At 36.6% G+C, this 144,179-nt stretch overlaps 1 long non-coding RNA gene across 1 annotated transcript; it reads right to left on the reverse strand.

Annotated features, from left to right (window-relative positions):
- Positions 1-15,938: 15,938 nt before the first annotated feature.
- Positions 15,939-82,803, reverse strand: LOC121659160. The gene is made up of 7 exons (XR_006014185.1): positions 82,711-82,803; positions 74,826-78,844; positions 65,403-65,570; positions 41,086-41,186; positions 29,848-30,041; positions 29,249-29,279; positions 15,939-16,878 (listed from the first exon to the last, which is right to left on the reverse strand). It is a non-coding gene; the product is annotated as an uncharacterized LOC121659160 (long non-coding RNA).
- Between the last annotated feature and the right edge of the window lie 61,376 nt (positions 82,804-144,179).

The following is a 144,179-nucleotide window of genomic DNA, read 5'->3' on the forward strand; positions in this document are numbered from 1 at the left end:
AGATTTTGTCTTTTAATATATCCAATATATTGCTTTGCATTAGATAACAATTGAACTGATTTACTCTTTTATAGATTGTTCATTAGTTCTGAAGTCAACCCTTTGAAAATGTTGTCAGCTACATGACTTACTTTAACAACTTGCACTGATGCTAGAGTTCTCTCAAGTGGTCTGTATTCAAGGAAATCATCATCTATTCACAAAAATTTCACAATGATTTTCCCCTTTACTCATTCCCTTTGTACTTCATCAAAACTGATTTTACTATGACATGCTTTAGGGTGGTCAGGTCTTTCATGGCAAACCTGTCCTTTCTTTTTACCCCCCTAGTGTGTTTACAGCAATGATCAAACAGAAGCTTACATTTTAGAGGATACTTTTTTCAAATTTCCTTTGACTGCTTGGACTTTGTCTGGTTAAAGCTTGCTTATAAACGTTTCTGGCATTAACGGAAATCAATGAGAGACTTTTTCTTACCAGAGTAGAATATGGGGCAGTCATGGATGAAAAGCATTGTGTGACCTCACAATTGGGAAGTATATGAGGTTTTGTACAAGTAATCTTGTATTGAAAACAGAAGTCTTTCTGAAGGCGTGTTGGTAGTCCTAAGAGTAAAGCTAATTTATTTTTCTTGTTATTATACCTCTAGCTGCCAGGTCATTTTTTAAATAAGAAGACTTAATAGATGTCAGTGCTGATTTAAAATTCATTCTAAGATTTATAAATCTCACTTACAAGGTGAAGGATGGTCATAAGCCAAAATAAGCCAAAATGACAGACACCCCCACCACCATTCAGGGAAGAAACAGAGAGCAAATGTTAGCTTCCTTTTAACCCTACTACCACAGAAAAGTTAGAGATGTTAATAGAATACAAATATCTCATGTTTGGTTTGCCTGTGCTGTTGAAATTACAGTTTAAGTTTTGGGTTTTTTTCCTAGTGTGAGTAACACTGTAAATACATGGATTTCGCTCACTGTATTAGTTTTGGACCCTACGTATCACAGCCAATCTCTTTTTTTTTTTTTTTTCCCAGTCCATTATTATCCATGGAAATCTTAAGAGTAGGAAAATAAAATAGGAAGTAGTGGAGTCCTTTTTTTTGCACATATAACAAGCATTATATTTGGGATAAGAAGAACATCTCCTATAAATTATTTCAACTCAATTAAATGAGTGCAGCAATCACTTAAGCAGCACTGAAGGAGATGTGAAAATGTTCATTCCCTTAAGAAAAGGTGAATTTTCTTCATATGACTGTCTCTCCAAATGACTGAGACTTCTGCTGAAGTGTGTGCTATTTCAAGGTAAGATGCAAACAATGAAAAAGGAAACAAATGATGAAGCCATCACCTCTGACCTCATTGAAACAGAACTCTTAAGAGAAAAATGCACTTCATGCCTCCAGTCACAGGATTCTGATTTAAATTAAGGCAAACATACTGTGCAAGCTGCATATTTTTTTCCTTTTAAATTTAAATCTGTGCATAACAGGCAAATGCATTTCCTATGTTATAATAGGTGTTCCCAAATCTACTTTGATTTAATGAGTAGTTGATTGAGGAATGGATAGAGCTCCTTAGGGGGCCACAAGGCAGGGACCTGATGGCCGAGACCTGTCCCATCACCTCTGGACACCAGCCCCCATCTAGGGAGCAGGACAGGCTGGGGGGCAGCTAAGAAACACCTATATCTTACATAACATAGATAAAGAACCAACTTTATTTGGAGACCACTTGGACTGAACTACCTTAAAGAATGCCTTGCACAAGGATTTGAACATCATTTCTCCTCTCGCGTACTTAGTTGATGTCTAAGGGGATTATATAGTTGTTTCCTTTTATCAAGTAGATAGTAGCATATTTAAAATAGAATATAAATTAAAAACAGCAATTGTTATATTCTATAGACAAAGGAAACACACAAGTGAATGGAAAAAATATAGAACACTTTGTTCTTACATGGCTCAATACATTCAAAAATAATTTTGATTGATATTGAGTTAAAAGGTGTCTCTGTATAGAATGTATGGTTAAAAAAATGACAGTAACTTACTTTTAATAACTGACTTTAATTCCAGTTGTAGCCAGTAGTTCATCTTAATTCAGGATTTTTCATTTATCTCCAGGGCCCAAGGTTACGTCTATTAAAAGGTAAAGTGCTGGTAAAGACCCTGCTCTCTCTTCCCTTTTTCCATGGGTTCTGTCTTTGGCCATGATCATCATATTGGACTCACGATCATTAGCAGTCTACTGTCATGGGAACAGCCAGCATTTCCATAGGAAATTTTGGGAGAACAACAGGGAGAAAAAAGTGTCTGGCAGCACATGGACAGGAGACAGAGGAGAAAGATGAACTGGAAAGACATTATTCTGAGATATAAATCCTGTAGCAATTCAACTCCCAGGGGACCTAAGACGGAACTTTTTTACTCATTTCTTTATATTCCTGACAAGAACAGAGACAATCATGCATATTCTGAAAAAATGGGTAAAGATTGAAGTACCCAAGTTGTTGGAATAAGACTGACAAAGACAAGAAGATTGCTTTCACATTTACTAACTGGAACCTCATGACCCAGTGATCATTCCTAATTAGTAGAATGTCTTGCTCTTCTGTTAAATCTGAAGAGAAGAAGCAAGCTGAGTGGAACAGGGCTTTGTACAGTTTACACAGCAAAAACTTTTTGTCAAGAAAAATTCCAAATCAGGCCACCTAATCAGCACAAACTGGGCCCTACTCCAGTCTATTAGGCCCGAGTGAGGCTCTGCAGTCCTGCCAAATTCTGAATGAGACTCAGTTCCTGAAAAAGTGGCTCCCAGGATAAGATCATGTAAAGCAGAAAGACTTTTCAGCAGTTCTCTCATCTAGGCTTTTCACTTCCACGACATCCCAGCTAGCTTGCTGCTTATAAAAAGATCTTCTAACTCATCAAGTCCCAAACTTATCTGGAAACTCTCTTGAAATATTTTGTATTTATAGCAGTAAACAACAACAACAAAAAAACCCAACAAAGCCAAAACCAAACAAAAAACCCCCCAAACAGCCCTAAATCAAATGATTCAGGCTGTAATTATGCCAAGAATTCAATAAAAATAACGCTGACTTTGCCGCTGAACAAATCACCTCTGAACTGGTGCAGAGATCTTTGACCAGTACCAGATATTGGAGCAATGCCTGATTCATTCCTCCTTTTTTACAGCACTTAACTTTTTAGTTGATAATTCCCTGAGAGGACTATGTCTTTTTCCACTTTTAGAGAAGTTAAAAGTAGGGTTTTAAATGCTAATTTCTTTGAAAGAAGAGGGAAAAGTACTAAAACTACTATTAGAAGCTTAGGGTTCTAAATACTTGCTAAGACACCTTCCTAACATTCACCATATGGCATTTTATCACATGAGCCATGTACAGGAGGCACATAAGTTTAATGTCCCATAGGAATGGAATCACATCAATTTTCTTTATGAGTGTGTCTATCACTTATACAATTATTTGTTATGCAAATATATTGTATTTACTCCATAAATTATTTTATTTATTATGTAAATATATTTTTGAATATTATTCTTATCCAGACAGTCTCACATCTAACTATGTATTTTTCCTTGTTTGGTTATCTTTATTTTGTATGGAATACTAATCATTATTTTAAAGTGCAATTTTCCGTGAATGGATTTCACTCATTTTTCCCCAAACAGATCCTAATTTGACATGGAGGAAAATACTTTAAAAAGAATTTCACCCACAGGATATTATTCTGTTTTATTATAAAGACTAACATATTGTAATTGGAGTTGAATAGAATATAGCTTTTCCAATCTATTAATATTTTCAGGTTAAGAAAAAATCTCCCCCACACTTAATAAAACCCAAAGTTTTGCCCTAATCAGCAAAAAACCTTGTCTGTTGCTCAAAAGCACAATGATCTGTGAGAGTTAGATTCAGTAAGGATACTGCTATAATAATTACTTACACGTACAAAAACTTCAAATGGAAAATATTCATAATGGTTTTCTTCTTCACAGACAAATCAGGACCAAGTGTTCAGGACTACAGTGTAGATTTCCAGACAGAATTAGAGACTTGAATTTTGCCTTTCCTTAACCTAAATAAGCACACAGACCTATAGACTTTTACCAAATCTGTGCCAAGTTTCTCTTTCAGTTTAGTGAGAAATTTAATTAATTCTGAAGTTAGACTACCTCCTAAAAGTTTTCAGTTTAAGTAGAATTTTGGACAAAAATACTAAAATAAAATATATTGGAGACACTTCAGCTTTAAGCTTTCATTTTCTATGTGACAATTTGCAAACGTACATGTATCAAATATGCCAAAAAGTAGTTAAAGTACCTAAGCTTAAAGATTTTTGAATCTGACTTTCCACAAAGAGGAAATATCCACAGATTTCCTCCAAGATGTTTCAAATTAGTGTTCCAAATTTAACCAGCTGAAGAAGGGTATTTTGCATAAACTTATCTATTGAACCAGAAATATGGGCTTTTAATTTTTGCTTTTTATTTCCTAGCAGCAAAATCTATTTTAGGATTAAAGTGGGAAAAGGAAACAAAGTTTACATTGCAAACATATACACATTCAAATAAATTAAAGTATTTACAAACAATCTGGATACAGTAAAGGACTCCAAGATTTCTAGCAGACTTAATTAATAGGACTATTGCTAAAATGAGTCAATTTATCCCCTCAAGCGTAGCATAACGCTCCCAAGTAACTTAATCAGAGTCATAAAAACTTATGGAGAAGATCAGACAATTTTAATGATCTTCTTCATTGCCTCTGAAAAGCTAATCTAAATAAGACAGATATCTGTATAGACCTAATGATACCACAGGTATCCAAATTTACTCTCTTCTGGTGACTGAGACACTGGAATGGTTCTTTTCATTCCACTAAAAAAATTGAATTTTAAAGCATAAATTCATTTGTGATTTCAATTCTAGACCAAGCTCAATTAGCTCAAAAATAGAAAGTAGGAATAAAAAAATGGTCACAAGGCTTTCTCAATAAATTAACTCCGTGTAGCATTCAGAATCATGGTCATAACTTTTTATGCTAGTTACAAGTATACGCTCAATTATTTTTTAATGTTGTTTGCACTTTAAAGAGAAGATAGCTGAGACCAATAGAGTGGATTAAACCATTTCATTTCTTTCTCCTGTGCTGTTTAAGAAATTGAGCTGAATTATAGAACAAAGTAACTAATGATTAAATACCTCCACTTTGGGTGACTAACTTGAAACATCTTTTATAGCCATGATTTTTTAAAGCCATGATTTCCAAAGTCAGAAAAGCAACATTTTTATTAAGGGCCTTCAAGAAAAATGTGATGATAAGCCAAATATTGAGATACTGAATAATTCCTAATCATAGGTTTCTATATTCCTGTTTTGTACAAGATGATTTGTTTGCTAGATTTTGGCAAATAATAACTGAACAAGTATATCGAAAACAATGATGTTGAAAAGGTGACCTGAGATCAAGATATGGAGTGGCAGAGATTTGCAGACATAAGTAAGGATCTAATGTATCAATATACATGTCAAATAAACTCAATCTAGCTTGATGAGGCACTGGTGATAAATAGCCAATATGAGTGTATACTTAGAGATCAATTCATGCACTGAAGTGCTGTTGACTGAAACAGAAGAAGCATGAGAGAGAGCAGTCCAGATAACAGTATATTAAAGGTCATGTAGGATGTTTATAACAGAGCTGTGAAGTAAATCACTTGATTTTGCTCTTTGGGAGAGAAGGTATTTTTCCATGCTCCCAGGCCCAGAATGGGTACGAGCATGGTAATGCCAGGGTTCCCTATCCACGTGCTTCATTGATTTTCTTCTAGCTAGGGAAACCACCACCACTAAAGGAAGTTCTAAAGGAGGTTTGGCCCTTGTGGTATTGTCAGAACAGAGGGGTTTAGTGCCCCGATTAGATTGTAATAATCAAGCTGGAGCCTACTCATATGTACCTTTAAAACACTGATCATATTATTCACTTACCTCGTTACCCTTCTTCCTGTTTCTTGACCTATCTCTTCGCTATCTTCACTCCAGTCTTCTCCAAAATAAACAAACTTTTCTTCCAATTGATCCCACTTTTGCTGCACCTATTGCTTTTTCTGATACTGTAACCTAAGTGATCTCAACCTTATACAGTGTTGTCACCCTCACAAGACTCTTTTCCCAAAAGCCAACACTTCAGGTACCTTTGAAGTTTCTCCATTTGTCATTTGTTATGTGTCCTGCCTACTGGTTTCACATGTCACATCCACATCCTGCTCAGTTAGCTTTATTGTGAGCCAGGGCTTTGTTGGGGAACCAGTCATTCACTGGCAGCTGTAATATCAGCTCACAGTTTCCCTCTTCCATTTATTTGTACTCACGATGATGGAAGGAAAAGGAGAGACATCCATTCAATTCTGAGTCCAGCCTGATCTTTGTCATCTGATTACACCTCTAACTTCACAGAGATACAGTGAGCACAGAAACTTACCATTTCAATTTTATGTTTCCTTTTCAGAGTTCAACTGCCAAGGCAAAAATCTGCGTTTAGATTTAGCCTTTTGCCTGTCATTGCTATTAAATAAGACACAGGTGAAAATATCTAAAAGTGAATAAAACTTAAGATGAACCACCCAAGCCAGTCATTTTTCCAGACTCTACAATAGAGAAATTTTTAATTATCTCACAGGGTTGGTTATATTAGGATAGGATTTGGAAGGGAAGGAAAAAGAGGCAATAAAATAGCAGAAAAAGACTCCAAAGCATTTAATACAGTGGAGGAAAAAGGAAGCAACATAAAACAATGGAAGGAGATGCTTATTTTACTAAGAGGCTGATAGGAAAAATGCAAAAGAGGTATCAGAGAAGAAAAACAGAGGTAAATAGCATAAGATGAATAGTATTGCTGAGATTGCTTGTTTACCAGCAGAATGTCTGGACTTGCCAACCCAGAGAGTCTCTTTTGCTTTTATGTTCCTAAATTGCATAAGCAGAAAGGGGTAAGAAACAAATCCAAAATGTGTGATAAAAATATTTCAGCAGCACTTTGTCCTCAACTGTACCAGAAGAACTATTTATTGAGAAGATTCTCATAGGAAAGCAACTATGAACTGAGCTTGCATTTCTCCAATAGGATGAAGACAGAAAGGAAGGAAGGAAGGAAGGAAGGAAGGAAGGAAGGAAGGAAGGAAGGAATTCAGAAGGAAGGAAGGAATTTTCCAGAGGAAAATAGTAGAAAACATTTTTACAAATATTGTTAGCTGGAGAGAAAATTTGGTATCTAAATGATACTTCTATTATCTGTCTGCCAGATAATCCCTGGATTTCTCTGGTTTTGCAGGCATGCAGATTAAGAAAGAGGAGAAAAATTATATAAATCTTTACATTTTGTCTGATCACTTCTTCTGGAAGAGGAATATGCAAAAGATTTAAAGTTAATGACCTTTGCTGGTATGCTGAATGGAACTGAGCAACTAGCATGACGATATGATATCTTCATGTCCAAAACAGGGAGATAATTTTTGCCATTAATAATGCACTTGCATATGCAATTACAGACTAAAAGGTCTGTGTAGGTGTGAGACATAGCAATCACAGGGCTGAAGCTTCTGTATATGACAAAATCTGGTACTCACTGGAATAACATTACAACACAAATTCAATACACAGTAGGTTAAACATCATAGTGCAAGTCTTCAATACTCTTAGGCATGACAACAGCACCAAGGTATTATAGTGATTTGCATTCTGTGTGTCCAAAACAGATTAAATACTCTGTTCAATGTGTCAAGTCAGTTTGCAATGCAAAACAGATGTATATTTGCTTTGGCTTCTGCAACCAATATTTAAAATAGAAACTGGGAAGCTGATGCAGAGGAATACCATTTTAACATTCAATTTCATTTTACTGCTTTGTCCCTAGTTAAGCCTTCATTTCAGCAGTAATGAATGCACACAGTTGTTGGTTTTTAGTATCTCTTTTCTTTAGCATAAAATTAAAATGTGCTCCTGTTGGAGCAGAACAAATATAAATTAAAAAATTAGGAAACAAAGACTCCTTCTGCATCTCACATCTCTAAATCCATAACACTCTATTAGAAGCCTCATTTACTTTAATAAAAGGTGTTCTGTAGAATTTAGATATTCCACTGTTAGAAATCACAAGATTCTTGAAAAAATCAGTTATAATACATTATAGCATAATGACTATATGCTAGATCACAGTTTTGTGTCAAGATTTGTAAAACAAATTAAGATGAACAAGTGTTTTAGATTAACTCTCAAATTGACCACTACTGTCCCTTTGTGTTTCCAATCCAATTTTACCATATGCAAATGTTGTTGAGTCAAACAAATGGGTAAACGTAAAAAATAACCCAACTCCACAAACCTCTCATCCTCAAGAAGGCACATTTTTGATCTTATGTGTTCTTCAGCTTGATTTGATGCCAGTCCTGTTTCTATTAAATTCGACAATGTAAAAATCTTTCTCTTAATTTCAGTGTATTTTAGTTTTCTAACATGTAGTATTTATAAATGGTGTCCAGAACTTTTCTGTGAAAGACAAGCAATTACAGTAGTTGTAGTTCCTTCCAGTCATACTATAGTAAGAATCCCAGGAAGTTATTTCCTTGAGGGTTTTTTCCCCTATTTGTACTGAAGCCAGTGTCTGCAGGGTCACTTTTGACTGCAGTATTAAGCAAGAACATAAAGATATTAAACCCACACATTTTGGTCAAGAACATATATTTACAGATGCTCTGAAGTCTCTGAGAATTTTTTTTCAAACATTACATGTTAAGCATTTAGAGACCAATTTTTTTGTTGTTGTTTTAATTCAGTCAGTTCTTTCCAAGAAGGATTCTGACAGAAAATCAGTATCTTCCCTATCATTCATGAAAACTTGTTCTTTATTCCTGATCAAAAGTCAAAAATTCCTGATGCTCCTTTCTCCCACCTAAACAAATTGGATGTAAATTAGAAGAAAAAAAAAAACAACGCACTAGTCTACCTAGACAGAGCAAAGTAACAGTTTGCTAAACTAGCAAACACTCCAAGATAAGATTGTTGGAGTACAAGAAGCTGAAAATTCACTGATGGAAAAGAATCATTCTGGTTTTTTTGTTATGTAACGCTACATGCAAGGACATCTTGTGTTTTGAATATTATTTATTTTATGTTGTTCTAGTGACAGTTCTTCCCAGCCTCCAGACAGAACAGTTTAGAATCTGTCAAAAATAAAGATATATTTTCCAATTCTATTTCTGACTATTCAGCCTGAGATCTCAATGTTACATATTTCTGTGTGATTTATAAATGATCACAAATTATAATGGTTATTTTATGTCAAGTTTTATCCTCTGGTGTTTTGTTCATTGCAAGATGCAAACCTAAGCAGATTTTTCTCATGTAGTTTTAGGAATGTCAAGGTGAACTTTAATATCCACTTTACCCATGTGTCTTGACCGGCATTTTCTGTATCTTGTACCTGTAGTGGTCACATAAAATTGTTTGTGTAACAGAATTTCTCCAAAGGATTTTGTAGTTATCAGAAGCAAGGTACCCTTCAGGTTTACATTGCTTGTTTTTTGGGGGTTTTTTTGGTTGTTTTTGTTTTTGTTTTGGGGGTTTTTTTGTTTGTTTTTGTTGTGGGGTATTTGTTTGGTTTTGGGTTTGTTTTTTTTTTTTTTTTCCTTTTCTTTTTGCTTTATCCTGGACTGTAAAGGCTGTTTAAAAGCTACCTTCTACTACTGTACACCTTTCTTCAATACAGACTTACAATGCAAAGCAACACAGTTCAAGTATCTCTTGGCTACTTTAGAAAAGATTCTGTACATAGGTGAACTCCAACAGCTAGCAGTAACCTTTAAGAAACCTACAGGGAAATGGGAACTGAAGGTTTCTAGGTCTATCCCAAAGCTTCAGAAATGAACTTAAAGCAGCATTGAACTCAAAGGAAACAGTGCAAATCAACAGGTCAGAACTGCCACAGTACATGCAGGTAATATTGGCATCATAAGTTAAAAACCGAGCAGGGAATAACAGACTGCACAGGGTGGAAGACCGTCCTTGAAAGACAAGGAAGAGGAATATGCAAAAAATTAACAAAGTTAATGACATTTGCAGGTATGCTGAACAAAACTGAGCAACTGTCATGAAATGGAAGTATTTAAGTCAATGGCTGGTTCAGTATATGGCCAAACTGACAGGACTATTATTAACACTTTATGCTTCATGTAAAAAGGAATGAATGATTTCTGCATTAAGCTTCACTACTGGTGTAGCCAAAGTGATGCTTTATTAAAAAGGAAGGTGTTACGCTAAACTGTGAATTCATATCACTGTGTGACTAGGATGAAACAGCATTCACTGAGGAGCACTTATGAGTGAAAATTAAGAGTTTTCCAGAGCTCTGGGAGTATAATGCACATTTTCACTAAATGTTAATGGGATTTTGGAACCTAACTGCATTAGTGACCTCTGAAAATCCCTATCAAAGTGACTGAATTGCAAACAAAAAATAGAGTTTCTCATTAATCTCCACTATTGTACAAGTAGACTGGAGGGTAGCCAGTATTGTAGCCATCTTAAATGATGTGTTAGGGGTGAACCTAAAAATTATAGACCAGTGAACATGATTTTAGTATTAGGTAAATTAGCTGAAAACACATTTAATGAGACTTGTAAAACACACAAATGAGCATAATATAATAGAAATCAGCAAAGCTTCTGTAAATGGGAATCACACTTCTTAAGCCTCATTTTACTCAAAAGAATTGAAACGATGGAAAAATAATTCTTAAATATAATTTAGTTGAATTTCTGAAAGGCCCTCTAGGAAATATCTGGCCCAAAGGTGCTAGTAGGAGGAAAAGGTAGTCTTAGGAAACAGTGTAGTATTAGTTTAATTTTTAATAGGTGTGCTGACATAAAAGAAAATTTTTGAAAAACACAGTGTCTATTAAAATTAAATATTTTCAAATATAACAGAGGTAATAGAAATCAATAATGGAAACAATATTACGCTACTCTGTAGGGAGGTGATGGGTCCCTATCTTAACACATATGGTTGGTTTTGGTCAACAAGCTTTAAAATTGCATAAAGGTCTAAAATACAGAAAAATGCAAACAGAATAACAGGCCTCGTGATTGCCACTATTTCTATCATGCTGTAACATAAATTTTAAAAGGCAATTACTTTAAAACGGAAAGAAAACAAATAATTATCGATAGTAAAAGAGTAATTACACTGTATTTATAGCTAATTTTTCCAGTGTCTCTGCTGGCAAATTGCTTGAGCCTATTCACTGTCATTGAGGCCAGTATCTACCAAGCACCTACGTATTTCCTCATAAACTTTCAGACTTAAAAAAAACCCTCAAAATTTTTTCTATTGAATATTCTCTGTTAAATCTGAAAAAAAAATCGGTAATTATTTCAGAGTTGTAGTTTTGTAGACCAAAAAACTTTCAAGGACTTTTCTAAAAATTTGATAGTGTTGATATCCAAGTTTAAATTCCTAGAAATGTTCCTTAGCACTTAGCTAATATAGAAATAGCCCTTATGGCTGAGATCCAGGTTCATTATTAGAAAAAAAAAAGATCAAAATAAATAGATAAATAGATAAGTAAAGACAACCAGAATTAATTACTTGATTTGCTACTTCTCTGTGTAATTTTTAGTACTTAAAGCAAAACTCAGGTTGTTACAATATTGCTACCAAGTCAGAACAAAATACCAAGCTTGTATTTTCCTAGAACTGCTGTAAATTAATATAAAATACTTTCATCCAAGACAAGGCAAGATTTATGCTTACAGTAAAAATTTCATTTACCACCATGCCAGTCAGAAAACAATTATAAGTCTACCAGCCACCTCTCATCAAATAACAATTGCTCATTCCTTACATATGTTTAGAAACAAGCTTGCCCTTTACAAATAACCCCTAAACTGCAGCTCCTTCTAGCTGTGCTGATTCAGAAATGGCACAGTCACTTGAAAACTCAATTTACCTAGGCCTAATTCTGAGTCCAGCCTGGCTCCTTTGAAGTACAATGTAGACATGCATTTGGAAGTCCATGTTTAACTGAAATCCATGAAGTTTATGAGTTTTGTAATGAGGCACAGTTCTGAAACAGAAATTTCAGGTAAGATAAACCATAATTCTTTTCCTCTAGGGAGAGAGAATAACTGTTATGCAACTTGAGTACACCCACATCCGAATCCTACAGTCTGCAGCTTAATCTCTAGGATTATTATAGGTCTCACTATAAAGAACTGAATCTCAGTCCCTGGAAGAGCTGTAGACACAGAACTTCGTTTAGTTGCCTAAAGATTGCTCACCAAAAGCCTCGGTGTGCCTGAGGCGTTTCACGAGGGAAGCAGATAGGACAGTGAAGTGAGCAGAGACCTGCAGTTTTCTGAAGCAAGGAGACAACTCCATTAAATTTCATCTGGCACTAGGTGGAATAAACAGCAAGGCCGTGTCTACTCTTCTGAATGGAGTCCTAGAAATCAGTACATAAGCAGCAGGACTGTGACTACAATCACTTTCAGTACACTTTCTCAGCAGACTAAACACACTTACACAAATGATATAAAAGGCTTTTGTGAATTGGACCCTGCATTTTCAAAGCTAAGCACTTTTTTTCCATTTACAGAAACCATTCATTTAATTCCAAGAGAAAAAGACATACATACCATTTCATAACTTAGAATCTTTATTGGCTTGAGTGAATTATTGAAAAAAACAAATTTAATTTCATGTTTTATTTTGCCCACAAATAAATTTCTGAACACAGTACGTCATACAAAGCTAAGTTCCTTTTGTCAGGGAAAAAACATCATCATATTGAATGCCAAAATCTTTCTAAGCATATCTTGCTTGCAAAAGAACTTTTAATTAACTTAGATATAATGATACATCACCTTACAGATGTAAAATATCCCATCTGTCAGCTTCTTTCTTTTCTTCCCCTAATGTTGAAATCTATGAGGCCAGAAACCCCCAAAATCCTGGCTGACAAATTGCTTAAGTGTCAACAGAGTGGTTTCTGTGAGGGTTCTATTCTATCCTTGTACTTCAAATCCCACATCTGTAACTTTTTTACTGTTCCTCTCTCTAAATTTCTGATTTTCAGTACATCTGATGAGTACAGAAACTCATTTGTAATTGAGAAAAAATAGGGCCCTTTATTTTTAGATTGTGTATCAACATGCTCTGCAGTCCTACAGCCTTTCTGTTCTACAAAACACACAGAGTATTCCCGCTGGTTGTCATGAAAAAGTTGTCAGCTCCCTGCTCCTTTTGTACTGAGAAACTTATAATTTGTGTTTGCCACATGACTACTAGTACGCGTAGCAGCATATGAAATACATAGTATTAACATCCCTATGAATTTATGACTTATCATTAAACACACATTCAGATATTCCCATACCTTTCCAAAAAAGTCTTATTGCACGCACAGACTTTCATGATGCAATGTTTGCATGCTTTTATGAGAAGATTCCTCTCCAAGTACTGTAGACCATTTGGATAGTGCTTCACTTGGATATTGAAATGGTTTTTATATTGGGTGTATAAGGAATTTAGTTTTTTCAGTGTAGTATTCAGGGTTGCATTTCAGCAGTATAAAGTTTAGGGAAGCTGGAATCAAAGAGGAAGTTTATACATTATAACTTCCAGTCAGCAACTTTTGCAGTGTTTTTAAGGAGACAGAGATGCTTGTTCCTGTTGCAGTGGGGATACTGCAACACGCATATATCAAACCAGGAGTCCCGTGGAAAGGAAATATATACGGACAGACAGATTCTTGATAGCTGTTTCAGAGAGATGTTTATTTCTCCAGCCGCATGGCCGGAGCTCTGCCCAGGAACTGTTCCAGTCACGGGACCAAGGGTCCTTCTGCCCGCGCAGGGAACACAAACCAACCAATGGGAACGAGGCTGAGCAGGGGCAGGGAAGCCCCGTGTCTGTGCCCTCAGGGCCCCTTTCCCAGGGCTCCATGGCAGGGGAGGGACCCCAACACCTCACCCGTTCTATTTTAATAAAAGGAGAATGAAAACAACTGGATAAACATAACAAGAACAGTTTCAAAACAAAACAAGCCACCCTCCTGAGTCTTTAAATGTCCAATCAGATTCTGTGGAACATCTTAGGGCTGACAGAAGGGAGACAGAACTCTCTGAGCATGCTTTGTGGGGAAACTGAGGCAGGAGAGGGTTTAATTTCTTCCCTCCCCCTTTTAATCCCTCACTCGGCTTTGGAAAGGGATTTTTGGGGAAACAATTGGCAAAAGCATGGTTTTGTGAGAAAAACCATGGATGAAAAAATGGATTGGGAATACACTGGGGGTAATAGGACATAGGGTAAAAGGGAAAGGTGGGATTAGGAAAGGGAGACTGTAGGGGGGACTTACAATGGAGATATTGTCTAACATGACTACGATTTTTAGCATATATACTGCCTTTTACAGGAACACCATCAGGCCCAGTGACCTGCGATGCTTGTAACCCTTTTCTACCTTGTATAATTTTGAATTGCACCACCTCTCCATCTCCCAAGCTTGGGATGCATTTTTCAGGGTTATTCTTTTTAATAGCAGTTCTATGCATGAATATGTCTTGCTGGTTGTCACACCTTGTTATAAAACCATAATTTTGCTTAACATTATACCATTTTACTATCCCTAAGATCTTAGCTACTATGATTTTTTCCTTTTTCCGAGTGGCTGCTGTTTTCTGTCTCGCTGCGTCTTTGCTCTCTCCTTTGGTCGCTCCCGTGTTGGAATTGTCGGGGCTGCTGATGCCTGCGCGCTCTTCCCGGGGTCGCGTTCAGGGCTGCGCGGGCCGGGCCGGGCTGCGCCGCTCAGTTCTCCACGCGTCGCCTCCTCTGGTCGCAGTTTCGCTGCCGATGCCGGGCGCTGCACCCACGTCTCGGCCGGGCCCCCGAGCGACGACCCCTCCGCACTCCGCTCCAGCGCGCGTCTCGGCTGGGCGCGGCTCAGTTCTACCGCCACCGCTGCCAGCCGCTGCCCACACGGCGCCCCTCTCAGTCGGGCGTTCACGGGGCTCGCTCCACCACGCGCTGTGTGGGGCCAGGCGGGCACTGCCGGGTCCCGCTGCTCCCGCCGTGCCTCGCTCCGCCACCGACACTGCGGCTCGCGTGGCTCCGCCCGCGCGCGGGAACCGCCTCGCTGCTGCTCGCAGAGCGCTCGGTGCACGTGGCCTGGGCCGCACGGTCCCTGCGCCAGGCTTCCCTTCGCCAAGACACAGCTGACATTGCTCAACAGTCTCGGTAACTAAATAATATTCACGAAAATATTCTTCCATCGGCATATATTTTGACTCCAATATTAACTGTGTCTAAACGGTTTTCCAAAAGCCCTTGGTAAGAATTAAATCCCAAGAAACATAGAAAAAGTTCTTAAACAACCATGCCAGGAAGTGTTTCAGTTCTTTTTGAGCTTGAATCAAGCTAAAATTCACAAATCGTTGTTCAAGAATCATTTTAAGTTTAAGATAAATGTCCATATGCAGCTCAGAGAGCCAAGAGTCTTCCCACGGTTCCTCCATAGTTTAGATACGGAATAGCAAAGCAAAACCAAGAAGAGGAATCCAAAGTTTCCAGGGTTTACTCACACAAATCAGTCGCTTAGGGATCGGGGATCGTTCTGCTCACAATTCTCCACCATTATGTTGCAGTGGGGATACTGCAACATGCATATACCAAACCAGGAGTCCCGTGGAAAGGAAATATATATGGACAGACAGATTCTTGATAGCTGTTTCAGAGATGTTTATTTCTCCAGGCGCATGGCCGGAGCTCTGCTGAGGAACTGTTCCAGTCACGGGACCAAGGGTCCTTCTGCCCGCGCAGGGAACACAAACCAACCAATGGGAACGAGGCTGAGCAGGGACAGGGAAACCCCGTGTCTGTGCCCTCAGGGCCCCTTTCCCAGGGCTACACGGCAGGGGAGGGACCCCAACATGTTCCATCTTACATAACCAGAAATTTCATTGCAATACAAGAACTAAGTTTTGAGGGCTGTTAATTCTCTTGAATTTTAAAACCTTATCTGTGTTAACTGACAGCTCTCTGTTACTTATTCTTGCTCAGGTACACAGCAGTTAGAAATAAATTAGAGACCCAATTCCTAGTAAGTCTGGAACTTTTCAGTACAAGCTTAGTATTTTGTCTAGTAAAAGATTTAAATCAGATTTATGTCCTTCCTGACAGCCAGTTCCATTATTCATTGTCCTTCACAGCTTCTTAATCAAGAAGTTTTCCCCAATCATTCATTATTTCTACTTTCTTTGTTGTTTTCCTAAGCTTTCCCAAATAGTTATTTTTGTTCTTGGAAGGACAGATGAAGCTACTGTAAGTTATAGCACTGGTAAGACAGGTAAGATTCAGCTGGGATGTGTGTGATTGATTGAATGATCTGGTTTAAAGGTGTTCTGGTGAGATACATTGTTGTAGTGGCCCCTTAAATAGATTTATTGTATCTCCATGGAAGACATTGAAGTCAGATGAATCCTGGGCAAAGTGAGTGCATTGTGCCACATCAGCATATTTCTGATAGTTTAGTGCAGTATGAATATATTAACAGTAATATCTTACAGTATATCAAATACTGTTTTGTATGTGGCATATTGTACTGAGTTTATAACCCTTTACAAAATACATTCCTTGTGCTTAAAAATTCTCTGTGTTAAAAATACTATGGGCTTTTTCACAGGAGAAGGTACATTATTCCTAACTTCCAATCTATATAAAGTAAATATAACTCACATTTTTCATCTTGGACCATTGAAAGTTCTGTGAAAGAGATTCTTCCTTTCCTTTATAACAAAACTGTAGTAAAAGAAAGTAAAAAATAAATACACTGTCCATTAAATTTCTAAACTTTCACTTAAACTGTCCATCCAAACCTAATGTCATTCATGGAGATAATCCAGCATAAATTTCATGCCATTTTTCTACCAGTATAGTTTCTCCTCTAGGAAGTTATTGTAATCTGGAAGTTGCTATGGAATTTTCTTCTCAAACTGGAAAAGAAAGTACATATGCTAGAGAAAACATTTAAGAGCTAACATCCTTAACTTCTAGAAGAGGCCATAACCATCTTCTCAGAATGAAAAAGTAAATTATTTAAGTCCATAATGTCAAATAATTGGAAGCAAAATATGCTCAGAACCTTCTGTTTGCATTTGGTCTGACATTTTGGGATTAAAGGCATCCCTAAAGCATCATCAAAATGGATATATACAAGCTTAATGATTGCTAAAAGGCTGATATTCCGGACCTGGAAAAATATAAAAGATTTATCTGTGGTAAGAGTTTTGGCAGACCTTGTGAGAACTGGCTCAAATGAAAAAGGTTACGTGGTGGGTAGAAGATAAACTCAATTTTTAAAGAGTGTGGGAAGAGTCTATGGAATTTTTACAGTTGCTTTACATGCGTGACAACATTAGACATACCAGTATAAAATCAAATTAACTAAATTAATAAAAATACAAGGGAATAAGGAAAAGGATATATTTACTTTTCCATAGATATAATTTTATCAGCAGCTGTTAGTGTGCTATAGCTCAAGAGAAACTACCTACTCAAAGTAAATGCATAAAACCAATATATGATGTTTGAGGAGGGCTGAGGTGTTATGCTTTATCTCAGTTATGAATATAACTTTATAGAGAGAAGTGAAAAAAGATTCTTCAGCAGCAGCATAAAAACTGTCTGTTCAGTTTGCCAATACATCTAACGAGAGGAAAAAGCATACATTTTTTGGAAGATCCAACATGCATTTCCTAGAAAGCAATTTAACAACTTGGAGAATACATCTGCATGAAATAGAATCTTACTTTGTTTCAGTTTGGAGTTGAAAATTCTTGAACATAATCTGCTCAAGGTTATGGCTGCCATATGGTTTTTCTATGATAAATTGCTACAGTGTGCAAATAAATAAGAATACACAAATCATAGAAATTAAGTCATGCTATTCCTAACAGAATATTTTAGATCTAAACCACTGTTGGCAGATCAATGGTCAAGCAATTTTCAAATTAGTGGAGGATATTTATGTGGATCATTCCAATAGTTAATCAATTTACAGTATGTTTAGTACGCAGTCTTCCTAGCATTAGTATGAGTTACTCTGAGAGCAGTCCTTTCCCACTTCTATTCAGTACTTCTCTTTTGTGCAAATTGGATGCTTTAAAAACTGCTAGAGATGGAATATGATTGTTTTGTCACCAAGAGGATCAAGTGGTTACAAATCTTGCTGAATTTTTTAAGGGGAGGAAGAGGAAAAACATCAACTCTTCTGGAAATCCCACCATCAGCAACCCACAGCAAGAATTTAAAATTAGTTATCTATGCCTATGTCCTCATATTCCTTTGCTGTGAAAGACATAAGTGAGGATAAAGGTGAGATGGAAACCAGAGCTGGCATGGAGTGGGAATGAGGAAACATGGACAGATCTTAAAAACATCACACAGCTCCTACAAGCACAGGCATGACCAGGAGTTAATCACAGCAATCTCTAGGTGCAGTGATGAATGATAAATAATCAGACTCATCCTGTGCTAGTCTTTTGATATGGTGTTTTGGAGAATAGTGCCTAGAAAGATTATCAACTGCAGTGTGTAGAGGAGGAACACAAAAATGGGAATGACACTTTTTTTTCCCCCTAAATATACTTGATTGATGCAAAAATGTGTGGCTTTTGTGGGAAACAGCAGAAAGGGAAAACAGCAAATAATATTGTTTACTTTGTATAATTATGCAGCTTTGCTGGTAACTGTTAGAAATAGTTGGATCCCTGTTTCTGGTACACTTTTTAAGTAGTTCCTGTTAAGATGACTCAGATGTTTCTGAAAATAACATTAGGGTAAGAATCATGTTGTCAATATAAAAGAAATTATATTTTTAAGTGAAACCTTGTGCCTGTACTTTGGACAATGAACATGAAATCTGGAGAGTATGTCAGATGGGAATCAGAGAAGTTCCTGTTTCTGTAAATGCTGACTTTAATTTCCACCTAATTACTTCATTTATGATATTCTTTTTCAGGCTATTTATTACACTCCAGAATTAATGTAAAATGAAATAGTCCTATGTAACAAGAACACTATAACTGCAATAACAAAGTGCTAAAGATTTAAAGAAGTGTCCAAATTTACTGACCTCCATAAATTTAACTGGGTGTATTTAAATTACAAAATTATTTTTAATAGTATGACAATGTGTTAATTTGTTCCTGTGAAAGACTTGCAACACAGTGAAATCTCAAAGCTATATGAAAAGTGTTGTTATTTTCCCATCCTTTTCATTTGATAATTTATTTAATGCTGAATAGAAAAACAAAAGTCTTCTTCCAAATGAAAATTAGGACATTTTAAAGTGTCTATTTATTTTGAACTACAATTACATCCAAAGATTTAACAATGGAATAAAAGGAAGAGTTAGCATTCTTAAACAAAAGCAATTATCTATGTATCTGCAGAATTTATTTAATAGTGGTCAGTCTAGCACACATCAATACAGATAAGTCTGTACTCAATAATGAACACAAATCATGATTTATAATAGACTAAGCAAAATCAATATAATTTGAAGAAAAATCAAAGTCAAAATGAAATATTTCAATAGGATTGAAACCAGGAACACAAGCAAAGGAGTCCATATAGGCACCTGTTTAGTAGGAAATAAACCCCCTCTCCAATACCTTTACTGCTTCTGTGGCCTCCATTCAAATATCCATCAAACCCATAATTATTCACTTTCTCAATGACTTTTCACTGGTATCTCAAAATGAATTACCATAGCATGCTTATGCTTATCTGTGTACTTTTTGTTTTCAGTTATTTCAAGTGCCTATTCATTACTTGGGGCACATTAAAAGTATGGCAATATCTTCCACTGTGTCTCTTGTGGTTTGTATTTTACTTTTATTACAACATAGTAATCGGTTATATAAAGCTGAAGGCTTTTAAAACATGACTATTAAACTTTTATCAATAAAATGCACACTATACACATTGGTTCAAAAATAATAAAAAGGAAAGAATAAAATCTAGGATAAAATAAAAATATAGGTCACTGTTTCTGGCATGACAGCTAGAAAGTGTTTGAAAATAGAATAAAACTTGGAGACACAACCTAGAAGAGATGAGATTAGAAAAAAAACAATAACTTTGCCTCCCTGTCTAAATTTTCATATGGTACATCCTCCCACTAGGTCTGAGGCAATCAAAGAATATTCAAAAATTATTAATTTCTGCTAGCCTATAGTATGCCTGTACTCTAAATACAACAGAAGTGCTACCCTGTGTTGAATGCACAGTCCTTTAACAGTGGCAGTAATTAACCTCAAGAGCAGTCAGGGAAGAGAAAAGCTCAGTTTTCCCATTTTCATCCTCAGAAAAAGACCTGGATATGCAAAGGTGTCCTTCTATGCTGTATTTTCCAGAGAAATAACCTTTCTCCTTCTTGCTTCCAGTATTACTCCTATCTTTCATTTGTGAACAGCTTTTCATCATTCCTGTGGTGCTGTTTTCTTCCACCTCCTATATAAACAGCTGCTGGATCACATTCTTCAATAAAGAATCAGTAAAATTAAGCAGTTTAGAAAAAGGAGGACAAATTTCATGCCATATTCCAGTGTCCATATTTCGTGCCTGGTCCCTGCCAGCAGTTGTGTGGGCCTTACAGAGGGAGAAATGATCTCCAGCATGAGAACAGGAGAGATTGGTCAAGGTCAATGAGAACTGCCTACTGGGAGTCTACCTTTTCTCAACGTATACTAGAGACAAACACAAGTTATTGGCAACTGCATCAGCTGTGAGCTGAGAACAAAAGATGTAGTACACAGGTTTTAAAGCCTATCAATCCATGAGAGCCTATGGGAACAGAAAATTTGACTGGCAGTGCAAGGAGAGGATTTTGTCACCCACTTGGTAAATCTCAAATAATTAAATATTATTAACTGCATTTCAGTATGTCCCATTAGAATTAAAACTAATATTTTATCTTTGACAAAGAAAATTTATTGACCCTATACTGAATATTCAGGTCACTGGTGTTATATATGTCTCTTTCCAGTAAAATATCCATCACCAGTATCATTTAGCCTCAAAAGAGAAATCTGAGTTCATTTTCTCATGAATATTATACTCCCCCAGAAGATATGAAATATACAGGCTTTCAGAGTTAAACATGTGAAACCAAAGCATTTTCTTGGTTAATTTTCAAAACTGGCCATTGCCCAAGGGAGGTAAATTCAAATAAACACAAAGATACTGAATCTTACTGCTTTCAAGTACTATGAAAGCCCTTCTCTATTCACTGAGGGCTGCATACAAACTGGATGTTATCTATTTATAACATCCAGCACATACTGAATCAGTATCTCCTGTGATAGAAGAGTTACGCATCTGTGTAGGTGCAGTTTGACACCAGTATAGCTGATGTAATTCCAATGTACTTAAATCAGCTGTATCAGTGTAAGCATTTTTAGCAATACCTCTGGGATTACGTCAGGGAAGGCAGGGGGTGTTTTAATTTTACCAGCCAACTGTAAAGACAGCACAATAAGTTTGATTAGAATGCAACAAACTGCTGATACCTTGTGCCATAAAATCCAAATTCTGTTATGGAAACTATTCAAAGATGGAAAGAAAAAAAGAAAAATAATAATAATAATATGGTATTGTTCATTCAGGGGGAGAACCATCCAATTTTCGCAGGGAGAACACTTTCTTTCCTGGTTCAAATTGTACCTTCACCTCAAAAATGTAGTCCATTCCTGTAACATGGGGGAAATTGGTTAGTGCTCTCCATGGCTGGGCAAGCCTTATAGAATAGGTCTTTTGCATCATGGGAGATTGCTGTAATGTCTGAACAATTACCCCATAGCAACATTATCCCTAATCCCTAAAGGAAGTGCCAAGGGTGCTGCTCTGGGTAGATTTTCAGCCAGTGTCTGTCCTGTTGATTTCTAGGCTAGGTCTGAAATCAGAATTGCACCTCCTTCCATTTCACCCTGAGGCACCTGACTCTTCCTATAGAGCTGAAAAATCTTACAGACTGTTCTGCAGTCCTCAGCTGAGGGCAGGTCTCTGAAGATTTTAGGAGTATAAGACCTTAACTGACCCAGCCCTACCTAATTCTAGACAACAGAAGATATGGCAGCCATTAAATATTCTGCAATGAGAAATGCTCCATTTATGATTTTGTTCACATCTTTTAAATTCATGCCTTTGAGCAGGACTTCCAGCATTCTGAGATAATAACGAGGTAATGAAAAATTGCTGGTTTTGATGTCTGTTTGGCTAGCAGCCACTAGCAGTGGTTAGGATCAAGAGAACGACAGATGTCCTTTATAATATATCAGTTACTGATGGGAAGATCCCAGATCTGAAGCACCATAAGTCCCTTCAAGGGAAGGACATAAAGTTGGAAAATATCACAGAGGTAGAATTAGATTATACAAAATATATATTTCACATGAGTACCTTAGGCATCTCTTTGATTTCTTGGGTCAATCAGTGCTAAGTTTAGTTATAAAGGATGAAACCAAGCAGTCAGACTGCTGGAAAAGATTGAAATAAAATAAGTATGTTCAGGACAATAAGTAAAGGATGTTTATCAGTTTATACCACATGTCTAGATTTAGAAATGATTTGCTAGAAACAGTGTTGGTATGCTTCCCAGAGATAATGTTTCTCTCTTTTGCCTTTTCTGTGTGATACAGACGCTTTCAGATGGCAGATATTAAACTAGAAACAGCTGTATCCTCTCCACAAAATATTTTATTACTGACAAGCCATATGTCTATTGCCTGTCCTTAAAAAGACAACTGCGTGCCACACAGCATGCAGAGAATTGGGGCATATAATACAGACCAAAAAAAAAAAAGGAGGAAAACCTCTCTGTCAAGACTGGTGTAGATTATGTTGTTGTTGTTTCACCCTGTACCATAACTAATTGTTTACACAGACAGACACAGAAACAGAAGACAGATACCACTTAACTTTGTAAGACAGGGCATTTTCCATAAAATGTATGCTTGTGGCCTCCCCAAACTCCAGCTTGGACCTCCAGAAGAGACTGCCTTTTTCTTCCTGTCCATTGTCACAGACCAGGGTTTTCCTCTCTTCTTAGGTATTTTCCACAAGCCATTGCTTTCTCACACTCAAGAGTTTAAATTTGCAACTGATTTCATATTGCTTTTTCCAAAGGTCAATTAAGGCTGTTCTCTTTTGGCTGCCGGAGTATGTGCAAATCTCAGAATTTCTCATGAAAATGAAAAGCACAGATTTTTTCAAACAGAAGACTGGCTATAGAAATTATTCAAATGATACAAAAGGGCAAGAAATAAATGCAACTTTTAATTTGCCATAACAGACACACTCACAATTTTGATTTGGACTTAGAGGAAATGACATTCAACAAGTTGATGAAAACTTTTCTTTTCAAACATCCTTACTACAGAGTATGTGAAAGCCCACTTAACACTGTAAGAGATACCTGTGGGTACTGGTCTGCTTCTCCACATGGAACAAGAGTCTGCAGTATCATGTGAAATTCCTAACTTGGCTTCTGCGCATCATACAGATAACATTTGCTTCTTTTTAATGGTGTGATATCCTTTCAGAAATACTAACACTCTGCACTTAGAGAATTTTATCTCCAGTATAGTGGCCAATTTATGCCATCAGCAATTTAACCCAGTGTAAAGTAGCACATTAATCTTGGAATATTGTCCAAAATTCAGGGACAACACAGTTTATACATATACATGTAGATTTTTTATATGTATATATAATCTGACAAATCATTGGATACAACACAAAATCTGACCAATCATTGGGTTAAAATCTGAGTAGAAAAGTACAACATGCGTCTACTGTGTTGGAGATGATACTTCTCTGGAACACCATCAGATATAATTTTCTGGTTTGTTTAGCATATGACTGAGGATGGACAATTTCCCTCATGCAGATTTCTGTTGCTGAAAACTGCAGTAACTGCAAGATACACTCAATTCAAATCCTTTTTAACAGTTCAGAGAAGTCAATGGCTCAATCCTTCATATTTCCTTTTTTTTATTTCTGTAAGGACTAAATTTAACATTCTTTAGTGATCTGATAAATTTACTGGAAGAAGGGATTTTGCCATTCTCTCCCACAGTGGCCCAGAGGGAGACTGAAAATTTAATACATTTTGGCTCCTAAGTTCCAAACAATTCCCGCTCTAACCAATTATAGATGCAGTTCATAATGCCTTATTTTCAGTTGTCCAAATGTTAGATATCTTAGTATTAGCCATCTGACACAGCCTTTATATGCTGTGTGCAGAAATGTGTGAATTTCAGGGGAATGATTAATCTCATCCTAAAATAGGTATAAAAAATTGAAGATATTATTCAGTTGAAAAGGTTCCTGTTCCTTTCCTTTAATGATTAGCTGAGATTCAAACATTTAAGAACTTTTGAACATTTGAGTTCACCTGGAGAAATTCCAGCTATGGTGTTCATTGTGTTTTGTTATTTTTAATCCTGAAACATAAGCATGAGGTTTTCAGCATGAGAAAATACATCAGAATTTAGATATATCACTTTGAATACTGAGAAATAGAAATACTGAAAAATAAGGCGTGTCATGTGTGATTTCACAGAAAAAAATGCGAACACTGAAAGTTGTCAATAGAGACTTGTGAATTGGAACTTCAAAAGTATTTTCTTCTTTACTGTTAAAAAGAGGTGCAGGTTTGTCCTATTTTTCACATAAACACCTGCCTCTAGATAATCTGCAAAGGTGCATTTTTGTCTTCTTCATTATTCATAAGCAAAAGTTCAGGTCTTACTAAAAAAACCACATTAGACGTATAGATTAACTACGATTGCATTTGTACAAAATATTGTATGATTTGTCTCACAACTGAAAAAGTTGAAAATGGAGAAGATCATTTGTCAAATATGCTTAGTGACAGAAATGCTGACAACAGGAAATCTATGGACTTTGGTAGCACGAGAATTTAGATAAGCGCAGAAGAAAAATTAGTTGTTTACATTACTGCTATATCGTAAAAGCCAATGCATTGGAAACACTCATCAAGAAATTTCTTCCATTATATTATAGCATTTAATAAAATCACAAATTCCAAAATTATCAAAACTCAAATGCAAATATACATGGAGCATCCTAATGCATAATTGTTCAGTTTGCCAACCCTTTCAACATTTTTGCAAAAATAATGACCTTCATATTTTTTCCTGCCCTCCTCACTATACAAATTTTTTGGACAGAATTCTGGACTGATTGACAGATCCCAAAGAAAAAGCTCTCCAGGATCTCACTTTAGCCTCCTCTTATACACCACAGGAAAAGGTGATACCCTACTTAAGAAAAAATTATAAAAGATCTTCATGTAATTGTAATGTGAGCAATAAGGTTAAACATGCAATATCTATACATGAGGAAATGGGACTTTGATGAATTCCCACGCTGCAGTAATGGGGTTGAAGCAATAACGTTATCTATTTTCTCATGTCTTTATATTTTACCCATTAATTCACAGAAGGAAAATGAAATCACTAGTGGCAAATAAAAATGACTGCTCTGCAAACAAAAATAAAGAAAAAATTATTGCTTCATGGAAATACTAAGGAGTTCAGTTTGCTTTAGAGTTTTTTTTTTAATATCTCCAAATATTTGCAATAATAGAAGGTATCAAATTTAGAAATACTGATTTAGAAATTTGATTGCAATTTTCATGTTCTAAGTCTTCCTGTCATAGCTAGCTTGAGGCACTACTGCAGTAGGGGAATTTCATTTATACAAGTTCAATTAACTTCTTTTCAAAATATAGCAAGATCCATTGTTCCAAGACAGTAGTTTAAATGACTGAAAATGGAAAGCAAGAGCACTAAGAGCTTTTTCTCTTGGAAATGCTGGAAATACATTTTTCCTTCTCTTCTTTTTTTTTTTTTTTTTTTTTTTTTTTTTTTTTTTTTGTCTCTGGATGGGAATTGGAATTAAATGCCATTGGTGGTTTCCCAGTAACAATGGGAGCTAATTCTTCTTGGAACTGATTTTCAGTATTATTTTATAGTCTACCTGACTTACCTTAATAGAAATTTTAAAAAGCTGCATTAAAAGGGAAAAGAAGCCCCAGTCACAGACAGCTTTCTGTTTTCTGTTCATATCACAAGAATTTGTTTGTATCCCATTTTGTCTTGCAGGCTTTGGTTCATTCTCCTGTTGTCACTGTGAAGATGACATCTGCACCATTATTTCATTATCATATTTTAAAACCACTCTCTGTAACTATTATTTTCATGAAAACCATTTTGAACCATGCTACAGAAAGGAATAATTGTCCCTGTGAAGTTGCATAAATTTATCAAATATAAACATTAATGTAGCTATACTCAGGAAACATATTTTAAGGACTTCCATGAAAAAATCCCTCGGTCTGTTGTATACTAATTAGTTTTAAGTAAAATACTTAAGTTTGTACTAAAGTAAAAAAGAACTACATTTAACCAAAACAAGAGTATCTTTACTATGCATTATATGTGAGTGAAAAGAACCCCATAATTTATAAATGAGTAATTGTTTATATGTGTCTGTTGGACTAAAATCCACCTGTTTTGTACGCAAGGACCAGGATCCTTTGCTGTAGAACAAGAGTCTTAGTAGAGACCAGATTTCGCATACATAACCATGATGAAAATAGAGACTAATAGGTTAAAAACTGTAAAGCCCATCCTAAATTTTAGTAAACCTGGAAAATATGGAGGAGTTACTGTATTTGACTAACTAAAAGATACTCTTAATGGACCTCTCTAATATTTATGCAACGATGAGCAGGCACTGGAAATGGACAAGTTGTGCCACCCAGTCAATTTTATCATTAATTTCTGTTTCTGTATAATCCTCCTGGAGAAATGCTTACTCTTTTGAAGTTGGCATGATTTTCAAGGGACAATCAGTAAAGTTGTTATGAAGCCCTCACCCTCTCTGGAGAACAAATGAGCTCATCCAGTTTCACAGATGTGCCACCCTATTCCTGGACTGAATTGTCAGATCTTTAGAGACAGAACACCTCGTGGTTTGAGGCACACATTAATTCAAATTTAGATCAAGTCCACAGGGAAAGCTTCCTATCACAGTGCACTTAGTTGAAGGAAAGTGATAGAAAACCCATTGTTAGGTAAAAAATTCAGCTTTAAAACTTTTGGTAAGTGTAAATGGCTCAATGGGAAACAAAACAGCTTGTAGCTAATAAATACTCTCTTTCCATCTCTATATTGTCTGAAGACCTTTTCTGAAGACTTTTATTCAAACATACATTCAAGACAGATAACAGGAAATGTTCAAAAACAGGCCTTTTGGCAATCTGTAATTAAGACACTACAGTCCTTGAGATGGAAATCTCAATGGAAATTTAATTTAACCCAATGTTTGTGTTTTAAGTATTTGGTTTGCACAATACTAGAATTTAGTCAAAATTACTTTTCTTTTTTTGAGATTGTAATAAAGCAAAGACAAATTACTATCCTACTCTCCCACTGCAAGGACAAGCAGCCAAAATTACGGAAGAGAGTTTTCACACAGGGTGGAAAGAAACACTGAAGGATCATTTACTCTATCTTCTTACAAATTTTTCCTTTTGCTTTGACTTTTTCACTGTGAGGGTAGTGAGGCACTGGAACAGGTTGCCCAAAGAAGCTGTAAATGCCATATCCCTGAAATGTTCAAGGTCAGACTGGACTGGGCTCTCAGCAACCTGGTCTAGGGGAGGTGTCCCTGCCCATGGTAGGAGGGGTTGGAAATAGATGATATTTAAAGTTCCTTTCAACCCAAACCATTACATGATTCTAACATTTAAATGAAGAAGCCTACAACATATCGTTTTATTAAGGACCAGAAGTATTTCTATGTTCAAGGAGAGACCTTTGAACATGGGCCTCCTTGTTTTATCCATTTCTATTAAATGACATTTGGGTGAAAAGGCAAAGACTATTCCTTCTGCTAAATGGTTATGTTATGGTCCATTTAAAGAAGTTCAACCATGAAAATCACTCTAGATACCCAGTAAAATTGGCAAAAAGCTGACTTTTAAGAAGCAGTAGCACGCAAACTAAATTGTTTTCCAGTAGGATTGCAGCATTTTTAGTGCTCCCTCACCCTGCCCCAAATAAGTCTTCACACAGGTCCGGGGAAAACAAGGGGATTTCCATTAATGTTATTATTACTGGATTTTTACTCATGTGAAATATTACTGTCATAGCGAAACTATAGATAATATTTGTAGCTTTCCATAAACTTTTATTCCCTAGGAACCAAATTAATGCTTTAAAATTGATGTTATTTTAAAACAGACAAAAATGATAAATGAGAAGTTGAAACATAAAACTGCTTGTTTCAACAAGAAAACACCCTATTTGAACTATCAGGATCTCGAATTAGTATGTCTTTTTACTAGAGAAAAAAATTACTCCTGTTACACAATATTTTTATAACAAATAAAAAAGAGAACCTTAAAATGAAATTTTTTAAGTAGGGTATTATGTAGGAAATCTCTACTAAAAAAAAAGGAAAATAGAGGCCCATCAAAGGTAGTTTCATTTTATATAATAAGACCCATGGACAGTCACAGCCAGATTATTGCTTTCCTCCACACAGATCCATTCCTCAGCACTTTTGGTGCCCATCATCAGCATTCCAATCTGCAGGCCTGTGGCTGCAGCCACACACGGGCAAACACTCTGGAGCGGGGGAGCTGATTGTATAGCCTGAAGTGTATGAATAAAGGCTTATTACAAAGCAAATGCATAAGGGTCTCCTACAGTGTCACTCCCCTCAAGCAAGCAAGGCGGGAAATTGATCATGATTCTGAAAAGTAATTAAGTTTGAAAGGAAAAGTAAATCCTATTTATCTAAAGCAAGCTCTGGTTTAACTAAAGGGAGCATCTCAAGCCCTAAAAATGCCTTCCTGAAGAAAACTTACAAAATAAAGCAGTTATGAAGAGTGAGACAAAATAGACATAAATGGAAGGCATGTAAATTCATGTTATGCAAACAAGGCTTTAAGTTAAGTACACCAGACATCCTCATATTCATACAATAAGAACATGCAAAGTCTACAGCACTGACAGAAATATTTTATGACATGTATTTGATGACTGTGAAAGATCAGTAGCTCACTTACCATAGTGAAATCTGGGAACACAGCCAGTAATCTTTAAAAAACACAATTAAAATACATTAGTTAGTTAGTTTATAACTTAAAAGGATAGCATGTTCTAAATATTGGACTTTTCAATTGTAAACCCTCTGATGGTAGAAAGTCAGAACATTTAACTTCTGTTCTTGTGAATATCCTTGTTTTGCCGTTTTTCTCTTCTTAAAAAGTACCACATAAAAAATATCAAATAGGGTAAATATTTTCTAGGGGAAGGATTAATTCCACTTATTCTGGCATGTCTAAAAATTTGCATTAATTTCATATAATGTAGTTGAAATTTGCTCTCCACCTAAATCAATGGCTGCCATTCCTTGCAGTCTTGTATTTTTTTGTAGTCTGGCTCAGTTTATGAATTGTCTCACAAGTAGATTTTATAAAACCTTTTGTACAGCTCACAGTTTTCAAGTATTAAAATCTAAGCTTATCAAATTGTGAAATACAAAGCCCTAAGACGCTTTTATAAGTCACACCAAAGAGAAATCAAGAAACCTACGCCCATGAGCACTTATTTTTTTATGAGGTCATACAGTATGTGAAAAGACAAGAAAAAGAGATCATTTTACCGTATTGAAATCCATTCAGTATGTTTGCTGCTCTGTCTAGAAGACAGCAACACCTGAAGTAGCCAATACCAACTGCTGGAGAAAGGAGAAATGAGAGCAGCTCTGAACAGGCCATCCAGCCAATGTCATGGCATGCAGCTCTCCCACCTTGCAGTCATTGTCTTGCAGTGTGACTCATCCAGCTCCAAAGTAATCTAATAAGGACATGATTCAGGGCAGTGTGATAGGAATCTTGATTGATTTCGCATGCACAGGTTTCTGACATGTACAAATGGAGAGGACTATTTTGTAGGTAATTATTTGATGCCTACAGAAAGCCAAAGACATAATTCATAACAAAAGCCACTTTTCTTTGTAGGAGACAATATTTTGTGTTATGTAAAAGCTGTGTGGAAAACAATATTTATCTTGTAATGAACTTTAATTAAATAAAATGTTAACTCTGAACTAGAGACATAATGAATGTATAAATGTTGCCTGTAAGCTGTTCTCAAAACTATGGGATGAATTATTTTCAGCCATAATTTTTGTGACTACTCAGTTTCTTGGATTTAATTAGCAGTTTTACCAAGAAAAACATTTTCACCTTATGACTTGAAATATTCCAGTACTGAATTTTCAGATAGTTTTTCTAAGTTCCAGCAATCTATTTGGAAAGGTCCATCAAATCATAGCAAAGAAATCACATAAATTTACCGTATGGAATGCATGAAAATTAAGTAATACAGTTCAGCTGCCACACAAATAACCAAAACAAAAACAAAGATATGAAATTTTTTGTTTCCTCTTTAAAAATTCTCTGTTTAGAAATTACTGATGTGCTTAAGGAAGTAATGAACTTTTGATGGGCAATTTGCAATCATACAAATCAATGGATGTATTTGACAGACATTAAAAAATGCATGTTTACCACTACCACAGAACAAAGCAAAATACAACTTTATTTTCTTCCATGTTTATGAATGAACATTCTAATTAGCAGTCAATACCACAAATCAGGAAGATTTTTCATATGGAATCTCTTCCTTCCTTCCCAGTCTTCCTCTATTCTGTCCTCCACAGAGAATCATAACAAATCTCCAACAAACTTCAGAAGAACAAGTTTTCAAAAATGTTAATGAATTATTGTCAACTTTATTAAACCACTTCAAGAACAATCGACATAACTGAACATTTACAATTTTTTTGTCAGACACTTTATTAAGTGGTATTTTGAAAGTCACTTAAATTTTAATTATGTTTTGTATCAAAGGAGTTTTCATGCAACCTAAAATTCAATTTCATTGCTTTTTATTAATCAGTAAGTACCACATTATTATATATTCTATAGTATTACAGATAATTTATATATACATTTGTGTATGTATGCATATAAATGATAAAACATAAATATTTCACTGCTTGTTTTCAGCTTTTTTTAAGAAGAGTAGAAAAAACTAAAGGAACCAGAGTTTTTTCTCTTCTCTTCTCTTCTCTCAACATTATACTCAGTGTGACAGTCTCCACTCAAATGCCTCTGGGCATGTGTACATCTCTAACTACAATAATCAGTGCTGGAAACTGTTCCAAATCCTTCCTGAAGAATTTCTAGTTCTCTCTTCTTTCACCCATTAGCTTCATTTTTGTCTGAATAGCTAATGTCAGTCAATCAGCATAAAGAGAATAGCAAGATTAAATTCAGTGAAGGGGGAAAAAAATGGTGTGGTAAGGATAAATTTTACAGATCTCAGAAGTCACACAAGCACTGGCATAAAATCTGCAGAATGCGAAATCATAGCTTAGTTACTGCACACAGCCACCTCTAGCTTTTATTCCAAACTGTCAGTATCCATTACAGCTTCAATTCATTTATTACCATACCTATCTTTCTTTCTGCCTGTAATCATTTATAAAGAAAAGCAAACTTCTATTGTATTTATTGCTGCTGCTGAGACTTGAATGAAACTGTTTTCCATAGATATTAGGCAAGTTTATTCCCTTACCATGTAGAGTTATGTTGTGAACCACATCTGCATTTAGACCACTGCCCATCATGTATGCTCATATATCTTGCTCTAAATTAATTAAATTGTTGTAAAACTACATAGACTAGCTATGTTCTCATACACTTTAACCCAATTCTATATTTATTCCTCCCTGAAAGTGTAATGTCAGATTAAGTTAAATCACCCTACATTTTAAGTAAAGGTTTTGTAAGCTACAGGGTGGTTTAAGAAATTGTGTTCCATGCTATTCATTACCATTAATCTGTTCAACTACTCTAAGTGATTTTATTTCAATGATTTCTCTTTAAATCTAATTCATTTAGTGATTTCTAAAGGTGTTTTCTCGCTTGCTCTCTCTCTCTCTGCTCAGAAAATCCAGGTGTTTTTTGTTGGTTTGCCACTGACTAAATTGTAGGCCCTATTCACATCTGTCTTTATCACTAGCATCCCTGTCCGTAATATTGGCAGCTGTACACATACAGAATTTTGCAATGCCCAGCAGGAGGAAATTGTCCCCTCCAATAACTTGAGGTTTCTTGATGAGAGAGTGGAGACATTGAGGAATACATTGCTGCCTGTGCCTGCAGTCGCCCATGTCAATGGCTCTTAACTATACCAAGGAAAGTATTACCTTCAACAAGGCTTGATGAAGTGAAACCCAGACTGCACCAACTTCTGTATCTAAAACAGTCTACAGTGAAAGGAGTCTAAGGACTGCTATATATCATATCCATCATTTCATCCATCAGCTTTCTCAGAAGTTTTGGGAAAACGGAAGATTTGATATTACCTCTCAAGAGCATCAGATTTTAGTCAAGTTACTGACACAGTTACTAGCTTAAAAGAGGGCAACACAAATTCTGAAGAGAGGAACAGTTATGCAATACAGTGAAAACGTACCAGATTCTTCCCTATCTGTAACCATTGAATTCTTCACTTCCCAACCACTAATTTTATTATCCTCTGCCTTGAACATCCACATATTTTAAAGGAGCTTTGGGGATGAAAGCTTAGGTTCCTGGGGGAATTTGCACAAGCCAGGATGATCCACAGTTTTGAATTTCTTTATGCACATTGTGTTAGTGAGGATTTTAATTAAACTCAGTGGCAGATAGTCTGAAGCAGCTGAGGCCCATAGCTATTGTGTATGAAGGAAAAGCATTGAAGGAGTAGATGGATAATTATATGGAAATCAGAACTCATTTCAGGCTCCCATGTAATTATCTAGGTCGTCAAAATAGTCCCTCAAAACCAGGAAATCTTTGTAATTCAGACGCATATATATATTTTTTTTTTTAAGTTATAATATCAAGCTGGGACAATATTATATGTACATAGTATAATTTTAAACCACATATTTATGCCACAAACCATTTCTTAAAATATAAAATAGCCTCACAAAATAGCCTCATTTTTCTCTGCATCCAGAAGTATCTTAAAGCCTAACCTACCTCACATCTGTATAGGATGTGCTGTTTTTCTAAAGCCAATACTCCAGTTTCTGGAGAATGAAGAGGAAAAGAAAGGTGAGAAGCCAAGACTTGCACAAATAACTCCTCACTGCTGTCCAAAAAAGGAAATTATAGTAGAAGGTCCTTTGTCATAATTTTGTCATGATCTCATAAAAATCTAAGACAAGAGTGAAGAATCAACTGTGACACTGGATAGGTGTCATCAAAATCTGTAAGCATATATGTTAAAGAAACTGGTATGTTATTCAAAAAGTGCAAATACTGATTGCTTTGGGAGTATTCTGCTTAGGCTGGGTGCAGTGTAGTAGCTTCAGAACTTCAATTAGTACTGAATCGTAAAAAGAAAACCCTTCTCTCATGTTCAGATTGGAATTTCTGTAAAGTATGATAATTGCTATGTCCTCACCTGCAACTCCTTGCTTAAAAAAAAAAAAAAATCAATGAAAGTCTTTAAAAAGATTTGACTCGTTCCCTTTATTGCACAAAAGAGCCTTTGAGCTAACAAAAATGCTTGTTTGTAGATTCTAGATCGCTTTAAAGTGAGGCTGAGAGAGACAGGCATAACACACATATTACATCAAAACACCCCAGTCAGCATCATTTGAGGGGTAACCATGGTGGTAATCGCCACAATGGACAACACTCATCTGTGGTGCCTGGGTATATTCCTGCTCATCCCACTGCAAAGCATCCCTGCACCATTGCCACGCTGTGAACACCACCACTACTGCATCCAAACTGTACTCATGCAGCTGGTGCCAAGGGCTGTAGCTTTTTATGGTACGGTGTAATTAGCTTTTCCTCTGGAAAGCTGAATCCTACTGCCCTGAATACAGTACAGCCCTCTCACAAAACAGCTTCCTGAAAAGAGGTGGAGGAGGCAGTGTTCCACATATCCAGCCTCACTACTCTACTCTGTTAGGCAATATCTGCTGGCTCCTCGGATGCCATTGGGAAACAGTGAAACTGCTTGTTCAGTGCCTGCACTCACATTTCCCTCTGTTTTTACATTTTTTGATTCTTTGAATCTCACACTCCCTCCCTTTTTCCATTCCTTGGCACATATAGTCACATGATTCCTCCCTGCTCATTTCTCCATAACTTTTTCTCATGTCTTCTTGGAAAAGGCTTGAAGATTTTTTTGGACTGTTGTCTAGGTTGAATCCAAAAAAAAGACTGTTTAATCCAAAAGAGAAACTGTTTAAAGGAAGAACATAAACCCGGCCACTCCCTGCCATATATTCTGTACCTACTCCCCCATCCTCCATACTTCTTGCAATAAGCATGCTAGAGGGTACAGCCTTGCATCTTATTTTAAGTGTATTTTCATGGACCTGCTGTCCAAAAATTTATATACTTCCTTTTTGTAAGTGTCTATATCACCTGCAATCACAATCTTTTATGGCAAAGGATTCCATAAGCTTTCTACCACCAAGAAGAAATATGCTCCTTTATCTGTTTTAAATTAAACTCACCGTTTTCTTCAACCTCCATCTAGTTTTGCTACTACAGGCTCATGTACCAAGGTGTAAGTCTGCCATCTTAATGTTTTTGTGAACTTTGTTCATATGTCACTCCTAAGAGGAGCATCACTGATAATCGCTGATATTTTATTCTCTTCTCATAAGCCAACTGTTCCATCTCCTCCATAATTTTAATTATCCTTTGCCTTCGCCACTTTGTTCTTCTTGAGATGCAGAGACAATACTGGCCAACCATGCTGAAGATAGAAGCTCATCAAAATTTTGTGTGGCAAACTGTCTCTGTCCTGCTCTCAGTTGCTTTCAAGATGATGCTAAGCTCTACATTTTTCTTCAATTTTTTTTTTTTTTTTTTCTGGCTACAACCACCTGCCAAGAAAGTTATTTCAGACAAATGTCAGCCCAAAATCTGTTACTTAAGTGTTATTTCCAAGTTCAGTACTGGAAAAAGGTAACATACAATGGAAAGTTAAATGACTTCTCTCTGTCACACTCGTTGAACCAGACTCATATTTCAAAGTATTTCCCTTGTTTTCTGCTGCAATCATTAAATGACTCTAGCTTCTTGTGTGTTAAAGATCAGTTTTTCCTTTTCAACTTTCCCTGTAATCTGTTTACTGACTTATCTCTCTTGATATATTGTGAGGAATAAGCAAGCAGGTTTAGAAAGCTATGGCTTCATGGCCTTCCTGAGAAACTTGATTTACCAAGGCACAGCTGAGGCCCTGCCTTAGAATCAACTATGGTCGTGGTTTGTGGTAGCTGCAAAGAGCAAAGCATGACAAATCTGAACCAAATAGACAACATAGTATACACAAATGTGTATTTAGAGAAAACATGTAACATTTAAAATATCCCTTGAAATCCTATTCCTAACATACCAAACTTTGGAATGCTGTTTACACACATGCTTTCAGAAAACCCTACTAAACATGCTGTAAGTTAAAGTTTTTAAGCTCTCATCCACATCTAAAGCTGAAAAAAACGTTCAAATGCCTGAGTTTTCTCGTTGTCTCATGAAAACTGTCCCCACTGACCAAGCTCTTCTGGCACCATAATGAAGCCTCTCCTCATTGGGCCTATTTTGAAGCGTTTTTATTGTTTCTTGCTATGCGCATTATGTTGGCTAGGTAACTCCCTAGCTGGTTTGTGTTCTCATTCAAAGTGACAGCCTACCAGTAAATAAAAATGTTCAATTACCAAATGAGAACTGAAACTACAGTCCTATCACTTCACTTCAGACACCATTTAAAAAAAGAAAGAAAACCCACCCAGACAACCCAAAACATTAATGGTAAAACAGGAAATAACACTGATTTGGGATTGATTTTTGAGTGGCATTCACTCATTAACTGTTCCAAACACATTAAGAGCCTGAGGGGATCTTCCATGTCTCAGTGAAGGAGAGGCAGTTAGTCAAAACTTTTTATTTATAACAGTCACAAGAGTATTCAAACCAGGAGCTCCATCCCTGCAAGCAAGGGAATTATGCAGCACCTGAAGTCACACTTCCATATCATGTTTTACAATAGTATTCTGCATGTCATAAACATTAAAATAAGTTCTTGAAAAAGGGGGGGAAAAAAAGCCTAAACAATTTAATTAATTTTCTTTTATAATGGACAAAGCTCCCTATAGGTTTTCATATATACATAAACAAAGTTCCCTAGTCTTGGTTTATTACTTTCTCTCAAGAGTTCAAATTAAGATGTTCTCTATTAAAAGTAACTTAATAATCTCAAAGTTAAATAAGGGAAGTACAGTTGTGTAACATATATGCTCTCATATTTTGAATGCTTCCTTCAGTGTTCCTCCTTCTGCATTTCCCTCCTGCTGCAATTGAAGTTAAGAGGTACTTCTATCTTTATAGCATTACCTTCTTCTATTCCCATCCTACTAACCTGCATATAAATGCAATGGTCCTAACACTTCCTGACTACTCAGCTAAAATTTGTTCCTTCTAATCCTCACATAATTGAACACCTAGACTTTAACCTCTGCATTACTTTTTCAGAATCTTTTCATTTTTCTATTTAATATTCTCAGTATTGCCCCATGTTTTCCTCTATTGTCTCTGGAATTTGCGTTCTGACCACCTGTAAGTTAGTAAACTATGAACAGCTAGGAAAGTTAATTCAAGTAATTGAAACTTCAAGTTCAGCATCTCTTTATATTTTGTTTCAAATGCTTTTGAAATGATAAGAAAATGGTATAGCCAGAAAATGTGTGGAGATTTTCCTTCTACAGTATCTGAAGCTGTAGTTACTTTGATATGCAAGTTGTGTTTGGAGGCTGCCATCAGACATCCAATTTTAATTCACCCTTTCTAAAACTGCCAGTCACACAGTTAAGATCATGTCTGCTAAATACACTCAATAGTTTTAATACTTGAGTAATTTTACCCACTAATTTTGGAACAAATTTTTATTCAAAAGTAGATGAGGAAACTTGGGCTGCACCCTGCCTCAGCTACTTGGTGCTCAGCTCAGTTAGGCACTAGCACACCTGCAAAAAAGCATCAGTATTGACAGGCAGCAGTCTGTAAACAAAATAAAATCTATACGAAGTGTATTGGTCACTCTCTTCATCTGCCTTCTTTTTATAAATATTAAGATACAAGAATTCATTTTAGCTAGAAAAATGTCAACTCACATACTTCTTCTCTCTTATGTGACTAAATTTTGAAAGCTATCTGCTTCTTTGTGGCATCTAACCCAAAGTTTGGACTTCTATGTTCAAAGATAGGTTATTACATACTGCCAGCAAAGCAGAGGAGAAAAGAAAAATATCTTCCAGCTCACTAATTTAGTCAGGACTCTTTTAGGCTCGTGTTCCTTTGGTTTTGGTTTTGGATTGTTTTTTAGATTATTTAAGTACCCCAATTTCCATTGCTTTCCTCTCAAAAAAATGGTATGAATTTTAAGCAGCAAATTTGTAGCTACAGCTTTATACCACTGTGGCTATCAAATCTTGTTTTAATAAATTAATAATTCAGAACCAAGTTTGGTGAAACACTTGCCTTCATGGTGCTCAGATGTCCTTGCTGTGGACTGAGGCAAACATCCCTTTGGTTTTTTTCCAGGCTCCGTTGACTCTCCTCTGCATTCCTTTCCCCTATATTTCCCAGTTCTGAGAATAATTAGCAACACTCAGTAGTGATAGCATGCTGCAGCAACCTAACAGTGATATCTTGCCAACACCAGCTGTGCTTCAGTATTTATTTATTAAGATCACACTATTTACATAGGACAAACTTGCTGAGACAGCAAAGAGATGAATACAGTTGCAGCAGCTGAATTTCAGCTTGACTTTTGAAAGGAAATAAAACCCATACTCGGGTAACATTTATCTCTAAGAAGAGGAGATACAAGCCTTTAATTCCACTTTCAAGTTATGTTTTGCTGGCTCTTGAGTTTAGTCTACAGGTGGTGGAAGGGAACCTTGTACTGCAGGGTGTAGTGGATGATTCTTCTTTTTGCACTGCATTTAAACAGCTGAGTGCAGAGACATTGGATATGCAGGAAAAGGATGCATCTGTGAGGCAGGCTTCCCCTTTGCATTGCTAAGGCCAAGTCAGAGGCTGGCTTTGTAAATCATGATACACTTGAATTTTCACATCTGCTTGTCAGAATGGTAGAGCAACATGAAAACTGATGTCAGCAAGTCTGCTGCTTTCTAGTTCATCTCAGGTAGAAAAAAAACATTAGGCAGGCTTATGATTTAATGTGTGTGTTCTTTACAGTAGAGTGAATGCCAGGAATTTAAAAGCCTAGACTCTTCCTTTAGATGGTCTTTGTAAAAAAGGCTGCTGAAGTGCTACAGAAGTTCACACTAGAAGACACTGTACATTTAGAAAATTACTGGCTTTCTCCCTCTTATTTTGAAAACTGTGTATATTTTCTGTTCCTCTACCCTCATTTGATTATTAGTACATATGAAGCAGTAGTGATTTCCAGCCTCCTGGAAATAAAAGAACTGCCACTGAAATGTGAGTCAAAAATGACTGTTTAAGTATTCAGAAAATGCTTTGCTAAACCCTTCATGATATACGTAGGCCTAGGTCCCTTAGTGATTTCAAAAGTAATATTTTACAAGGAAAAAGTTGAAACCAGAAAACATTTTCTTGTCTGCTTATTAAAGGAAGGGGAACTGAGGGTGACCCCAGCATAGATTGCAACCTTAGCAGTGGGGCACCATCCCACAAGGTCTGACCATGGCAGGCAGAGCCAGGTGCTGGGAACAGAGTCCATCAACTGTAAGCCATGAGCCAGGGCCAGGGAACCTGGTGAAGAGAAGCAGTAGACACAGCTGGAGACATGACCACATTGTACACTCCAGATCCATCCAGGAGATGGAGACAGAGCTGGAGGCAGAGCTGGAGACTCTTTCAACATAGCTCAGACAGGGGTTAGAGGTCCTCAGCTGAGCTGAAATGGGCCTTCTGGGCCCTTGAGAAACCCAGTGGGGCTGGTCAGGGACATTCAGTCCCATTTGTGCTCTCAGGGCTCAGACGAAGAGCCATCCTGAAATATGTCATTCAGTTGAAAAGCAGTCATGGAAAGAAACATTTAAAAAGTTGAGGATGATGAGCATTTATAGAACAGTGTCCCACACCAGAATTGTGGTCTTCTCATCACCTCACTGAAATAAAATACAAAGTGTATGAAGGCAAAATTTACTTTTAAGAAAATAGTGCATTATGAGATAATAAATGCTTAAATAGAAGCATAATTTGAATCTTTTGCTTTGACCTTTTCTAATTTTTCAGTGTTGAGTCATACAACCTGAAAGATTTATAAAAAAATTAAAGTAAAATTTGTATGACAGGCATGGCAAGAAGTCAAAACTTTGTGGACAGTGTTTTTGTGTCACCTCCAGTTATCAATGGTTCATCTTTGTGCAAGTATTTTGCATGCATATTTAAAGCTTCTCAGGATATATAATTTTTCCAAAGTGGGCAGCTTCTCTGATTTTAATCAGAGTTGAGTGATTAGCATTCTTGAAGATATGTGTGAGAAACATTCTTAAGTATGGTTCACCTGACCTCTCCAGCTATGTTAAGGATGATGTTATTTTTTATGAGCCGTGAATACAGAATCATTGACTGCTAGTAGGTAGCTATAAAATCTGGAGTACATGATCAAAAGTAGTTATCTTTAGTAGCTGTGTTCTGGTCCACATAAAATAAATTGACCTTATAGCCCTTTTTCATTAGAGAGCATCAATACCACAATAAACATTGCTAGGGAATGTTCAGTCTGATATCAGCCTCAATACTGAGGCCAAATGATGGCATGAAATGCTGACCCATCTCCAGCCCCACAGGCAACAAATATTCTGATTCAAGAGTCAGATGAAATGCAAATGCTTTTTGTTGTGAGAGTGTTCACATACCGTGGTTTTTTTGACTAAGTTTTTTTATGAACAGTTACAGAAATGCTAATTTTTAAAGAAAACCTGAAGCCTCTCAAGTCATTTCAATTTACCCCTCACTGCCTGGATACCTATGCAAGACAACACTCCCAACTTTTGTCAATTAAAATCATCTCTTTTTCAAGCTGGTTTACTGAGGTTGTTCCCTATCTTGGGACTCAAAAACTTTTGAGTAATCTATTTCTTAATATGTATATAGATATAATACAGCTAATAATTCTAAAATATAAAATAATATATATTTGGTATTTTTCACATAACAATATTCTGTTGTTGTATGGACATCTAACCCAGTCTCCTAAGCAAGGCTAGATTGTTAAAAGCATCTTACCACGCAGCAATACTGTGAGGCTTACATAAAAGAATTAAGGACATTTATCTAATGCTTTTTCTTACTGGATCTTGATTTTATAAATGTCTTATTGCAGATTTCAGAATTAAAGGACTTGCTCAAACCACCAAGCAGGTCATTTGGCAGTTTGGAAAAAGAGCAGGGCCTCCTTACTCCTGCTCAGGATCGAGCACCATTTGAAACACTCGTAGAGTGCCTACACAGAGCTAGAGGGCACAACACAGGTCTGGGGGAGGATCCCCACCCTCTGAAGCAGCAGGTGGAGGCTCCACAGCCTAATGTAGAGCTTCTAAAGACAGACCCTATTCTTAGGTAGCTGAAAAAAGACTTAGTTCGAGATCAGGACATCCCAGTGTAGCTGTCTCCATGCAAAGGAGGTAATCGTAGCTGTTCATTTAGTTTGGGATTGAGCTGAGCTGTTCAGCTTTCCTCTGACTAGGAGAAGAATTAAAACACGCTTGCATAGACAGACATCTACCTGAGATGCATACATGAGAAGACAGGTAGTCACTTACCTTTTGTGTGAACCCCTTTGACTGGATCTGAATCCCAATTCAGGTATCTGTGGTTCCCCCTTTACATGAACAGGTGCAAACCATCTTGATGCAACCATTGTCTAAAGAATTGGGAAAAAAGGAGATTTAAATGGAAAATAAATAACCAAAAGTTTAAGTTACAGTAGATTATAAAACTTTCAAGTAACTAATATACCTTATTTTGTCTGTTTCCACATGCATACTATTCAGTGTTGAATGAACAATGTGCATCTGTTTGAATTATCATAAAGCAGCTTTTAAACTATTTATAACAAATATATATAGTAAAAAAATTTACTAATATTAATGCTGTCTCTGAATGTATATATTATTCTCTTTTACACGTACTGCTGGTTTTTATGTATATATAAATAATTTCATTTAAATTATATATTTTTTTCTGTCCTATGCATAAAAGCACACTCTTTTACAAAATTATCTTTAGAAAATGTTGTGTGAGGAATAATGCATGAGTGTGTAACTGAGAAAAATTTCTTAACTTTAAATGCAAAAGAACATACATACACCATGTCCACAAATTTATTTCAGAAAAAATAAAAGAATTCTCTGGCTATCATGAGTTACTAAAATATAGAGTGAAGGTCATTATGTAACCCTAACTTCAGTGTATTTTTGTGCCTTCCATGATATGTATACATTACCTCAGTACAGAACAATACATAAGATTTTTTAATTTAATAAAAAAAATGTGAATTTAAACCTAAACATGAAATAGCTCCTACTGTTAGAAAGAATCCAGCAACAAATAGCTGCAATGTCATAAAGGCTGCAGGATGTTAATTAACCCTCAGGCAAAATTTTCTTTTTTGACATTGAGGAGGTCATAAAATCACTCAAATATTTTCTTAATTAAAAGTCATATGCAAAACATCTGTCTTGGTACATGTTTACTTCTGCAATATTGTGCTCATGTTAAATGATGCTCTTGAAGACCTTGTAAAGCTTAATAAGGACAAAACGGGGACAGAGCTGTTATAGAAACAAAACTACTTATCTAGAAATTGCATTAGAAATTGACATAATTTAAAGTTAGAAGACATTTAATGAACATCCTACAGAAAATCTAAAAAAATAATTCCTAGAATGCTTGAGAAATTTTTTTAATGAATAAAATATCTTTTATTGCAGTTTTTCAAACCGCCATTTGTTAATATTTACACTGTGTTTCTAAGCACATTGACATTGGAGACATCAGATGCAGATGTTTTTAAAGAGGAGAAAAGTGGCATAACTAAAGCTACAATGACAGCTACAAACAGTGACATAATTTCTAAAAAATTATGTTTCTGTTCTGCTATCACATAGTGAAACAATATGTCATTTTTACTAGAATAGGACTAAACCTACTGTATTTCCAAGTCCCAAATCAATTTTCATAGTGTTTTAACCCATGGGGCTTCAAATGAATGGCAATTAATAGTAAAATAAATAAATGCTGGCTGTAAGGAGGTTTTCTGTTTCAATGAAAGCTACGCTGACTTGAAAACCAGAAGTGATGGTTTAGGGACTAAATCATATAAGCTGCAGGGTTTTTTCCTTTTTTCTTGCTTTCTTCTTAAGAATGATAACTAGTTATTGTTCTACGAATGCTTGTATATATGCAAAAGCAAAAATAAAAGACAACTTTTGATATTTTTAACAACCTAACAGGAAGTATTATTCTTTAAGCAATCAATAGTGATGATCTCGTGTCAGTGCTGGAAATTGCATTATATGAAGGAAAAACAGAAAAACAAAGAACCCCAATCATGGTGAGAAATAAGAGCAAGGTTCACTCTATGTAATAGATCAATTATTTTCAGTCATATAAAATATAAGCCTCAAGCTTAGTGAACATAGCAGATTTTTCCTTTGACTCAGTAAGCATGGAACTACTTTGAAAGCAAAGTACTTTTGTTGTTCTTTGAGTATGTTAAAATAATGTAGTGTAGTTATGCTCTTCACATACATGAACTGTGATTACAGGATAGGCAAACATAATTTCACTTAGCCATTAAGTAAAATTTCTTATTTCAGAAGAATATACTAATTATATAATGGGGAAAATAAATTGAATATCTTTTAATCTAATTGTACATTTCACTTTTGCAGGTAATTTAAGCCTAGTAAAACAATAAAAGTGTGATATGTATTAACTGACAAATCACTTTGGGTGTTTCTGTAAGTGTATACAAAATTAGAAAAGTTGACAAAATAGGCATCAAAAACTGACTAATAACTGTTATGAGATTGAAATAGAAAATCCAACAAGCACTTAGCAGACATTAGGTGGAATGCTGACTGAAAATTGTTAGGATTTTTCGCTATCTCTGGTATTGTCAGGGCAAATCATTGTTCAGCAAACTGTTGTAATGCTCATATTTAAAAATATGGCTAACAATAAACTGAAATGCCATTACTTCCAGCAGTGTCTCTTAATAAACTCTGAAATAGTAAACATTATAATAGATTTAAAACCTTATTTTTTGTATAAGATAATAACTAATTTTACAGATGCAAAATCAAGCAAATAAAACTAACTTTGCTATCAAAATTCCCACAGTGTGCCATCTACAAACTTTCACACACTTCTACAGTACTATGGGATTAAGAATTATCAGTATTAGGAAACAATCACTCTCCACACTATGTCTCAATATCAAATGCCCTTATTATCTATTTGCTCATGTATACGATGTATTTAAAGATTAAAATCAGCAACAGGGAATTGTCCTATAAAGAGCTATTTTTCATTATTGCTCTAGGTTTGAAAGCAGCCAATTCTTTCAACAGCAAGTAAGAATAAATATGAAAATATTGCTTTTTAACTCTGGGATCTCTATCATTTTACAGGTAAAAATCAATCTTGGTAGGCCAAATCTTTGATCCATTTTATGTATGTCTGACATATATCTATATTTTATGGTTGCTTAACCAGTCAAATATAAAAATCTACTAAAATCAATCAAGTCTGAGGCTGAATAACCAGGCCTGAGTGACCTTAAATAAGGTAGACTAATTTAAGGTCACTAATTGAGTGACCTTAAATAAGGTAGACTAAAAATGCTGCATCAGCATTTAAATATTGCCTTTGCTACTGATGCACTCAAGTGTGGAGTGGGGTGTGGGTTTCAGTCCATTTAGATTTGGTGAGTGCTCCAGCCACACACCATTACTGTTACTGTCAGCTCTTCTGCCTTCAAGTTATTCTTTTCTGACTACCCTTTGAAAAGAGCAGCTTCCATAACATGCAGCAGTTGTGTACCTCTGCTACTGCTATATGTTGAATGTTTTCAGAAGAAATAGAATTTCCCCCCAGCCATTTACCTCCTATCAAACAGCAATCTGCCACCTGTGCATCTGACATCCATGTTTCTTGCATTTTAAAGAATTTTTTTTTTAATCAGAAGTTAAAGTTGAGAAAGACATTTCCATAGAATGTGCATAGAGTAGGTCCAAATATCCCAACTACAAACTAATAATTTTCAACAGACACTCTGAGAGAAAGGGGAGAAGAAAGTGGGAAATCTCAAATGCAAAGAGAGGGGTTACTTTTATTTGTTACTGAATAAAATCTGCAGTTTTACTGATTGATTACAGCTCAAAATAGTTACAGATGTATAAAAGTTTGCCTAGCGTTGAGAAGTGCTTTTCTTATAGAGAAAAAACATGAGCAATTTTAACCCAGTACACATACTTCATAAATTATGCACTGAAAATATTCCAACTTTGACAATACAAATATCTGATATGTGTGCCGGTATTTGTTACCCTATTACATGAGTCACAACACATTCACTTTAGAGTTTGGATAAAGGAACAGAAATATTTTGTGTCTTAAATACTTTAAATTACTATAAAAACGTGTTTGCATCTGTCTAATACACCTCTAATATTCGTTGTAGTTTTTCATTCAATAAATTTTGACACCTTCTATCACCTTAACAATATTATTAGCCTCTTTACTTGAATTTAATGCTCTTTAGAGCATAATAAGTTATTCTTTTAAATATCTGATAATGGGTAAATATGGGCAACATACCAACAGAAACATAAGCTTCAATAGTAAAGTGTCAGGGTCCCTTTCCCCCGCCATGTAGCCCTGTGAGAGGGGCCCTGGGGGGTTTCCCTGCCCCTGCTCAGCCTCGTTCCCCATTGGTTCTTTTGTGTTCCCCTGCGCGGGCAGAAGGACCCTCGGGTCCCGTGATTGAGCAGTTCCTCGGCAGAGCCCCGGCCATGTGGCTGGAGAAATAAACATCTCTGAAACATCTACCAAGAATCGGTCCATAGATATTTCTTTTCCACAGCCTCCTTGTTTGATACATCGTGTTACAGAATCCCCACTATAGCAGTAAAGTTCAGTGAAATCTCTACTAACAGCAAGGTATTAAAGACTTAAATATTTAGTGTTTATTTTTTTACAAGTGTTGTCTGTAACATTTTACTTTTTTGTTATATGAAAACTTAGTTGGTTAAAAGGCAGTGGATATACACAGCAATAAAGAAAAATTGTCTATTAACCATGGCTCTTCATCTTATTCTTCCATCTGTAAGACAGAAAAAAATCTAATTTACAGAAATCTTAAAGCTAGGCAGTTAGGGTGAGATAAAATAAAAGACAAATGCAGAAATCCGTTCTTTTCAACTCATAAGTGTAAAGACATTGTAAGTATTATTTAATAGTTTTTCCACTGGTAATAGATAAAAATATAATACTTCATGGAACACGCAAAGAGAAAGTTAGGATTGAGTTCTATTGAGCTGAAAGGTTAACTTCAGTTAACGTAAAACAAATTTATTATATTTAAAACAGCCTGTTAGAATTAATCAGATCTTTCCTGCCTAGGAGCTACCTCTTAGGCAGGGGTTGATCAGCCCCAAGATACCTCTTCATCGCTAATAGCTGCTTCAGAGTTGTGTGGTGGAAGTTAAAATCTTGTTGTGAATTTCACTGTAAATCCAAGTATTGAACAAAACAGGGACAGCCCATGGCATGGGTCAAACAGTGTGGTGTCTGATCTGTCTGTGGGTGTCCACATGAGAGTGCAAACCTTTGCTTAAGCACAGAAAAATCAAATCTGTTTTATGAAATAAAACCAAAATAGACCATACTGACGCAAGGTTTTATTCGGTAGCTAAACAGAAGGAACTGGAGACTGAGGAAGGATGGGTTTGTGAGGTTTGAGAAAGGCCTGAAAAGCTGCATCCTTTATCTCCTTTAGATTTCCCCCATGGTGACAAATAAATGATGGGAACTGTTTTTTTCCCATGTGTACTCCAGTTGTGCACTTCTTAATTTGCCAAGTCCCAGTTTGGAAAACAGCACAAATAATGTCTACCAATAGATAGTCTACCTAGTGATAGACTGTGTAGATATTTCTTTTAGATTCAGTTATCTACATTCCCTTTGAAATAAATTAAAAATTCTCCCAGGTTTGTCTTAACAAGAGATATATCTCTAAAATGCAATGGAAGAATTGGCTGAACTAAATCAGTTTCCATGAAATAAGAAAAATTCTGTTCTGAGGAGTGTTGCAAAGACATTGGGTGAGTCTTAAAGTATACAAGGCCTGTATTAAATATTGCACCAGTTTTTATGAAACATTCAAAAAACAAACCCCCACATTTTCACCATTTTCTTTGGGAAAACTTGACCTTGGACAAGAGTGAGCACATACTCAAGGCAGCTGCAAGGTCAGGGATCCAGCCAGGCCCACAGCAGCTTGGACCATCCTTACCACCGGGCAACACTGAGAGTTTTTAGAGAAGACATCAAGTCACAGTTTACAGAGAAACTTACTCAAGCAAGTGTATTCCTAGTTTTACTTTGAACAGTACATTTGGGGGAAAACTTTCCTTCTCCAAACTCTACCTGACACTTTCATTTTAAAAAAATTTTTAAAGATTAACTTACCCCCTCTCTCATCTTCAGACTTCACAGAGATAAGATGCACTATGAAGTATTTTGCAAATTCTTTTCGTAATAATCACTTCCACAAACCACAGTATAAATAAATGCAGCTTGAATGGCAGCTTAATTTATGTATGAAGTTAGACTTCAAATTTTGATTTGCTCCTGAGTTCTTCTCTGCCTCAGCTTTTGATCTTCCTATAATCTCGATAGTCTCAGTCAGAGCAGCATGAACTTTAGCTGTTGCTAAAAATAAATTATATAAAAAACTGTTTCAGCTGACAATACTCAAGATTCCCTTGGTTCCTAGAATAAAGTGTATGAGTGCAGTGGGGACCATTTAAAGGTCATTTTTTCAGTATCAGATAATCTTAGAACTAAGAAAATAAACTGAATGTTCTTGGCTGAAACAAGTCAGACCATTTTCAAGACAACAGTATAAGCCATTAAAATTTAGTTCTGGCACATGATCATTCAAAAGAGTAATGACTTTCTCCAAAAATTAGATGATTTAATTGCCTAAGCTACATAATAACATTGTGAGCCTCTGTGCATTCTTCCCTTTAAAGTATTTTATCCTTTGTGTTGAATTCCACAATTTTTTTCAGCTGTAGCACAATGGTTTAGGCAACAGGGCTTCACTAACCTGACTAAGAGCGAAATCTAACCTAATTTTGTTCTCTGATATAATAGGCTTAGAGGCTGATCCTGAAAAGACTAATGCCTGTCTTAACTTTCTGTGCTGCAACCAGCTCCATTGGCATCAATGAAACGCCTCGGAGAGTACAATGAGTGTACACATCCATTAATCTTTGCAGAACTAGAGGCTTGGACTCTGTGTGAATGAAACAGGATAGCACTGTGGGCTATAAAGCAATGGGCTATAAAGCAGAAGACTATGAAATGGCAAGTACAGGTGTAAGATTCCTCTGAATATTTATCTGAATTTTTTGAAGTTGAGTTTTAATTATTTTGAGCTGCAGAAAGTATCAGCAAAAGCTATATTTTTTCTCACGAGGTCACAAAGAAATATGTGATTTTGAATATTTTTGCTCTGAAACCAAATCCACTTTCTTTTAAGAATGTAATGCAATATTGCAACAAATTAAAATATTCTCCAGCACTATTTCCATTTTTTCCAGTTGAAGTATGAACACTTTATACATAAATGAAGTGTATTCTGGTATACAGCAACATTTCTATCGTTAGAAGTTTTATTGGATAGTTTTTAATTGTCTATTATTTCCAACTCAGGCTATATGCAAATCAAGAAAAAATAGTCATCCTGAGAAGTTACTGTACTTCTCTTAGATTGGAAATCCACAGATATATTTGTACCTTAGCTTGACTGTAAATTCTAAAGAACTGCAGATCAAACAAGCCTTAAGGCTTTTTTCCATTGAAATCTTGTCATTTTTAAGGATTTGGAAGTGGTGAATTTGTCACTTATATGGAACACATTTTTCCCTGAGTAGCCACATCACAGAATTTCATTTTGGAAAGTGATAAATATTGTTGGTTCCACTCTGTTCCAGACTGAGACTAACAAATGTCATCTGTCTTCAGATGGTGTTCCAAGACCTATTCTTTGCACACAAATGGGGTAGGGGTAGTGTAGGTGTCCTACACAACCCCTTTTCCTGTACCATTAAAGCAGCTTTTCCAGCTTATGATTTAAGGCTGTTGTATTATCTGAGAGATTGTCTTCCTAATTTTGAAACAATAGAGCATGTATGGATTATAGCAGAAAGTAAACTTAATTATATCAGATTAGTACAAAGCAAAGGCTATTTAGAAGAGATCCTGTTACTGGATGACATGGGTCATCTTGATTTCTGGTTAATATATATCGACATATTATGTGTGATTTCAAACTATCAGAGCTTTAAATAAAGAAGAACAATTGGAGGATGAAATGATGAATTTCAGATAACTGACAAACATTTACTACTAAACCCAGATATGCTTGTATTTGACTTTTTGCTTTAAGTTCCATGAGGCTGATAAAATTTGTAAAGCTCAGCACAGTTCATATTTATTTTATGGACAAAGCACAACGGAACATATCATCTCTAACCTGGCTGAAAATACACATCAAAGAAGCAACATTACACATTAGTTTCTGAAACTAGTAAGAGAGCATGAAGTATATGAGCTGTACTGAAAGAAAGAAACTTACAAGGCAAAAAATTGATTATGCATTATTTTCCTAAGAAATTGCTTTTATAGAACTAAGTTCAACAGAAGAAGTCTGAGAAAGAAAACCGTAATGAGCAGCCCTGACTTGACAGGAGAAGTGAGTGCCTGGCTTATGCAAGTGGTCATTTCAGAAATCTCTTATGTCCTTGTTCCTCCCAAGAAAAGGATACACCAGCACAGCAAGATTCAGATGCTGAAGAAAATTCTTAAAGCAAGATTCTTGATAGGGTCTTTCTTTGCTTTTGTTTTTATTTTTGCTTTCTTTTCCTTACAGTCTGCACTGTAAGGAAAAGAGGAACTGTCATTATTAATATGTAATTTGGAGTCCTGCTGCATATCTTCTTCTTGTTTCAGTGCATTCTTGCCTGCATCAAGTGGATTTCTAACAGTAAAGTTCATAACACCCCACAAAGAGAAAGTAAATTAGAAGAATAATATAACTGCATTTAAATATTTATTTAAAAAGCTTATCCTTGCCTCTCACACTACAGAATGCTATGGCTGAGCTGAAAAGTGATTTTAATAGGAATTCCAAGCTGAGGAGTCCAGCTGAATATGTTGCACTCAGATTATGTTAAATGTTAGATTTCTGACATTAAATACGTAACACGGGATAGATACTGTTGGTGTTCTTGACACCAACACTGCAGGATACTGACAAAAGATTGAAGAGCAGTGTGTTCTTTTTTTACTTTCCTCAGTGTCGCGGGTTGGGTTTGTAACCGGGCAGAAACACCAATTTAGTGTAGTGGTTTGGTCTAAAATACTCATTACTGTTTATCTTCTGTGAGATAAGAATTAGGAGAAATGCAAAGCAGGCACCAAACTTGAAAGAATATAAAGAAGTTTATTAACAGACCTAAAAGAAGGGAAAAAAAAAACCCATTATACCACCTTCAGAACTCTCCTCCTCCCCCCACCTTCCTTCCTTCTCCCACTGCCAATGTGAAAAGACAACCCTTAAGATGTTCAGTCTGTTTACCACTGCCATAATAACCTTGTTTAGTCCATTTAGAAAGAGAAGTCTCTTCTTGCTCATGCTATGAAAACAGTATCACAACGAGACAGCCACCCACTTCCAAATATTGTTCAGTCCATTTAGGAAGAGGAGTCTCTCTGCCTGCATGTGAGTCCCTTCCCCCGACTTGCAGCTTGTTCAAGGTCACACACAGATAGCAATTGGTTTTCCTGCATTCGAGGGTCCACTCTTGAAGTTTTTTGGGGTACAATTTTAAGGTTGAGCTGTCCAGAAACAAAAACAGAGGCCCTTCTCCTTCCGTGGGAGCAAAGGGTCTTCATCATCTTCATCGTTAGGACTATCTCTGGGAGCATCTCTAGGAGCGGAGGTTTTCTCCTTTCCCATTTGGAGCAAAAGTCCTCATCAGGTTCATCTCTAGGAACTGAGGTTTTCTCCTTTCCCATTTGGAGCAAAAGTCCTCATCAGGTTCATCTCTAGGAACTGAGGTTTCTCCTTTCCTGTTTGGAGCAAAAGTCCTCATCGTTTCCATCTCTCCCTGTCCAAACTTCTCATGAAATTACAGCTGGGTCAGCATCTGCCTATCTCAGCGCAGGTGCTTTTGCTTACGAGTTGAACACTCCACCCCCCAGATCTTCATGGAATTACAACGGGATACTCTGATATGTCATAGCTTCACAACAGAATTTCAGCTTTAAGCATCTCCTCTCTCTCTTCCCTCAGGTTTTCAGCTCTTCACAGCAATAAAAAGGGTTAATCTCACCTCGGCCTTGCAGCTTTGCAGCTGGAATGTTGAATTTTTCTTATCGCAGTGGAGAGGGGGGAGAGCCGAGCCGCTCCGGCTGCCCACGGCAAGGCAGTGGGGGGGGTTCCACGGCTGGAACAGGTCCATGGCTCCAGGATGGCCGTGGCCTGGCCTGGCCTGGCCTGGCCCAAGCAGGGCCTGGCCGGGCCCGCTGGCCCCCCCACGGGGCCCGCAGCCGCCTGCCCCAGCACCGGAAACGAGAGAGAGCTTGGGGGGGGAGTTTGCCTATTCTTAAATGTGGATCACAGAGGTGATCACAACTTTAAGTGGCTTAGAGAATTGTCCGTATTCAAACTGGCCAGCTGATAGGTTCTATCAGTTCCCAGAGGAAACTGTAAGCACCCCTTAGCAAGGACATCCTTTCCGGGACTGTGCTTGCTAACCTATGACACTCAGTTGTCATTGTTCACACTGGATTTACATTTTGGTTATATTAAAAAATAAGTAAAATGCTTTCTTTTCCCCTCACAATATTATTAGCACTAATGTTGGTAATGATATTAAAAAAGTACCTTCCATGAATATTTCTGAGGAGTGGGTAAAGGATAGCTCATACAATTACCTGTCTAATAGAACAGTTCTATTCTAAAATGCATGAAATCCTAGGAAAGGGCACCACGATGGTCTTGATGTTCAAACTTTGCAGACTACTGTTCAAATACCAGTGTTTTTCTAGCTGTCCTCTCTTAAAGAAATCTTGTAGCCACTACACAAATGCCACTTTTAATGACTCTGCTGAAATTTCAAGTAAGCCCTCCATCATAGCCAAGGTTCCTATAATACACAACCTTTCTGATAACCATGACATATAAATTGCCTGCAGAAGGAAATCAGAAGAGTATATCTCAAATTCAGCTCATCTGTCAAAAGCTTAAAGATGATTTCTGACCACAGTGTTGTATGAATGTGTTTGGACTGTTGGTAAACGACAGCTATTGGAGAGATAAAAGCACCAGCTTGGAAAATGAGAACTCCTTTAAATTTAATCTAATGGGGCCTATTTCTGAGTAGTTACACACCATGAAGTTTTGATTTTTCTATTTAAAAACCCTAAGATGAAAAGGACAGCAGGAGAAGGGTTAGGATTGAAACAGCAAGATTATCTTTTGAGATAATACAGAAACATGGCAGTAACAGGAACCCCATAGATTATTTGCAGAGGATTCCATGAAATAGTGAACATGGTGGTAACCTCAAAAAAATATTCTGAGGCAGACTACAGAACACCAAAAAAATCTAATACATTTATAAATATTTAAGGATTTCTGCAGAGAAGTTGGCTTTTTATTCAGAGGAAAGAGGAGGAAATATCCAGGTCACCAAAACAGTGGCATACATATCTAGTTCAGATTAACTAGCTGCAGTTAGGAAGAAGCTGTTTTCCCCAAACTGATAAGGCACTTTCAACAGGCCCAGTGGATAACCATGAATAAGACCGGATGTTGTTATTGTGCATGATGTTATGGAGTAAAGTGTCACATTCCATGTGACACAATAAGAATTCAGTGCATTTAGGCACACTACTGTGTGGGTCACTGGCAGCTCGAGCTTTCCACCGATGCTCGTGGGACAGGGCCCAGTCATGAATGCTGTAGAGGCCTGCGTGGCCCATCACAAATTCACTGTGATTTACATCTGATTAAGATAAAAGTACTTAAAACAAATGTACAGATATAAAATCAGAGCTAAATTAAGAAGCCATTTACCACAACTTTCTTCACTCCTCTGAATCTCTCCACGTGACATAGCGCTATCCTTGTAAGGGCTTTTCAGAGGAAAGTTTTTGTTTAACTGTTGAATATTCTGAAGTATTTTTTCTTCCTGACCGACCTTCATATTCTTCAAGGACTTCCTTCAGAAACTGAGGATTAAAAATACTGCTCTTCAAACAGAAAACTCCCATATGTAAGAGACTACTGGACAGTGCCAGCTCCAAAACCTGCACTCATGACATATGTACATACATATGCTCATACACATACCCACTGATAATATTGCAAATGAAAGAGGAAAAAGCAAAAGGAATGACTTTGAAGACAATCAAGATTCATTTAAGAGCTGAAAAGAGACTGTTGAACAGTCTCTAAGTTGAAAGTCTCTAAGTTGAACAACTTTCTAATTTCTTCCTCATAAAGATATTTCCTGAATTAATTTCTCTTTTAAATTGACCTGCAGCCTATATTGTTTTTTAGAAAAAGTTAGTATTACTCTCGGCCTTCATATAAATATTTTCAGTGATGGGAATAATCTGTATCAGGCCATGTCAGCTTGTTCTGGTGGTTAAATATTTTTACTTCAGAAAATATTTTCCTTGCATCTTGGTACTGAACACACCGAGCCTCTGTTTCCAGCACCCAGGATATTGTTACATTGTTGTTTTTCATTATAGATATGTCTAAACTAGGATCATTATTTATTTTGCCAAAATTATTCTTTGGAATTTTTTTCTTCATAAAATAATTATTATTTTTTTTTACAAAAAAGGTTTTCTGGCTTTCTGCTTAGGTACATTTCATGGTGCTTTCTTAAATTTTAACCAATATTTCACTATGATTCCCATATAAATATAAAGCAGAAACACAGAAATCCAGGAGTATTTGTGCTATTATCAAGGTCGGAAGGAATATAGTCTGTCTTGTCCTACTGTCATCTTTTATATATGTTGCAGTGGGGATCCTGCAACACGCATATATCAAACCAGGAGTCCCGTGGAAAGGAAATATATATGGACAGACAGATTCTTGCTAGATGTTTCAGAGATGTTTATTTCTCCAGCCGCATGGCCGGAGCTCTGCTGAGGAACTGTTCCAGTCACGGGACCAAGGGTCCTTCTGCCCGCGCAGGGAACACAAACCAACCAATGGGAACGAGGCTGAGCAGGGGCAGGGAAGCCCCGTCTCTGTCCCCTCAGGGCCCCTCTCCCAGGGCTCCATGGCAGGGGAGGGACCCCAACATATATACATCAGGATTATATTAGTCTTTTTGGTTCCATTACAGTACCATCATATTTTCAGATATCATTTCCCAGAACAAAGTTCTTTTTCTTGAAGAAGCATGTATTTCATCTTTTGTTACAAATGTAGCTTCTTAAACATTAATAAAATTTATGGGTTGAACAAATTGATCTATATCACAACTACGGACAACTTCTCCCATGATTGTATTGGTTGCACCTGTATTGACCTTTATTCAATATCCTTTTCTTACCTTCTCTAAGTAAAAGTTAGAGCACAGTGTCATGTATCTCTTGATTATAGCTCTTTGCTTATAACTATACTTTATTTTTAATCAATTTGTTCACTAATGTAAATTTTTTTTAAAGTTAATTTTGAATTAGTCATCCATGTTGTATTGAAAAAGAAAGTTAAAATATAAAGAAGATAAAACCAAAATTTTATCTAGAAAGACACTGGAATGTGCTAGCTTCTCAAAGTGTCTTATGATTTTTACACCAAACTCCTTATAGTAATGTGGTAGCCAATCTAACTGTCGGTTGGACAATGATGGCATCTTTGCACTATTTGTCCAGGAAATAGAAATGAATTTTGTATTTCCATCTTTTAAATGAAGAAGGTAAGGTTGTTGCAAAAATGCAAATAATACATGATCCGAAGTTTAATGTCCTATGACTTCTTGATTTTTTTTCCTTTTTAAGATTTCTAAAAGAGATTTAAAAAATAGTTCAGAAATTATTTCCAGAAATTCTGAATAAAACCTTTGACAATTGGAAAAGAGAGATATTTCTCATTAGATCTATCTCTCTTTCTGGTTTTTGTTTTTTCAGAGAGAAATAATAGAGAGAAATCATTAAGAAATTTAAATAATCCTAACTTACAGCATAATGAATAAACTGATATGTTATTTTGCATGCATTCAGTCAGAGCTATCAATTTAGTGCTGATTTATAACCACACTACTTTTAATATTAGCCTCCAGCTTTGAGGATATCTGAAAGTCCAGGCCAAAAATCAAAAAAGCCTTGAGAAATGCTAATTACACTCCTGCAAATCCACTATATACTGGAGGAATAATGCAACAGACAAATACAGATCTGTGGATTTGATGAATCATGGACATGAATTTTCGGGTTACTAAATGCTGGCATATACAGCAAACACATGCTGTATATACTGTGTATATAGTGCAAATACATATTTGAAGGTTTCATGTGTTAGGTAATCCTGAGTAGAGGAAAAAAAAACATTTTAAGAAAATGTGTATCTTGGTGTTAAATATCAAGTCAGGAGATGACTTCTGATTTTGGTACAGAATACATTTCCATATAGAAACATAATGGATCAAACCAACTTTTCTAACTTGTCACAGAAAACTTGTGCTACTGCTTTTAGTGAAATGCTGGAGCACTACCATCCCCCAAGTTGCAACTACAACAATAGAACTCATTGTTTCCATAGAAACCAAGGAATTTCAGATGAGGGGGGAAAGTAGGCTGCGGTGTATTTCTGCCCCTTCTTACATGCGGTAAAAATAATAAGCAGACATGCAGGATGAAGAAAATACTCAATTCTCTCCTCCCATTTTTGGGAAGTCATAGAGTGCATGAATGTCAGTCAGAAGAGCATCCCAAAAAAAGAGAAAATAAAAGGTGCCGTGCTCTGTCATATGCATCCTATATATGGATTTGCAGCAGGCTAGTAACCAGTCAAAAAAAGCAATTAAAATAAATAAATCAATACCTTTATTTATAAACTATTGAGAATCTTCCATGCAGTGTCTTGCAGTGTTGCAGCTTGCATGACATTTGATATGAAAAATCCTTGGCAACATTCCTGAAGTCTGAAGCCTTTCAACATGCTTTGACTACCAGTGTACAAGTCCTCAGAGGTGTAATATTTCTATGATCCAACTCCAAAAAGACCTTGAAATTATTAGCTTCAAATTGGCATTATACTGCTGTGTAGGAAGCAAAAATGAAAAATGAGAATCTGATCACTTTTTTGACTACCCATACACCTTATTCACTGGGCAAAATTCCTATAATTTTCTCCTAACTTATTGTTTAAAAAAGAATGTTGATTTTTTTTTACAAGTCACCATGGGATATTTTAAATTAAGCGGCATCTATAATTTCATATTTGAATAAGTAGCACAGAATGCACAGACCAATTCCAGCATAGCAACCCTAAAACTGAAAATGAATGTTAATTTGCAGGAAGAACATTTTTTGTGACTGTGAAGAACCGAAAGTAATAACTAAATATTGCATCCTGTTACAGTCTCTAAAAGACATGTTCCTGACCTTATTCTGCTAATTAGGAAACCAAACCAGTGCCAATCTGCAATTACCTTTTCTGAAGTTCCAGAGCTGAGTTTTAATAATGTATGCAGCATAGTACATTCCTATAAATAATAGGACCTCTTTGGTAAGAAGACTCAGGCATTTGTTAATGTGTCTTTAAATTAGTCCAATTAACAATTTCAATGTTTTATACCAGTAAATACATAATTTTAATTCAACAACTGAATATCTACTCCCAACTATTTGGACCTTTAAAACATACAGATCAGGAGTCAGAGAAGAAAATGTTCTGTGCTTTTTGTCACTTCTATGGAACTTCTAATTCTTGTCAGCATCATCCTCCATAATAAATTGATATTTATCTGCAAAAGCACAAATCTGTAGTGTTTAAACAATTTCATGAAACTAGTCACATGCTTTAAAACCTTAGCAGCCTCTCAAGCCACCTGCAGACTGGTCTATCAGACCACTGAACTGTTCAATTACTGTGATTACTGGTATTACTTGACTTAGTATCTGTGTCTTCTGCCAACAGAAGAGAAGGAATATATATATATAAAACAGGAAACTATATACAAATTTTCTGTAGTTCATGTGAGTTCGGATTAAAATCCTCATAAACAATGTTAACTTTCTGTGTGGTGTATGAAAAGACACTGATGATTTTCTTTTATGATTATGTTTTGAAGACTTTAATTTCAGTAGAGAGCTTCTTAATGTCCTTAATTGTCCAAGCTAATGAAAACTTTGCCTGTGTTAAATTCCCATGGACAGGTGCTTTCTAACTTGATATCCTAAGGATATGAGGATTATACCCACATAATATACATGGGTTTGTGCATGTGAGTGTCCCCAAGTATCTTACTCAGGAGAAAAAAAATCTAACCAGCCATGTAGGGTTCTCAAAGTTATTCTGTTCTTAGGCTGCCAAGGAAGATAAAGACTTGATTAATGTAGCAGTAGAGAGGGGAAAGGACAGGCTCTCATACTCCATGATGGAAAGAGAAGCAATGGAAATCCCAACTGGTTGGAAGCTTCAGATAGGGATTGCACCTCAGATACAGCAGGATGCAACCACAGTATTTATTGTTATAGTGGTCATGATTTATCTGTTCATACAAGATTAGTGAGTGCCTTGAGGACAATCTGGGTCAAATTTTTGTTCTATCTATTGCTGTCCCACTAAAAGAGCATATTGGCTGTGAGACAACAAATGATATCTTGTATCCGAACATATAAAATATCTCAAAACAAGTAACTAGCCACTTCAAAGACAACACTTATAGGAACTGGCGAGTATTTTTGCTACCAATACTGAACTCTGAGTTTGAGGGAAAAGGCTGACCAAAAGGACAAGACTTCTCTTAGCATAAATATGTAATGATGTTACCAAATAGCATTCTGAGCTAGAGACATGAATAGTTTTTACCTTAACTACAAAAGAAACCTAACAAACAAACCACCAACTATCTAACCAATCAACAAAAACTTTATGTGTAAGACTGTATTCAGTTTGGGGGAATATTTTTTATTTATACTGCAAGTTTTCCCATAATATAATGTAAATGACACCAAAAATTGCTACTGTGTGCTGAGGAATGCAGGGGGGATGGAATGTTTTAAAGGCAGAAAGACCTGCTAGGTTTTGAGCATACCTACGAGTTGTGTAGGTAACTGAGTTATTTGCGAGTGTTAGCAAAAAATGGAGAGGCTTCACACGTAAATAAGTAGTTATTGCTGAAAATACAGCTTTTCTCTGTTGCACATCTTTGAGCGTGGTTCAATTCCCATTTAAGCATTAGGAGGATATGTTAGATTTTAGAACAGAGAAAATAGAGGACAGTTAGGTATAAAATATTGATACACTTGTATCAGCAGAGTCATGGTCAGGATTTTTCTGCTGGTTTCTCAATTCAAAGTCATCAAAGAAGCAAGCACTCTGACAGTTCAAAAGGTGTGGTAACCCCTATTTATCTGCCATTCCAAGACAGCTGATTCCAGTCATTCACCTTCCCTTTCAGTGCTTATGAGGATAGTTTTCCTGTAGTCTTCATATTTTGTGCTTGTTTGTTGGCTGCCTTAGTGATAATTGTTCTGATCATCATTTTAGCGAGAGAAATTCAGACAAAATTCCTCTGGAAGCTTGTAATAGGAAGCAAGGAAAGGTTACAACCATAACTTCATGGAGACATAATCTTTTGGGGGTATGTCAGTGCCGTGAAATGGACCATTGTCCTGAAGTTGTACTGCAAGAGCAGAGTTGCACTGTTCCCTTCCACAGATTCAGGGCAGAATCAGGAAGAGTGCACATGGCATGGGACAGCCATGACAGGACACTTAGTCCACAAGGCAACATAGACCTGACTTTTTGGCACATGAGTCTAATGAGTGCACATATGACCACATTAACTTGCTCCTGCTGCTTCCAGGTCTAGTGTTGGTGAAGATCAGCTGTCCGTGCACTTCTCTTGAGATAAACATGTATGATGTTAGCCAATTTCCCTATTCTTGCATTTCTGCCATAATACAACTCTATATGCAGTTACAGTCCCTGGGGTGAATACCGATTATGAGATTATTGCTACCACAGTGAAAAAATAATTGATATTATTAATAACTATTATTTATACTAATAAATGTTCAATAATAAAAATTAATTCTATTAAGCAATAAACAAAGAATGCTGTTGAAACTTACAATTTGGTTAATGAAAACTGAAAACCCCAAATTTTATATGAAAAAAATATAGATACTCTACATTTGCAATAGGCACTCATTTCTTATATCAGAATTTACCAAATCATCTGCACATTTTTACCAAGAATATTAACATAAATCATTCTAATACCTGGCCTAAAAGTACTGCAGCTGGGACTCCTGCTTGCATGAATGCAAGTCAGTGCTTCCAGCTGCTCAGGTTACCTCAGAGATACCCAGCTAGCGCCAGACCCTTCATTCCCTACCCTGAGTTCCAGTGATGCCTTTTCCTGGTCTTAAAATCAAGAGTCAAACACAGTTAGAATGGGAAAAGGGATTTTACCTGGTATTTATTTTAAAGATCCTTAGGTGCACACGTCCAGGTGGAACGCACCGAAATGCACACTGCAATGCACACACACAATAGATTGAGTATAACATTATAGGTCTTACTAATGAGCATATCTATCAAAGATTCCCCAATGAGAGGCTCGAGTGAGCCCCCCTCCCCAAGGAGCCTTCCCCTGGATGGTTCTATCTTAGTTTACAGAATGTGTTCTGGAGAGGACCTTGGGGTCTGGGACACAATGATCCCTACCTACAAAGCTTCTAAAATGTTTGGTCTCTTAGCTGAACAAACAAGTCCAAGAATGTAGGCAAAAAGCACTAAGAATACAGAAGTTGTAAAAAGATATAACAGGGGTATAAAAGAAAAAGCAAAAAATCTTCATGGCATCACCAGGGTGGACTTATTTTCTACAGAAATGAGAGGAGACCTCAGAAAATGTGAGTAGCTTGCCTTAAGAACAGCATTCCATATCAAGCAATTAAAATAATATAAAGTCTTGCACAGTTACAGCATATTAAATATGTATTTTCCAGTCCTTCATATTGACAGGTCCTTACTGTGGCTGTGTCAGAGTAGCTAGACAAACTATAGTGGATGGGATGGTATCTGTATATCCCAGTCAGGCAGGTAGGTAAAGTAAATAAATAGTGTAGCTCAATGCCATATACTTCTAAAATTACTAGCAGTTGTGTTTAAGAGAACTGGTTTTATTCTGGGCATTCTGTTAAAGAAACTTCTGGAGATTTTTAGGAAATGCTAGGCTTTCATACAGTGAGAACCAAGCTCCTCTAACTACATGTCTGAAACCCCTAGTCTCTTCTTAAATCTTAGCCAATTTTTTATTCTTTTCCGTACATATTATCACCTATGTCATTCGCCATTGTCAAAATAGTTGAGTATAAATAGTCACTTAATTTATAAGAAGATGTGTGCTTTAAGCAGAGCAATGTAATGGACAAACAGAATAACCTCCTGCCATGTCATGTGTAATTTGGAAATGCCATGCAATACAATGCTTGAAATTCCTTTGATATGTACATGCATTATATAATTTTTTGTATACTCAACAGAATAATCATTACATAAAATAGACAGCATTATGGGGCAGGTATATTAAAGCCAAAAACTCAGCCCAGAAGTGAGAATTATAAATATCTAAGTTTTGTTGTCTTTCTCTGATCCTTAGGGAAAGTGTCTCAAATAATCTTTTTGAACTGACTCGCATTCATCACTTCAGAGTCACAGAACACAGAGGACATTGTATGTATGCAGGGATTCCATTAGGGGATAAACAAATGGTTTGCACCCCATAATGTCACCCAGGTTTTATGAAACAATCCTCAATATGAGGCAGCCAAAATTAAAAGCTTAGCCTGAAGATTCCTATCTATTCTTGCCTGAAAGGTGGGGACAATGATTGATCCATCTGGTAAGATTGTTTTTTTATGCAGTAATTAGTATTTAAAAGGACTGCTGAATATGAAAAAAAGAAAAAGTAAAATGGTATGTGTTATTATTAAAAGAAAATCATTACAGCTGAAAGCTTTAGTAGTTATTGTTGAACTCAAGTACATATCCACAGCCAGTCATTATCTTTAAGAGAATGCCAGAAAAAGTGAAAAGTACGGGTTTAAACACCATTTTACACATTAGTGTTTCAATAAAAGTTAAGAGGCTTCACTACATAATAAATCCTGGACACACGAAACAGTAACAAATCTAATAATAAAACTACTAATGATCAATGATGACAAATAGTACTCAGGGTTATTATTTGAAGCAATTGTCCATGACTACTTAACCAAATTTTTAGACAAATGTTTTTGGCTCTGCTTGTATCTCTTTCCACTCCTGCTGATCTGGCATAAATGTTACTGGAGAGTAAATGTTAAAGTCTTTTCAAAGAGTCACAGAAATTTAATGTAAAGGGCCTAATTCTCTGGTGGTGCAACCATGGAATTTTGCCAGTACAGAAATTTGGCTCTATACACGTACATACAAGCAGTTGTACACCAGGTTTTGTGTGTACAGCCAAATGCAGGATAGAAGCAATAACACATAACTAAGCCAGGCTCTCACAAGCAACCCACGTCCTGATTACAAATAGTAAATTGTCACATAGGTGCATGATTAATACAGAGCAAAATTCAGCCACATTCCAAAAATACTTCTATGAAACAAAGGCATTAACAGAAATTTTTCTGAAGTGGCTAAATTTGTCATTATTCATCATGCAGTATTCCTGTACGTGTAGTGCTGGGGTTAGCAATAAAATAAGGAAGAATTATGGTATAAAACAGAAATTCAGAGCAGTTCTTCAGCAAAACAAGCAAATGTAAGAGTAAAATAAACAAAGAAAACAATGAAAAAGCAGGGTGCCACTGAGGATGTAAGCAGTATCTAGTCCAAATTCAACATGAAAGCAAGGGCATTTTCTGTAACCAAAATTTAGCTGAGAATATGGTTCAGTTGTGAACTCTGAATTCATAAAGAAATGTAGTGTCTTTTCTAAGGCAAAAGTAAAAGGTACTTCAAGCATATTCTGGACCCCTGCAAGATTCTGTTAGTCACTGTCACAGCTGGAGAACTATTGGGAAACAAACCATTAAAAATCCCACAGGGCATTTTGCTAGACATCCATATAAATTTTAGTTATGTTACTCACAATGAAAGAGTGAAACAGCTGTACAACAGACACTTGGACAGTCCTCTTGTGTCACAGCTGGAAAGCCATGGATGCATTGGGCTGCCTTGCTGAGAGGATTAATGTGTCTTTGCAGGACTACTTTTTGTCCTGTGTCCTCTGCCTCTTCTGATCCCACTAGTGGCCTGGTGTTGAATGAGCCATTGAACCAACACTGATGGTATTTATACATCAGAGACATGAAGCTGAAACCCTCTGCAGCAAGTTGGGGTTCAGATGTGGCTTTATTACTGTTCAGTCACCTAAATCTGTCTCCTGCTGGTGACCTCCCCGGGTTAGTGGGGGCATTTCAGAGGTAAGCATCTCACAGCAGTAACATCAACAAGAACTAATATATCTGTTTGGAATTTATATGAACAAAGAGATTCCATCTTTAAAAGCCACAGAGAAAGGAATCTTTTACAACTATTTTCCTTGTGGAAGACCACGTTTTTGGCCCTTTTTTTCCATGAACACTCTTCTTTCACATATGGTTTGTAGAATTTAAGAGTCAAAACAGATTGAGGAAGGATTTTCAGGCTGAGGTCTTGAGATTGTAAAATAACACATCTTGGATACTTCTCATCTCCTTCTTTCTTGCTCCCTTATATTTTCTGGAATAGGATCCTCTCCTATTTTTCAACACACATTGTTTCATCAAGATAAGAGCAGAATGCCACAGCTGAGATTACAATGTTCTACTGTATTTTACAGTTTAGCCAATTCTGAACAGAAAACCTAATAAATTAACAAGGTTACACTGCACCAGCTAGAGCTGTCTGAGGCTGAGCTGAGACACAGAAACATTTCCTAAAGGAACTCAGTCATACAGAGATGAGCAGCCTTTGTTCACTGACGATTATTCTGTTTTTCCCAGAGACATTTATTAATACATAATGCAAGAGAGCCTAGGCTCACTGTGTTCTTTGCTTCCTACATGACTCCTCTGTTCCTTCAGGAGCAAAGAGAACAATCCCATATGACCTTCTTGCATTGTACACATTTAAGAAGAAATACAATCCATCTTTCTCTATTTAATCTACCCTTTCTGATTACCTGGTCATCTGATCATCCAGCAAAGATATTTAATTCCAAGAGATCAGTGCAAAGGTTTTGGAAATACCACTTCCTGAAAGTGACTTTTCAGCTATCCTTCTCTTGTCAAATTGCACATTACTCTCTAGTGATGAATAATAGGCTGTATTGTTACTCAACATATATGACAGGAGAAAAGAGTGATAAGTAACGATGAATTTGGATCATTTTGATAGGTCAAACTGAATTCCTTAGGCTTTGTGAACAATAGACTCTTTTGCAGCCATGGGTATATATCTGAAGCAGAAAAGGAAATCCTGCTTTAAAGGATATTCATTGCCTATAGACAAGATACTTTCAAACCAAAGGTTTTGCAACAAAGCAAATGCAACCTTCCATAGTTAGATAGTGAAATTCTTTCATTTACTTCCGTAAATGAAATTAGTGAGACTATTACTAGAAACATTCAATTGGCTGCTGTGGGCTTGAAAATTCATTTCAGAAGAGAGAAACTAAAACAAAAAGCAGAAACTATGAATAAATTCAGGGTAAATATGACATAAAAGCCAACAAAACTTGACAAAAATATAGAACTCAAAATGTGACTTAAAGCATAAAATTTTTTAAAATCACTCTATTCTATTTGCCCTCTCTGAAAAGATTTACTTTGAAAGAGTCACTAAGGTGAGTTCACATGTGAAATAAAAGGGCACAATAAGATCAGATTTTCATACTGCACAAAATCAGACTGAGTGGAAAGAATTGTATTTTTCCACCTAGAAGATAATTAAATCCCAGTATAACCTATCAAAAGTTGTGACGAAGTCTCTATCATTTTAAATCGACTGCACAACTTGATAAAAATATTCCATTCTCAAATCAAAAATTAATTCAGTAAAGTTCTCCACCTCATATTGTACTAAAAATGAGATCCATTTCTTTAATGGACTTTTCAGGCTTTTATATCTATAAACATTGGCTTCTAATGAGATCCCTGTAGCAAATTATTCATTGACAAATTTAGTAAGATTAGTCTATATTTAGAAATGTACTAGCAGTCTCATAAGCTATTTCATATGTGGTAACACAATCCTTCCTGTGTAAGCTAGAGGTCATGCTATATAACTTACTGTTTTAAAGATTGGCTATTTGAATTACCTTACATAGACGCATATCTCTAATTTTCCACAATATGTATCCCTTCCATGTATTTTTAAACATGTTTTCTAAAGTCTTCAGTGAACCTGACTAGGAACTCTCCTGATTCAAGACTATTTAGGTAATATAAAGGAAGTAGTGTTGCAGCCATAAAGTGTCCTTTAGTCCTGTATTTCCAAAATTTCTCTCTCTAGCTTTCATATTCTTCATAACATATTGAAATGATCCACATATCTTCAATTTACATGATTAATATAGTACAGCTGTGGAAGTCCAAGGATACAGGTAAGAAGGAATTCTTCCAGAGTCAATATGTCCATTAGGTCTCTAACATTTCCAAAGAATAACAACAAAAAAAATTTGAGGACAAATATTATCACTTGGAATTTTCAACACTCAGAGTTTTCATCTCTCTGTTCTATATGGAAACTTGAAATACTTCAGATTCTTTTAAAGCTGTGTCTTGAAAATATATATTTTTTACTAGGTCAATCCATTCCCATCTACTATATTTTCCTCTTTCAAGTTTTTTGTGTTTTGTGGTTTTGTGGGTTTTTTGGTTTTATTTCTCATTCTTTTTTTAAGTATGTGTCATCCCTAGGAAAAAATTCTATAAAAGTCTGAGATAATTTTAAGTCTTACGCAACGGCTTTGTTCACTGCTTGCTGTCAAGCCATGAACAGCATGAGTTATATTTAAGAAAAAAAAATCTAATAATGTCTACAAAATATATAATAAATGAAATAGATAATAAAATTTTAGTTTGGACATTCATGATGGTAAAACAAATACAAGGATACAAATAAAAAAATATAAGGATTTATCTTCATCTCTCAAACTATAGAATATATGTATATATATTTACTATATAATTCCATATCAAGTCTTCAAGAATTATAATAATAGGGCATAGGTCAGGTTTCCCAAGGGATTCATGATCCTACACATGGATTTCTTTTGAAAAATGGAGTCTATCTACAATGTGTCCAACTAGTTTGTTTCTTCATTATCTGGTCTTACAACTGAAAAGGTTACCTTTAATATAAAATAAACCCAAAACCAATCAAATAAAAACATCAATCAAACAAACAAAAACACATATAACCAAAAGGACAAAATAAAAAACCAATCCCAAACACCCTCAGAAAGCCTCCCTTCCCCTTGTCTCTCCTGCCAGATTTTATTTTGAGATTTCTGATGCTAGATTCTTCCTTATAACTCACCAGCCCTCAGAGAATTCCCTGTCAGAAGGTTCCCAAATGAGCATCATTAGGAGATCAAAGTTTTCCAACAGTTGATCTGTTGCTTAGTTACCAACTCCCTGGAGCTGTGACTTGACAAACTGCTTTGTCCTGAACAGAAGTCAACATTTTGTCCAAAGGGGCTTCCACCTGAAAAGAGGATCATCATATTTAACAACCCATGGTGTCACCTTGGATCACCCTCCTTTGAAACTGCAGCATGGAAAACATTCCAAAAAAAGGAGGTAAAAAGACGACAGAGAGAGACACGTCCCAGATACAAAATACATTTTACAGTCTTAACATAGAGACTCATGGAGCATCTACAGTATCAAACAGAAATAAAGAGTTCTGCACAGACAGATTCACTGTGTCATATCACATTTGAGTACGAAAATTAAATTCAGCCTCCTGAAGCTCCAAATGTGAAGGACATTCAAGTCAAAAGTTCTGGCACAGACTTAACTTAAATTTAATAGAGCACTGTTTAATTTAAGATGTTAACATTAAAAAATATCTGGATGGCACCCAAGACATTATAAAGCTATGATTTGCTAAATATTCATCACTTTGTACATTCTCTAAAACCATCTTTCCCATGCAAATAATTAAGCATTTAATTTTTAAAAATTGTGTCCTGAGAACTAGCAAAAAGTCAATTCTATGTTCCCAATTCTGAATGCAAATATGGAAAAGAAAGCACTTACTACAAAGGGATCATAAAATTTTTTTCTACAGAAAGGTCAGACTGGACAAAAGAATTTTCATGTCAATTTCACCCTTTATGTTCTGCTCAATCTTCATCTTGCAAGAGGGATGAATTTTATTACTTTACAAAATGAAAGCCTATTATTTCTGCAAGTGATTCTTGATCAATAATAAATTTCCCATATAGTTTTATTTGAGGTCATTTGATATCTGAGCATTTGTCATTCTTTTAAAACTGAATTAAATAAGATTTAAAATAAAATCAAATGCCTCCTTCCAGTTGTTTGTTCATTTCTGGTTTTGGTTTTGTTTTTTTTTTTTAAGGAAAAAACCAGTTTAATTCATCAGGAAAACTGTCAAGGAAAGAATTATGCATTATGTGCATATGAACATGGATCATAACAATGCATTATACATTCATGTTAAGCATCCATATTTGATGATAAAAGAAAACAAAGCATACTAAATATTCTACACTGACACAGATCTACATATCTATACATACCACAGAATCACAGAATATCTTGAGCTGGAAGGGACCCAGAAGGATCATCGAGATATACACATAGTCATGCACAAATACATGTGTACATATATATATATAATCTAGCATTACAGATTTGTGTGACATAAAAGAGCAATTCTCAAAGAACCCAAGACTTTAAACAGCTTCATCAGTTTTTCCATCTCCTCTCCTTATTATCTTTCTAATCCTTCACATCCCACCCAAATATTTTTAAAATATGCTTATTCTGTATAATTTACTTCGATTTCTCAAAATTTTGGTAATTGTTTTAAGGAGGCAAACAGACAAAAAACCCCACCCCACCAGAAACATTTATCTGTCTTTAAAATTCATAAAGGTTTTTCTTCCGCAGTCCTGTAGGATTCATAGGCTTCATGTTTTTCTGCTTTCCTTTTCCAGGACGAAACAATGGTGTATGTCTGAACTAGAAATCAGAGGCTTAGTGTGAAACTAACACCAAACTGCAATTAAATAGAGAAATAATGCTCAATTTTATTCAAATGAAACCCATGACATGACAAATCTCTAAACAATGGCAGCATTATCTTGAAATCAAACTGTGGTGAAATTGTCTGATTCTTTATGCTCAAGTATGCCAAGAATTCAAGAGGCTGCACTTGTAGGGCCTCCAACCTCATTGCAGAAATGAACAATTACTTGACTAAATCCAAAGTTTTACCATCAAAGAGGAGCAGATGACGGATTGCACAGCAGCGTTCAACAGTCAGCATCTTCTGAGCACCTTCCCTTGTCTATGGCACAGAAGTGGCTAAATGTGAAGTGTTATAACAGAGACCCATTTGCAGGTTGACTTCTATCCAAACTGGCAATTCTCAAGCAGTTGCTACGGGCAGACAGATGCACTTCTCAGGGATTGCAAACCTTTGGAGAGCACAGTAGTACAGGATGACATCTGCAGGGGGATCTTGACTGGTAAAATGGTATTCATGGGCTGTTGTGTAGCTTCTACTCAGCAGGAGGGAGAGATTTTCCAGTCCAGAAGAATGTCTTGGTTGCAAAGCTGAGACGATGCCAGGGCAAGGTAGCCCTGATGGGCTAGGGCAAGCCGCCAAGGCCGCATTCTCATGCAGATGTGAGCCTGTCACTGTGCAGTGACCTGAAACTGGTACAAGGAGAGCAAATGTGGGCCCCTTTCAGAACGACTGGTCTTGCCCATTCAACTGCTTGGAGAAATTAACTCTGAACTTTGATCATATTTCTTAGGGAAGGAAAACTGATTAAGAGCTCCCCCCCCACACTGAGGTAAAAACCCAAAAATGTCTAAAACAGACTCAGCGGCACAGTCCATGCCATATTCTTGCACATGTTTCCTGTGTAAAGGCTTCTCGTGAAAGCACAGCTTCATGTTTCGAAACTATTTTATCAGCTGTGTAGAGAAGGGAAGTTCTAACAGCTGCCTACTGTAGAAACAGAGGCCATTTCATAGCATTACTAGAAAAATCTTCAGCAAAAAGCGAGTTAGGGATGAGACAGTGGCTCCCACATCCTCACTGTGATTTTGATAAACTGAAGGTGCCATTCTCTGGGGAGGAGTAGGAAACCAGAAAGCAGCGTTTCAGAGAGCGACCTCCACAAGTGTAGTAGTGGATGTGTCACAGTGCATCCCCGCACTCAGATCTGGTACTCTTTACACAGTTTGTTGGAGTAATTCAAGTTTTGGTGAGGATTCCAGAGATAAAAAGTAATATTACTGGGAGAAAAATCCCATCTTCAGCATATCTTTGTGGTAGAGTGTTCTGCACAGTATTTTCAAAACTCACACAATTGGATATGGTTCATGGAGCTGGACATGGTTCATTAGGCAAGTGCTTATAATGGCCTCCTGTTACATCTGCTGAAAGTAAAATGCTTTGATCTTGCATCCAGGAGCAGATTTTGAGACTGTCTACAATATCATGCATGCTGGTGGTAATTTACCCTTAATTTTCCCATTCAGTTTGCATTGCAAAGCAGCAGGGAGGTTGGCTTAACTCTAAATGCTGTAGTGTCAAAAGAATCAGTGGGATTCAATGCCCATATTCATGTGAATTTCTTCTCTTCATATTTGAAACAGAAAGATCCTATGTTTGTTTATTAACATGCCAGAACCCAGCAGACAGCCAAAAACTCTAGCAGCTTCCTGAATCTTTATGAAACTCCTGAATATTGATTAAAATCAATTTATCATTTTACTTATCTTGCGCATTCATTTGTATGTGCCTCTATCTGGTAAATCAAATTCCATATTAATTACTACATTAATTCATTATCACTCCCGTCAGTATATTGCTAATATTTATTGACAAGCCACTTCATTTTCAGCTCTCAGTGGAGCTTCTGATACGTGGTCAACATTCTGTTGTTTAGGGGTGGTTTGATTTTTTTTCCTATATTTTATGGGTATTCATTTTGCTGGAAAAACCCAATTTTTTTTTTTATTATTTGTTTCCAAATCCCCAGATTAGTCTGGAACCAGAAAATCCAGGAGAGTTTTTGTTAGTTTTGTTTCTATAAAGCAGATTATTGCATGCATCTGTTGTATTTTATGTTCAAAATGGGAAACAAACTAAGCATCAGTCTGAAAGGTCACAAGATACAATGACTCTTGTTGAATAAATTCCTTTGATAAACAAATGCAGTCAAAAAAACACAAGTTGAGCCAGAAGACTTTCTTGCTCAGGAACAGATATTCCCAAGGAGTGATTTTAACCCCAAGTAAATGGCAGTCTTGATGGTTTTTTCATCATAAAGAGGACTTTCCTATCATGGCCTCCAGACTCTTCTCATCATACAGACCCTCAAACCTCATCTCAACCAACAGCAGTCTCTTCTTCAGCAACAGGGTCTCTCAGCTGGACACCAGGTGCTCACCAAAGCCACTCTGTCACTCCCCTCCTCAGCTGGTCAGAGAAGAGAAAACGTAATGAAAGGCTTGTGGGTCATGATAAGGACAGGGAGAGATCGCTCACCAATCGTGGGCAAGACAGACTTGACTTGGGGAAATTAGTTTAATTTTTCACCAAGCAAGTCAGAGTAGGATAAAGAGAAATAAAATCAAATCTTAAAACACCTTCCATTTGTGCCTCCCTTCTTCCCACTCTTACCTTTATTTCTGATTTTCTCTCCCTCATCCCCCCCAGTGGCACAGCGAGATGGAGAATGGGTGTTGTGGTCGGTTCACCACATCTTGTATCTGTCACTTCTTCCTCCTCAATGGGAGGACTCCTCACATTCTTCCCCTGTTCCAGTGTGAGGTCCCTTCCACAGGAGATAGTCTTTCATGAATTTCCAACATGAATCCTTCACACAGGTTGCAGGTCTTCATAAACCTCCCCAGAGTGGGTCTCTTCCAGGGAATGCAGTCCCTCAGGAACACACAGCTCCATTGTGGGTCCTCTGCAGGGTCACAAGTCCTGCCAGAAAACCTGCTCCAGTGGGTTCCTCTCTCCATGAAGCCATGTGTCCTGCCAGGAGCCTGCTCCAGCAAAGACTTCTAACCTTCATGGCCACCTTTGGACATGTACCTGCTCTATGGGAGGGTCCCTCGCTGGCTGCAGGTGGATATCTGATCCACCATGGACTTTCACGAGCTGCAAGAAGACAGCCATGGTCTGCACCACAGGCTTCAGGGGAATCTCTGTTCTGTGCCTGGACCAGCTCCTTCACCTCCTTCACTGACCTTGGTGTCTGCAGGTCTGTTCCTCTCACAAATTCTCACTCCTCTCTGCTGTTCTGCAGCAGCTTTTTCCCCTTCTTAAAACCATTACTGTTGGACTCATCCTTGGCCAGTGGCAGTTCTGTCTTGAAGCCAGATGTCAATGGTTTCATTGGACACAGGGGAAACTTCTCACAGAAGCCACTACTGTAGTCCCTCACTGACAAAACCCTGCCATCCAAATCCAATACACCTCCTTCTCAGCAGTTTGCAGTGGGAACCTGGCTACACTTTTCTTCCTCTCTTCTCACTAGGAGGGACTGTGAATGATTTAGATATATAAAAATATGACAGCCACTTAAAAATACATACAAACAAAATCCACCTCAACAATAAATTAACTACAATCTGCTTCATAGTGAAGGGCAGGTGGCAGAGTTAGTTTTAATAAATGAATTAAATATCTGTTCTGTAAAATATATCTTTGAAGTGCAAGTACAGAAACATGGAATATAAACCTACTGTATTCTTTTGAATTTTTCATGGTGGCTTGGAGGAAAACAAATTAAAATAAAAAGAACAATATAATTTGAAAATATTCCTTCTGGTATTGTTTCACTGGATTACTGTGAGGGTAGTAAGGCACTGGAACAGGTTGCTAGAGAAGTTCTGGATACCCCTTCCCTAGAATTGTTCAAGACCAGGTTGGGTGGGATTTTGAGCAACCTCAATGGAAAGTGTCCCTGCCCATGTCAGGGGGTTTGGAACTAGATGATCTTTAACATCCCCTCCAAACCAAGCCATTCTCTGATTCTCTGATTGTCTTCATTTCCTATGCAACTCACTGGTAAAAATCTAAACAGACTAAGACCTGTATTTTGAGTGTAGCACTGGTCTTCATAAAGTAATTAATACACTATTAATTATATCCCACAATTTTATGTCTTCCTAGTCTCCTTAAAAAAAAAAAAGACCACCAACATTAATGCATCAAATTTTAATTAAGTAAAAAAAATCTACTTAATGATAAACATCATTACTCCTGAGATTTACTGCACCAATGCAAAAGGTGAAATTTTAATAATACTTAAAAATAAAAATTCGGGATCTGGGAAAGATCATTCAGCACATGACCAATGTGATTCATTTTATGACCACTAGAATGTATTCACAAACTACAGTGATGAATAGAAGCTATAAACTTGTGGGAATCAGGAGCCCAAATCTTACTTCTAAATGCTTTTAAATTCCCCCTGAGGTTATAAGCTCTTAGGGTTCAAACAGCTATTGTTGAATTCATTTCACTTTCTATAGGCATCTGAAGTTGGTAGTCTGCAACTAAGATAGTTGTCCGAGGATCTTTTTAGCAATTTTAGCCTTTCTTGGGGAGAAACTTGAATTTTTCAAAGGGCAATTGGTCCCATGCAAATATATATATGAATGGTGATACGCCTTGTCCTCTCTGAACTTCTCTGAAGGGTGAATATCTTAAGCTTTGAGTATTTATTTTTCAACAGTGAGATGAATTTCCCTATGACTGAACATATACTACTACTTTAAAAGTCCTTAGGCATGAACTTGGGCAACACCACTGCAATAATTACAGTGGACTTAATTACATTGACTTTAAGCAGATTCTTGCCAAAATATTATTATTTGCCAACCCAAAATGTTTTGCTGAACTGCATCATGTTTCTACTTCAGTCTAATTACAGAGTTGTTATTATATAATGTATAAGCATGCAGTTACTCACTCACCAGCAACTTATTTTTAAAGGACCACCTCTCTTGCAACTTAATCAACAAGGTCTGATCCTTCCCAGCCTAATTTTAGGTAATAAAATAATACCTCTGTAGACTTGAATTACTGTCTAGAAATGCCATGTCTTTTCATTGTCTCCTGAAGAAGGTGAAAGAGGGAGAAAGCGGGGGGTATGTAGGTCCTTAATTTGGTTTTGTGTAATGGTGAACATGGATGGAGTGATTCCAGCCAAATGTCCACCTCAGGAATCACAAGAAAAACAAACACAGCTACCAAAATATATATGATAGTAAGGTGGTTAATAGGATTTCCATAAACCAGGCCTTTTATAATTTGTGCTATCCCTAAACTGCAGTGCAAGTCATGAAAATTGAAGCTTCTGTCTCAGTCTTGAATTTTGTTTAAAAAAGCCCACTGCTATTTGTGCTTGCCTGAATTTGTGCTCCTGTTATGGAACTCTGTCTACTCCGCAGAGGATGTGGATCTATGACAAGTCTCATTTTGGAACCTGAACTCTAACAAAAAAAATCTTTAGTGGGTGATCAGCAGTGTTAAGTCAAGACAACTTCCTAAATACATGGGATGTGTGAGCCTGCAGATGTGATGTGTTGATATCAGTGCTGCTGAGGTCAATGTTAAGTCTACCTGCTTGAGAGTAAGACTGATGGAGTCAGAGCTTGTACCTGTATTTGGCATCTGGGAAAGTCAGATTGCAGTCTTACAGAGAAATGAGTGGTACCATGTAATCAAAAGCATTTCAGACACACGGAGGTTACAGGAAATGTGATTGTAAAACCATAAAACAACAAAATGTGACCACCACAGGTATAATTCTTGAAAATACATCTAAACTATCTATTAAAACTAAATATCATTAAATTTAGCCTACTAATAAAAACAAAACTGAGTAAAAACTTTTGCAGAAAGATAACATAAATCAGAAGCTTCTGTGACTTCTGATAAAAAAAAAAGTAGTCCAGTTGTTAAATTTTGTAACCCAAATGCTCTACCATTGTGATGCAAAGCTCACAGATGAAGTCAGCACAGTGAATATTTATTACACTAGTTGTATTGGATAAAACACAGCAGTCAGCAAAAGTGATAATGATTAACTTACTTTTTGGAAAAATTATTTTAATTTTAATAAATAGGTTTCTACCAATTTCCCAGTTCTTCTCTGCCCCCTTATTTGGATCACCAGGTAAGGTTTCAGATTTTTGAAAGGTTATAGTCCAGAACAAGTGACAGCTGATCACTTTAACAAGTTAAATTAGATGGAAGAACCTGGTTACTTCATTTCTATATGCCTGCAGAATCTCTCCCTGCAGAACCTAATGACATTGATAAATGCATTTCTTTATCAAACATTAAGACACACATTTATTTAAACAAGTACTATCCATGTTTCAAAAGTTCTGAAGGTGTTCAATTCCTTATTCTAGTCACCACTATTAACTGACTGCTACAGAAGTGACCAAAATAGGTGCTGATTTTTTAAAGTCTGGCTAGAAGAAAAGAGCTACACTTATGAGCAGTGTCACACTTGCAAGGGTTAGTAACTAGAAAAACCTCACCAAGTAATTTACACTCCTGGGTATATGTTTGGACTGTGAACTCTTAGGCCAGATTATCTTGATTTCCCATTCAGAATTCTTATGCTACTTTCTGAGAACAGAGGAGGAGGCAAACATGTCTTTTTTGAAACAAATAAATGGAAAGATTAGAATTCCTTAGTGTCTGGATTTTTTTAGAAAATACAAATATTTTTGAGAGTAATTAATTGTTTCTTGGGCCCAGTAAAATCTTTACTCAGTAACAATGACTCGCTGGCAGATTAGCTTCAGTTTTTTGACCTGTCATGATTGTAATCCATATTCAAATTACACCAGAATTAATTCAGGGAAATTGCAATAGTTTCAATGCTGTAATGAGAAAAAATTTAAATCCATCATTCCAAACTGCTGTATATGTAATATTTATTCCCTATCGTTTGTTTTCCAGCAAGGAGAAAGTCCATACTCCATGTGTATTTCCACATGAGAAACAAAGTTTCCACATTCAAATGCAGCATCTGTATGTTCAGTTTTATTTTGCTAGCCAGGGTTCATTTCAAAATTATATCTTTTACAGTATTATAGAAACAAGAACATAAATCAATAGAAAACTGGAAGCATGCCTCTTTAAGTTTATTTATTTTTTATTTTTTTCTTTGTCATTGGTAGGACACTGTCCTACTTTGCCCTGTTTCTGAAATGAGCCTTGTCCTGCTGTTTCACTGCATGTTCCCAAATGAATAGAGTTACAAGATAAAAATGGAATTCCTGAATATGCCACAATGCAGAAGAATACATCTCCTTTTTAAGTTCTTGTAATGAATTTTCTAAAAATAAAACACAATGAACACAATTTTCTGAACAGTGAGAGATTTGTATCGGAATTACAATTTGAGCTATTGTACGTTTTTGCCACATTTTCCCGAGGTTTGTTACTTTTTAAACTGATTTGCATGTAGCATGAAAGTTACCCAGCTGTTCGGATGAATACATTACTTTTGGTTTTCAAACACACAAAAAAGGAAGGAAGAGTCTGTGTGTGTGAAGGAAAGGAAAGGAAAGGGGAAACAGACTGGATTATATATTATGCTCTATATAAAAAGGAAATATAATCATACAGGCAAAGCAGAAAAAAAGGCAGGGAGAAATACTCTTGGCACATAAATGAGTGGTAAAAACCTTTCTATGCTGTGGAACTTACTTGTTAAGTAGAGCTTACTGAAATCTGGGAGGTGGTGAAGGACACTCTAGAAAATTAAGATCGTCTTAGCTTCAACAGTTCTGAAAGCTGGTATTGTTGGCTTAAAGAAGACAGAAGATAAAGGTCTCTTAACATGTGATAAAGTTCTAAGGCAGTGTCTAACACCAAGTTAGGAAGCAGAAAAAACACCCTAGGCCACTATCTGCTGCAATTTTTTTTAAGGAATTCCTGCACGATTTTGCTAATCTGTTCCCAGATATTACTAACTATTTGTGCTGTATTCTAAAAATCTCCTGAGAAAATATCCTTTTTAGATTAAGACTGAATAAAATATAGATTTTAATTGTTCTTCTAGCTGGGATCAAAGCCTTATATATGTGCCCATACAAGACTTAACAAGAGTCAGGGTCCTGTTTAAAATTGATATTATTGCTGTATCACAGAATAGCTGTGACAGGAAGGAATCTCTGGAGATTATCTAGGCCAATCCTCTTCTCAAATGTTCATCAAGACCATGTTTAGTTGAGGTTTTAATATTTCTAAGGATGCAGGCTTTAAAACCTCTCTGAGAGACCTGTATATGACCTTGCTTTCAGTAAACACATTCTAATTTGATTTACAGAATATATTTTTTCTAATGTTTAAAGGGAAGTAACTTTACTTCCATTTGAGCCTATTGCCCCTTGTCTTGGCACTGGACACCACTAAGAATCTTGCTCTGCCGTCTTTACCTCCTCTGGTCTGGTATTTTTACACATTGACATAATCCCCCTGAGTGTTTTAAACTTCAGGCTGAACAGAGCCATCTTTCTGTTTTGCTTTGTGAGAGAAGCTCCGGTATCTAAATTTTTGTGACCCTTTTCGAGACTCACACCATGTCTTTCTTTATGTCTCTGGGGAGCTCAAAACTAGGCCTAGCACTACAGATATATCTCACCAGGGCTAAGTGGAGGGGAATGATCATTTCCTTCATCCAACTGGAAAGATTTCTCTTAATGAAGCCAGAGGCTGTTGACCTTTGATGCAAGGGTACATTGGTGTCTCTTGATCAGCACAGTGTCCATTCAGACAGAATTTCTGCACTACCCCCTGGGCTATATCTCTAGTGACTGGTCTCCAACTGGACTTTGTTTTGCTGACTGAAAGCCTTGAGCCTGACAGTTTAGTAATAGCTTCTTTGTTTCAAGGCCTGGTTTGCTGTCTTACATACTTTGGTATCTGGCTCTGTTTTTCTTGTCTGATTCAGTCCATCTCTGTCAATTTTTCTAGACTTTGTCTAGCTTTTCTAGACTTTCTGTACTTTGTCATTTTGTTTGTAAGAATATTATGGGAGACAATTCTGAAAGGCTTGATGAAATCAAGATAAACAATGCCAGCTACTTGTCAGCCCTTGCCTACAGAGCTGGTCAATATACCATAGGAAGCTGTTGGATTGGTTAAGCATATAACTTAATAAATTCATGCAGACTAATCCCAATTTCCTTTTTGACTTTTATATGTTTGGGAATGGCTTCCAGGAAGATTTCCTCTCTCACCTTCCCAGGGACTAAGATCACAGAATCACAAAATGTTCTGAATTGGAAGGGACCAACAAAGATCAAGTCCAACTCCGAAGTGAATGGCCCATATAGGGATTGAATCCACAACCTTGGTGTTATCAGCACTATGCTCTGGCCAACTGTGCTAGTCTCAGCTGATGCTGACCGGTCTGCAGACCTTTTAAAGATAATTGAGTATAATCTTGCAATGACAGTGACCAACTTCCTCAGGTCTCATGATTGCATCCCATTAGCTCCTATGGATGAGCACACTCCTCACGTGTGCTCAGTTTGTTTAAATGTTCCCTGACATGATCCTCCTCCACTGAGGGTAAGTCTTTCTTGCAATGGGATTCCTCACTTGACTCAAGGGGCTGAAACTGTTCAAGGCAAGTTTTACCAGTAAAGAACAGTGAGTGAAGGTGTTCACTCTTCTCCATGTGCTTTAAGAACAAGTATGAAGTTCTTATGCAGAACCTAGACAGGTTCCACTTTTCTACTGCTAATTTCCATCTGATCCTCCCTTCCTCACCCCCAAGTGAAAGGGATGATTTTCTTCTCTGAAATTATGGGTAAGTTAATTCTGTAGTGAATTCATATCTCAGCAGTCCAGACACACATTTTGTATGGATGACTATATTTGTTTTTCTTGGTCAGCAGTCTCCATATGCCTGGGTATAGCACTTCCTATAACAAAAGATAGCTATTAGAGATAGAATAAGTAATGAATATGAGCAGCAGTTTACTCTATGAGTCACCAATATAAGTATCTTTGATATACTAGCTTTAGTTAGCCTAAGCAGAAATTAGAGGAGTCAGGGACTTCCAAGGGCAAAAGATTAGAGGAAATGTTCCAAGTAGCCAATATGCTTTCCCCTTATTCAGATATTCAGATGATGACAAAATGTTACAATCATAATTATACCTGGATTAAGGTGAAGCACAGGTTCCCACATAAATATTTCTGAATTGTTTTTAAAATGTCACTGCTGAACTTCTGTAAAATAAGTTCTCAACCTAAAGAGAAATGTCCTTGTTAAGTGCTTCTTTGAATTTTACTTGTGGTGTTACATATACACATCCTACAGAAAACAATTTATTTCTTTCTGTACCTTTGTAATCTACACAAAAACATAAATGATTTTGTTACACATATGTTGTCATACCGAATGATTTGCCGTGTATGCACTTTTGCATTCACATTTCTTCTTTTGGCTGTTCAAGTATAATTTTTTCAGCCACTATAATGAAGATGTGGGGGTTTTCCATTTGTTCTGGTGGGCTCCTGGATTGATTGTGATTAATCACCTGACCTCTGAGGAAGAGAAAGTCAAGGTGAAAAGTGGATAATGCAGATTTGTCAGTAGGATTTTTTGCTTCTTAATATTAATTTAGGATCTAGAGCTTAATTTGAGTTTTCACTTACTGGTTTCAGGTTCACATCTGGTAGGTTTAGAAGAAGAGGCAGCTGCGTCAATGGGCCATTTAAGTTTTTGATCTCAGACTAGTTGACTCCAAAACCTTAAGAGTGGAAGAAATTTTATGTAAAAATAGAAATGGGCAAGAAAAATTTTTTCCAGACAAATTTCAAAAGTTTCCCTTTTTCTTACTGAGACAAAGCTGACCTTTTCAAGTTTTCAGTGAAGAAACAGCCATAAATCCAAAATAAACAGTACTGCAATAGCAACATACTCAAAAGTAGTGTTATGCCTGGTTGGCAGCTGAAAACTCATGTCCTACAAACCAGTGCAGTGATTTTATTGTTAAAAAGCAGGTTATTTTAGAGACCCTAAAAGAGAAGGGGTAAGGCTAGTGGGAATGCAAAAGAACCACTGGACTAAAACAACCATTTTACATAGATCTCCAAAACTGAAAATAAGGATAGGAATTCTAGAAAAAGTGCACAAAGCAGTAACAGTGTCATCTTTGCTATGAATAAATTGAATGTGGTTTCTCTGGTTATGCCTAAATGTTCTCAAAAATCCCCAGCAGAGAATGCTGTAACTCTCTGTAAGATGAGTAAACTTGGGCTGCAGAAGACATTACACATGGAGTGGAAAAGGAAAAAAACATATTAGGGTGCTCTATAACTTGACCTATCATTCTTATGTATAATCAAGATGTATCTGGACTGTGAACCTAGATCACAAAATTATTTCCAATTTTTAAAAGACATTTTCAAGTTCTACAGCTTTAGAGTTAGCCTTGAGAAGTACACAGAAATACAGATTTTCCAGGATATTCAAACATATCTGTAAAATGAATACTCCTAAAGAATAGGGTATTGATTCCTTCTTCTAGAGTCTTGAAAATATGGTGATATTAAGTAATATGGATCTAGAAAAAAAATGTGATAAGTGAAAACAGTCACAGGAACGTAAATTCCAGAGATTGATTTCCTTCTTTCCTCCCTTCCTTCCTTCCTTCCTTCCTTCCTTCCTTCCTTCCTTCCTTCCTTCCTTCGAATTGGCAATCCAGCTACTAGAAGTGAAGGGAGAAAGGAAGAATTATGACAATCATTCTTGGATGAAAAACTAAAATTAAGATCCTAAAATAAGAGGGAGAGAGAGGAAGAGAGACAGATGGCAATAAGGGGTGTGATGAGAAATATGAGGGAAACCAGGAGATATTCCATTTGCACCTTGGTCCAGAAGAAAGAGAACCCCAAGAGGGTGCAGCTTTAATAAAAGCAGATGGACAGTTAGAAGACTCCCCAGGTCAAATGATGCTTCAGTTGTGCATATGTAGGCAGCAGAAGGCATAAGAGATAAGGAAAAAGATATTCATTATAGACAAGAAAATAGAATTTAAATTAACCCACTAAGGCTTACCTACCCTTGAAAAAGATGAGGGAACATAGCTTATAGGAGATTCATATGATCACCCACAGAAGCAGTATCCAAGATTGTGGGGTTTATTTTAAGATTAGCTTGGGTTTTTTTTTCAAAGTAGATCTACTATTTAATAATCAAGAATATCATCTTTTGTTTTTCTAGAATAGCTGCACATCATTTTCATCATTGCCTTGGCCATGTAATGAGAACATCAGGGGAGATCTGACAGGAAGTATTTTGCTCCTAACTGAGAAGCAACAAAAGGGAGCAATGTAGTCTTCCCAGTGGCCTCTCCACCCAAAATGTCACATGACAGTCTCAGGATTCAGGCCATGTTTTCTTTGCTTGTTTCCCAGCAAGTGAGTCTGAGGACCAGTAATGCCTCAGGTAATGCCTCTCATCTGTAATGTTATGCTTCAGGAGAGAGATTCTGACAAACTTATCTGGTACCACTATGGCAAACTGCAGGTAGCAACCAAATAGCTCTTGTATTCAGGAATGCCAACAAATATCTTTGGAGTGGAAAATGTAAAATGAAGGGAAAAATTAGAAAGAATAGTAATAAGAGACGTAGCAGGGTAGAAAGAATCAAAACTCTAACACAGGACACCAGAAAAATTATCCATATGCAAACATTTGGAACAAAATAAGGTACAATGAAGGAAATATTATTGGGAAAGCAAAGGAACTGAGGGTATCTTCACTTTCTCCATCTATCTTGATTGCCTTTTTAGGATAAAGGAAAGAGCTGAGACAGTCTGGGGTTTATTAAAATCCTCATTCAATTTTCCTTTGTTAATTAAGAAAAATCAAGGAAGAGATACACAAGCTCTATTTGATTAGAAGTATTTATGCAACTTTATGTCCTAACAGATTGCATTTCAAAGTCATCCGCAAAGTCATGAGTGCTTTAAAGTAGTTCTCTTCTGATCTTTTAGATTCAATTATTCAGACTTTTTTTTCTGGAGATGCTAACATCACATCACATGCAGAGTCTGTCTCATATTTGTCCAACATAGTTTATAAGACAAGGCTTTAACCTGGAACATTTAAGCAGTTGTGCTTTGCTTTTATGCAGCAGCCAGACATTCAAGCTGTCATCTTCATTAGCATCAATTCTCTTGTGTTCCTGAATCCCAAAATCTTTCTCTGCAGTATCTGCACCTCCCAGTGCTCTCCACAGATGAGTAAATTTTCACTAGATAAAGAGACTAGTACATTCAGGACTAGATCCTAAGCATTATCATCTCTTCAGTCCCTTCTTCATATTTAAATAGATAGATAGATATCTCTTAGGTACTTATCTCCTCTTAAGTAGGTAACTCTTCCTTTGTTACAGTGGGTAACCAAAGTGTCACACAGAGAGACACGCATGTTCTATCAGTAAAGTATATAAGCCTGCCTAAAACGTAAAAGATCTACTTTATACAGCCTAAACTTTAAAATCATGCCCAGCAGTTATGCCTGCTCCCTTATCACCTTTGCAACTCCTCCTGTCAGTGTTATTAATTTTCCCGCTACATTAATTTACCCACAATTAATTACTAATTTTAAACAGATTCTTCAGTGCCATCTATACATTGTTGTGAATTTAGGGTGTCCAGTAGGTTACGCGTGGGTAGATAATTTTGTCCCCCTAAACAGATATAGAAATATGTAATAAACTTCATTGACATGCTCACAGTAATTTATTTTCTCTTTCTGTGCAATTATAGGATAAAAGCAGTAGGATCAAACTTTTACTTAGGTATAACTGAAGGTATAGTTAATCTTACAGATGTATTTAACATTCAAATTCCTCTGTCATAGCTATGGCACATTTTTTCTGTGCAAAGCACCTGTCTCAGATACCTGTGGAATTAATATTGAGTAATTACTCAGAAATGCAAAAGCCACAGTGCCTTTTTCACTTTTACTATAGGGATACCAGCCATGGATTCACTTGGGAATTATTAACCTTCCTCATTTAGTGTATAAAATTAAACCAAGAGATAACAAAACTTTGGAATACTTTCTTGAGCCTGGCAACAAGCACTACGCTGAGCTTCTTTTATCGTAAATCAGCATAACTCTTTGTTTCCTTAAACTTGCTGACATTTGCGTCCCCAGCTTGTTAATGTTCCAGAGGTGACTCTCAGAGCTGCAGTGTGTTTCAGCTTTTAGCAAGGCACCTGGGTTAAAGTCAATTAAAGAGGAGATATTCAGCAGGTCTTCAAATCAGACCTAAGTATTAGAACCATTCAAGAAATGTATGCTTTTATCTGAAAGCTGGATTGAAATATAAATATTTCATTTTGGGTCATTTTTTCGTTCTGGTTTGTATAATTCTTTTTCCTTTTTATTGAAAAGAAAACCTAATCACTTGGGGCTCATGCAAAATATTTTGTTCAGTCTGAAACAGAATATTTTATTTTGGCATATTTGAAATAAAAGACAAAAGAAGCAACATTTTAGACACAGAAAATGTATCCTAATTTTTCATTTTTGTCTAATAACCCAGTTCTCAGGGGATTAATATAAAGTTATGAAATGCACAGGGTCAAGACCTTTCTTGATGTAAGGATCTGACCATTCACAGCACATAAAGCAGTCTCAAATATTTTGGTAGATGTAGCTCTCCCTCAGTCTTTTCTGTCAGAGCCATGATATTCTGCACAGACTATTTAAATATTCATGGCACAAGAGGATAGCATAAAAATGACTTCATGGCCTGCTTTTTCAGGTGTTCTTCTGGGCAGGATACATTAATTCAAATCCCTGCTCTGAGTCATCCAAAAATAGAACTGCGAATTTGAAGGGTTCCAGCACCTCATTTTTTGGGGAAAAGAGGCTTTGTGTAACTGGATTTTATGCCAAATGCTTATAAGCTGTCTCCACATTTCAGAATGCTCTGTCACTCTTATTTGGGACAGTAAAAATTTGTCTCTGAGCTGTGTTTCTCAGTGAGGGACTGATTTATTGACATTGTAATATCCAGCTATACTAGGTATCTTTAATAAAACGTATATACTGAAAAGAAAAGGCATCAGCCAATGAAGAAGTTATTCTTACTTATCAAATATCATAAAAACTTGATAATACTAAAATTTTTCTCAGTCTAAACAATTAGTACTCCAGTTTTCTTTTTTCTTTTTTTTCCCTCCTTTATATGGTATTTTAAATAATCGTCATGTAGAATAAAAGAATAAGTCCTTCTAATCACATCCAATGCTGACTCTGTTTCAAAGGAAGAAATTGTTCTGAAGCTCTCTGTAGAGGTCTGAGGCAGTGTTTGAAAAACATAGTTTTAAGTAAATGCCCAAGATGTGTATATTTTGGCACTTTGACTAATGTCAAATATAATTCTACACAAGTTAAGGAAATTGCATTTGTGTGCATGCAAGAGAGACATGTTGCTACAGTGGACCTCATTCTATAATCTCTGGGACAAGGAAAATATGCAATGGGATCTGATGGGGAAAAAAGGCAACTTTGAAACTGAAAGCATCAGAAAGTAAGGAACAACAACAATACCTGGAAGATATTCCACTCCACCAGACATTAGAGGTCTTCATCAGTAGGACTGTTATAGAGCTTTGCTGCCTCTTGAAGTCAAGACTTCCTGGTAACTAGAGGAAAGAATAATTTTTTGGAAAATTAGCTCTTTGGCTGAGCAGTTGTGAGGAAGAACAAAGTCCCTGACAAGAAGTGGCTTAGATATTTTTGTAAGAGTGGTAAAGGACTGTTGCACAGGTCCTCAGGTACCCGGCTTCCTTAGCCATCATCACCTGCTCTGTTGGAAAAGGATCCTCAGAAGAGACTGTTCATCTCTGCTGTGCCAGAGGACTTCCTTCCTCTCCTCTCCTCTCCTCTCCTCTCCTCTCCTCTCCTCTCCTCTCCTCCTCTTCTTTTTCCCTCACTCCCTCCATCTCTAGCTCTCTCTCTCTGCTGCCTTTATAACTTTCTCCATTAACAATCCATGTGTGCCATCAGCTATTAGCCCTGCTAATATAACCGTCTGCAGGTAAATCTGTCCTGACATCTTTTGTGCAATCAGACCTGTGATTAGGATTGTAAAAGTGGCAGAGATATAATATGGTAGATGAAAGATACTAGAAAGAATTTTGAACAATAATGGAAAAAAAGCTGGAGACACAATATTATCACACAATGAAAGACTAATAATGCACTTTCAGAAGAGAAGATTTGGAAACCAGAAACAAAGAAACCAAAGTCTGAAAACGTGATTCAGATTTAAAGGCAATATTAAAAATCCTGATATGATGAAGAAAATAGCAAAAGGTATTAAGTATTCATGCCCAACTGTTTCCCTTGACATTGCATTTGGTTATTTTGTTTACCATCCATCTGAACTGCTTCTTTTTGACAAATTTATTAAATGAAGCCTGAAGAAAGGGTCTGTTGCTTATCTATTTGATCATCTCTATAAAAAATGCATATAAGTGATCTCCCTTTTTCCACCTGAATTTCATTTCTTTTGTCATCCATCTGAATGGTTGTAAATAAAGATGAAATAAAACAAGTTTGGTATTATACATTTTATTTTCTATTTACAGGTTTCAGATTTGAGGCTAAGGCTCAAAGTCTGAAAGAAGGATAGAGCAGATTTTCTATTTTCCTATTCATAAGCAGAAGAATTGGATATTTCTGAAGCACATGAAGCAAATAAAAGTCTCTTTTATTATTATTCATAACTAAAATTCTGGTCTATTTTTATTCTTACTGTAGCTTTTATAGAGAGCTATGCATCTGAGTCAGCACCTCAAAGCAAAACTCATTTCCAATTCATGACATCTCTGTTTCCTCCAATTACTTAGCTTCATTTCCTTCTTGTTTCATTTTTTCCCTTTTGACTCTCACTCACTCAGATGAAATTGCTACACAGTCTAATTCTCCATTTGAGAGTGATATATCATATTCTTGAATAGGCTTTAGTTTAACTAGCCTTTCTTTGGTTTGTTGTTTTTTTTTTTTAACTGCAATAATTACATGGCCTTGACATATAGAGCTAAAGTATAGGAAGCAAAAAGACTGTATGGGAAGAATGCCCATTGGTGCATTTTATTATGGCTTTTGCGGTCATATCTTCGAAGTGTCATTTTTCACTCTTCCTTCCCATACTGTTGTGCTGATGGCCTGTCAGGTTTCTAAATTTATCTCTTTCACGTTTTTTGCACTCTTCATCTTCTTTCAAAGCTTGATTCTATTTATTCTAGCTCCTCTACTTCTCTTACTTTTCATACTATATATAATTTTTTCTGCTCTACTGTATTATCAACTGTGATTGTCAACACTTGAGTTATTTTCAGCAATGTTAGGATCCAAGGCAATGTCAAATGTATGATTTTGTGTGCACTTCCTCTTTAAATCTCAAGGTACGCAGTGTTCTTGAATAGTAAGAATTTCCAGAGAGGATCCTATAAAGCATCTGACAGAAGTGCTAAGATATTAATTAAAAATTCACACTAGTATGTAAATATACGTCTAATCATTGCCTTTGCAGTAGATTTTCTTAGCATACATCCTGCACATGCCTAGAAACATGTAGGCACTTTCAAAGGTTCCAGTGCAACAAGGTTTTTAGTATATGCCTTGGGAGGTTGTTCTGTGAACCATCCAACTACAAAACACAAGAAAAAGATCCTCATCCAGATCTATGGGGAGGAAAATATTTTTTCATTATTTTCCAAAAAAAAAAAAAAGCCTTTGTTTTAATTATACTAGAGGAAATGGAGTCTCAAATGTTCAGAAAATTGCTAACTGAGTTTGTTCATGGTCCTCCACCATATTTGATAACTTGACATTGCTGCAGCCTCCATGACCACAGCGCTTCAGCATACGAAGAAAAATTGAAATATATTTTGTTTACTCTCAAAGCAAAGAAGAAAAAAGGAGTGTCCTGGATCTTACATATACTATTTTCCACGATAACTCTGGTTGGTTTTTTTCAAAAGACTCCTTTGAAAAAAGAGAAATGACAAGTATAGCAGTAAGTCTGCTACTAAAAATCATGCCCTCAATTCACTGGATTGGATATTCAAAAATAGATCACAGAAAAATATACCCCCTGTAGTACTGCCAAGGTCAGTGAGAGTTAAGACAATCTGAATAAATGCGGATTCCACAACTGAAAACTTCGCATTGTCCATCAACTACTTCTGAAGTTTCCCTTGATTTGAGCAAGTCAGATCATTGCTACTTACTTCTCTTAGCAAGTTGCTTCTCTCCAGACACTATTTAGTATTATCTGAGTGACACGATGACAACTGTATCAAAGTGCAGCATCTCTGGGTCAGATTCTTCAGTGAAATAAAGACAGCACTCTCAATTTACTTTGATGACATAACCAAGTATCCTAAAGTATTATTATTACTGCAAAATGGATATGCCAAATGGAGAGTGTCCAGCTGCTCAGAGGGGAATGCTTTCCAAATAGAGGTTGCCCAAAAGACTGACAAAGGCTCTCATTTGTAATTCAGCCAGGATTACTGGCAGATTTGGAAGACTCTTTTGTGGGTCTTTTGATTTGCAGACAGTAGAAACAAGGATCTCACCCCAAAGAATAATATACCCAATAATAAACCCAGAAGTAATAAAAAATTATTTGAGTCATCAAGCTGTAAGTAATCATGCAGTGGGAAGCAAGGAGAAGCTAAGTACAATTTTAGCATTGGTACAGCATATTGCTCACACTCGCTCTTAGTTCCATCACCCATTCTTGACCAAAGAAGACTTACTTTTTTTGGTTTTAGTTGTGATGGAAATACTTAAGTGAAAAACATCTGAAACATTTTCAGTGAATCTACAGAAAGATCACAGTCATACCTGTGTTGATTCTGCAGAGCTAAAAGGAGTAACACTAAAAATACCTTTATATTGGTCAGCAGCTCCAAATACCTAGAGGGAGCGCAGCTGAGTTAGGCAGTGCTATTTTTGTAGAGCCATTTATACAGAAGAATAGAAGTTCAAATATAAAGACGATGAGGTCATAGCAATGCAAAGAGTGAACAATTAAAATCTCTCAGAACTCTTTGAGGAGGATTTTGTGTGGGTAAGAAGTGAGCACATATCCAGCAACAAGCCAAGAATCTGTATCCAGTGGAATGGTGCTGGCAGCAGGAGCAAAGGGTGTCCAAAGTCAGGTGAACTGACACTCTCCCTGCACTCTAGGTGCAGGACTCCCATTAATAGTTAATGGCAACAATACACAGGGAACAAGGTGAGAACAACTCCTTATACGAGAGTTCAAGAAAGCAATTAAATCTGAATTCCCAAAGAACAATCTTGGCAAGCTTACAATTAGTTCTGATGTGAATATCCTTCTTCCCCAGTGTGTTTACAGTTACAGACACACAGCAGAGGCAAGAACTGTGGCCCTGATTCTGTAACAGTTTATCTGTCATGACTGAGGTATTTATATCTTCCTTGCACACCTGTACACAGTGTTCTGTAAATGGTTTTGCAAATATCATATTCCATATGCTTTATTATACATATGTTACTGTATTTAATACAGAGATGCATTACCCTGAGGATAAAGTGGCTTCTGTCATCTGGATATGTTTATTTTTGAAAGCTTTTAGCACTTCCATGGCTGCATGACAAGTTTAGACTATTAGAGTATATCCTAAGTGTAAACTGAGATTTGAAATCAAAGTACAACTTCATTTATTCAGTATTTTCTCTTCATTCATTTTTTTTCTCTTTCTCAAAAATGCCCACCAACTATTTAACAACCCACAGTGCATTGTACTGTTATCTATGAAAGTGTGGTTATAATAAATAACATTTCTTAAGATCACATGTACTCTCTTAGTGTTCTTCAACTGTGTGGGCAAAATAGGACTATAAAAATTTCAGTAGTCCATGTCCAACACAGTGCTGTTATTATTTATAGCATTTTGTGGGTCAGCTTGCTGAATACTGCAGATGTAGGTATGCTCGTCTGTATGTTTATATATGCATAAATACACATAAACAAAGGCAGGCAAAGATATATGTTAGTATATACCAAAAAAAACCTTCAATCTGTAAAGGGCCACCCATAAAACTTACTGTAACTTAAGTGCCTGACAACAGTTTGGGTTTCTGTTTTTCCCTAGTACTGTATTCATAAGTTTATAATCTCTGTTGTTTACAAAGCCACAGAACAAGTCACGACTCACTGACAATTCAGTATCCTCTCTTTTACAGGGGACACCAAGAAGAGAGTTAAGTGAGCTGCTTTTGCCAGCAATAAAACAGAAGTGATTCATCTCATTTTCCACTCAAAATATTGACTCTTCTTACTGAGAGGTTTTGGTCAAAATCTCTTCTGCTTTCAAAACTAAAGAGGCCTCTAAACCTATGATCTGCAGAGCCAGTAGACAAGTTAGCCTGTTTTTAGAGTAGTACCATGACTGAAAAGTCCACATTTTCACTGAATAAATGCCTATTTTCTATGGCAGCTGCAGGGGCTGCATGCAACTGGATCGCAGAAGGAACGATGTTTTTCTTCCCAACTCATGTGGCTTTCTCCATAGATTGTATAATCACATAGTCTAAAAATTTGTATAAAAGCTTGGGTGCAAATAAGGATAGCAGGACCTAAACCCAGTATTGAATAGCATTAAAAATTATTGTGATAAAATCCATGCTTCATAGCTATCAAAAAGAAAACTAGGACTCTTTGAATTGATGTAGAGCACAAAAGAAAATAATAGATTATTTTCATGCATAAAACAAAAATGATGCTTTCATTAATTAATTCCCTACATACTTACATTGGGTTGCAGAAAACAGTTTGAAGTTCAAAATTACCTTTTTTTAAGAAGTACAGTGGAGAAGAAAAAGGCAGATTACATTTCATTTAGGTACACCACAATTAGAAATGTGTGAATAAAATTTTTATTAGTAGTAAAAACAGTGAAAATATATTAAAATTTAGTACATGTATTATTTAATTTTTTTCTGCCATATCAGGAACTGTTTACCATAAAACAACATAATAAGCTTCAACTTCAATAAATATTGCGCTTTTAATTTTGATTGAACAACAAAAAAGCTAGGAAAAAACAACTCAATAAGAGCTTTTTCTGACATTTTACTAAGTTTCAAAAAAACCCTCAACTTTCAGAATAAAAATTAATATGCAGACCTTCAATCTGTTTTCTGTTGGCTTAAAAAGCCTAAAAATAATTTTTCAGTTTTCTCCAGTGGATCACTTAGCCTTGCCCAAGTTCAGCTGGTAATGAAATATTGCAATGACAGAGAAGTTAAAGGGAGTGTAGTTATGAACATTTTGGTAAATATGAGTGGAAAATCCCCAGCAACTTCCATCATTAATTATGTGTGTGTATATATATATATATATATATTTGCCTTCAAGGTTTTTTCTTGAATATCCAAGAGCAATATTTGTTGACAGTACCATTCATTTAAAGAGATTTTTTTAGATAATCATTCCGTATGGAAACCAAACTGTGAGATACAACTGGAATATGATACTGGAAACTTCATTCTACAAATTATAAGGCGCTGATGATTTTATATCAGCTTATAACTTTCCAAAACTGAAAGTCTGTTCTCTTGGAAAATTCTAACTTCTCATCTGCCCATCATATGGTGAATCACCTTACCTTATCTGCTCAAGCTTTAACTCTTATTAGCATTTTCTGTCTGAGGTACGGGAAGATCTTCCCAAGCCAGGCTGCAGTTGTAACTTTGATATGAGCTGCAGACCACTTTTCCCCAGGCATACCAAGGGAAGGAGAGAAGGCAGAGGTAGGAGGCCCTGTATAACCACTGGTCCAGTGCACAGTGGGAAGGAGAACCCCAGCTCTGGGGAGGTTGCTTTACTTATGCTGTAGATAGAAAACAAAAGCAGCTTTACTCCATTGTACAAAAAAACCCAAGGCAAGCAGCAATGTCACTTATTAGGAGCAATATCTGCTAAAAGAAGTTATATACTTTTTTTTCTCTGCTTCTCTGCTGTTGAAATAGGAGAGAGCTCTAGTGAACAAGGAGTGGAGGTGTGGGACTGATGCAGATTGTCCTAAATTTCAGCAGCCTTTGAAACCAGAAGCTGGGTGTAGGCTACTTGAACTTTGCAGTCCGTAGATATTTGCATAAGTACCGTGAGCAGTTAATGCTTGGAAATCTTCCTGAATTTAAAGAAGCCTGTTTCCTTGTGTTAAAGGAATACGATACAAGCTCTTACTGTGCTAACACCAGCGTCCATTTCCATCTTCTTCACCAGAAAAATACCAACAGAGTTCACTAAGTCTTGTCTAAGGGTTGAGGAAGGGAAAATCCATTCACAATACAGTCTTGTAAAATGTGAGGAGATCACTCAAGACAGTGATCAAGATGATATGGACGTTATTTATAACTAATAAGATTATCCATAGACAAGAGAACTATTGAAACCATTGAGCCTGGAGGATTTGTAGGGTACCCTAGAACTGTGTGAAAGTCATGCTTTTGCCTTAAATAGAAGAGAAGGTATTATAAAACTGAGAATACTCTCCATATGTATCAAAGGTTGCTGCTTTTAAAAGGTCATCTCACACAAGCCTTAAATTCTTCTGAAGCCTTTCCTCTAGACCATAACCTAAGCAAAGTATTCCTACAACTCTCAATCATGTGTTTCTGTCATTAACTGTGGCACATTAGGTGTCCCAGGGCTACTCTAAGCAATAATTGTTCTGTCACTTTGCAACATAGCAGACAAAACAGGGGCATATACAGCCTAGGAACAGTCAGTGGTGAACATTTGCTTGACTTATTACACATATAACAAGATACTTAAACATTCAGTTGTCTGTTAGCCTGTGCAAAGTGAAATTCTACATGGAGAGAGAAAACATCCTTTGCTTCCATTTGAGCATCCATTAAGATCACTGTCCACTTCAGGGCTCACTGTTGAAATTACTGGTCAGAAAACTGAATGGTCAGGAAAGCAGAAAAGTGAGGTTTTTAAAGCATTTATTATATTGGACCTGCTTTTGAGTTGAGAAAAGGAAAATAATAAATTCTTTTGGTACTTAGAAACAATTAATATTCAGCTCTCACCTGATCCGGCACTGAATTTGTCTTGGATTACTTGGAAAATTGTCTTCTTCATAATCTTTTTGTTATGGGCCTGTAAAGCAATCCTAATGATCTGGACAAGCCCTGAAGCATCTCTAAGGCTTTATGGAAAAATTAATTGAGGATTCACTGCCCTTGGAATTTACTACAAGTGGAAGTTAATAGCTCAGGCAAATTCTCTCCCATATGTTAATAAACTACCATGGCACTGTGGTACTTCTGTCTTGGCTTCTCCTCAGTTATTATTCCTGTATCATCTCAATTAGCTTCTACAGGTTCTTATTAATGTAATTCCCACCTAATCCCCTTTCCCTTTTTCCCTTTCCTGTGTCAGCAGCATTTCAATACATAATTACTTACTGTGTACACTTGTTTATTCCATGTATTTCAGCATATTTTCTAATAGCCACTTCCCATTCTATTCTACTCAAACACTAAATCCATAATTTGCCAGAGAGCCTTTCCAGAACTGCTACAACTGGCTTGCTTGCTCTCTCTTGTTCTCTCTCTCTCTCCCTCCCCATCTAAATCATAAGGAAAGGATTTAGATTTTGGCTATAGCACAATAATAGTGTGCTTGACTTTCCTGTGCTACTACTACTACTACTACTAGCAATAATAATAATATTTACAACAGGGAAAGGGTACTGATATTTAAGTTCCTACTGGTCACCCTCGAATTTGGTTCAGCATGTCTATTCATCAATAACTGTTTTATATTTCTTGATGCTGTCATGACAATACATGTAGGACTCAGCCTATTCTAGTATTTCCAGTTTTCAATAATCTAGAAATATCTATTAGGAGTTAGGAAGCTCTGGTATGATATTAAATTTGCCACTCTCTTGCTGTGTGCTCTCTTTATTTGCCTTGTCTGCCAGGTCTGCAGCTTGGGAAAAGACAGGATGGAGCCATTGTGTCCTATTGAAACCCCAGCAGCTGAGTCTGTGGAGTGACCACGTATTTGCTTCTAATTCATGACAGGAGGAAAGTTATAAAAGCATGAAAACTCATGTAAGCATAAGCTGTCTTCATGGTGCTGTGCAAGAACCAAATACAAATATACTCAGAGTTCATAAATACAGATATTTCTCCCCCCACCTACTTGCAACAGCAGCAAGATATCATTTGCTCCTCCTATTAGAGCTTAATCGGTGGTTTAGAAATAACATGAACATACATATTCTCCCACATTGATCCCACTGCACTTCCAGCCTACCTAATTTCCTAGTGCAGCATTGCTCACGTTGGAGCACATACAGAAGCTCAGGAGGCAGACACTACTGAAGTTCTGCAGGACAAAGAAACAATATTGTAAAGAGGAACTGGGTATTTTATCCTCTCTTCCCTGCTTCCCCCCCAGTAGGTCATCTAATTTAGGTAAATCTCAAACCAGTGTAAATAGAAAATTCCACTTTATTATCAGAGGCAGTGGTAAATTATGGTTAACATGTTTGTTAAATTAGACAAACCTTTGTGGCACTACTGAAGTCTAAAAGGCCTGAAGGCCAGTTCAAATACTGTTAGTATAGTCTAAACTGAAACGTGTTTTCTATAGAAAGAAGCCACTTCTCTTAAAGAGAAAAGCCTCTACATTTTCTTAAAAGAAACAAGCTTATTTTTCTGTGTCTAGTGCAGCATGTCTTTAAGAAACTTCTCACTATTGAGGCTATAACATTTTATTTCCACAGGGAAGTTAAAGTGCTTCTTTAAAGTATTTTGAGAGAGATAGAAACAAGAACAATATTTTTCTACTTGATCCTGCATTTTCTACCAAATAAAATATTTACTCCTGTGAATAGTCCTAGGAATTTTAGATTTCACTTCCATATGAATTTTTGCTTACTTCAATAATTTTTTCTTTTTTTTTTTGCTTTTTAATAAAAAAAAATTTCAGTCTGACCACTGGCACCACTGACCAGTACATTTACTGCCAGGTCCTTGCAAAATAGTCAATAAACACAAGTTTGATACCTAGTACAACTGAAATAGAAAATAAATGGTATTAAAAATTATAAAAATTAGCTGCCTAATAAATTTGGTTTAGATTTTGGCTATAGCACAATAATAGTGTGATTGACTTTCCTGTGATAATAATAACAATAATAATAATATTTACAACAGGGAAAGGATTCTGATATTTAAGCTCCTACTGGTCACCCTTGAATTTGGTTCAGCATGCCTATTCATCAATAACTGGTTTATATTTCTTGATGCTGTCATGATAATACATGTTGGACTCAGCCTATTCTCCCAAGTACTCTATTTTGCTCTGACCTTTCACATATCTGCTCTTTTTTTTTTTAATCTAAATTTTACTTCACACAAAAGCAAAAAAGGAAATAGCAATTATTGTCTGAAATTAGTGCCGAAAAAGGCAACAGTAATTGCAAAAAAGGCAGTGTTTTGAAAAATGACAACTGTAGATGCTTAAATCTTGGCTCAGGTTTTCTGTCTGAATACAGTCGTTGTGATTTCTTCCAGTTAAAGCTTTGTTTTAGTCTCATCTTCTATAACACATAGTGAAGAAGTTACTGCACATTTCTTCATAGACAGCTACTGATTCACTATGCCCCTATATTTTCTTGAATAGTCAAAAGACAGTGATCATGATTTCATCTTTAAAACAGGCACTGCATCAAATACAACAAATAATAACTGTTTCCAATTGTAAGATAAACTTTGGCAGGGAAACTAACACCTGAACATGACTTTGGCATGTAGATCTAGGAGGCTAATAATTTCAAGATGCCATTCAGATTCTGAAATAATTCAGTGCTTCCTTCCTCTTTCCTAAAAACAATCTAGGATTCCACTTTCAATGCAATTCCAAATAACCTTTAAATATTTTTTTAAAAATACCCTAAACTATGTAAAAAATGTTGAATGTTAAGAAAAAATATTAAATATTTCAAACATCTTGTTAAATTTAACTCAGAAACAGTGACACAATTAACAAAAATTAGTAGATTCAAAAGCTTTGTTAACACTAAGAGAAAAAGTAGGCTAGGAAATATCCTGTTAAAATGTTTGATGGGCTAGTCACTTTTGAGAGCAGTGATTGTAGAAGTGATCCTCAGATGAAACACTTTACGAGAAAGATTTGTGGTTTTCTATAATTAGAAAAAAAATGCTCCCAGTTCTAGTCTGCTGAGCTAGGGAAAAAAAGAAGGACAGGAAAGAAGATCTCAATATTAAATAACAGAAAAATAATGGTGACCAATGACACAGAGAGTGTATCATCGTTAAACAGAAACTATGGTCATAACAAGATTTCCTTGCAAAAGTAATTTTGAAAAAAAATAAAAAATGTACAGCATACAGATCTCTCATCTCTATACCTTCCCTCCCACAAAAAAAAACCCAACAACAACAAAAAACCAAATCAAACCAAACCAAAAAACAAAACAAACAAACAAAAAAAAAAACCAAAAACCCCACAAAAAAATAATTCTTTCTCACGATAAAGGCAAAATACACTGTATTTTGAATTACAATGCTTGAAATCCTCAAATGCTCTAAGTACTGCCTTCTGTAGGAGTTTAAATGAAATGCCTAAAGCAAATCAATATTCTCCTGCCTTATTCTGTCATAGTTAGGTCTTTTGTGATTTGGCAAAGTTTAATATTGCTGAGCCAGCGGTGAAATCTGTGAGGATCTATATGGCTAAGAGGCTCCTACACATGATTACCTGCACTTAAAAACAAAACCAAAAATACCAACTGATAATAATTCAAAAATATTTTGTTCTCATCCACATGCCCTGATTTGTTATGAGGAAGACCCTAGGAAACTTTGAAAGGAAAGCTCTCCAGCTTGTAAACATCCATTCCAAACTGAACCACAGGTACATCCATCTTTGTATTTCTGTCAATACATACCTTACTGATTGCATTCATTACTAAGCAATGGCTTATATCTTCAGTACAAAACAGATTCCTTAAAATTTTCATGAAACACAAATACTTCAGCTGCTGCTTTGGAGAAAAAATATGACTAGATCATTTTGAACATCTCTGTGTCCAGTTTAGCAACTTGATTTGGAGTGTTGGGTTTTTTCTCTTGAAAACAGGAGAAAGGAAAAAGATGAAAGCTTTATAAGAGGGGCTGTGAAAATCAGCTCTCCTACGCTACTAAATATGAAAGTTTAATTCCTTTCTGCCCTTCAGTTTGCTTCTGTGTATATCTGCTGCTGTGCACTTGGAGTAGGCTTCTGACATCTCCAGGGCTAATAATGGGGTTGCCAGATAGCAATGTTGTTCCTGGAGCAGGTTGTCACAGACCAACTGGCTGAGGCAAATATGGCAAGTAAAAGTAAAAGCAGTGAGTTAACAGAGGCAGGCTGTTGCTCTGTTTGCCTGGGGGTTTTCCCAGTGATATCAGCTTTGACCATTAGATGACCAATTACAGCAGCTAACAGAAATTGAGCATGTCTGTCTTCAGTGGGAACTACTGAGACTGTGAAGAAAAATAGAATAGCATCCGCTTCATAGCACATATCCTGAAATCCTGGTTAAAAGACCCAGCAGAGAGGGAATAGGCTTGAGGATGGGCCATATATTAGGGAAGGGTTGAACTGCAGAGAGGTATATAAAGGAGGTTCAACCAAAACTCCTGTATCTCTCAGCCAGTAGGGCTTGAAGAAAGAAAGGAACAAGGATGGATTTTGCCTTCTCATTAACAACTGAAGTCACATACGGGAAGTTGCCTATTTTCATTCACAACTTAGGCTGGCAGGGCTCAGTAGAACAATGAGCTGCTGAAAAATTGATTTCTTCTTACAGCCAGTCTAAATTAGCATGAATCCAGAGAAAAAACTGTTGGTCCTGTTCACAGGAACCATTATTAGTTTAGGGAGTGTCCTGGTTTCAGCTGGGATAGAGTTAATTTTCTTCCTAGTAGCTGGTACAGTGCTGTGCTTTGGATTTAAGATGAGAAGAATATTGACAACACACTGCCTCATGGTGTCCTGCCAGCCAGGGGGCTGGGGGTGCACAAGAACATGGAGGGCACACAGTCAGGGCGGCTGACCCTAACTGGCCAAAGAGACATTCCATACTATATAGCATCATGATCAGCATATAAAGTAGGGGGAAAGCTGGCTGGGCACTGCTGCTCAGGAAGAGGCTGAGCATGGGTTTGTTGGTGACGAGCAATTGTTTTTCATTTGCATCACTTGTTTTTCTTGGTTTCAAGTTCTCTTTCATTTTGTTACTCTCGTTTTCTGTATGATATTTTATCATTGTCATTATTATATTTTATTTTATTTTATTTTAGTTATTAAACTGTTCTCATCTCAACCCCCAAGTTTTATTCCTTTTACCTTTTGTATTCTCTCCCCATCACACTGGGAGGCGTTGGGGATGGGTACTGAGCAAGCAAGTGGGTAGTGCTTAGTTGCTGGCAGAGGTTAAACCACAAGAGGGGCACTCATTTCCTGCAGCAAAAAAGGCAATAACTGCTCTATCCTATGAACAAATTTCCATACTACACCAGTCAAGAACCTCAGCCAACTGATGTATGACAACTCTTTACAGGCAATGTTATACCACTTTTTACATCATTCCATTATGTCTTTCAAATTTCAAGAAGCTGAAGGCTTCAGGGTTTTTTTCTCCAGAGGCTCTACTGAATGGGAAAAACAGAACAGAAAAACATTCAGGGAAAGATATATTCTAGATAAAAAGGAGTTGGAGAGGGCCAAAGTAGCTAAGACACCTTATGCTTTCCATAGATATATGCAGGAGTTCAGTACATAGAAAGGGGGATTAAAAAATCATAAAATAATTGCTGCCTTTATTAATACTTCAATGCTACACAGACATGAGTGGTCCTGTGAGATCTTGCTGGAACTGGTAGTGATTCCTTTTTTTACAGCTCTCTTATCCATTGGGAGGCAAAGTCCAAATGACACTCCCACTCCAAAGCAAGAATTTGGGTAAGCTTAGATATTTGTTTTCAATGAAGCTGTCTTTGTGTCAACCAGAAGTTTTTATGGTTTGTTACAGACTTTCCAACAGCTGGTTTAATTGCCTGTTTCTACCTATTCCTCTAGAGCTCTGGGTTTTGTAGGTATCATAGGTAGGTACATGCATATTTTTGTGTTTTTTGAAATGCCGATGCAAGTTGAAGCCAATCCTTAAATTCTTTAAAATGCATTTTACAGTTCGCACTTTCTTCTGATTTCACCTCTCACTCACACTGTTTCATGGAATTTTATGCTCCTCTTGTCATTCATTTAAAAAAGAAAAAAGAACAAAGAAAAGAGAAATAATAAAAAAAACCTTTCAAAAACCAAAACGGGATCAAACCAAGGAATGTACACTTCATAATGAGAAAAAAATGAAGATTTTTGAATCATGTGTGGTTGTGGTTTATGCTGCAGCTGTTTGCCCCATTCCCACCTCAGATATGTCTGTTCCTCACTTAAGTAAGCTGTAGGCACTTAACCTCAGGGGTCTACAGCCTGGGAGACAAGAAAAGATTAATTTGGTGCCAGGTTTGCCTTCATAAATGTGATTATAAATTTCTGGTCTCCAGGTACTCCTGCACAAACAGAGCAGCTGAGCCATGCCTGCCCTGGGAAGGGGAAACTTGCAAAGTCTGACTGAGCTCCGTAGAGAGGACCAAGAGCCACTGCTGCTGTAACAAGGTTGGCCTTCTTACGAACTTATGATTCTCTTAGGAACCAGATTCCTGCATTGTAAAACCATTGCACCAAACATGGCTTTGCAGTATCCATCACAAATCCATCTGGATTCCAGGCACATCTAAGGAAGAGAGCTACAAACTTACCCACACACACCCACTGTACTTTATTGTGACACATTTTCTGAGCCTTCACAAACATAAACAATGATAAATGCAAATATCTACCTAGAACAATAACCTTTCTGATGTCAAAATGCAAACAACCCTGAACGTTCACCTTATTATGGTATGAATTACTTCTAAAAAATACAAATATCTTGAGTCATTAAAACATGGACACTTACATTCAGAATTCAACAGTACTATCTGAAATTTTCTCACAGATACATATATCATATTTTGATATTTCATTCTTTAAGTCAATCTTTAGGTTTTTTATATATTTTAAAAACCTAAAGGAAGGAATAAACATGTTAAATATTCTTGCTCAAATAAGGTCTTTGACTGGATAGCATAATTTTTAGCCACTGTATGAGTAGTAAAAGTATGCAAGATGTAAAAGAAAAATAGTTGCTCTGAAAAAGTAAAGCATTGAAAGGAAAGAATGTGAAGAAACTAAGCTATAGAGATATGAAACTAAACTCTGTACAAGCAGTAGAATATTTTTTCCAGAAATTTTTTCAAAAAATAACTAGATTTATGAAGATTAAAGTCTTAGATTTTTAAAGCTTTTTCTAAACAGAGTTTCTGCTTTCTGAGGTAAGAGCCAGTGAGCTTGTATGTTCCCAGCTGTACCTTCCCAGGCTACATTTGAAAACATTCCCCTTTGTAGATACAGGACTAAATCCTGTATCCTTTGCAGATCAATAAAATAATCCCATCTATTTCTATGAGTTACAGATATGGCTATAGTGCTATTTTTTTTTTCCACATTAGTTAGCCCTTATTGCACATGATATTTCTCTTCACATTATACTTTCTCTCAGAGACTGTACCCAACAATATGTGAAGGAATCCCAGGCTTGTCAAGATAGAAGAGATTCATACTGCATTAATCTTTTAATTCCTCCCTTTTCCAAGCTCAGTGTTTGAGATTCTTTCATCATCATTTTTATTCATGTCTGAAATTAAACATCTTTCTATTGTTAAATTATGGTTCCTCACCAAAATGGTTTCTTTTCCACTGAAATCTAAGAGCTTCCATGGGGCTATGCTTTGGATTTGTAATGAAAACAGTTTTGGTAACAGATGTTTTAATTACTGCTGAACAGTGTTTACACAGCACTGTGTCTTTTTTTGCTTCTCGCTCTCCCACCCGCGAGGAGGCTGGAGGTGCACAAGGAGCTGAGAGGGCACACAGCTGGGACAGCTGACCCCAATAGACCAAAGAGTTGTCCCAGACCATATGGCATCATCCTCAGCATATAAAGCTGGGGGAAGAAGAAGGAAGAAAAAGCATTCAGAGTTATAACATTTATCTTCCCATGTAACTGTTAAGCATGATGGAGCCCTGGTTTCCTGAAGATGGCTGAACACCTGCCTGCCCATGGGAAGTGGTGAATTAATTCCTTGTTTCGCTTTCCTTGATTTCCTTGCACAAGCAGCTTTTCCTTTACCTATTAAACTGTCTTTATCTAAACCCATGAGTTTTCTCACTTTCACCCTTCAAATTCTCTTCCCCATCCCACTGAATGTGAGTGAGCAGCTGGGTAAGGTTTAGATTCCTCCCAGAGTTGAACCATGACAGAGATACTATCCATAGTTGAATTCAGCTACATTATGGGGCCACCTCGGAAGCCACATTTTTCACAAGAACATATAATCCCGCTTTAAAGCTGATAAAATAGATGTTCTTTGGATTGAGTACCATGCAGGTACACTGAAACACATCAAGCCACAAAAAACTATTCTGGTGTTCATTTTCAAAATCTGAAAACAGAATGCAAGAAAAAACATTCAATAAGAGTAAATTAATATTCATCAGTAGAACAGATGCATTTCTAGCCAATGCTTTTCCCAGCACAGTGCTATTTCCTAAATATACTATTTTCTTGGGAAAATTCTTTCTTACATTCTCCTTCTTTGAATAGGCTTCCTGTTGCTCATATATAAAAGATATTGTACTTATAGGATAACCTCTGCATTCTCTACAGGTTTTTTTACTTTTCTTTCTTAATTCTTTACATATTTCCTAATCTGCACCTAATTGTGGAACGTCACTCTACATCTGGCATATACTGTTATTTCTTCTTTTGGCTTTTACCTTTAAACAAAGACTCCTCACTTTTCTGAAAGTGTTTAAAAGGTTGATCCACTGCAGTTAATACACCGTAAATACATCCGTGCTTTTTATTAAAATGTTTCTATTTTAATTAAAACCATTCCTTGTTTGCTATCTGTAAGGCTCAGTCCTGCCTACCACATCCTGAAATTACAGAAAAGAGTCTACATGCCCATATCTTTTATGCTGCTAAGTCACTCTACTATGAAAATAAGGTATGTCAATAAGTTTGAATTAAATAAATTCAAATAGATCTGTGCAGTGCTGGAGAAGGATAGGCTTAACAGGAAAAGTGTAAGTCCAAAGGGTAGACAACAGAGGAGAAATGTGTCCTTAATCAGATTTTGAGTAAAATAATAGGTGAAGAAGGACTCACAACCCCTAGGAGCCCTTTACCTCTTGCACAAATGGAACAAGCCTGGCAGCCTCATTCTACCAAGAACCACATCATCTGCTTCAGTCAAGGTCCCTGGCATACACTCAGCTCTGGTTTACAAATAATCCTAGAGGGCAGCTGAAAGGTGTATCCTCCTCCTGGACTCTCCTGGGTCAGAAGTAGAATATCCAGCATCTTCAAGCAACTGCTGAAACATTAAGTGTACAATGCAAAATGTTTGAAAGATGTCTAAGAAAGCTAGGTGGGTTGGTAAAGCAGTAAACCCTAGCATGTTTAGTTAAATGTCCTGGTAGAGAAACACAGGAGTGAACTTAAGGTCACTTACACCTTTATTGAAGGCTATCTATATCTGGAGCTGCATACTGATACCCTCTTCCTTGATACACATCCATGCTAAACCTGTCTAGAGAAAAACAGAACAGAAACAGAAGAACACAACTGGAAAAAAACTGCAACTACACTTCTGCAAACTATACTGCATGCTTGACTCCAGTTTAAAGCAAAGGCGTCAGTTCTCATTTTTTATAAATCAGTTCACCAGTTTCTTCTTGGGAGGTAACTGCTTAGAGTTCTCACATGGTTGCTCTCCTAGAGGAATTTAATTTCTCAGTTTCAACATGCCCAAGGCATCTGCTTTTCTTACTGACAAGACACAGTCTGTCACTGGCATCAGAGGAATCATCAGTACATTTGACAACAGTGATGTTCAGCACTGAATATAGCTATTATATCCACAAAAATAACATGGCAGCTTACTAAAAAAGTTGTGAAAAGAAGTACTTGGAAAGCTTTCATTTAAGTAAAAAAAATTTTAAAATTATTTTAGTTTTACTGTTAACATTTTAAGAAGTGGCTTTTTAGGACAGGAAAAAGACTGCTTAGTCACAGCAAAGTCTGCCTGGACATACCCAGAGGACACTGAAGGAATGATTGGCAGTATTTTATATAAATTATAGATAAACTAGTAAATAATTTGAAACTGTTGCTCAAAGAAAAGTTGATCTTCACAGCATTTGGAAGAAATGGCATTTGCTTTTTTTTTTTCTATTCAGAGAAAACTTTCAAATAATTTTGTACTTGGTTTTTTTTTAATGATACTTCAGTCTTTGGAAACTGTGCTGCAAGCTTCAAGAATTCTTAGGAACTAGACTGTAGACCATTATAAACTATGTAAAAAGTGACATAATCCAGTTTGAGCATTAAAAAATATCTGCCTATAAGGGTTTTGTGGTTAGAAGCCTTGACTTTTTACTAGAAACACAAATATCCTGTCAATAGTACAGAACAAAAACCACGTTTCGTATACATATGTGTTTTATAATTTAAAAAAAAAAAAACGGTTAGCAAAGTGGAGGCCAGTTTATGTTAAAAAATATGAGTTAAAGGATATCTAAGTCCATCTATTGCCTCTGCAATACACTTCCAAGATCCCTTTGTATAATAAAACACTTAGATTCTTCTTTTGGGGTGTATCTAGTATACAGTTAAAATCATGGCTAGGTTCAATACTTTAAGAACTAGGAGTATTATTTGCAATTTATTTTTTATTTACAAGCTAAAATTCAATTTTGAAATGTCTAAATGTGGTATGAAAACTTTAGCAAAATTTCTTCTGAGGTTTTTTGTTGTTTAAGTGAACCTGGTGCCTCTGAGCTGTCTTCATACTCGGGAAATAGTGCTTGCCTGATTAGAGTCTGCTGACCTCAACACCTGTCTTCTCGTTTTTTATGGTGAGCACCAGTGCTCTGTTCTTCTAAAGGCTGATTTAGACCTTTCTTGGTAAGCTAACTTTTTTTTGTCATTTGTTATTGACACTCATAATACCAGATAACCTTATGCAACTCATGACATAATTATTCTCAGCATAAGGCAACCAGGCATATCTTCGGTAAGTTGTCAAGAGTTCATCAAAAGTGTCCAAAGATCTAGCTTGGAAATTCAAGTTATCTTGGAGGAACCAGACATCAATTTTAATTTTAGTGGGGTAAAATTTTATAATACAAAAACAATTATTGTAACAGTGACAGTTTCCTTTATCTTCCTTAAAATCTGAAAGTACTGATAGTGGCAGTATAAGATACTGTGGCTATTTACATTACAGTAGCACATTGAAAGGTCATAAGAAAAAGCTGATAGATAGCTCTCAGTGTTAGGTGAGGCTTCAGAGTCTGAGTTTACAGCTTAAATAAACGTGGCAGAATGAGCCTGGATTGAAGTAATTCTTTGACTAAGACTTCTAAGACTTAGAAGAAGGAAGACCAGATCTTTGGGTATGGTTAAATGCTTGCCTTTCTATGACATTTCTTCATTCTCCATGCCAGTCCCTAATTTGAAACCGGTCATTAAATTTCAACAGAAATACTCTTGCCCTTGCATTTTTCAGTATAATATCAGTAACTTCGGCTCAGCAGGACAGGGGATAAGATACCACATGCAAAGCAGATCGAAAAATACAGTCTGTTTGACATCAGACATACTACAATGGGAGAGAACAAGTTAACATTTCTCTTCTGACCTTTTGACATCATACAGTATCTATTTTAAAAACAACAACAAAACAAATAAAAAACCGGTGTAAGATTCTGGTTGCATTAATGCACACATAAGCCTACTGCCTCTTAAAATACTGTGCCTTGAAAACAACCTCATTGAAAAATAAGATTAAAAAAATAGCCTTTGGGTTTTTTTTGGGTTTTTTCCTCCAACAGAAGGCAGCATATAGTCCATCAGTTTTATAAGAATGTTTTATAGCTTGTTTACTGCTTAAGACTTGTACAGAAGGTTAATACAATGCAAACTAGCAGTAGGAAAGTGGCAAGTACCTATTCATACTTGAAGGAATGGCATCATACATCAATTGTCTCCAGAATCATTAAATTATGGTCCTGAAGAAATGAAAGATTAAATTCACAATCTAATAATTCTCTCACAATTCTTTCATGAAAGATGCTGGGAGCATTTTTTTTCTTTGGTAAATATGTTTGAAACATGAACATGAAATAATATTTTTATATGCAAACAAAAGTGTACACTGGTCACTAGTAATGTCTTCTATGGCCACTGGAAGTATAAACAGCATTCTACTGTTTGCAAATATGACTTTAAGTTTTCATGGATTCCAGCAGTTGACATAATCTAATATAAACATATGTCAGAGGAATAGGGTAAAGTTCCCTTGGTTCCTTTTTATGCCTATGCTTTTCCTTGCATTTTGTAGATTTTTATCCGATAGGACTTACATACAGTGAGAGAATTGAAGATTGGAATCCCAAAAGTTTGTCTGTAATGCCTTTATAATACGCCTAAAATTTTAGATATCACAGCATGGAGACTTCAGAGGCAGCTGAAGATTAGACGAGTTCTAAAAGTGCCTGTCAAATATTTTCTTCTTCACTTTATTTTTGAAGTTAAAATATTTACTAGCAATTGCAGAATATGATTTATCTTATTGGCTGGCCAAGGAAAAAAACCACTGTCCTCCTAACATTCCTGCAAAAGAAATAAAAAAGTCTGTCTAAGGGATAAATGACCTATCACTCAGAAGGATTAAAGTTTTTAAGCACTCTGATAAAAAGAAAGTGAGCACAAAGGAGTGAAATCAGTTCAGAGTTTACCTTTGGGCCACATGGAAATTCCCAAATAACACACCTGCCATGTTTTAACACAGACTGTTGGAAACTTGCCAGCATGTGCTTTTTTTCCACATTCCTCCAAATTTCCATTTCCCCCAGCCACTCTTTCTCCCTGTCACACACACGGACAAAGGAATCAGAAATCCCTCTCATGCCTTGCTTCGACAAGCCAGAGAATCCCCCAGACTTTTGATTCTACTTAGATGTACTCCTATGAATAGTAGGGATGCTTTGATAGAATAGCCACCTTAAGGCCCAAATAGTTTAATTTATTTAGCTGATTAGCAGCAGCAGAGAAGGAACTCACTAGTTAGTAGCACTAAACTGTGTTCTACGAGTAGTTCAGTTGAAGTCAACAGGAATGTAGAAGGAATTAAATGTTCCTCAGTTGATCAAAGCAAGTCAAATATTGAAAGTAATTATTAACCTATCTGATGTCATATTGACATGAATACCAAGTGAGTGTCTGTATGGAGTCCACCCACACAACATTTGGATTGGTCCCTGTGTGGGATGTGGCAGAACACACACTAAACCAATTTTTAATTTGCAGCTGGAAGACAATAAATTCTTTGGAAGGTACATAAAGAGACATCATCATAGGTTGTAGCAAGTATTAATAAAATCTTAATTACTTGACTAACGTGAACAAAAAATCCTCTCCACTAACAGAAATAAGTAACTGAGGAGTAAACATGAAAGATTAACAATGTGTTCAAACATAGAAGGCAAGGAGAGTAGTGAGACAGATACAAGAGAAGGACAGGAGTTTGTGCTGGGTGACAAAGTACTTATGAGTCAAACATACAGCACTTTCACAACCAAAAAAAAAGGTGAAAGGGAAGCAAATGCTATAGGGTATGAAGTTGTATTAAGAGTAATAAATTTAAACCCAAATGAGTTAATTACCCTGTTCTACTTGGTGTTTATTAAGCATCAGTTGGAGTCCTAGATTCAATTTTAAGCATCACATTTGAAAAATGACAGGCAAATTAGGGAGTTCAGAGAAGAAATAAAAAATGATGAAACATTTAGAAAACAGGTCCCACAAGACACCATCTAGGAAAGAAAAATGCTGAGGGGAGACATGGCAACTGAGAAAATATGCTAGGGGATGTAACAAAAGGGACAGTGAGCAATAATTCTTGCATAGTCTTCTTTGACTGACAAATAGTAGGTCTACTGGGAAGCCACAACAAGGAAACTATGCTTTAGATAAACATAAAATCTTTATAAGAAAGGTCTAGGCTTTAGGGAATATGTCACAGAGAGGATGCTTGATCACCTTTGCAGGAGGTTTTCAAGGTTAAATAGACAATATTGGTCCTCAAGGTTTTGGGATAGTGTAGTCTTGCTACCTTGTAGGGAACAGAATTTTTAGCTTTAGACATCCATTGTGAGCCAAGTCTTCCATGAGTCTTTATATGGATGTGGATATGCAAATGCACACCTAAATACTTCACAGCTATATATGGAGGAGTATATGTAATAGATAATCCTTCTGTTATGACACATATGCACTATCCAATATCTCATAAGTGAAGACACAATAAATGTCATAACAGGGACTGGTCATTTTTTATACAGAATGGATTTTCTCCTTTCACTGTTCTCCAGACTGCTCTGTCCAGCTTTGTACTTGACAACTGTGCAGTGCAGAAACTGCTTAAATAGTGAAGAGCAGGGAAATACAAAAGATGGTTTAAGTTTCAAGCTCTAACTTCCAAGTTCTTTTCTCAAGTAACAAGTGATAGGACAAGAGAAAACAGATTCAAGTTGTGCCAGAGGAGATTTAGATTGGATATCAGGAAAAATTTCTTCATTTAAAAGGTTGTCAAGGACTGGAACAGGCTGCCCCAAGAAGTGGTGAAATCACCACCCCTGGAGGTATTTAAAAGATGTGTAGATATGGCACTTAGGGGCATAATTTAGTGGTGGACTTGGCAGTGCTAGATTTACAGTTGAACTATCTGATCTTAAATGATTCCAACCAAAATTGGATCTGTTGATGAACAATATTTGCTTGGTTCTAGCATTTATACTGCTTGATTAGTAGATATTATAAAAACTGTTTTCCTAAACCTGTAAATAGATGTTGAAAACTGACAAAACCTGACAATTCCAACAGTGCCATCTTTATTCATGAAAATAAACTAGGAAGAAGAAATGGGCAGGAAATAGATTGAACATAATTTTTTAAAGTTTTCATGTTCTTTACTCAGTATTTCCTTTTGCAGGTGTGGCTTTTTTCCATTTCATAAGAATCTCATTTTCAGAAGAGGAAGGAAAGAAAAATGTCAACGAGATATACTGGAGGTCTAAATTAAGATACTCAGTTGTCTTTTGTTGCTTTGATAGCAACAAAAACTGTCTCTCTCTTTCTCTAGTGCTGAAGTCTGCATATGGTTTCTGGTCTGAATAATTTCATCACCTTCCTACTGTAGCCAGTCACTGTGGCAAATCTAATTAAGTATTTCCTCATTTTATGTAGGACAGAGCAACAGAAATCTACTGCCTTCATAAGTGATGTGAACAGCTGTAACACACACTGTAAAATACTGCCTTCAGAAATTGTCATGTTACTGGAAATTCTCACTATTGTTTCATGTGTGAAACACTGCAAGTCCCCTTTAATTCAATAAGATTTCAAAACACTATCATTTGATAAAAATCCTAAAATAAAACTGTCAGCAGAACACTGCAAAAGATCTAGAAAATTTATTTTAATATTCAATACTTGCTGGTGTTATCTGACTAAGGGGGAATGGAGGCAAGTTATAAGTAAATTTCCCCCTTGTAACTGAAGTCATGTTAGATCTTCTGTTGCCAGAAGACCCCATGCATCTCTAGCAGGGCTATGATCCCTTTTCTCCATGCTTTGTAAAGACTAGTGCATAGGCCAGAAAGTATAGAAATTAAATAGTATGGTGGTCCAATAGATGGGCTAATAAAGTGGTTGGGGGTTTTTTTCAGTTTTCTGGTTTTTAAATGAACTTTTTATTCTTAGATTTCCCCTTTTTCAAATAATTCAGTATGAATCCAAAAGTCTGGTTTTTTTGTTTGTTGGGTTTTTTTTCTGCAGTTTGATTGGCTGGGCTGAGCTCTGCTAAATTTAACTCCCCCTAGATATCAAGGATAGCCTTTGCAACTAGTCTTACCTACAAGAAGAATCCTGCCCTGCCCCATTCCCATCATTAACAACCCTCCTGGTACCTCACCTTCACATGCAAAAGTAACAAACAGATCCCTGTAGGGCTGTCAGTGATGTTTCACCAGCTAAAAGACAGGACCTTTTGCCGAGTGATGCAGTAGTTTCCTTCTCCTCTTTCCTTCTGGATATTGTGTGATCTTGAGTTACAACCATGGCCTCCATCAGTCCATGGAAGTGTCTCACATCTGCTGGCATGAAACAGCAGTCTGACAGGGCTTACTCTAGCAAGTTGCCTTTGACTCCTGATCACACAGTGAAATTTTGCTGTATGCAGATGTTTAGAAAATGCCCTACTAATAAAGACATCTAAAGGCTACAAACAAAGAACAGCCCCTCCTTCTATGCCCCTGTCACTACTCAGAAAGATGCCTTTAAATTTTTCCTTTCCCTGTAGAAATCTTTGCATGGATTTGAAGATAGTAAAGGTGCAGCCTTTAAATGAAGTGTGCAAAGTCTAAGTACATTGTTGTGAATTAAGTCACAGTAAATTAATCACTGATTATACAAATGAAGATAAAAAGTGGAGCTCGTGCATGGCATTCACAATGCAGTGTAAACTGTACAGGGCAGGGACTGCTTCTTGCCATGGCAACCTCATCCCAGGATTTCTCCTCAGCCTCCTACATGAAAAAGCTGCACCACTGCTGTTGTGCATTGTGTCACTTATCTAAGGAAAGGGACAGCTCTCACCCCATCCGGAGAGGAAACCAAAACTGGGGACTACAAGAAGGAAAATGATACTTGTCCCAGAAACAGGGAAACTGTCCAGATTTACATGCCTCGTCCAATGTAACACCATAAACTTTACGCAGAGCATTTAAAGAACTTCTGGTTTTTCACATAATCCTTTCAGAAAGCTGCAAGAACTGTACTAGTGATCTGTGGTGAAGAGAGGATACAGAATTTTAATTTCAAATCTGTCTCAGGTTTTCCATAATATAATGTCTTTCTTAATGCTAGAAATTAACAAAATGCTTAACAACTTGCTGCAGTTGAAGTGCACTATGATATATTGACAACTGGAAATGAGTATAAGTCATCAAAAAAGATGTAACTGAATGAAACACAAGCCTATATATATATAAATATATATATATGAATATGCACTAAGTATATAAAATGTATAAATGTGTATATATATTTTATGTGTTTATGTACTGTGTATAAAGTATATGTATTTAATGTATAAATACATCTATATATGGACATCTTACACTTTAAAAATAGAAAACTTGACAAAGCAGAAAAGCAAACATATTAAGCTCATATGAGATTTACATTTCCAAAGATATTAATTCTGTTGATGCCATCAGTTATAGCTACACTACAAACCATTCATGCTCATTCTTTCTAGGTGGGCTACTATTAAAACCTATAGAATGGGAGACAGTATGCTGCAACATTCAGAACTGGGGCACAAACACCCTTATTCTTCAGTTACATTAGATGAATCAGAGCACTGTATTCCTGATGTCACAGTGTTCCAACTCCAAAATCTATGAGTAATTTCATTATGCCTACAGAGCAATAAAATTTGGTGACACGGGATGAGTCGGAGAAGATGAAAAGACTACATATTGGGATGGTTATGAAGTCCTACCACACATAATAGAATATTTAGCTCCTGAGATGACAAATGGAGTCTTTGGGACAATAAAGTACTAAAGACCCTGAGTGAACAAATCAGTAGAATGAAACTACCCTGGAGTTTAAACCAAGCATGTATTTGCCTAAATGAGATGATAGAACAAAAATTACTTGCTATTACGTACCCAAGATAGTTACAATTTCTTCAAAAGTAGAGTTGTACTATTGCAAAAAGTGCTTATGAATAAGATGACAATTTTGAATTAAATTCTTTAGAATTTTTTTATTTTTGTTTATAATTAGAATATTAAATTCATGTGGCCATACACCAGCTGCAGATAATGACTGGGTTTCTGTTTGCTTCAGAAGGATAGGATTATAGAAGCAGGGCAGTAGTCGGTTAAAAAAATAAATGAAGCATCATCACCTTATGTATATGACAGCTTGGTTTTCACAAACACTTTAATATATGTGGCTTACAAATAAAATGTAAGAAGTTTTGCCATGATTTAGATGCTTACTATTCTAAGTGCTTTTTTCTGAGACATTAATTTCCACCACATTCCAGCAGGAGCCACATCCCCAGAATTTTCCTTGTCATAGCACATTCCTCTGTAGAGAGCCAAAGATAACACAGTAATGTTTTTTGGTTTTTTTTAAGAAAGCATAAGCTCCTTGAGAACTAAATTTCCTTTAGTTGCTTCTTAATCAATATGAATTCTTTCCACTCACTGGGAAACAGTCTTTACAAAATTAAATTTCAATTTTTTTTAAATAGCAGAACATATCACACAAGCTGGATTGCTGCTTCATCCAGCACTGTGTGAAATTTGAAAACAAAGTTCCTGCAGGAGATGGTCATTTTAAAAGAAGCAAACAATGGAGGCTGCAGAGAAATTCTTTCAGGATATTTGCACTATTCTGAGTAACAGCATTATTTAGGTTTCTTTTCCTCACTTCAATTTATTCAAATACACTATATTTATAACAGAACAAAAGACCAGCACTGAGGAGCCTACAGTGTAAATGTATGTGATAACTGGACAGTGGACCATTTCTTTTGGCAAAGAGTTCCATTTGGAAGAGAAATCAACAACAGAAAAGTGGTTCTAAAAATAAGCCAATATAAATTGATCTGTGTCTTAATCTGCTTCATTGTTTGGTAAATAATCTGATATGACTGGAAAAGAAAGACATCAAGAAGAGTTTGTTTATGTTGCTATGGTTAGTAATCTCCCACTTCAGGATGTAAGCTTTTTTCCTATTGTCTGTTAGTGCCTGAATTAATTCTTTCCCTGTACAGCTCCATTTCATCTTTGATTGACTGCTCTGGTTACATCAGTGACTCACTTGGTAGGCTTAATGGATGCATTTCCATGTAAAAATAGCTAACAAGTGTTGTGTTTCAGCTAACCAAAGAGAATAAATAAAGTTCTTTAACACTACATGTTATGGGTTTTTTGCTATTGTTGTTATTGTCCTACTATGCACTAACACTAGATACAATTATGTTGTACAATATATTATATGAATATAAAAGCTGTTGTTTTTATTACAGGCTGTCTGACCAACCTCTCTTCTTTACAATTAGTTCATTTCTATAATTTTACAACAGTTTTAGTGATTCTCTTCAGTCTGAAGAAAGATAAGTAGTACTCCTAGGTGAGTGTGTACAAACCTGAGTCCAGTTGATTTGAAAAGTCAAAAATGGAAAACTGTTCCTAAACAGTAGTTTGCTTGCTTAGGAACACAATAAATTAGTATACAGATAAAAGAGCACACAAATGCCTCTGTCTGTACTGCTCTCCTTTGGCCAAACTTTCTTCTTTGAGTGGTCTCAAACTAATCAGGTTCTGAATTATGATTTAAATAGTCAATATTCTTATTTAGTCAACTCTTTTTGGAGTTAATGAATGTATGAAATAATTTTTTAATTGGCAAAAGTAATGAAAGCAAGCAATATGGGGTAACTGACAAAAACTTCCTATTATTATTTTACAAGAAAAGGAATATCTCACCTTTTCTCAGATCTGAAATTTTCAATCTCATAGTGTAGGATACTACACTTAAACAGGAATAATCAGCTGCAAACAATGTGTGTCGCAGCTGGCTGGAGAGAAGTCCTGTAAAAGATCCTGGTCCTTAGGGTTGATTACAAGCTGAATGAGTCAATAACGTCATCCCAAGCAATCACACCAAGGATACACATGTGAGAAGGTAGGCAGCAAGATTGTACATGAAGCAATCTTATTGCTTTGGCTTGTATAAAATCTCTACTAAAGTTTCACCTTCCATTTTGAACAATTCACTTCTAAGAAAGATGTTGAGCTACTGAATAGGCTGCAATGGAGAGCAATCAGAATGATTACAGACCCTCAGAAGATGGACCACAAGGTAAAATTGAAGAAACAAGGGCTGGATAGCCTAAGAAAAGGTTAAACTAGAGGAAGGATGAAAAAACTCTTGTTTGTTGAAGCAATGAATGTACCTATACTAATGAGAGTGTACTGGTAAGACTGGATAACCACGTTAGATGATGTGTTAGAGAGATTGCAACATCTCTTTCAATAAGCTGGGCAAATATGTGCACTGGCCATGGAAAAAGCAGATTGTTTCATCACCTGGAGAGGTAAGCTAGGTGGCTTCCTTTCACCCAGCTCTATTCATTCTGTCATGAATAAGACATCATTTCAAGGGGGGAAAAACTGAATACTTATGAATGTCAGTTTTTGACAGATAAATACTACCACCAGGTACTTGCATGCCTGTTTAATTAAATAATGTCACTGCTTTTTAGAAATATTAATAAAAAGAACATCACAGCGTTATGTGGCAGATATAAATCCACCCATTGCACAGATGAATGAACTTAATGCAAAATGATTACATGATGTTTCTCTAGGGACCCTTTCCTCATTTTCATTTGTGTTTGCCCTACTCATACGTCAACTCAAGATTTACTTTGTTGATTTTATTTAAATGGAAAGCCCTATTAGTGTATCTGTTATATAAATACATATGATTCTATGTATGCTGTACACTGTACATACAGTTTCTATGTACACTATCAGCAATGAGATCATACCCAGACTAAACAAAAGGTTCTTCAGACAGTCTCTGTTAAAGAAAAAAAAAAAAAAAAGATGTTAATGAGATTTCTTGTGGGTCCTCCAAATTTGTTTTCATAATCCACGTAAGAGTTTAAATATTTATGAATGCATTAAGCGAAATAAACTTTTTCTGTATATTTTGACCTATCTCTCCAAATGCTCTATTTGTCTCACTTAAATCATGACTTTATGATCCAAAGTTTGATTTACACTTAGATTCTAAGTTATATACTAAGATAAACCTTTACTGATACTTTCTATGGTTGTTGCAACAGGCTTTCATGGACCATATGAGATTTCTGGCTGTGAAGTGTTTTCATTGACTTTATTTTAGCTAACATGCTTTTTACTTAGCAAAAATAAAACTGAACAAGATATCATTTTTAGCCCCAGATGAGTATATTTCCTGAAAACCAGAAACTGTTAACTTTGCAATATCAACAAAAATCGTTCAACATGTATCTTCAAGATTTATGGTAGAGTTCCATGTGTTACATCTCAGTTGGAAAGATTTTATCTGTGACCTTTTTTCACTCCAAAATTTATAACATTTGATTTTCACTACTGCAGATTAAATCTCAGTTGTTCTCTTGCAGTAATAATAAAACACTCTTAAAACTACTTTCTTGTTATTAAAATGTCCATTGTTTATAAATAAACAACATGATTACCTCTTACTGTGGCTCCTGATTGGTAAAATAATATTGTAACATTGTTATAAATTTTCTATTTTATTAGAACAATTCCCAGGAGACAAACACTTCATCTGCATAGCAAAGTAATTCAACAATTTACAGTAATACTGTGTGGAAAAAAAAAAAATGTTTTTCCCTCTACAAAAGAAAAATAGTACAATTATCAGCTTAGTACTGTGATATGACTCTAAGAAGCATTCCTAGTTGCAATTACATCTGTACAATGCCACCCTTGAAAAAAACAAACATCTGAACTCTGCTAACCTGTCACTTTAAGCTGTTCGCCTTCATAAGACCTGAAAGCAGAAATCAGGCCCCAAACTCAGGTATTCTAACTGGATTTCACAAAACTTCTTCACTTTTTAATGAGGCATCTCAGAATTCTGCCAGGTTTTCCACTCTCTGCTATTTTCCATGCTGCATTTGGAAGGCATACCTTCTAAAATACAGCGGACTGTTGGGAAGCAATTTCTTCTCACAGCAGCAAGATGCAGCCCACCAGCACTATTTTCTTTCTCTGGAAGGCCTGGCTCCAAGGTTTAAGTTCCTACTAAATATTGAGTTGGGAAAACTGCAACTCAAGTGACAAAATCTTTATTTTGATGTGGCAGAGGGTCCTTGATAAATGTCATATTCCGTGATTATGTGATTGCTGAGCTCGGGGTAGAATCACCATGGGACTTTTCCTGGCACAGGATGCCCTGCGTGATGCTCAGAGAGCAGGATGAGACTCCAGGCTCTGCAGTGAGATGCTGCCCCTTGGAGGGTTTCTGGCTCCAGCTCCTTCTGATATCAGCAGATCCTTGGCACCTGAGCCCAGCGTCCTTGGGGAGAGGACCACAGCTTTCATCATTGCCTGTTGTGGGCATTTGCATGTGCGTGCCATGGCAGGACATGTAGGGATGGGGATCAGATAGTGCAGCTAACACAGCTACCAGGCAGTGATCCCAGCTGGGACAAAGCAGAGGTGCTCCCCAGTCCCTCTGCTCCCTGATTTTGTTCTCAGCAATGTCTGATCTTTCTCCAGCTATTCATGAAAACTTCCCTTTGAGCTACTTTATCCTCAGCTGGTTAATTCCAATGGCAAAAGTTAAGTTATGCTACCAGCCAGCTGAATAGTCCTTCCTGTCTCCCGCACATGTCCCTTTAATGTGACAAGGCATTTCACTGATGTTTGTAGGACAATAGCACCGATTCTATTTCCACCTGAATTGCAAAACAATCTACCCACTTTTTGTGTTACACCTGACTAATTCTAAGAAGGAAAATGTTTGTGCCTCTTAGAGTATGATTTATTTTCAAAGGCACTACAAACTGCTAATGTCCAGTTTGCTGGACATGCAAAGAAAGGTTGCAAAGAGGACAGTTTTAATCTGTGCAATGCATGTGAGATCATCATACTCAGTTAAAAAAAAGAAAGCAAACATAAACCCCCAAAACAACAACAACAACCACCAACATCCCCCCTCCCCCCCAAAAAAACTCCAAAACAAAACAAAACACCCCACTTGCTGAGATTAGCTGGCAATGAAGTGTTGAGAAACCCAAATAAATGGACAGAAAATATTCACTTATTCAGTAAATTAGAAGTGCTATTGTGTCAGATATGTGTAACCATACAGTTTATTTCAGAACTATCTTTAAGATGTTCTTAGCTTTCTAATCACCAGTTTAATCATTCAAGAGAAGAAGGAGATCATGCATTATTCTAAATTTCAGGCTCACAGGAAAAAGGTCTTAATTTGCAGGAGCTTTCAGATGCAAGTACAAGAAGCCATTTCATACTATCTCCAAATATATTAAGTGTTTTCAGTAGCTTGGGGAAGAAGGGGTTATTAGAAATTCTTAAAATAAATTCTGTTACAGGATAATACTGTGGTAGCACAGGAGATGGAGAACTATGACTGCAGCCTCAAGAACAATCTGCAGTCAGCATTAATTGCAAAAATGATCATAATGTTGCCATCTGTTTCAGTGGAACCCATTAACAGTTTGTGGTACTTTGAATACATAAGCCTCTTTGTGCTCCTGGAAAGTTATAGCAGCAAAACTCGGTTGTTTCATGAAAAGGAGTTCAGTGTTAGCAGCTACAGCTCAAGGAATATTTATCCTACTCCCACCTCCTCCCCTGTCCCTTTTTTTTAAGCCTTTTAAAATTCATTGCAGTTGTATAATGTATTAGGACATTAAGTCTTCCAATTGCTGCTCACTATTAAGAGGCTCATTTACAATCTCCATTATGATATAACAGACCTTTTTATTCCTTCCATATGAAGTCACCGGTAATGTTTACCTCTAAGATATCTGACTTAAGTGCTCTGAAATACTCCATGGAAGATTGACTCTCACGCCTGCTGTCACTAAGAGGCAATAATTTGGAGAGAACAGCTTTCTTACTTAGATGTCTCATATAAGTGCCTTAAGTTAGGATAAGTCACTAGCTGTATAATTACAGTGTAAAATTAAAAGGTGACACAGAGAAGGTATTTACATATTAGTGCTGCCCTGCCAATAGAGGGAAATTTGGAAATCCTATTATATACTTTACAATTCTAACAAGCGGAAATGTAGAAAAACCACAGTTTGTTGTCTGAATCTTCAAAGTTAATATTCTCTTGTCAAATTTACATTAGGTTATTATCATGCCCTGGATTACAGATACACTTTACCCCAACTGTTTATCTAGAAGATGACCATGTATTTTCAGTGATGCCTTTTCCTGGTCTTAAAATCAAGAGTCAAACACAGTTAGAACGGGAAAAGGGACTTTACCTTGGTATTTATTTTAAGGATCCTTAGGTGCACACATCCAGGTGGAACGCACTGAAATGCACACTGCAATGCACACACACAATAGATTGAGTATAACATTACAGGTCTTACTAATGAGCATATCTATCAAAGATTCCCCAATGAGAGGCTCGAGTGAGCCCCCCCTCCCCAAGGAGCCTTCCCCTGGATGGTTCTATCTTAGTTTACAGAATGTGTTCTGGAGAGGACCTTGGGGTCTGGGGCACACTGATCCCTAGCTACGAAGCTTCTAAAATGTTTGGTCTCCTAGTTGAACAAACAAGTCCAAGAATGTAGGCAAAAAGCACTAAGAATACAGAAGTTGTAAAAAGATATAACAGGGGTATAAAAGAAGAGGCAAAAAATCTTCATGGCATCACCAGAATGCAAAAGAAATGCAAATTAGGGTGATGGAACCATTAACTTTTTTACCTTTTTTTTTCTCAGAAGTGCAAGGTGTCCCAGCTTAGTTCTCAACACTATTTCTGAAGACATGGAAAAAGGATCTTACAATACATATGTACATATTATACAATTAGCTGCTCAGCATCTCTCCGTTCATGATATTTTGATGCTGAGACATGTATTTCAACTGGATACAGAATGTATTTTTATCAGTTTAGTTCTGTGAAATTCAAAATTTAGGACCTGAAAATCAACTTTTTCTGGGTTTCATTTTGCTTGTGCTTTGGCTCAGTAGAATGTTATTTATACCTTTTCAAATCAGTCTCTTCCTACTCATTCCTCCTAAACTGATGTATGAACCACAGAACTATGAGATCTTCATCTACAAATGCTGCTTTGAGAAAACTTGTTGGAAAGGAGGGCAATGGGAGTTGAGGAAAGAAGAAAATGATATTTAAGAACTCAGGCTAGAACAGAATTATTCTTCTCTTAAGCTGTGCATTTAAATATTATTGTTTCCATTTAGAAACAAAACCTTTTTGTTCTGCCACTTCCTCAGAACCTTCCAGAATAGGCAGGGATTAGCTAACCATCTCCAAAAGAATTTAAAATTCAAAGATGTGCAATAATTATTCTTGGAGAAAAAAAAACAACCAACCAAAGAAAACACACAAAACCCCCTAAAAATTTAAATTACAACAACAACAACAACAAAACCCAAACACAAAACACCTCACCAATCTCTAAGAATGATAATTAAGAGTCTGAAGTACAAAAGGGTAATGCACTGTCCTCTTCCTCAGTAGGGAAGTTAATTAGCAGTGAAATCATGTCATTTGCCCATCTGTTCATAATTGCATTCACCGCAGGAATTAAGCAACGGAAGTGACGTTATCCGGGCTCAGCAAGGCAGCCCAGTGCATCACACGCACCTTCAGCTCTGCATGGGCACCTGCTCCTGCTCCTGCTCCAGCTCCAGCTCAGCCTCCTCTCCAGCCTTCTCCATGGACCAGGAAGCCTGGATGATTTACACCTGTTGCCTGAGCAGAGCTGTCCTGGATCATATCTCTGAGAGGGGGGAAAGAAATTAAATTTTAAATAGGTGACAAATGCTCTGGATAGGAACGAAGCCATATTGAGGGGGAAATTGCCCTTCCACTGGCTGGAGGCACACACACCTTGTGTGTGTACATCCCAAACATTGGGTGCTTAGCAGCTGCTGTAATATCAATGAGGGATTGAAACAGGCCCTCATTAGATTTGCGTTGAGCTTATTGCTTGTGCCAGTCTCATTATTATTGGTGACTAAACTGGCAGATTGTCAGGATGCCTCATGGCGAGATGAGCTTTTGCAGCTCTTTGTTTGTAGTTATTATAAACAATGAAGTGAAAGCAATCCCCTGGGCATAGTCATGTCTCAGATGTTTTTTGCAAGCAGCAATCAGCTTGCAGAAGCAGCAATGGTAAACAACTTCTTATTTTAAGAAGCGATATTAATTAAAGCACAAGGCATGGTTCTGAAAGAGAACTTGTTAATTATTTAATGTCACCTGCACTATCAAGCCCACCAGTTGGAAATTGTTTCGTTTTGCCTCAGATGGGCTCTGCCTGTCATCTGAACCAGTGGAAAATAATGTGTGGTGCCAAGTGCCAAAAAAATAGTCAGGGTACATCTGGGAGTCATATCACATTTTAATGTACAATCCAGGTTTATTACTGCTAAAGAATTCTGAATGTGAATAGTAGGCCATATTATGCAGTCTGTATAAATGCTGAACTTAATTGTGAACATTACATTCCTCATAAGAATATGGAGAATATTAAGCAGGCTGAAACTGTAGATATTCATGGTTATTGAAATTCCTGACCATCTACTGATATCACTGCATACTGGTAGATGGTTTGGAAACTCTGCCCAACTGTTAAATCAAATAGTGTGAATCAAGAGTTTGACATCTGCTAAAACACACACACATTAAGGAGAAATTTTTTAAGCTTTTAGCAGAGCTTCTGCTGCCATTCCTGTAGCACAAGAAAAGGCTTCCTACTTTGCTTGAAAGACCTACAGTTATGACCAGAGAAAGCAGGATGTGAGCTGGAATCACTGGGTCTGAAACCGCTCAGAGGCAGGCATGAGCCTCCTGACTTTGCTTCAGGAGAAATGGAAGCCCCACTGAGAGCCACCAGGACTCACTTGATTGCTAAGTTCAGCATGGGCAGAATGTCATTGGTACAGCTCAAAGGTATTTCTAGTTTTAATTGAGATAGAAAATTCCAACACATAAGTTTTTGTCATGAAAACATTCTTGTTAAATGCTGAAAAAGTGAAAATTTTTAAATATAGAAAAAGTGAAAAAAGGACATTTTTTTACATCAGTGAAAATCTAGGCTTCTTTCAAATGAGTACCAACCAGTGACTTATTTTTTTTTTTCAGATTGGCATAGACTATGCTGTTGCATCTCAGAGAACAGTATCTGATATTTGTGTCTATTCCTAGCACTATGTAGGAATATTTTGTATATTTTGCATACCAGAATATGTAAATAGAAATTCATGTGAGAAAGGACCTGGCAGAGCAGGCTTGCAGAACTAAGAATCATCCCTAAGCTGACTTCAAAGCATTAAATCGCAATGGCAAAGCTAGTGCTTTAAGGATCATTAATCTCTGCTGGAATATTTGTCTGAATTGCCACCTCTATTGTCTTGGTACACATACCTAAATTCCAGCCTGTAACAAACATCAATTTAATAGAATACAGCAGTTCAGGTTTTCAACTCCTATGGAAACTATATGAAACTCTGATAAAAAGTTTAAAAACTTTTATTAAAGTAACTAGTGTTCTGAGGACATTTTTGACAGCAGAGTCAAACAAAACAAAATAATGGGAGAAAAATAAGCAAGAATAGCAAAGTTAAAGGCATCAACAGCTGCAGTAAAGAGAAATGGAAATTAGGGAGTAAGCATGCAAAAAAGGACAAGAACATTGCTTCACTGCTTACTGATTTGAAAAGCAGGATAGTATTTCTTTGCCTGCATACATTGTGCAAGAAAAACCTTAGAGCCCTGAGGACACAGTCTTAACCAAAGGATCTGCAGTATTAATGAATTGCAATTCTGATAAATTGTAAGATCCATCAAAGACTGAGAAGAATACAAGGCTTACCAGAGAGGTTAATTAATTGTCTGATAGGTAGAGATAAGACAACAGGAGATCCATATCCCAAGCTGATCTAACCTAAAAGTTGACAGGGCATAGCAGGAAGGATGTTAGCCCCAGGAAGGAGTATATATCAAGGACAAGCAATCAACATAGTTAGATCTGGCACTCAGAGCTAATAGTGAAGTAAACACTCTTAAAATGAAGCACAAAGGAATTTAAAAGAATTATTTCAAATGAACCTATGGGCTCTTTGTTTCTTTAAGAAGTTATGATTTGTGAGAACAAAATGCTGCAGTCAGTTACAATTCTATTATCACCTTGCAACACACTAAATCGATTGCACAATAATGTTTCTATTTTTTCCCCACTCTCTCAACCATACTCAAAGGTGTCTTAACAGTCAATAAAGCAACAACAGCAGCAGCCACTGCTAGACAACATTTTTGAATGGGATTAATTTCACTTTCAGTGGAAAAGAAGAGCATTTTTCTGCCAAGGTTAAGGGTCTGGAAAACTAGAAACTTTAGTTCAGGCCTATTTTCTTTTTTCCAGAGGAAAAGAGCTGGGGTCGATAAAAAGTGGATTGTAGAAGGTCTTTTTTCAAGTGCCCATTCCACAATTAACATGAATTCCATTTTGAGCATTGGCCAGCCTGAGCTAAAAAAATAAACAAAACAAAACAACAAAAAACCCCAAACTATCAAATTTGGTCTTCTACAAGACAACCAAACTGACAGCTCCTGTTTTTGTAATCATTCATGAACCAACCCATACTCTGTCACAGAACACGAATTTGCTCAGACAGTCAGACTGGGTCATGAAACCAATTTTAACTTCAGAAGTGGAAGTTATTTTTCCCACAGTTTAAAAGCAAAGGAGATTCATCTATCTAGAAATCTGTCAAAAGGAAAGTTCCTTCTTTATTTGCCCAAAGATGCCACATCTCAAACTACATTTGGTAAAAAAATGTGTGCAAACATTTTAAGATTTCATTTAGGAAAATATTCTTTTGTCATTCATAAACAGTGGAAAGACCTAGAATATTAAAAAGGAAATTCTAAAAGAAATTATTGGAAATGATTTTGAGTATGAAATGGAAATTCTAAAAAATTATTGGAAATGATTTTGAGTATGAAATGTTTTCTTTCAGTGAAACATACCATACTTCTGGTGGAACTCTACTTGAAGAATATGTGAGTTGCACTATACATCTCAAAGGATGTCTCAAGATTATGAACTTTTATTACCACCTACCCTGTGGATTTCTGCTGGCATCTACCCTCCTTTGCATTGCAAAGACAGGCAGCCAGGATGCACTGCTCGACCGTGAGCAGAGGTGCCTGCTGCTGAGTGAGGTATTTCTGAGATAAACTCATGACTCCCTTAGGTGAAAAATAAAGGAAAGGAAGCATTCTAGACATTAAGCAGTAGGGATGCTTACATAATATTATGATTACAGCTCCAAATGGCCTTAGCACAGCCCTAAAATGCAGAACATCTCTTTTGCTAACTTGCTGTTTCCACAATATTCAAGACACTAAGCACTTTTACTGTAAGAAAGTACAGAATTTCTTCTTTCATGGTACCAGATAATGACCATAATATTGTAAATGTTTCCCACTTCAAAGGAAGAGAAGTTCTGACAACATTTTTGTTATTGTAATTGGTCAATTAGTCAGCAGCATAGGAATGCATCTGTTGCTTTGCTACTTACCCATCTTTAAAGCGGAAAACAATTTAATGAACAAATGCTCTGCAACTCAGGCAATAATAATACCAATTTTCCATTTGCACTGAGTAAATCTACAAATGTCAATGTATTGAACAGGAAACAGAACCAATAAAACCAGAAAAGTTGCAAAATATTAAAAAAAATTGCTAAGGGAAGTATTTGATAACAATAGTGACCATCCACTACCTAAATTATCACATGCCTTTCCCAAATACTGAATTCAGTACCTCTGTGTTTGCTTCAAAGGACTTTATGTTTTCAAAAGTGTGGTAATTATTACCTGTATTTAAAACCATTAATTTAAAAAGCAATTTAAAACTGGCAAAAGTTTCACCACCGAGATTTCACAAAGTAGACGTTCTTTTGCAATTAAAACTTTCTGGCAAAACATACAAAAAGGGGGAAAAAACCCCAACAAATACAATTTGACATTGTATCACTGCTTTTCTCTGTCAAGAGTCTAACCTGTCTGTCAGGTCCCAACAGAGAGACCTGAAATTGGAAGTAAGGTTTAGGAGCATTTTAGGGATACTGCTTTGTACTGAGCTGCCTTGATCACCAATAATCAGGATTATGCTTGTGTTCTCAGTTTGGGGTTGTTTTTTATTTTGTCTCCAGCTGTGGCTCCAGGTGGTGTCCTTTCTGCCAAAAGTGTAGAGATATCCTGAAAATCCTTCAGCTGTGGGATTTTTTCACTTTTACTTCTAGTCGTTTTTGCTCCTGTTGCTCCTGTTTTTACATTTTTCAGCTTTGGTGGCACTATGGTGACTTCAGGGGAAAAGCTCCTGATTTTTAAAGGGGTTTAGAGATTTCAGTACATATTTGATACAGGAACTAAGATCTGGTAATCCAGGCATTGAGGTTTTCAGTTCTTGCTTCCAAGCAGGAATGTGAAATTCTCAGGAAATTTACATAGAATTTCATTGGATGTGAAACAGTTGTTCAGTCAATTAAACACTAATGTAGCAGCTAAAACAATATTGAAACCTCAGCTGCAACTTCTATCATAACTCCTTGAAAGTTCCAATCAGACTAGAATACCAGTTTTTGTCTATGCTGTTGGAAAGGGACTTTTTTCTACTTTTCTGGCATTCCAGGCTTGCATGACAGCTGGCCTGTTTTTCATATAGTTCCTGACTCTCTTATCTTGGACAAGACAACAATACCTGAGGCACCATGTGTATGCCTTTCAGACCATGGGATGTTTACCTCTTTATAATGGCATACTGCTGTATCTCCAGCTTCTATATGACTTTCCAGAACATTCTTCAGTACTGATCTGAGCTCTGATGGCCTATACAGAACTTCTGTGGTCAAAGGTCCATGTGATATGGAATCTTACCTTTTGAAATTACTTTTGCAGTTGTTTTTAACTGTCCAGAGGCCTGCTCAATTGTAAAGTCATAGATGTGGATAGCTGGCTGTTCTGCAGCATTGGTCACAGAGTCAGATATTACAGAATATTCTGAGTTATAGGGGACCCCTAAGGATCATGAGGTCCAACTCTTAAGTGAATGACCCGTATGGGGATTGAACTCACAACCTTGGCATTAGTAGCACTTCCTCATACACTTCTGCTGTTCATTATTTTTTGTGCTGAACAGAAGAAAATATGAGACAGCTGTTATGAGAAGCATAATTTAGTCCTCCACCTCATCAATCTCTAAATTTCCATGTTCTAAAGGAGCATGGAAAGGAGAGTTATACATTGCCAGGTAACATCAGCCCCACTTGTTTCATGCTTTCTATCAGTCGGTTTCTTCAGTGCTGGCTCTACTTTCCTGTTATTTGGCAGTCAGTTGTCTGAATTCTCCCAAAGTGTACTGTGTCTCATTTTCTGAAGACAACATACCTTCAATTTCCTGATCACATTCCTTGCAAAATTGTCTTCCCAGAAATAAAAGTAGCAATTAATTGTGATTATACTTTTATTACAATGAACAGACCTGACTCACTCACTGCTGTAAGTTCACCATGTCTTTTGCACACTTAACATTTGTGCATAGAGTGCATACAATCATAGAATAGTATTTTCCATATTTGCTTCTTGCAACCTGACTTAGCTCAAATCATCAGCTGCTTCTTAGAAGAGAGCCACCAAGTCATGTCTCATGTATTGCCAGACCGTATTGTACGTCTTTTTATGAAACAGAAAGGGACTGTGACATGCTGATAGACTCTTCCAATTCTTAGAAAATACCAGCCTTGCAATCGGAAAGGTGTGCTCTGCTAAGTGTGTCCACTTTCAGCAGCAGCTTCTCAGAAAATTTGTTCCCTTTTAACACTATAGGACTAGAGTATCAGTATGTTTTGGAGATATGAAGATGAACACAGGAATGGTTTGCGCAACAATACTTCTTTCAGTGGGTTCTTTGTGCTTGTTGAACTTCATATGTGCCTTGCAACAAAAGGTGCAGGTTGCATAGTCACACAGTTCCACTCCATCAAACCCAACACCTTTTCTAAGCTAAGTTATACAATTTTCTTTTCAGTCAAGGCTGTATACCCAGTGTGGTGCTGGATGTACAATATTACTCTTTTTGGGTTTCTTTCTGAAGCATTACAGCCTGCTTGTAGCTCCTCTGTTGCCTGTATTCCGCCTCGTGATCTAGTCCCAAACACTCATCTAGGAGTTATTACAAGCGACCATCTTTGTATTCTTGGTCCTGGACTAACTCTTCTTTGGCTTTAGATAGATGCTACTAAAGAAAAAATAAAAGTTTCCACTCTGTAAAATTAGGTGTTTGCACTCTGTTAAAACTTGCTTTTGCAGCTCGTGTTTCAGTGCTAACCTTCTCAAACTTAGTTGTTCGAATCGTAGATTCAAATTTTCACAAACTTCTTGTCAGCTGAAAGCTCTTCTTGTCCTTTCTAATGTGGGCTCATTTTAAGAGGTTTTTTTTGAGGGTTTTTTTTAAGAGGGGTTTGTGTGGGTTACTAGGGAACTTTTTTGCATAAGTTGTTTCAGGACAAATGGGTGGGAGTGCTAATTTAACACCAATGTCCCCATCAAAGGTCCTTACTCAGTTAGAATACAGGGGCCTGCAGTTCATGTTCTCCTCCTTCTGTCACACATTATTGCTGAAAGTTTCTATTTTGCTCCTAATTGTTGTATTACAAACTCTAAAAACAGTTTATAACTTTTAAGTCTCTTGACAGTGTGTATCCTCACTCCAAAATCTAGTCTTAGATTTTCATTGTAAAACATTTTATTAAACGCTTTTTTAATCTAAAAGTATTATTAGTGTTGCTAGGATTGCATTATACCTTTGTCTGCAACCCAGCTCAAATAAAATATTTTGACTATATATGTGAAACTATCGCTGAGTTTTAAATATGACCAAGGAAAAGTCATCTTCTTAAGTACAAGTATATTGTCGGTTTGGCTTATGGAAGATGTTTTTTTCTTCAATGCGATCATAAAAACTTGATGTGCAAATGAAAGACAGCAACATCGTTTTCACAGAAGATAATACCATTTTCTAGTTCATGTATACTACTGTTAGCAAATTTCATTCTGAGTTCTTAGGGTGGATTTTTGCCCTTGAGACTGAGAATGTTCTTTGTTCTTGTTATCTGGAAGCATTTTCCTGTGGTTAAATACATTTTTGTTGTTTAAACATCCTTCAGGATAAATTTTGAAAATGAAAAGGAATATTTTGTCACATTCCCAAGTTATAGGTTAGTGGTAGATTACTAGGTTCAATAATGTGAACAACTGCTTTGTCATTTATTTCTCATCTTAAAATCAGATTGTTTAATAAAAAAAACCCTTCCCGCTCTAAAGCAAAGTACTAAAAATAAATTTTTCAGTTGTTACAGTGTTTCTGGTGTCATTATCTGTCCTGACTTTTCACTGACCATTTATAAAAAGAATTAAATCTTTGCCTCCATTTTCTCATGCTTACAGTTTATGTCGAGGTCTGACATCCTTATATGAGTCTAGAAACTTCAACCTGACCCATATCCACCAGTGCTAAACCTGTTTACCCTCACCTGTAAGCATTCTCTTGTCTTCTGATGTTTGTGTCTCCAGCCTGCCCATCAGCCTGATATTTTATTTAATATATAATGTAAATAATATAGGCAAAGTCCAGGAAACAACATAGTGGGAGAAAGGAGAGTGTAAACTCACCAACACAAGCTCTGCAGCTTTGCAGTTTTGAGTATAGAGACTTATTCATTGGTTCTTCTTCCAATTCTTCTAAATATTCTAGCTATAACTCTATTCCCCAAGTTCTTTCAGGTGTGAAGATCTTCCTTGAGATGTTGTTTTTTTGGTTTTGGTGGGTGTTTTCGTTCTGGTTGGTTGGTTGGTTGGTTTTGGTTTTGGTGTTGTCAGTGTTTTGGTCCATTGCTTTTAAAAAGGGAATAACACTGGAAAAATGAATTCTGTATGAGATCTCATGATGTCTTGCATTAAAACATGTCGGTTCCCTTAAAGGAAGGTGTACAGCACTTGGGAGTGAGGAAAAAGTGAAAGAAAAATTAGAATTCTAGAAATAAATGTTTCATACTTCCAGGAGACAGTACCAATCTTAAAATGTCTCCATATTTCCAGTGTTCCTTTGTTCATCTTCTGCTTAAGGGAACATCCTGTGAAACATCACATAGTTATGGTCACTTAGAGAACAATTAAGGCTATCTTGCAATGGAAGGAAGTACTAAGTCATAAGACCAACAAATATAATGGTGACATATTTATTGAGAAGTCACAACATACCACACTGCTATTACATAATAATAACACCTTCATTTGGAATCATCAATTCTATACAGTACTTCACAATATTAACATTTCCATCCTGTGAGAGGAGAATAAATAATTTGTATTATATTGCAAATACAGATTTATCAACTGCAAATCACAATGTTTTATTTCTCCTTTACAGTATTATATAAATTGTCTCCTGTCTCTGGCTGAGGATCATGATTACAATACAGAAGCAGCAAATAAAAAGCTACACCTGCTCTTTCCAGTACTAATTTTGATGCTGTCTTTGACACTAGATGTTTATTAAAACAGCCCTTAAGTTGTGTAAATTCTATGCTAATGCCATCTGTAACATTATTTGTAAAAAATAAAAACAAACCCGTAATTTTCCAAGATGAGCTCTGTAGTGTTTCAGCGATGCTTTTAATGTTACTGGATTTGTTTGCTTTTCAATAATTAGATGTTGCCAACACAAAAAAAAATTATTGAGTGTATCCACAGACAATTTCAAGACATAAACTGATCACCAGCTGGAATCATGAAGAAATTTATCCCTGTAGTATATGATTACAAAATTGGGTACATAACATAGGCTTTATTACCTCCTCCAAAGATTTTGGCATTGACCTCTGGTAGAGATAGGGCCAACTGGATGGACCTACTGGCTTCTTCTTCTGTAGCATTTGCTGTGTGCATCTGCTTATGAGTTATGGGATGCAAAAGTATCATATCTAGCAAAATGGCCATCACTTTGCCCTCTAATGCAAATTTGTTAATGGTGCAGCACCCATTGACCAAGTTTTCCTGTTATGCATAGCCAATGCTACTTCCTCCAGTTCAGAAAAATTGCAACAGTATTCATCTGGTCTCCTAGCATGCTTCTAGACCTTTAAGAGCTGTCAGATAAGATTAGACAGTGTGGCCTCTAATCTTATCTCCAAATTAGTGCTTTATATTTTGGCTCTTTTTTTTTTACGTTATAAGAAATTAGTAGACTAAGTGTAAAAATGAGTGGGGAAGGAGGGGTAGAGTTGATATGACATAGATGTCCCACATAAATGCACCAGTTCAGAAAAGTGATCCCAAAACAGAGTATTGGATTCAGGTTAAGATCAATATCTGGAACACAGAACCCTTACAAGAAAGTCAAAGGCATTCTGCAGGTTGCCTGAGCTCACATTCACAGAGGATTTTCTAAGACCTAAGCTGTGGTTCCTGGTTACCCATGAAATGAATTTATAATACAAAGGATTCAGAGACACTTTGCAAAATTTGGCCATTTCTATATGATATCAAAGTCCAGTGTTGCTCAGGTCAGTATGGAACTCCCAGAAGCTTTTTTTACAAAAGAAGTAACTAGCATCCCTGTGTAATGGGTATGTTTGGGTAGGGCAGTTCACTGCTGTATAAAAACCTCCGAGCCTGCCAGGGTTCTAGGAGAAATAAAGGACTATTACAGTGCATCTCTGCAAGGATAATTAACCTAGACTATGCTATACTGATAATAAAACTAGTGTATTCATATCTTGCCTGTCATCTAGAAACAGCACGAGAAATATGGGCTAGAACTATAATGAAATTGTGTTTTGACACAATGTAAAGTGACAGTCCTTATGTCAGAAGATATGTTATTTCCTCTTGGAAGAGAACTTTGTTCTGTACATGGAATTAATACTTCAATACTTTTTTTTTTTTTGGTACAAGTTTAAGCAGGTTTAAATATTTGTGGAGGAAGCCTTGCTATCATTGTTTTGTTAGTTTTCTTTGTCTTGTGTCTTTTTTTTTAGGTGAAGTAAGATATAAAACAATGTGAGAAAGGTTATTGCTCTGTTCTGAGGGTTTTAGAAATTCCATTCTGATGTGCTGTACTTGGGAGAAGTTTTAATTAACTCTGGCCTTGAAGGTTCTCTGTATTGTCTTATTCAGACTTCCCTTGAAACCATAGCATTTGCTGCCCCAGGTAGTTTACGCTTCAAAATAAGGGATACTTTTGTTTTTACTGCTGCAGAAGAGCACAATGTGAATCTTTAATGGGACTTACTTGCTGTCTCCCTTTTCTTACTTGGGTTTCAGAGAGAGAAGAGAAGGTGACAGGAGTAAAAAACACGTTCAGAAGAAAAATAGAGTAGCCATCAATCAGGTAATATCTGCAGCTATCTCCTAAGGGTAAAATTGGTGTGGTTCTGTTATATCTCATTTCAGTAACGGCTGGCATAAAAAGAGGCTAAAAAGAGACTAGAAGACAGAAGAGAGAGAGAGGGAGAGAAAGAGGGGGAGAGAGATTTAATCAGACTGACTGACAAACTTAATATATATTCTCTATGAAAGAGGAGTCTCCAGGGTCATGGTTTCAGTGTTGAACAAGAACTCCAGAAAGTTTAGAGAGCTGGATTGAGTCAGAATTGATTTTTCTCTGTTTACTACATTCCCCAGGTGAAAAGTTAATGAACCAAGGCGAAAGCATAAAAAAGGGATAGGTTACTTGGAAGGGTGTGATAAAAATATCATCCAGGTATATCAGGGATGAACTTTCATGCTCCAGAGTAGGCACCTTGCTAACCACAAAGAGAAAGGAAAAATGTACTGACAAAGCAGAGCATGCTCTGTGATGATAGGCTATTCCAACCAGAAAATACATGGCAATCTCAAACAGTGTAAGTGCATACAGATACCTCTTTGCCTGTAGAAGAGCAAGTGCTTGACTGCAGCCTTTGGACAGGTCCATGGAGCCTGAGGTAAAGGAGTTAGCATCAGAACTACAATTTCTATGGAGAAATGCTGGAAGTCAGAAGTCTGGTCTGTTAATTGGGATTGTAAGTGAGATATTTGGGGCTCTGAGCCTCACTCAGAGATTGCAGCTCTGAGTCTTGCTCTCAGGCCCCATGAGATCTGCCTCACTAGTATGATATAACGTTACCTGCCACCACTGCCTCTTCTTGACTGCCCCCAATGCAGACACTGCATGAAAAGACACACACTCGGTGGTGGTTGGCAACTCATATTTTCTCTTCTCAGTATTAAGCAGGGAGCAAGCCTTGGCTGTACCCTGCTTTGCATCCTAGTTATGGAGCCTTTTCTTGTTCTTTTTCCAGCAAAGAAAATGGAATAAGTCCAGCTGACTGCTTTCACTGTCCCACCCTTTTGTCACAAAACATCTAGAGCAACTTTTTACCTTAGTCTTTTTTGGATCAATGAAGAGTGAAGAAATCAGTGCTGTTTGGTTAGAACTAAAAGGGGTCATCTTGGTTGCTAAAGATAAGCACCTAAAAAGCTGCTGACAAGAGCATAAAAATATTTTTCCAAGTTTCATTTTTTCTTCTACAGACTCTTACTAGGTATTGAAGAAATGTCACTGGAAAAAAGTTTCATAAGCAGAGTCAAAACAAGAGGACATGCACAGCTTAGGCTCACTCTGTCCCAGCTCTTGTTGAATTATATTTGTGGATTGAGTGATTAAAAGGAGACACAGCCTCCATAGCCTGGTGGTTAAGACATTTATGCATGATATTAAGCTCAGAGTATTGAGATTTTAGTGTGTGTTTGACTATGGTTTATCTGTCTGTCTCTCAAATTTTTCTGAAACACTTCAACAGATTCACTTCCACACTTGGGCTGGACTGAAACTATTTCTTCTCCTCAGAATCCTAAAATTATTCTTTGGACGAAAAAGATAAGAATTTTAAATTCCTTTGAATTTTAAACTCCTTTTGAATTTAGATGAAAGTGCAATGCTAAGTTTTTTACCTCAAACTATGACAGAAGAGATACTTAAATTAAATCTTAGGTATTTCTACAGCTACCTCTGGTATTCATATTCCTTTGACTTTTCACTGGCTAGTGCAGTTCACTTAAAATGGCTTTAGGATATCCGTCAAAACTTCAGGAACTGATTACAGGAAAAAGGATGAAGCTTCTCAATGGCATAGAACAAGATGAAACACTGGGGCTCTAATTATTTTATCTTTGCCCATGTGAAACACAACAGGTCAGCACTGTAGTCTGGCCATTACAAGCCCAATGTAGGAATCCAGAGGTATATTGGAACATGTAATGAAATATTAAGTGTGCCAGTTCTCTGAGCTCTCCGATTACAGAGTAATGGCAAAAACAGTCACAATGAGCCAGCTATTTACATCAGGATTTTTGGCCTTGGATGGAAAGCAGTCAAAAGTTAGACCTACAGAAAAGATTCAGTCCTCAAAGAAAAGCACAAAGGTCTCCCATCCCTTGATGTTTTAAATTTCATTTTGTTTCATATTTTGACATCGGTAAAAGTGAAATCTGCAAAATCAGAGAGCCACAAAGGCTCATCTGCCAGTAGATATGTCTAACCATGCATGTAGCACCCGACATGTAACACACGTGTAACACACAGGATACTCAGGGAATACTGACCTTTTTTTTAAACTAGCCAACCACAATTTTTTAAAATAATTTTTAAGTCTGTATTGTTTTATGATGTCATGCCTGGGCAATTGCAGAGCCATAATTGCATAGCTATGACTCATTGCAAACCTATCAGCACAGTCAGTTTTCTAATGCTATTTTGTACTATAACGTTGTTATTGTAAAGGCAGGAATTCTTTAATCATCAAATTGAATGACTGCCAAGAGCTCATTTTACTGACCGTTAAACATGCTTCTGTTTAGAAGAAATGCTACAACATTTCTGTTTCCAATAGCAGATTTTTTTCTGCAGTGTTTTTCATAGGACAATCTGCAACCAAATGATAGGTCAAAACAGTGTTTATCATCTGTAAATGTACAAGATATTCAAAAATGAAGATCCTAATCCAAATTGTATTAAGTTCTCAAGTAAAGCCTACTTTTGGGAAAAAGTACTGTATCAGATCCCAAGCAAGGAAACAACAACATTTTCATTGAGAAGCACTAGAATTCCTCAAAGAATTCCTCTGCACCCAAACACCACTGCTGCATGTCTTGTGGTGTTTGGCACCTCTTTCCAATTAAAATACAATTTTCAGTAAGGCCCCACTTTTAGAAAACTAAACTGAAAATGGTAAATCTGATGCTGAATTGTGGCAACAATTTTTAATGATGATGTTACAGTTTCCTCTCACTGTCAAAGGATTCCATGGGAGGCACAGCGTGATGTTGCTTTATTCAAAGAATAATTTTCCATCCAGTTGGAAAGAGGTGTCTTCTTGGCAGACACTTCAATGATGTGAAAATTTAGATGAAGTAAAAATATATAGAAAGCCATGCTCAGTTTAGTGGCAGAACAGTGGGTTGGTTCCCAAATTTTGGAAAATCTGCACAAAACCTTATGCCAGTAACTAAATATTTCTACATCTGTAATTTCTGAGAACACTTGTAGACCCATTCAGCAAAAAAATTACCCTATTTAGAAAAATACATTCTCTTTGGACAGTAAGAACTTGAAAAAATATACATTTATGTTACCTTTTATCTTTAAACACACAGCAAGTCCAGAGTCTATAGGAATAATCTCACTGCATTGACCTGTCAGAACCAGCTAATGATTTCCTACTGTTTGCTCTTTTCCTTTTCAAGTTTACCGAGGAAAGTGTTCAGAGAGTGAAAATAAAATAAAGCCTTTTCCTAAGGCAGCAAAAATATTGAATACTCCTTTTCAGCTCCATAAACATCAGCAGAACCATTATGATATTTGTCACTAAATAACCAATTCAGTCAATGATAAAGAAAGGGGAAACAGTGCAGTCTAGAAATGTACGTAAAAAAGGATGTGCTTATACAACAAAACAAATTTGATTATGTGAGTCTGTAAATAAGCAGAGGGTTTGTTCTCTCACCAGTTAGCAAGCTGATATATCCTTTTTAACTGTCATGAAAAGTAAAATAGGTATTATTAGCAGTAAGGAAACACAAGACTAACCAAGAAAAGAGAAAACAACATTTCCATGCTGGAAAAGAAGGAAGAGAGCAAGACATGGCAAAAGAAAGGGTGTTCCTGTGGCATAGGTGTACTGACAAATGCATCCACGGTTTAATGCAGGTGTGTCGCACAATAACAAACCAAGAAACAGGTCCAGAGTTTTCCAGTGAGTAAACCAGTCTTTTGGAATGAAAATATCAGTTCAATATGAAGTTGGCTAACAGACTTGGCCGGTTCACCTTGCAGGTTAGGTGCTATCTATATTACGTATTACTAGTATTTATGAACCAGCATTCACTGTTGAAGTCACTAGATGATGCTGGAAGTGTTTTTTTGTTTGGTTGCTCTTGAGTGAATGCAGGCACCTCCATGGTGCCATAGACCATTTTTCTTTCTTATTCCTCCAGGAAATAAGGCATAAAGAGAATAATGCTTTGGATCTCTGTGAATAAGCCAGTACTAGTTTCTAAACGATCTACAGGCTGTCTTAAAGCCAAAACCAGTTTCCTTTTATAAATGAACTTAAAAGGATTCATCTCTCCTAGCTCAGCATATCCTGTGTCTTGGTACCCCAGCACTTTGCATCCTAGCAGACAACTGTCACTAGACTGCCTGAATGCAGATGAAGAGCTTGGTCATCGGATATAAGTTATAGAGCATGATAGGTTACCCAGAGAATTTAAAGAATCCATTCAAGCCATTTCAATTATATTGTGATATATGGCATCCAATTTCCTGTAATTTCACCTGTGTGAGCTGGGGAAAACACAATTCCAGATAAAGACATATCGAAAAGCAATTGTGTCACGTCAGTGACTGTAGCACAGGGTGCATCACTGAGTTAGGACTAATAAAACTTTCTATCTATCCCTTTAGCATTGCTGATATGATCATGTTCTCTCCTTGCCTTGCAAGCCCACAAACAGCTGTCATTTGCACACAAATGAAACTGTAGATGTTTACTGAAATATCCAAAGGAACATTTTCTCAAATGCAGAAAGAATATTGTCACATTACTGAGTGGAGCAGAAGCCAGATGAGCAGTATGGACAAGGGTTGCATGGCTCTACTTCTTGTCACTGCTAACCTTTCATGAAAGGCACCAATAAAGGAAGGGGATATTGCCAATATTCTTAGAATAAAGTTTTTTATAAGCACGCAAACAATCTGACAAGTGAAATATGGCAGTGAGATAAGAATTTGTGAGAGACTTGTCTTAAAGAAGGAAACAATCATTGCTCTGCTAAAAGAATTGAATAAGGATGTTGGTTTGTGTTTTGCTAGCTGCTGTTGTAGTTCCAGCAGTTTGTCTGAAGGTTTTATTACAAGTGGTACCTGAGCAGAAGGAAAGAGAATGGCAGCCAAGAGATGGACAGTCAACAACTGAGTCAAAATTAAAGGGATGAGGAACTAGTCAGAGATTTCAGCATCCAAGCAACCCTAGCCACAGAAACCAGAGAGCAGCAGATTTCAGCAGAAAGGTACTTTTTTCCTCCCCCTTTAAAAGACAGTCTTCAGAAACTACTATGAGGAGCCTGAGCGCACCCATGGGCACACTTGCCTTGACCAGCCAGCCTCCCTGAGGCCTGTGACCTGAGGGGTTCCATTCAGGCTCAGATCAGAGCACCCAGACCTGCCCTGAGATGTGTTCCCTGCTGTTCCTGATTTGCTTTGTGGTTTTCTAGTCCGATCTCAGGCCAGGCTTGTGGCCTATCATTTGCTTGATGATTACAGTGTTAGATGGACCATGTCTTTGACAAAACTTTGACAAGGGCTCTGGCTATTTCGGGGTCATCCCCAGCTCCCAGCTCAGGCCTCCACATGAGTCTTCACATGAGTCTGTCCCAATCTCATTGCTCTTGGTAACTGCTGAGGCAGGAGAGGATGCAAGGAGAGTAATTTTTTTCTTGTCCTCTCACCAAAAAATCTCTTACTGAAGCAGCTATGTGTATGTTTACACTACAGCAGATACATGGTGGAACATATTTGGGTATAAAGTGTGGTAGAGTTTGTGGTGGACAGTGGCCAGAGGAAACAAGAACTACATTTGGAAACAATGATAGAGTATGCATGTGGAACTTAGGACATCATGAATACAGCACAGGAAATGTCACACCTTGAAGGCAGTTCCTGGCACAGAGTGAGAAAGAAACCAGTTAGTAGGTGCTTTTAAAAGAAGGAAAAGGTGGTGGGATGTGGGAGAAACTGCCCTAAAATTAGAACAAATCTGATTTTACAAATGACCACTTTCAAGAAAACAAAAACTCCTCATGACTAATGGGGCCAGATGGAAGGTTGCAGAAAAACACTTCAGACTGACTTCAACAGCAAGAAAATGCTGAGGCATGTGACTGAAAACTCTGGGTTTAACACTAACAGGTCCATCGACAGAGCAAATCCAGGAAGGAAAATTGTGAAAATTATGTGCATACATGAAAACAGGGGTCTGAAAAAAATGCAGAAATACACTAGTCAAACATCAACATGGGTAAACATTGTCACCCTATTCCTAACAGGACTAATTAGAGCTTGAAATATCAAGCAAAATGAAATGCTTCCTATAATATTCAAGTCCCCTGGATAGACCACTTCCAACAGCCTTTGTCCTCCCAGAGTGGTTGGTTACATTTTCAACCGATGTCATCCAACCACCACATAACATTTCTAAATAAATAAGGTCAGGTTGTCTTTATTTACTTCAACAGATCTTTTACTAATGTTCTAATAATCAAGGGACCTGTCAACAAAAGTTTACAACAAATCAAAATACAAGCCTTTCAAGAATGCCACCTCCAGCACAGCATCCCAGAGCATGGTATAGATGGTTTCCTATTACAGGAATTGAATGGTCTAGCTCCAAAAAGTTACACTGCAAGGATAGAGTAAAAGATTCTGTTAATGATCAGTAACAAACAAAAAAGAGCTCTATATGATGTGAAAATTAACCTGAAATTTTGAAAAAGTTTATGGCAACACTACCAGAAAATAAATAAGGCTCTCATATTATTTATTTTTTTTTGTCTCTAAATTCTACTTATAAAATGTTTAAAATTAACAAAAAATTGCATTTTAATAGAGAAGAAGATCTAAAATTACTAAATTGTTAATTCAGTTTTCCTAATTATAGCAAAACACTTCAAGACATAATCTGGTGATTTTTAATAAAAACCTACAGGCTACTTAAAAAGATACCCAAGACCTTAATCTAGTCACAGTTGCATAGTTATGTAAACACAAATGGCTACCTAAAGCTGCACACAAGCTGAAAGAGTCATTATCCAGACATTCAGTTTTAACATGAAAATACTGTTTAACATGTATTTTAGGATAGGCCAGACTAAAACCAGAAATGCAGGCTTTCTGAATGCCTGCAAAGCAACCCTTAGAAAGCCAGTGTGTCCTGCTCTTTCACATCCACGAAGTGAAGCTGGACTTCCCCTTTGCCAGTAATGTCAGCTGTTGCCATCTCATTCTTCCTCTGTAGCTTCCCCACAGACTATGTGGCAAGAATCAGGATTTTTCTTCTGTGGTGTCCCATTACAAAGTTTCAGACTTCACCGGTCACCCAGGGGCTGTTTGCTCTCTAACCTGCTGTTATGCAGCCAGAACAGCCTGTCCAGATGCTTTTCAGCAGGGTAAGTGGTATCTCTGCCCGCCAGAAAAGTAGCCATTGAAAGAGGACCTTACATCTGTGCCTGCGGTTTGTGCTTGGCAGTCAGAAGCCATTAGTAATGGCTCTGCTACGAAGCTGGAGAAAGAACCAACACTTTCCTTCTTGGTGTCTCAAAGCTCTGTTCTGGTCTTTGCTCATATTACTTAAAACATGTTTTAGGTACATTTAACACACTGCATCATAAGTACACTTGACACCAAACACACATGGCTAAGATGGTAAACAGTGTATATTAATGATGCTGTCTGAGCTATTTTTTGGGAGAAACAAAGGAATTTTTAGAAGCCTTCCAGCAGTCTTTAAGGCTTATACATACCTTGTAACAGCAACTTTCTTCTAACCTTTTTACTTATACTGTATCTATGCTCAGCCTAACACACAATTCCATAGGAATAGAAAAACAGGGCAGAATGGAATGCTCAACTATCCAGTGTTACCAAAAGGACAATAGAATTAGTAGTGAAGGTAATAACATAGACTTCTGGTTTTATACTTTTTCTGCACTCTACTGAACTTCATCAGCTCCTACCCCCCTTCCTCAGAAGTCCTTCGTAGTTCATTGTCAGATTTCAGGGCAGATAGCTCAAACCAAATGTAATGTTTTTAATTTTGTTCACTATTTATTTACTGAATCTCTTTTCAGTACAACTTAATTGAGGGAGATTCCTTTTGCCTTCTCCCTCTTGCCCAATACTCTGCTTTTCCAAGCAAACCACCTCAATCCATTTTTCTAAATCTATTCAGGCAGCTGAGAAGCTTGAAGCTTCTTTTTGCCATCCTAGGGAAGTGTCTAATGACCTCTGGGTTAGACAAATCAAAGGGGAAAATATTAAAAACTCTATGTAAAAACTAAGGTCTGAAGCCCTAAGTCTAAAAAAATAATTACTCAAAGATAATTGTCCTGTCTCTTTATATATAAACCACTGTCATTCTGAATGTCTTCTAAAGTTTTGGGTAACCACACATTTCTCCACAGTATAGATGAAACTGAAAAGTTTGATTTAATGATTTCTTCTCCTTTTATTTAGACAGGAGAAAAACTAGACAAAAAAACCCAAACCTCCCTTGCATTTTAATTACCTGGTAACACTAGGTAAAACTCAGACAATTAACCTTTTAAATAATTTATAGATACAACAGAGTTTTTGACACAGTTTTTATTACATTCATGTTGCTTAGAGAGTAGTTCTATATCTACAGATATCTTTTTCATCACCATTTTCTTTTAAAAAGCTCAGTAAACAAACAACTCATCCTCAAAGTCCTAACTAAAATTAATGTAGTAACACATGATGTTAAAAACCTCTCAAAAAACAGAGCATGTATACATAAGAATTAGGAAAAAATCATAATGAGACATGGCAGGAGAAGAGAAATACTACCCTGAGAGTAGAGGCCTCCATTATGTTCTTCAGAGAGCAGATCAATGCATTTTTGATGCAAACACAATGCTTAGTTACAAAGGCGTAAGTCCTGCAATTGACTTTGCATAGACAGATTCAGCTTCCCTCTTGAAGCATCATTGACTTCAATTCACTCCCACATGGAGTCAGTTGCAGAATCAGTCTTTGGTAATGACCACACTATAAGGGCCTGAGTCCTTGCCCATTAAACTCAGTGTGAGATGTTTCAGTTGATTTTAAATCTGAGTCTAAATGCAGATAAATAAGAAATTATAAGTAGTTTGAATTCATTTCTGAATTAAAAGACTTTCTTTCAGCCATTGCATATAAACATTAAACACAGCAGCATACATCCTTTAAAAATTCATTCAGCTATGTGATGGGAAAGTAAATAAAAAGGAATGCAAGAAAAGCTTACATCCTAATTGCTTGTGTTAACCTAGAAAACGGGAGGGTTTTATTTTTCCTGAATTTTGATAGCATTAAAGCTCCTCTCTTCTATTATTGTGGTTATGTGCAATTCATTACACCTTTAAATGTCCACTCATTTTCATTGATAGTTTTGTACATTTACAGTATAACTAAATGTTAATTAAAGTCAGTCAATGCAACTGAAACAATTATAGGTTCTCTTTTGGATTTAAATGTTCCACTACTGAGCAGTTGCAATTAAATGCAATTAAATTTTCTGTTTACATAGGCTATATTTCTTGACACTATCATTTTTATGGCTTTACAGTAGGAGAGAAAAATCCAGTATAATCCCCGAATTTCCTCACATATTTTCATCTTATGTCACTTTCACAATAAGGAGCACTGATGACAATATTTTCTTTAATAGGAATGAAGAGACTTTTTGTGCATTTATCTTATCTTGCGGGCATTGATATCTACTCTTGGTGAACCTGGGTCTTATCAGAAGACCTATCCATTTCAAAAGTTTATTAACACCAATTTTTTCCTTTGACTAAGCAAAACAGATAACTTTTCAAAAGCTAAGAACAATAAAAGATATATAAAAGTAATATAGTAAATATTTCTGTGTCTATTGTTAATACAAATTAACTTTTCATTCTTATATTTGTAAATTGCATGATTTTTAAGACACTTGAGGCAATAATATTACCTTTACCTACATTTACTCCAAGCAATAAATACAAGACACATCTATAAATAAAAGATAAAACAGTAAATATGTAATATATATACTGAGTATTTTAAGATTACTGTATTCCAGAAATCTTACTTCCTCTTTTATCACTGAGACTGCTCTTGAAGAGAAGTAATAACTTTTTCTTTCAGTAGATAGGCCAAAATATAAAATTAATGTATCTATATGCTAGCAGGCACCGTCTACAATGGAGAATTGCCAGAGATGAAGTACTGTCATTCATATAAGAATATAACTGACCCTGCCTGACACAGAAATTGACCAAAGCTTCTAATGCCCCAATCTTGTTTCTCTTTATTTCACAAAATACTTGTAGTTAAATTTCTCATGCCGTACTTCTACCCAGGCTAACTATTTCTGAAAATATTCCAGAACCAGGTGAGCCATTTTGTTTGAATATTGCGATGGGTGTTATCTTTCATTAAATCCAAGTATTCTTTTTTCAACTCTGGATAACATTGCTAATTTTCCAAAATGTGATTTTGTTGAAGTGTATTTTAAGAACTTTTTGTCATACCCTGGAAAATCCGTGCAGATTTGGTCAGTTCTTAGGTTTCTGGAAAATTTCAGTTTTATACATTCTCACTGGAGGTGTTTTCAATTTTAATCACTGTACACCTCTGAAAAAATTATTCTTCTTTAATTTTATCAAGTCCCTGCTGGTATTGAGATTGCATATGCCTGATACTAACAGAGCAACCAGACAAGTCTCCTGAAGCAATGTGCTGCTGGATTTCAACTAAACATTGTCTGCAGTAGCCACTCTCAGCTGCACAGGACTAGTGCAAGACCATCAGCAAGAAGAAATCAGAGAGCTTTTTTTTATTCAAACTAGAACTATTTCTCTCAGTAGGACCTAAGCCAGAAAAAAATAGGAGAATTCAGAAAGCAGGAAAATCAAATAGTTCAACAGGCTTTGTAGAAGTTTGCTGAGCTCACAAATTCAGACGAGGATTCGGACCCCAGAGGGAAAGTTGAGCCAAGCTGGGTGAGAATGAGGAAAGGAGCAGACCAAAACAAGAACCTATGTGCATCCCCAGGAATGTTCTATCCCATGCAATGACATAGCAACTCTTGTAGAAAACTGCTACGAAATAGGTAAAAACTGACTTTTTACAAACCTGGATCTCGAGCACTGATCTCTGTTGAGCTTGAGTCTTTCTCTCATTTCACCAAATAAACTGTTTTCATTAAATTTATAAAAGTGTAACACCTCTGAGAGCCTTTTCTAGTGAATTTCAGTTGAGGTGAGTCCTGCTATTAAGAACAGGGCAATAATGTTGTGAACAAATAAACATTATCTCCTTGTAAGTTGTATGAGGGTTACTAAACCCAACCAAGCAGAGGAGGACAAAATTAATGATGCATTGGGTCCCTGGATTCCAGTAGTTCCTAAAATTTAAATTCTCAACTTTTCAATTTGAATAATGCTTAATGCAGCAGTTGTTTATGCTGCATTTGTAATGCACCATCATTGTGATATTTGAATGCATTAGCCAGATGAAAATGAACACTTACTGTCAGTGGCACAAATCAAACTTCTCCAACTGCTAATCTTAGATGGAACAGACACAGGCCAACCTTCCTAAGCCATCCCTCATGTTTTGCAGTGGAAGGCACTACTTTTTTGCTGCCTTTATTACATGCAATATACTCTTGGAGAGGCAGGTTGCAAATATATGTTCCATGTCAACAACATGAAAAATATTTGCCGTGTATTTTCACTTGCAATTGAACTCTCTGGAGGATAAGAGCCATGAGATCAAGCAAACTGAAAGAAGTCATAAAAATGGTGCCACACATCAACACCCTGGTGATACACGAATGTTGTCAAAGCTGGATGCAACTGCAAAGTCAATGGGGAGAAGGGAGGATGAAGGGTGGCACAGCTGGTACACACAATTCAAAATATGGTCCACAGAGCCTGGGCTAGTGAAGGTTATTTCTTTATGCCTTGTCATATAAATCTGCCTTGTTCTTGTGCTTCTGTCTCTGAGAATAGAACTAGGGAACTCAGTGAACTCCTTTAGATGAGGGTAAAAACTACTGCTTAAAAAATGCAATAAAGAAAATTAAAAAGGGATTTGCTCACAACTCTAAAGCTTCAAGCTGGACTGAGAAAACTAGAAATGCCTTATCTGGCAAAGGTGAGGCATCTTATATATTACCACAAAATAAAATATATTCTTGGCTTGGAGTGGTAAAATAAGTACACTATCATTCTTTTGCTAACCATTTTAAGAGGTAAAGATCTAGCTAAAGAGATAACTACATAGTTATATAAACGTAAACTGTTCTAGATGAAGTTTGAGTGGAAGAAAAACTGGGGTATGACTTTAAATGATTCATAGAGAAAATTTTCATGAAACATTTGCTCTGTATACTCGTGGACAGCTGTAGTCCACCTCCAATACTATTGGCTTTGACCATCTATCAGCATGTAGACATCAACAAAAATAACCAAAGATTATTGACATGAATATCAAGGCATTATTATCAGAATCAGAGCAGACTTTTGCCCATTTTGCATTCATATTTTAAGGGAAGCTCTTGTTTATCGTTTTGTAAAATAAACATGAGAACTTACAAGTATGGCTGCAACTTTGAAGAACTCTTTCTACTACTTCAAGACATTGTGACTCTACTGAAAGAGTAGACATTATTATACAGAAATATTGGAGAATACTTTGGGGATTATATAAATTCCACATTTATCCCCTCTTCAAGAACAAGCAAATGTCAAGTGTTAGCTGCCCTATTCTCATCCATTAGCTCTCAGGGTTCAGAATAGAATGGACTTCAGAAAAGGACAGTTTGGAAATGGGTATTGACAAAGTGCAATTTTAGCCTAGTGTAGCTAATCTCTTTAGGCTCTCTCTATAGTCAGCCAAGTAAGATAGTCTCCTATAGAGGATGATTCAGAGCAGAAACCTAATTTAGCTTGTCTGACTCACTCTCCTGAGAATGAATCAGCAGGCACTCTTGACCAACATTATGCCTGAAAATTGAAAATGCCTTTCCTCTACCTGAGCACATATGACACACTATTCCCAAACAGAAAGAAATTTCTATCCTCTACAGTACTTACTGTAACTCATCTAAAATCATCTTTTCCTCTGGAAAGTACTAGAAAGGAAAAAAAAAATCAAGAAATAAACAGAAGAACAAGATAAAAAAAAAAAAGACAATAAATAGCTGGTCAAAGCAGCCTAGGTCCTTCTGGCCACAGCTGATGTAGGAAAAATGTGATCAAGTATGAACTTGTATCTCTTTAAGTTATAGCGTCTATCGAATGTGATCAGGTAACATCCTTAACCAACAGTATACTTTTGCAGGGAAAACTCTAAGTTCCTCTGTGAACTTTGGCAGTGCTTGATAGGACATAGCTTGTCTAGAAGATGAAGCTAGTTAAGAATGTTAATTTCGAGTGAAAAAAAATCAGTTGGACAAAACAGCTTGGCAGGAGCAAAGGTGACAGAGAAAAAAATACCCACAGGTATATATCCACACTTTTCTCATCATTTTTGACCAGCAGAAATAAGGGAAAGATATTCAGGAAGTAGAGGAAACGGTAAGAGTTACTAAGGATGATATTACACATTTTAAGGTTTTAATGATTCAGTTTCATCAACCAACTATGAAAACTGCATGTTAATTAGAACTGGCGACCTTGGGAAAACTCAAGTAGGCAGATTTCTCTGAAAGAAAGAAAACATCCTCCAAGTTGGCTAGAGTTTCAATAACAGAAAAAAAACTTATCTGAGAACTCACATCTGCAGTTTTCAAATATATATAATTGTATATTCAAAACAGAAACTCTCATTAAATATTTAATATTAATAGCATATATAAACATTTTATTCTGCAGATTTTTATTTTCTTACATTTTAGAGAAGACACTAACATTTATGCACAGCATTTCCTTCAGAATCACTTTAAAGAGTGCCACAGGTCAGTGCCACAGCATTAGAAATACTGATGTTAGGGAACATTTACAAAGATGTCTTACCAACTAACTGTAGTCTTATTTGCCCAGATTACTGATATTATGAAGTATTTTACACCTGTGGAATAATGGTGATATTCCATTATACTTGCTATATCTGAACTAGCTCTGGTTGCTGCTTTCTGGCTAGCAATAGCCTGAAGGTTCTAGGTAGACAACACTTAGAACTAAGTATTTTTTCACTTTATGCTTTGAACTTTAGCAACATAAGTACAATTCCCTGACAGCAGCAACTGCAAGCTAGACATGCTTGGAATAAGCACTCCTTGGAAAAGGGGACAGTTATTTCAACATTTTTTTAAATGCTACCTTCTGTTTTTTTAAATGCTACCTTCTGTTTTTCAAATGTGTTCTTAAATATCCAGCAGTCATTGCAAATCATTTCAACACACATTTGTACACGCATCAGTCACCTGTTATGGGTCCTCTGCTCTTTTCTCCACTCTGTTCTCTGTCACTGCCACAATATCATCCTCCAGGCAATGTGCTCAGCGTGAAACATGAGCGATACCTTCCGGATTTATCGTATGGGGAGAAGGGAAGCACTGTAGGTCTGCACTGCTGAATAACAACATTTGTATATATGCCTCATAGTATCTCCTCAGGTGATGACATTGCATTTTTGCATCATGTAGTCACATTCTGATGCACATCATCACACCACGATGCTGCATTTCAATGCAAATTCACCTCAGGAGGCCTGAAATAAAACAGTGGTGTTTCTAGAAGTCCTAGGAAACTGAAAAACTTAATAAAGACCTTTAAAAATTGGGACTGCACTGCAAATATTACTGAGTTCATTGTTCTCATAGTCAATATTATTTTATACAGTGAACAATTCAGCCAACAGCAAAGTATGAAAGTTCACTATGAGTTTAGGGAATAATATTTTGTTTGCTTGCTTACTTTTGGCTCACTAGATTTCATAAGCCTAACAAAATAAAACAGATTAATGAGCAAACAGCAGTCAGTTTAAACACTTTAAATGACTTGCTTACCACAGATTTGTTATCTAACTAATGGTTTAATCTTTGTCCTACTTTAATATGAGTTTCATCATAAAACCATGGTAGAGACTTACTCCAAGTGCTTTGTGTTGTTGAACAGATTCCAAATCAATTTATGCTTGTCACTAATGGGTTACCCTTACAGAAGTGGTATAGACTATTCCCAGTGCTGACACAGAAGGGATGTCTCTGTTACAAGACAGACAAGACTCCAATGTTCCTGAAAATGCATTAGTAAACCCTTCGCAAAGCATCTAGCCATGTGTTTAAAAGAAGATGAAGGAAAGCTACATCCATGCTCACTGTATAGTATTTCCTTAAATACTTAATACAATACCCAGCCTTGTTAAGTTAGTTTTTACACCAGATTTGCACAGGGAGGTGAGATGGGAAGAACTTCACTGAGACCCTGGACAATTTATAGAAGGCTTTATGGAACCAAAAGCCCTTGAAATTGCAGAAACAATGTTTTATTCATTAAAGCAGCCCCATTGTATGCTATGTACACTGCACCTTCCTCACAAATGCAGAAATTATTCCTGGTTTGATTGTAGACATTCTCTATACAAATGTCACTCACTCCTCTCTGTACCTCATGGCATTGCTGTAATCCAGTGTAAGGGAAAAAAAGGCATTGAGAGGTGTGTTCTTTTTCTGTCTTAGTGTCTTCTTTTTTCTGTAAAAAAAAGGGTTATATCAGTTTCTTCCAAATAAAATCATTTGACACTGGGAAAGTAACCACAGCTCTGTGCTACATGGTTCTGTAACCTGGGGTTAATTAAGGGCTATGTGACAGAAGTGACCTTAAAGCATGGAGACTGACCAGACCTGTAGATTTTTCACTTTAAATTTCGCTGCTAATAAGCACATCCAACCAGACATGCAAGTTTAGCAGAGGTTTCATTTTTTCTTGCAAACAGAGATTTAAAAGGATTATTCTCCTACGGTTTCAAGGACTGCAGAAGCATATAGTACTACCAGCAAACATAGTTACTGTTTACAGCCAGACACCAAAGGGAGTTGAAAGGTTTGAAAGATTTGTATATGCAAAGGAATTGAAAAAGACTATCAGACTTACTTATGAACTTACTCATCATAGGGCCTAAAAGAAATTTGTCTCCTTCTTTTTTTTAACAAACAAACAAGTAAATAAACAAACAAAAAATGACAAAAAACCAAACAAACAAAAAAACAAACCTGTTAAGAGGCAGATTGTTGGAAAAGAAATCTGCTTTGCAGTGACCAGTCCTGTTATGCAATTTACCAGTAAGTGAGGCAAAAAACAAGCAGGAGGTAAAGATATTTTACTTTAAAGTTTTACCCAACCTGTTTACAGCTCTGGAAAAGAGAGCTATATCACTTAGAATGCATTCACACTTACTCTTTGGATTACACAGCTTTTGACATATGTTAAGGTCTATTTCTTCTCCATGGGATGTTGCATGAAAGTGGCAGAAACAGGTATTCAGGCACTGAGATTTTCATTAAAAATCTGTCCTGCCCATATGTGCTTAAAATTAGAAAAAAAATAGAGTATAAGTTATACAGTTGAGAAAAACTATGAAAGAAAGGAAAGGCAGAAAATAAATCTTCCCACTGGTTTGTTTGGTTTTCCTTTTAAGTGATATGATCACCAAAACGAACTAGCTGCTGGTGAATATCCTTTGGGGACACTGTGTGTCAGAGGTGGCCACCATTTACAACCAAATTATATATACAGAGATGACACAACCCACTGACACTTGCTGACATCATTGAACACAGGGCATCCAAACTCATATGAACAACTTAACTAAGTTGCCTGATGGAGAAGCCATAAGTAATCTTTTGGACAGCCATAATCTTCAATTTTTCTATTTGTTTGGAAACAGGAGTAGAAGAAGGGATTCAGCAAGCAAATCTTGCTCTTACAACACCGTCCATTCAAGAGCAATCATTCTGGAACTCATTCCTCTTCCCACTTGTCGCTTCTCAGCAACAGCTCCTCTTCCAAAGTTCCCACTAGGAATATCTCTGTCTTATAAATTGTGTCAGGAATTTTTTTTTCACTAAGTACCACAATTTAAATTGGCAGCTGCTATTCTGATCCTCTTCTGGACAAAGATCATACATTTGAAATAAAATCTAATTTAATGGGTGGAATTGGCTTTATTAGCAACTCAAAAAACCAAACAAAACCGAACCAAAACACATGATGTTGGGTCTAAATGGTCTCTCCCGAAGATGCTAGCATTGCCAAGTTTCTACTAGTTATTGATCTGACCACTGACCAGAAGGTCAGATCTCCTTAATATCCTAGGTCATTAAAAGCATGGTGAGCTAGCAGCACTTACGTGGCATGCTGATCACAGAATCACAGAATAAGCTGAGTTGGAAGGAACCCATCAGGAACATCGAGTCCAGTTCC

This window comes from Corvus kubaryi, unplaced genomic scaffold (genome assembly GCF_017639235.1).
Source record: "Corvus kubaryi isolate FWS band 111438036 unplaced genomic scaffold, C.kubaryi_AGA036_p1.0 split3-73, whole genome shotgun sequence".
In the NCBI taxonomy this organism is placed as follows: domain Eukaryota; kingdom Metazoa; phylum Chordata; class Aves; order Passeriformes; family Corvidae; genus Corvus; species Corvus kubaryi.